We start from the raw sequence: 144,179 nt of genomic DNA on the forward strand, positions 1-144,179 counted from the left end.
AGACTCTAATTTTAAAGTAAGACAGGAGGTAGTATTTTCATTGTTGTCTTGTTGTATGACAGAAATGACAAATGGAATTGCTTGTTGGACTGACAGACACTAAAAAACAGACATCTTTTCTCTACTCTACACAGTAAAGAAGCCTCAGTCAACTTTAAATAGTTTTTCTGGCAGAATTTGTTTATGCTTTGTAAAACAAAAAAGAAATGTAGTAGTCAAGAAGAGACTTACAGTTTACAAGCACTGTGAGAAATCTGTGATGGAAAAACTGTTCATGCTAATGAAGCTAAAATTGCCATCTGCTTTTAAGTTTCCTAGCAGCATCAAACCATTATTCTATTTTTTAAATAATTTAGATTGTACTTATATAAGTAACTAAACATTTTAACAGTTAAACATTTAATTAAAAAATGTTACTCAGAGGGGAAAAGAAGTAGCTATGCTCTGTCTGTTTTTTTTTTTTTTTTTTTAAGATAGAAATAGTGACAGCTTGTAAGACCAGATAAAAACAGCCTACAACCACGGTGAGAGTGCTGTAACTGATTTACGATTAGCCACTAATTACACTAAAGTTGTCATCTGCTTCAGAGCTTCCTATAAACATCACAAGGTTACGTTACTGCTTTGAAGCATTTTGCAATCTAGTTTATCTAAAATATTTAGAGTGGTCAACCCTGAAGCTGAAGTTCTGTACGCAGTAGGTTTTCTTTAAAATACAGTTGAAGATACAAAGCATTTATACATTAAAAACACAACGGGAGCATTTGGAAGGCAGAAAAACCCTTTCAGGCAGATTTCTTTATCAGAGATATATGAACATTTGTGTTTGTTTATTCATAGCGCAAAGAACCATGAAAGATTAAATTTGTAAAACACAATGCTAGTCTTAGTATTTTTAGCTATATTAAGAAATTGACATGCAGGTGTCCTGACATGTTAACATATAATATGTAGATGATGAAGTATTTAGTGATATGTAAGAGATGGAGCAAAATAAAAATCTTTAATGATACATGTACAAGATGTGAAACAATCAAATTCATTTCAGGCTGAAACTGCCTAAGATTTGCGTCTTGTGAACATTCAGGTTATTTGTAGCTACCCATTTGTGTTCAGTATGTGTGCATAGGTATTTTAATAACACTAACTTGGCGCTGCAATCCAGCAGAGTCACGTTTACCATGTAGACATAATAAATCACCTTCTCATCTATATAAATCCAAGGAGGTGCAGAGATGAGCTATATCTTATACTGTTTGTGTGTTGAATATTGTATAGATTTCAAAATGTTTTAAGGGCATATATCATGACATCAAAAATGCACACACAAACTGGAAATTGAGGGCATGACACCCGGGAGAAGAGTTCCCACATCTCCTCAGTAGCCTCTAAAAATCAATCCTGGAAAAAGGCAATAATGTTGACAAAAGTTACGTTGAGGCCCAAGATCGTTGCAGGGCACAAGTTCTACTGAGTTCTTTTAAACAATATGTTTAATTTAGAAGTGGATTCAGAGAACTGTTTCTTATTTATTCCTCTCAGTGGAGCAGAACAGAAGATCAGGTCAACATAATACTACAGCCAAATGAGGACAGAGTAAGTTAGACTGTCAAAATATGTCAAAAGCAAACATTCAGTTTAACAATTTTAGCCTAGCAAGTCTGAGTGAAACTTTGATGAAGGACGAAGTGCTTCTACTTTTTTTTATGCCTTCAAAATCTGTATTTTAAGAACAATCGAAGCCCATGGCATGACAGAAATCAGTTTGACTATTCTGGCACTAACATAACAGTGAAAGTAGGCCTGGCAGACAGACCATATGGTATGTGCCAGATTTAGCTTTTTTCACATTTGCAACTACACAAACAGATGCACAAATGTTGAGGAGGAAATGTGATTCATTTCTTGCTTTTTGGACCTTCACTGCTGCATGTCCTCAAGCTTTAATGTCAAGCAAATTGCTGAGTTCATATAGATTGAAAAACGATGTAGGCCCTTTCTCACAATCCCAATATTATGGCATGATATCAATATCAAAGTCATTTAGGTCCTTTCTGTTTAGATGGGTAGCCCCTCAAATCCATATTTCAACACCAGACACATAATTGTTGGCATTTTAAATTACATTTCTGTTTTCTGCCCTCTTGTAGACATTTTTCCTTTCTCATAAAATGAGAGGGACTATTTTTCTTGGTAAATGCCACCATGTGTCCTCTTTGGGCTGAATATATTCAAAAAATAATTCATGAGACACACTTTTACAGTGAGAATCCTCTTTGGCTTGTAATTCTTTTGCCATATGGATCCATTGTGTCTGAATGATGAAGTGAGTGAGAGCAGCCAAAAGGACACCCAGAAACTCATTTTGAAGTGCACAGCTGTGTGCATATCAGTAGTTTGTGAGGTAGGTAATGAGGGAACTTCTTGTCACAGTCACCAATAATAAACTCAGCTGCCTCCAAATCACAGGACTAATGGAGAGATTCTCCATTTAGATGCAAAAAAGAAATAGTGTTGTTCGAGGTTACAGTGGCATGAGAGTAGCAAAATGGGATGCATAATAGCAGATTTAGTCATGGTGTTAATGTATCTGAGAGGAGCTCATCTGTCACTCTGTGTAATGGGTTAAAGGAGATGGAGATAAGTTGCAGAGTCAATGTGACATTTCAGTCTGTTTTTCCTCCTTTTATGTTACTATCTGTTCTTTTTTTTTTTTTTGTTTGTTTGTTTTTTTTTTCACACTGTCTGCACTGGGTGACCATGAACTTTTACATTTAGCCATATCTGCATTGTGCCTCAATGCTGACATTCGGAGTAAAATATTTGAAGAATAAGGTACTCAATTAAAAGCAAGTTTTCCCCTTAATGTCTACCTAAAATATATAAAAAACTTTAGCACATGCCAATACACCTTCAGCAACTGTCCACTTTATTAAATGCATCTATTAAATTGCATTTCTTGCTAACAAAAACAACAAATGAGTCAATCACAGGGTGACAACTCACTGCATTGAGATATCTTGACATGGAGATGACATCTTGTTCAAACCAAGCATCAGATTGTGGAAGAAAGGGGATGGTCCTACGTTCTACAGAAAATGCTAATCACAGATCTGCTGTCCACAACAGTATCCATCATGTCTGGCAATGGTGTCAGGATTATTCTTCTTGTAACACTTCCGAGCCCTTACTGTCAACAGAGTGTCATCTAAACAGTACAGTATTTTGGGGTGTTTGGTGATAATGCTCATTCCTTTATGACCTAAGTGTACCCTGATGGGTACTTCCAGAAGAATGACAAAACTCAAGTAATCACGTAATGGTTTATTAAACATGACAGTTTCAACTGTACCCTCCACAGTCACCAGATCTCAATCCCATAGAGCACCTTTGAAATGATGGAACAGGAGATTCACATCATAGATGCCAGTTAATCTTCTTCCCTTGAGTAAATGTGAACCAATATCTCAGATAAATACATTCAACACCTTTGCAAATTTATGTCTCAGAGAGAAAAAGACATCTATTTATTCCGTTTGAAATGAAGGTCTTCTTGTGTTTCTTAGCGTTAGCATGTGAGTCATAAATGTAAATGACAAAAACCTCACAAAAGTTAATGTTAGTAGATTAACTTCTTTTGGATGTTTCAGAAATTAGCAATGATTCCAAAGAGCTAAAGTAACCCGTTCTTAGTGCTAATTTGGTATATTTTGTGGTTTCATCCGATGTTGCATCGCATTAGTTTATTTGAACTTTGGACATTTTTGGCAGTCTTTGTGTTATCTTACTGTCCAGCAGACAGACACACTAATGATGATTATTCTTTCTCAGTTTTCTTGTTGGCAGCAAAATAGTCTAACACCCAAAGCAACAAAACGATAACTAGAAGCCCAGCATGTCAATGTTTACATTATGATTTGGGAAGACTTGCTTTTTGGAAAACAGACTCTAGAATATGAAGCCAAAAGAAATACATTACTCAAAGCTGTGGAGCCAAAAGTCAATTAAACCGCACTCTAAGGAACATCTTATTAGCAACTCCCACTTCATGGTTTAGCAAATACAGTCCATCGGCATTCCTTTTGGTCTGCTTAGTACAACACTGTTGGGTTGGAAATGATTGGAAGACGAAAAGAGAGCTGTGACAGTCTTGGGCAAATACTCACAGCAAGATCAAAGCTGCTGAGTGGAAGAGAACACTGTGTTTGATAAATGGGGAGGGGCCAAAGGAGGAAACTGTATGAAAGATTTCACTGACACTGCAGTTTATGGAATGGAATTGGGGGGAGGGCACGGTTACAACCCATTAATCATGGCAACTAAAACGCTTTGTGTTAGCATTAGTGTTTTTATTGGCTAATATAATAAAGCTTTGAGAATTTTAACTGTTTTACAACAAAAAAAACACGTCTCATTTATTATCTCATAATACAATTATCTGAAGTCAGACAACAGGCTGTCATAGAAAAAAAAGACTGTAAAAAATTATATTAATATTGGCAAAGTAATAAACTCTATTCTGTATCAAGCTCAAAACCTCCCAATTTAAATGTAATTACCATATTTTTTCCCTGTAGGGAATATAACAAGCAGGGTCTTGATTTCTGTGCGGGAATCTAAACATATCAACCACTGTAATTACACACCAAGATCAGCATATAATGTCTGGTGAAATGATTGTATGTAGTGTACCGGCAAGGTATTGATAGTGAATGTTGAACACCACAAAGTTGGAACTGATTTCCACTGATTTTAATGCTGAAAACAGTATCTGTCACCCCAATATTAGCTTTTGAACAAATCGGCTAGGAAATATATTTTAAATGATCGTTTTCTTATGTGTCTTGTTACCAAAAACTGCCTATTCTGTAAACAACCATCCTCCACAGCGTTGGAGTTGTTGGAGCTGAATGAGGCGACTCTTAATGTTAATTCAATATTTAGAAGTGTGGCCAACATGGACTGAACGACTTTGTTCACTTCCTTCACTGTTATTGCTAAAACTACAGCAGACGACGATTCTAAAAAAGCGTAGAAAATCAACATCATCGTTCACAGCTTCTCCTTCTGTTCACTGATTGGTCTGATAGAAATTCTATGGGAGGAATTCAAGTGAATGAGAAAAAAAGCCCAAACTGTGCTGTGCAGTGAGATTTGAATCGAGCAGAATAGTGCAGGAAGGCAATGGTCGAGCTACAGTAGCTTAACATCTTGACAGGGATAATTATGCTCCCAGTGTAATGATGTTGCCGAACAAAGTGGATAAAGAAAATTATGTGTTAGTCCATGAACGGTATAAGAAGAAAACAACAAAACTTGTTTTAAAGAAATACAGGTACTAAAAATCTGAAGGCTATTTTGTAAAACCTATTAAGCAGTGATTTTAATTTGGACAAATTACTTAAGCCTGTTTGGACAACATGTCACCTCCTGATCCTTGTTTACCCTTAGTGGTAACGGATAAAGTCAAGATGCACTGATTGGATCTTGTTTTTGTGAAACACCCCTCTGCTGTTTTCCCTGTGTAGATAAGTTAACTCTTTAGAACAAAAGGGATACGAAATCTAATTTGATGTTTAGCGAGAAATTTCTATTCTTTCTTTTTTTTTTTTTTTTTTTTTATTCTTCTCTTCTTAGTAAATTGTGTCTAATCCAGTGCATTACTGCTCCCTATTAGGCTGTAGGGAACACAGTAAGCTTTACAGTGTGCTTATTTGGATGACCTGTTATAACTTGAGAGAATATTGGGAGTGTAGTATTACACCTACACAGCATAGGTGTAATACTCACAGCACGTGAGTGCTTTGTAGCTCCCAAATTTAAAAAGGAGATGTAACAAGATGTAACATCTTACGAACAAAACCACCAGTTCTTTCAAATATGTCTGTGTTGCTGGTTGTTTGTGAACTCAGCATGTAAAAAAAAAAAAGATAAAGTGATACATATTCCTGTAAACTGTGTGTAAAAGTTGTTATGTATGCATCCAAGCAAATGGTGGACACTTCTGGGTCAATTGTAATTTGAATCTGTTCCCTCAATGTACAATTAAAGCACTACTGAGGAGCGGTGTGCTCCAATTATATTTTCCCTAATGTTCAAACATTTCAACAGTGTGTACTTCACTCCCACTCAACATCTGGAGTTGGGCGACAGGCCTTTGGAATACTTCATCTGTAGAGCTTTTCAGAGTGCCCCAGATCTATCATCGCAGGGCCATTGAGGCTCATTGTGTGCATCCATTAACTGTATCTGTGGCAGACCTTTACAAAGGGCCAATCTGAAGAGGGTCACTGGTGCATGGGCCCCAGCCATCATAAATCTGGTGCAGACCAGAGATGAACCTCCCCTGTGTTCAACTGTGAGTGGTTTAATCAGTGCTACCACTTCTTGGGTGGGATGGTGGGGATCAAGTAGTTGATGGGAACTCAGGACACAGAAGGGGACAGAGTCCATAAAGCGTCACTCTTTTTTTTTCCCAAGTTCATAGACTAATGACTTCAGACTAATCATTCAGCATGTGTGCATTGCTTGAAGGTCAATTACATTTCAGTGTTGGGCAGTCCCAATACCCACATAATCTTAATGTACACATTAATACAAAAAAGACTGTCAGGAACTTTTCCAAATTTCCATTATCTTTGCTTTCAACATATTTTAATAGAGTGTCACAATTTGATGAGCCATGAAGTAAAACATAGTGCAGAATGTCTTGCACCTGACAACCAGAATCTTATGTGATGCTTCCATATGCAGCCCCTTTTAATTTGATAACCCCAAATAAAATTAGATAACCCAATTCTCTTCATATGTCATCTAATAAGTAAACATATTTCCTCTGTGGGTAATTTAACCTCTGTATAATTTCAGCTGTTCTGTAAAACAGGAGAGAGCATCATCAAGAAATACATCAGAAAGGTCACTGATAAAGTTGTGAAAAAGTTTAAAGCGGGGTTAGGTTAGAAAACAATATCCTGAGCTTGTTTTGTGCACTGTACCATCAATCATCTGAAAACGGAAAGAGTATTGCACAACTGAAAACCTTCTAAAGTACGGTCCTCCACCAAAACTGACTGACTGGGTAAGGTGAACATTAATCAGAGAGGCCAAGAGGTTCACTGTAACTCTGGAGCTTTACAGTTCAGGTGGGGAAATTGGTTGACAGGACAACTATTTGTCATGCACTCCACAAATGTGGTCTTCAGCGAAGAGTGGTAAGAAGAAAAACACTTTGAAAGAAAACCAAATAAAGTACTTTTTGTAATGTTTGACAGGTCATGTATTGGATACAGATAACATGTGGTGAGAATGTGCTCTGATCAAATTAGACCAAAATGTAACTTTTGGAAAAAGCAATATGTGATAGAAAACTAACACTGCAAAGGGCCTTGAATAATGAAAGCCTGAAGCTCATGTGGGGAGAAAAGCTGGTCAGAGTTGATAGGAAAATGGAAGTGGAGCTAAAAAGACAAAAAAAAGTAGTTTGCTTTATTTTGTTTCTATTATGTTTTATTAAAGCTCTGTCAAATTAAAACGACTTGTGCCAAAATCACAACCACCATTTGTAAAATTGGCATACATTGTTGCCTTGCTAGATTTGCTTTCCTGCTCTTGGACTGCTAAGCAGTATTCCAGAATGTTTTGGCATGCTTATAAAGTGTCCCACTAATTTGCATACCAGGCCTTGGGAATAGCTAATTTCTACATGCAATAGATCATTGTTTGAGTTCAGTTGTTCTAAGAAAAATCAGTAGGATGAATTTTCCTTAACACTCACTATCTAACAGTTTGAGGCCAATAATTTACATTTTATGGCTTTGCCTTTCTTTCTGCTCTGTACCTCCAGATTTGTAGGCATCTCAGTCAGCATATCTCCCACTGGAGTCTGTGGGTGTCCTCTTAAGCGAAATGAGCTCCTATTGGTCTTCCAAATGCCTTCTACCCACACACATCAAAACGCTCCCCTCTCATCTCCAATCGGTTCCTTGCAAATCCTGGCAGTCATTACAGTGTCTGAAACACAAAAGAAACGTTTCTACCTTAATACTGTCCCCGGGTGCACAGAGATGAAGAGCGGGTATTGGCAAAAAGAGAAGAGTGCCTCTGCAGAAGCCCCTGTCCTCCTCTTTTTTCACATTGTGAATGATCAAGCCTCAGAGGAAGATTCAAGTCAAGTGTTGGTAAGTCCGTGGCTTCTTTTGCTTCCAAACACTGCAGGGTTTTTGATTAAGTACCCAGGGAATTTCTCACATCAGTTATACAATTCATCATGTTTGGTGGTTGACGTCAAATAATGGTTTAAATAAAGCTGTAATGAGATCGGTAATAAACAAATGAACAAGATCAGGACTCTATAAGTATTGATGCTAAATTCAGGTTAACGGAATGTGGTCACCATACCAAATCTCCTTCCCAAAATATGTACTCCAACAAACATGTTTTATCACTGTTTTAAATCAGTCTTCAATCTGAAATTTGTAAATGCAGAACCACCAAAAAATAACCACCATGCACGCAGATCTTTTATGTGGTATTTTCTTATTTCAAGGAGTATCATGCAGCTGTCTTTCAACGTTATGCATTCCTTTGTTGTAAATTTACATCTAGGTGCATTTGCATTTTAAACATTTCTTTGCTACTCATATATACAGTAATCTTGTATCTCTGAAGTTAGTTTAAATTTTTTAATGTTCTTTTATTATTTGTTTATTTTTAGGAACATTTTAGCTAGCCAACCAAACTCTTTAAAATAATTTTTATGCTTGATTTGTGTTATTGTACTGTCTCATTTTTTTTCTCATTCCTCATTCTTATATCTTGATGTGTTCTTTTTTTTTTAACAATTAGGGTCATATTGTTTTGTGCCTTTTTTCCTAATTACTTTATTGAGATATTTTATGTAGGACCCAAGGGAGCTGGAGTTGGCTTTGCCTCAATCCAGGTATCTTATTAGCAAGTTTGGTTTTCAGACTAATCTCACAAAAACATTTCTCTAAATATTTATGACTTTCATAAAACTTGAACATAATAAATTAGATGTGTTTTATTTTAAATAAAGGACTACTTAATGAATTACTTTAAACTTTAATTTTATGCTTATTACCTTATAAGAACCAACATCTGTGAACTTAATTGTATCTTTTTTCTTTTTTTTTTTTGTTTTTATTCCTGCCTGAAAAAAATACATTTGAATTACAAATCCACTGTCTGGAAACTGCAGGTATTTTTGGCTGTTGTAGAAAAATTCCACATTTAGACAAGACCGCAAAGACACTTTTAATCTGCTGTAGTTGTCATGCCAGGCCTCTATATGGTACTGTGATTTTAACTTCTACCTCACAAGTTTCCAGCAACCCGTCTCAGTCTCCAATGAAGTTCTTATGTAACACATATGTGCAGCAGCTAGACTACACAAATTAAGCAGGACACACTTCAAACTGGTAGACTGAAGCAGTTTATTTGAATGCAAGTATATTCTAATTTTCAAAGTAGGCTATTGGTTACCATAGGGCTTTTATCCAGGGACAAATGTATTGTGAAATAGACTGATGAAGCTCCAAATTTTATTGTCATCACAATAAATGCCATTGTGATAACTTTGTATTGCCCAAACCTAGTGCTGGCATTGCTGAAGAGCATGTACCATTTCATGGGAACTGTATTTTTTGATGACTGTCACATCTTTTAGCATGATAATCTGCTCTACGGCAAAGCTAAACTGGTTTAGGAATTATTTGAGAAGCACAAAAACAAGTTTGAGGTCCCAGCAATCTGGACAAAAAAATTGCAAGCCAGTCTCTAATATTCCATTAATTGGCCAGGTTAATGAAACAGCTGTTCTCCAAAAGTTAAATACCTTCTTAACAATGACCAACCTCTTTCATGTCTTTCATTCTGGTTTTTCCAGACTGAAATATCTTGGGTTCCATACTGAACCCAAGATGCTCAATCGTGTGTTCCAGTCTTGTCAAAGAGTTAACTGACTTTTGCATAAGTACAGGCTGTTACTGTGTGATTTCAGTGGAACATTTGATGTTATTGATGGCATATTATTGAAGCGACTGGAGCTCTGTATTAAACGCTATGGTAAAGTATTTGACTGTTCAGGTTTTATCTAACGAGAGATTTCTTTGTGTCTTTGTGGAAAACATATCATTGCAACTTACAAAAATCACACTCAGAGTATCTCAAGGTTCCATCCCAGGGCCTCTCCTTTTGTAATTGTAATTGCAAAGGACATTTTCATAGTTAAAGGACCAATGTCTCAACAACATCATGAGAAACTCATCCATATATTTATCTTTAGTTCAATTGATTACTGTAACATTGTCTTCACAGTTCTGCCTAAACTATCAATCAGACAGCTGCAGTTGATCCAGAAAAATGCTGCTTGTGTCCTCACTAAAACTAGGCAATAGAGCAAATTACCCCAGTTGCAAAGTCTTTAGATTGTCTCTGTCGCTCAGAGAATGGACCTTAAAATACTTTTTTTAGTTAATAAATCACTGCATGGCTTAGCTCCAAAGTACATTAAACATCTGTTGTGATTGCATCAACTTTCCTCCAGGCCTCTCAAGCCTTCTGGCTCAAGTATACTCTGCTTCAACTGAATCGGATCCAAACATGGAGAAGCAACATATAGTATTTATGCTCCTCTAATCTGGAACAAAATTCCAGGAAACTATAAAAATGCTGAAATACATCTTTAACTCAAGGCTAAAAACCCATTTGTTTAGAGTAACTTTTGATTAATGTTAACTGGGACATGATGATGATTAATTGCAGTCTGTATTTCCAATGTTTCAAGACTTTCCTTTATTTTCACACATGTAATATTTCTTTTTTGTTTGATTTTTTTAATGTTCAGATCATCTAAAACACGTTGCAATACCATGCTTCTGAAATGTATGATACAAATAAACATACCTTCTCTTCCATTCCCTAAGATCTTACTCAACCTGTCAGGACTGTTTGGCAGTAGAGGGATACCAGCACACTATCAGGCAGGTGATCATATTATGTTTATTTGATCTAATGAAGCACCACTTTGATTAAACAAACAAAAAAAAGAGAAGTAGTGGGGTATTCTCGGCTGCTGATGGGGGGACAACTGGGTCTGTGTTCCAAAGCCCAAGGTGGAGGGGGCCCAGAACTTGATCCTCACAGTACCACATTATGGTCAAGAATATTGTTTTAAGTCAGAAAAATACTGCTGCAATACCTCAGCTATGATGGGAAGGTTTGTAACTCAAATCTAAAGAAAAAACATTCAAAAACCAATGCATGGAGCAGGTAGGAGAAAGGTAAGGGAGAAAATTTATCATGTCTTTAAATGTTAAATATTAATGAATTTTCTAATACTTCCAGAATGCCATGGGTCGGGGGGTCAGTCTAACATTATCCTGTTGTGCGCCCAGGCAAAGCAGTCAGCTGGCCTGGGGTTATTCATCCCAGTTCCGCAGCAGCCAGATTTTACCTTCTGGTGATGAGGAACATAAGTTGAATCAAATTTAATCTGTTTGTATAGACAATTATATTTTTCCCCATTATTTATTTCTTGTGTTTGTAACATTGATGACTTAATAAGAAGAGGCACAGGACATAAACTGCACAGGAATGAAGCGGACATTATGTTTCTGTGGAAATCAAAAACATATAAAGACAAACTCAACATGGCTTCCTGTTTGTGATTGTTAGGTATACAATTTAGGTTCACTCATGCATAACAATGTGTTTTATTAAATGGCAGTCATATCTGGTGTAGTTTAAGGAATTTCCCTGTGTGCATTCACTTGGAGATAAGATTATCCCTACTGGTGTACAATGGCTTATTTTACAGCAAGTAGAGATATTGTCAAAAGAGATTATACATGTAATCCCTTTTCAGACTCTCTTCTGTAAGATCCACAGAATATACATTGTGTGCTGAAAAAAAATGAGAAAACAGATTCAATTTTTTTAGGCTTAGCAACTTAAATTCGAATTACACTGCTTGCTTACATGCTGTTGTCAATGATATTTGGAATCTTTGTAAGAAAGCTGAAGTGATTCTTTCCCTATCTCTACTTCTTTGTGTATCTTCTTCTTTTTTCAAATAAAAATGCTGAGTGACATCTTTTCCCTCAGGCTTTTACTTAAAATGGACCCGCTATGAAGCTACACTGGGCTTCAAAAGCTGTACAGTGACAGGTCTGGGTCTCCAAAATGACACCAGCTACAGCGGTTTGCAAATAGAAAAACGAAAACAAAAAAAACAGAGAGTGAAACAAAGCAACTGTAAGAGTTGTAGTGAATGTAGGAGAGCAGACAGATAAACAGCAGAGACGTCTCAAAGAGGGAGAGCCCATCATCCAGCTTTTTTTTTGTTCTCTGCTGTGCTGGTTCGCAATGCCGTGCCATTCGCAATGTTGGAGCTTAGATCTAGAAATCCAGCAAAACAAGGTCATTCTGCAGCACTCCCACGCATCTCAGTTCCATGACAAGTTGGGGACACAGAGTGTCAAGAGAAAAATGTTGCCTTCTTTTATTTTTCCTTTTTTGTCACACTTTTAAATTTTAGTCATCAAAATAATTGTAAGAGGATAACCTGTGTAATTACAAAAGGTTGTTTTTAATTGAGGATTTTGCTCATTTGTAGGAGAAAACACTTTAAAATTACCCGGTGTGGAAAAAGTATTTGCCCCTCAACTTACTGCTGTGTGCTGGGTTAACTGGTATGTTTATATAAAAAATAGTCTGTTCAGGGATTTACAATTAGCTCCCTCTTGGAAGGTGAGAGGTCAGCGCTCTCAGCAGGCCGGGCTGAGAGCGCTGCTAAGATAAACTGACAGCCACTTTCCTTAAATAAAATTCTAGTTTCTTAATGTAGTTTTCTACATAATCTATGTATCTGTGCTGATGGTAGAAACATTTAATGATGAACAGATTTATCTTTAATACACCAATTAATACAGTGCAAACCACTTCAACAATTTACTAAACAGAACTACAAATTTTAAAAGACACCAACCTATTAAAAAACACACCATTAAGTAAGCAAATTACATATTAAGAAAACATAACATTAACTGAGCACAATTACAAATTAGAAAAATACAACATTAACATGGAAGTCATAGGTTCCAGTGAGAAACCTGAAACACTGCTGACTGAACAACATCACTTTTGACTTTAGAAACAGAAGTTATTCCTTTGTTTATAAAGGCCAGAAAAGAGTCACAGCCCAAACTACAAAGAAGAATGAAGCTAAGCTTTGTGGTATGTTCTGACTCTAAATATGCCTGGTTAGCAGTAACAACATTTGCATCACTGGTAGCATTTTCAACAAACAAGCTAAAGCCTTACATTTTGTTCATGTTAGTGTGTTTGTAATTTGTGGTTGTGCTTAGTTAACGTTGTGGTGGCTTTTTTTAATTTGTAATTGTGCTTAATTAATGTTATGTTTTCAAATATGTTGCTGTGTTTGTAAATGTGTCGCTGTGTTTAGTTAATTCTTGAAGTTGTTTGCACTTCAGGGCCACCGTAAAATAATCTGAAGAGATGATTGTTGCTGTTGTACTGTGCATGGGTGAAAACCAGGCCTGAGTGCAAAAGTGTGAGATGGTGTGACTGACATCATTGTTTGTAGGCCTAAGTGTTTTTGGTTTGGATTAACATGGAGATGTTTGCAATCTAAGAGGTTTCACTTGGAAGCTGGGTCAAAATGCCATTTCCATGTAAGTGAGAGAACAAAATATAACAAAATATTTTTCTTTCACCGTCCTGGTTTTTGTTGAGTTAACAGGGTCTGAGCTGTGAAGACTGTTTTACCCTACTTCATGGTGTCCAGGTCGAATTGGCTACCGTTTTTCCTTTGAAAAATTTGAGTCAGTTCTTGGCTTCCAAGTTAATGATAATGAACTTTATTAAAAAATGGACAATGTACAACTCAAACATAAATGCCACCATTTGACACATTTTACTAAATTATAGCTAAAGCTAATTCACATCTGCAGTCCTCTGACTAGTTATGGAAATGGATACTCAATACAACAATAAAACAAGACAGGATACATAACACTACAAATTGCTTTCCAATCACAACACATACACACACAATCTGCAATCACTGGCACACCCCCCCCCCGCACACGCACCACGCCCACGCCCACGCACGCCGGCACACACAGTCATGCACTTAATGTTTGCAATTGCCAATTTACACTGTTATAAAGCAGACATGCATGTTTAACTGTCACCGTACACCAAGAAATTAATTGGCATTGCTCATCCAATTATTGATTAATGTGTCCTAATGATGTCTCACTGTTTTCTATTTAAGGTACTAATGGACAGCAACAGAACCCAAACTTTGCATGTTGATTTTATAATTTCAATACCAGAGAATCTGCAGAAAAATAAATAAATATTACCCCTAAAAAGTAGCCTAAAAATGCAAAAACAGACCAGCATTTTCAAATAATTATGGCTAAAATTGCTACTGAAATAAATTAAATCAAAAAATTTTATTGAATGTTGAGCACCTCTTGGTGTTAAAAGGTGAAAAAATTTAACTAAAATTCTTGTGCACTCCATAACTGGTTGCCATATTCCACCCCTAATCAGAATCTATATTTATTGTGGTTTAGTCTGTATAATTGAGGAAAAAATTGTAGACATAAAGGCGTTCATGAGGCCAAGCAGCTTCTCATGACATTTGTAGTTTAGAATTAAACTGATGACCGCCTGAATAAATGGCCACCTCTTTTCATTTAACGCTTTCGCTTCCCACTCAGGAGCTGACCCAGTTGGCACGTCTGCAGTCACTGCACTTCATCACTGTGCATGTTCACACTATAGAGACAACAGCACTGAAAATGATTGGGCAGACTGCAGGCATGCTCTCTTCTTTGACGTGTTATATTGTTCTTGTTTGTGTCCATGACCGCTTCCAGTATGCAGAGAGTACCAATAATAAAGTCGCTTTAGATGTCTGAGCTCTGTGTTTGGGGCTTTGAAAGCATGAAGATGAATTATTCTTGTTGGCAGGCCTGCATAACTGCTTGCTTATAAACTGAAGCATTTATAGGTTTCTTAGTTTTGGCACCTCTATCCTCATCTGTCTTTTTTGTTCTGCTTTTCTTTTCGCAGATGAAGTGATGTTTAAAGGAAAACATCACAACATAACGCCAGGATATTTAGGAGAAATTTTGGTATGTCATTATCTTAGAGTAGATGAAACCAGTTTCCTGTCTGGTCCTAACCAAGCAATATTACAGAGCAAGACAAAAAGAACATGACTTTTAAGCAATAAAAATATGCTTTCTGCTGCAAAACTCGATGCACGGAAACACACTAGTGTGACACAGGAGTCGTAGACAGGTCTGCAAAACAGAATTCTCATGACATATTTTGCTGTCATGCCTCCTGCCTCTTATGGATGCTGTTAGTTGCTCACAAGATACCATTTGCTCTGGCATCAAATGTTGCTGTAGTTGAATCACAGTTTTTGCACCGAAGGACACCTTGTACATACCTCAGAGACAGTACCAGCTGTGAGAGAACAGGAGTATTTATGCCCTTGGGAATGAGAACAAGTTGGCCTTTAAATGTCTTGAAAAATATGTGAAAACAACGCTGCACCTTTAGAAGCTTCTGACAGGCTCATCACCATCATTTGAGTCAACCTAACTTGACCTACATAAGTCTGGTTCAACTTTGAAAACAGTTTACAAATGTCTCGGGGTACTACGTTTATCTTTGCGAACAGCAGCATATACCACAGAACTGTCAATTCCACACACATCTAGATGACATATGTGAATAAATCACATATACTAGGATAAAGGAGTATTTGAATGGATTTTATGTCTGCTCAAACCCAAAAGCAGCTAAACAATATACCAGTGCTCCAAAACTGGAGCACTGCAGTTAAAAAAAGAATCACATTTTCTATACATTGTTGCCAATGATTGATAAATAATCTAATTGACATGTGTCAAACTCAAGGTCTGTGGGCCAAATGTGGCCCACCGCAGCTTTTTATGTTACAGTTTAGACTCCAAATTACATGAATAAGTCCCTTCAGTTTTTCAACAAATCAGCAAAACTCACTCAAAGTTCACACAAAATCTACAGATTCCCAAATTTTGGGGGGATTTTTACCGCAATTTTTTCTCAAAATTGGCCAAGAACATTGGGTTTACGTGACTGTTGTCTCAGCCTTTCTTGATGTCAAGTTATAGTCTGTGATTCATACAGCAATTAATAAAAAGTCACATTTAACATCATACATTAGCACAAATATAAAAATAGCACAACTGTCCCTTTAAGAACATTCAGATTTTTGATATGGCCCAAAATAAAGATGAGTGTGACACCCTTGATCTAATTGTTTTGGTATTTGTCTTAGACATTTTCCTATTAAAAAATGAAACACAAAATTAAATCAGAGCAATAAAATGCATTTTGTCATTGTATTTATTCAAAAGACTAAACAGCAATTTGAAGACTCTCACAAAGGATGCCCAAGAGGGCAATATACATCTCAGACCAGGAATCGATCTGCACCAATTTCTGCAGCAACTTATACAGAAAAAAAAACCTGTCTGGTTTCACTTCCTCTTTCTGTGAGCACAAAGGTCCTTTTTTCCTAAGTCAAAACAGAAAATATTCACACCTCAAGGGTCAATTATTGCAGGAATAATTATTAGTTATGTATAGATGTATCTCCTTGAGAACTCTTGAAAGTGGCTTTAATATACAGTACAATGACTCCTTGCACACTGTCAAATCTGTTACTACAAAAGCTGAAGATACCATGGTCAAGCTATTGTATCTGACATTTTAAGGCCAGAACTCCAATTCAAAATTTCTGGTTGTACTTTGAGAAAAGGACCTGAGAGTGAAGATGTCCTGCATCCATTCTGGCTGAAAGAATTGACCCAGCAAAGATGCTGTTGGAATACTGACACAAATGTCTCTGGGTTAGCAAAAATTTGTTTTTCATTCTTGTACTTTATTTTTTTCCATTCTAGACATCAAGATACATAGGAACTTAATTCAATATTTGTATTATGTCGTCGTGTCACAGGTTTTACTAAATTAATAGAATTTTATTGTTCATAAATCACGTTTCATAATCTAAACCTATGCAGCAAGTCTGGTTGTTTTAATTTTACAGCTAAATAGAATAAGTGGAGTATTAATACATTTAGATGTATCTACTAGTTTGGACTTCTTTGAACTGGTTAAGACAATTTAGGACTTGTGTACTGTATGGGAATGTAACAGTGAATGCTGCTGTCTTCCACAAAATTCTGTCAGAGAATGCCCACTCATCAGTTTGTGACCTTAAGCTCAAGCACACTAATGTAATGTAGTAAGTTTTGGAAACACCCTCTGAATGATGATGATTAAGCTTTTGGATTGGCCTATTCAAAGTTTGCACTTGAATCCAATTGAGTTGCTATGATATGACCTTAAGGAGACTCATTTTGAGTCTGAAAATCTTGAAAAGGACCTAAATCAGTTTTGCAAAGAAGAATGGGTCAGAATTTCTCCACAGTGTCGGGTACTGCATACACTTGATGGCATTTGATGCCACAAAGGTGGCACAAGTAATTGTTAGTTTTAGACGAAATTACTTTTTCATATAATTCAATTAAATTCACTTAGTGCCAATTTACACCAGATCCTGTTACAATGCACTTTACAAACATGGAATTTCAATTCAGTTACACATACATTCCAATCTTCACAAAGAACTTTATTTATTGCAAATGTAGTAAAACATGTTTACAATATTAAATATGGTTATGTGTTTACAACACTCATTATCTCTGAAAGACTGTTTTTTAGGGTTGGTATTCATGCTAGTCAATGCTGAGCAGCAGTCCTGTCTCCCAGCTTTGTGAAATGGCAGCTATTTCAAATGTATTTGTGTTGCCAATGAGCAAGCAGCGTCATTCCTGGAGTTCCTTCAAGGGCAGGTATGTTGACAATTTAAATAGCAGCTTAGCTGCAATTTTGAAATGCTGAAACTACATTTAAATTACCTGCTCTCTGAGCTTATTTGGTTATTTATAATGTTCCGAAAAGAAATGTAAGGTAAACTTCTCCTGTTTCACTTTATTCCATTTACAGTTACAGAAACTTTCTGGTCCAGCTAACTTTCACGGTACAATGGAGATGAATTGGAAAATAATAATCCAACAGGTTTTTCAAGTTTTTACCTTTTTTCTTCTTATTGAGAGCTGAAGTTATTCTATTGTCTGCTGTACAGTACTTCAGATCTGTTATTGATTTTTTTTTTCTTTGTTAAGTTTTCTCTTCCAGCAAATGTATGTTGGACGTAGGTTTGTCAAAAACCTTAAGTCATCCAGAAACCTAAACTTCAGTTGGTAAATTGTTATTCACTGCTTTGCAGCATGTCCAATAAATTAAGCAGAATATTGGGGGTTTTTTTTGTTTGTTTGTTTTTTCGACTAACTACAAGCTTGATCTGTTTAAGATACCATAAGATACCAAATTGCTTCAATTAATAGAAAGGATCCAACTATAAAATGTGTCCTGTAATTTCCATTGCCAGTGTATATTGTTTTTATTTTTTCCTACGAATTTCTTTAATGTCATGCATTTTTGGGGGGTTTGCATAAATTCAGCTGCAGCAACATGCAGCAGAACTACATCAGCCCTGTTGTACGGAGCACCAGCTGGTCTCTGTGTCTCTCTGTGGGTATTTGTTTGCTCACAATAAAATTTTTCCATGGAATAAACAAGTTGAGCAGGGAGTCCTCTCACTGTTTCAGGAGAACATTCTCCTTTGTGCTGTAAGCCACTTTTACTCTTTGTTCTTTGTGCTAAAAATACTCACTTGGACAAAAACGGGGAAGGAAAAAAAAAACAGGAATTAAAATTATTCTGGTAAAAGAGATGAATGTTGTATGGAAAAGTTATTGAAGATTTCTTATAGCTTTAAAAAGAACAAAAAGTGTATTTGACTTATAACTTTAAAAGCTTTTTAAGTATAAGCTTCCGGTAACATTTCTTACAAAGCTAGAAATCAGTACTGTATAAGCATCTTGTTTAGTGTAGAGGTATGTCTTTTCACATTTAGAGTCTGAATTGTTGTGACCTTTACAAAATACGTCAAGTTTAGACAGATTTAGTGAAGAGTGTCTGTGTAGGTCCAATGTTTGTCTAGTCTACTCTAACACGTGAATATTGTTTAATCTAAGCCATTCCAAAGGTAGCTCTGGTTCTTGACTCATGTCCTGTCAACAGATTTTCCCACCGAAGTTGTAGTTCTCTGCAGATCCTCCAGCTTTACTAATGCCCTTTTGGTCAGGTTTAGTCAATGGTTATATCTTTGTTGTTTTGCAGTTACATTTTTTCGGAGGGATTTAAACTTCTCCACAATGCTAAGTCTGACCTGTCTGCTGAGCTCTTTGTTCTGCTTGTAATGTGTAAGTGTTTGATCACTAATTTTCTTTTACAATCCTCAGAGGCCTTTCGTGGAACAACTATACTTGAAATAATATGGTGCACTGGATTTTATTTGGAAGTATCAGATTAAAAGGGTCCTTAATACAAATGCAGTCAGGTCAGCAGTCAGGGGCTACTGTGAATCTCCGTATGTTCGCGTGCTTTGATTAAGGAGTTCAAAAGGACACTAAACCAGGAGTAAAGCTATCCCCACTGTAAGCCGCCCTGCTTTTGAAGCTTGTCTCTATTCAGCACTGAGGGCAAAGAGTGAAATCAAAAAGTGCAGGCATTTGTGAAAACGTTGATCTGAGGAGGAATTAGCCCATACAGGGTAAAAACTAATTTAACATCATCCAGTCACGGTGCAAATCTGCTTTACACCTTCTGAGAGCCGAGGAGTCAACTTCAGCAGAGTGGGGGAAAAAAACAGTTAAAGCTATTTATTAAATTATGGGAATTTGTCAAATTAAATTTTAAAGTCAAGCAGACAAAGGGAATCTTATAATTACCAGTTTATGACTGCTTACTGTTACCAGCTGACATTTGTCAGAGCTGACTGATGATTAGTAGTTCTGCTTTACAGTAAAGAGCTGTTATTCACTCAATGACATTTTACAGATGTCAAACTAATAATAGGGTGATTAATGCTCAGTAAAATTAATGTTTACCCTGTAGTTTTTTTTTACAATGTGTGAGTGAAAACTGATGTTCTTTGAACTGACTAAGCTTTGGAGTTTTGTTCCCCCCACTTGGCTGATGGCTCATCACTCTGGCTCTGAGCCATCCGCATAAATGGCTGACTACAATGGAGTCAGCAGACGGGAAAGTCAAGACAACCTAGTGCCCTCTTTTCTCCTCCATACAGACAGATATGTCGCCAACACCCTGTGTAATCAGCTGCACATTGATCTGAGAGCCATCTCCCCATCAGCGCATTTATAAATCACTGATCACGGAAGTCCTGCGCTGCATTAGGCACAAGACACCGTAGCCAATTTGTTACTGGTTGCAAAAAATGATCCGGCTATTGTGAGAATTTGGCCAGGAGGGACTGAAAACCATAACGACAGCAGGGTGATGGGATGTCAAGTGTTTAAAAGCATGAATAAATCTCGAGGCTTTCACTTGTTTCTCACAATGCCCTCCCTGCTTTGACTTGCTGTTTTGCATATTCAATTTCACAGGAAAATAGACATATCAAAAGTATTTCTTAGGAGTGAGCAGCTGCTAAATGTGAATGCTTTGCTTAGCCGTTTTCAGCTGTGATAAAGAAAAGTTAGTGAGTTTGTGTGTGAGTAAAATTAAATGAGGAAAATAGATGGTCTGGGTGTCTTTTAATGCGTTTCCATGGTTTATGATTACACATCCTATTGTGGAGCAGCTCAGCCATTCATGCAAGAGAAACCACAGCAAGATGAGAAATGCCTTGTGAGCACTCACAGGCGGCAGAAAATGACATTGAACATTGGCGTACAAGCTGAAAATCCCCCGCTTCGCTGATATGCATCTTTTGAGAGGAAAGGCGATCATCATTTTATTTTATTTTTTTGTCTCAGATTTTCTCGCACCATCAACCTGTGCCCTCTCTGCTAGCTGTGACCACACTGTCAGGGGCTGTGTATGCACGGAGACTAATAGCAGGAATGGGTGGGCCCTGATAAATGAGAGCTGATGAATCAGAGAGAGAACAATATCAGCTGGAACGGAGGGTGAGCTGCTGGAGAGATATACGGCTGAAATCTACAATAAAACAAAGCAACGGGAGGCAGCACAATGCCACGAGAAAGCATTTGTCCTAGAAGGATTTATGTTTTTCCTTTTTTAGTTACTCTTAAATGTTCCAGATGATCAAACAAAGATAATAGGATTAAATCCACAAAGTAGTTTTCAAATGATGATTTCATTTACACAGTAAATACAACCACCCAAGCCTTCTTGGTCCGCATGAAAAATTATTTACCCGTACACCATATATCTGGTTATGCCATAAAATTGCTGGATGCTTTCTGGTGGGATTTTTATGCAGAGATCAGATTTCATGGTTTCATCAATTCTAACATTTCGCTCAGGTTCTGACATAGAAATACAGCTTCAAACCATCATACCACCATCATCTTGTGATCTATCTTATCTATCTTAGTTTAGTGGCCGATGTAAAAAGAAGCATTTCTTCCAAAAATGTTTAGCTTTTGTTTCGACAGTCCATGGATTCCACTGACTTCCTGGATGAGTTTCTGATATACAGTTGTTTGTAGACCAGCCATTCCTTAAAAGCTTCTCATCTGTTCTGTGTTTTCTACATTTGTGGACAATGTCTCACTCTGTAGTTCTCTGTACTTGCAACATATTTTTTTTATCAAGTCCAGAGGACCCCAAAGTCTTCTGGACACATCAATCCCTCATCAAAAGCATACCTGAATTGTTGCTTTGATTCTGTCATGCATGTTTGAAGAATACTTGAGTCCCCCATGGCAGACATTCAGAGGTGCCTAAACACTTGCTCATACAAAGTGCCACCAAAGCTCCTCCTTGGAGCTGCAGCCTCCAGTCGAGCTTCCACTCCACGCGACACCACTCCCCCGATATGCACTCAGATCCACTAGTGGCAGCAGCAATTGACAAACACCTGGTGGAACTGTGTTTGCTGAGCTCAGCATACAAACTACTTCTCAGTCCAATGCTTCTAAAAACAGTTTTAAAGGCATAAAGAGAAGCATTGCTGTGATGACACGCTGAAGGTGGAGTGTCTCGAGGAGTTGGCACTTCTTAAAGAGATAAAGGCAAAATTTCAAGGCGTCAAATTTCAAAGTCAAAATTCTTTTAAGTCACTTCTGATATCATTTTATAACAACTGAAGTTTAACATGGTTACTTTATTGTGCAATAAATGGCACTATGTGCTTGAAAAATGCATAATAATATGGCCCCTTTAAAAATGGCCTTCTACACTGATAATCTCGGTGCCTGAATTTTTAGATACATTTAAGACTTCAAAAGTGGTTGCAATTACGTTCTCAGCTGCAGACAAGCTACTTTACATTGTTTTTTTCCTCAATAAGTAAAATCCTCATTTGAACTCAGACAATTTTTGTGTGATATTAAAACTGAAATATTTTTAGTGTGACAAAAAAATCAAAAAATCTTTAAGGGCCAAAATGCTTATTCAAAGCACAGTCGATCAAGGCTGGATGGAAGAAAAGCCTGATTTGAAGAACAAGCCTCCTTTCACTCCTTGTGTAGAGGAAATGCAAACACACTGGTCTAATATTACACTTGGAGGACAGCTGTGTAGAAATCAAATTGATTGATTTTACACAAGTGACTGGGTCCATGCACAAATGCATTAAAGAGTGCATGTGCCCTGGTAAGCACTCGCTGTCATCCAGACTACTTACTTATTCATTCAAAGGTAGCATGCAGGGGTTGAGAATTCATATGAAATATGTTCTTGCTGCTCAGGGCCAGAAATTTCTATCGATGGCCTGGGCGGCATCCATCTTTTCAAAGTCCACCAAAGGTCACAGGCAGCATAACTCAGAAGCTGGTTTGCATTGGATTCTGGTTTGTATTCTGCATGTTTACCGACACCCCCACCCTCACCCACCGAGGCTGGGTGGCTCTCTCTGTTGTACTTGTTCAGCCTTCTACGCACTCACACTTTCTCACAGACACACAGGCTGGGGAGCCGAGGATGGCTGTCTTGTAAATCTGCTGCGGTGAGGAGTCGCCGGTGGAAGCATTGTTTCACAGTCAATAAAAGTAGCCCTGGGGTGCTTGTAAGAACAGGCAATCTGCAGCCATTTTCCCCTGGAGAACATCCCTGGAGTGCTCCGAGCATTACGAACCGACTTTTTCCTCACATTTGAAGTTAATATTTTGAATAAAACCTGGGAAAATAATAATAAAAAAAAGAATATCTACCAGCACATATTGTAGCATCTAATGAAAAGATAGAGTGAGCATCAGAGCCAAGTTTCACTCTAGGAGAGGCAACAAAGCACAGAGAGAGCCAGCAGCTGATAACACATTTATTATTTATTCATCGTTTTGTATTACTGAGGTGTTCGCTTTCTTCTTTTTTTTCTTTTTTTATTATTGTGCAGTTTGTATGTAGAAGGTATTCACAGATATTGGCAGAGCAAAATGGTGTCATTCCTACCCGACTTAATTAGCTTGGCAAATAATTTTCTGCCTATTTAAACATGCTTGCCGTTTACTATTTTTATCCATTCTTCAGCGAGCTGAAATGTGTAAATGAGACACCGTTTTGTGCAATTATATCACCCGACCTCACTGCACCATCTTGCAAATACACAACGAAAACATGCCTCTCACACAATGGTCATTAATTACGGCTCAGGCTGTCAATTTCAATGATTATTATCCTCAAAACATTCCACATTGTTCCTTAATTTCCTACGTAATGCTTTTAAGCAGCACTCCTGACTGAAGCAGTTTCCACTCTTGCTTTATTACAGACTCTCCCAGCACATATCTATAAAAGGCAGAGAGCTGTATGTTTTCAGTGCGGATTTTGAGGGAGGTGTGCAGTATTCGCCTTTATGTCGTGGACTCTCTTAGATTGCCGGCATACCTTCGGGGATAATCCATGTTGTGAAATTGAAGTGGGGTCCAGGAATATCAATTCTTTCTCTCCACCCTCAGCAGGCGGAGAAAAAGAAGAAGAAAGAAACAAGACCTGACTGCCTGGCGGATTTGAACCAGTTGGGGCAATCTCAACATCATGATGACAATACAGCAGGGCGGGAGATCTCATAGGCGAGTTACAGCAGATGGAGTTTTAACCATGCACTATTCTGATGCTGAATTTCTTTGCATTTCCAAGAAAAAGTTTAGCATTTAACACTGACATCAACAATAAAAGATTCTCACATGCAACTTTTCTTCATAAAACCATCTCATTGGTCAGCGTTTAAAGGGAGTGTTTCCATGTTTTAAGGTGGAATCTGTTTTTTTAGCCAGTAAAACATCTTTTGTGAGATTATCTTTTCAATTATGTTCTGGGTTGCAACACATTTCACACTGAACCTATTTGGTATGGGACTGCTGGATAGTAATCACAAACCTCTCTGTAACCTGAAGAAAGTGACAGTGATATGAACAGTCACAAAGCAGACTGCACAAGCTCGATGCAATTTTAAAATGAGCAGCAATTTGACAAATGTTTTCTTTAGAAACTGAAGCCTACATAGCAAGTCCTTTTCAACACAGGCCTGAACTTTTTCTAGTCCTGCTCCAATTTATACAAAGACCAAGGCTGCATGAAGAGCTGAAGGTAGCTCCCACTGTAAGCCAACAGGGAATTTAGAAACAGTGAGTTTGGTGCCACATTATATCCATCGACAGCAGTGTTGACATCATTTGCGTAAACACATACATTTGGGGCATGTGGGTGATACAAGTAATTGCCTGTAAAAGAGGGACATACAGTATCTTTACCGCCATTCTGTTGTAGAAAGTCACTGGATAATGTTCTCTGCGGGAAAGGTGACGCAGGTAGGTAGGAATAGTTTATGTACAGTTGAAACCAGATGTTTACGTACACTGAAAAAAAAAGACACAAACAAATTTTTTTCTCAGTCTGAAGTTAAATCAAACCAAATGTTTCTGGCTTTAGCTTAGATAGAATTATCCAAATTATGTTCCAGATGAGCTTTGTGACCAGGTGCATTATCCTTCTGCAGGCAACCACCAGAAAACGGATATGCTGACGCCATAAAATATGGAACTGGCTAGCCTCAATACCAAGGTAGGCTGTGCATTTATAGATGTTAGATCAGTACTGAGGGGCCCCAACATGTGGCAAGAAAATATCCCTACTGCACTGAAACTCTAGTTACAACCTAATCCATTCTACCTGATATAAGGCAGGATGGATCAATACTGATGCATCATTATGTTTACATCAAATTCTAACCATACAATCTGAATGTCATAGTTGACGTGGTGAGCATTCGAGTCAGGCAATACCTTTTTACTCAAATATATTACAGTTTTGGTCAGCCTGTGTGAATCAAAAGCCCAGTTTCCCGCTCTTAGCTGTACTTCAATGTTCTGCTGCTGTTGCTCATCTCCTGTTCATGAATATTGCAGAAGGTCAGCAGTTTCTGAAATACTCAAGAAAGCCTGTCTGGCAGCAACAACCACTTATTGTCAAAAGTCATTGCGCCCCATGTCTGAGAGTTGCTTTAAACTTCAGCAAGTTTTCTTTTCCAGACCTGGATTCGGAAGTGCATTAGGTTGCTGCATTGGATAGGCTGATCTGCTATTTGGGTTATCATGCAATTAAACAAGAGGAAGGTGACTGCGTATTAAAATATAATGGTATGTCTCTTCTCTGGAGGATATTAAGTATTTGTTAGGGGATCAAAGTACTGACCCTTTGCAATTATATCAGTTAATCACTCGAGGCATCATTGGAAGTGAGTATTGAACAGAATGACTGAGATTGTTTTCCCCAAGTTGTTCTCCGGTATAGCCATGATGTCTAAGTAAAGCTAATTTGTCTGTGAACGTAACACACCTAGCTAGGGTCCATAGATGGGGGTATTTACAAAAGTTTGAAATAGCTAGCTTAAAAATGGACTCATACCTCCCTCCTGATATGTTGATCAAATTGCCGACTTTGCCTGAATTCACACCGTGATTTATGTCACTATGTCATAAACAGTGTTACAACGACATGCTAACTATGTTTGTTTTGTGCAGGAAGGACATTTTCTCCATGGTCACTAATGGTTAGGTATGTACCGTCTCCATATATTTGAGAAGCAATATTTGATATTGTTCTACACTTACTTATAAAGTATATGAACATTAATCTTCATACCTTGTAAAGTGTACGCTGCAAACCCTTGATTACACTTAGGGCTGTCAGCCATTATGAGTGACTGCTGCTATCTATCACCGCCATATCTCTCCTCATTAAAAGTTATACAACAAAATGACAAGTTTGGTTTGCATCCTTACCAGTTTGAACAGCCAATGGCACAACAAGCTGTGACCATTTTAAAAAGGGAAATCAACTAAATAAAAGTGACATTAGGCCACCATATGTCTGTCTTTTGACAGGCTTTACAGGAGTGGATATGTTGTTTTGATGTATGTCATGGCAAAGTAGGCAGAGTTCGGAAGAGTGTGATGTCATGTGCAAAGGGTTAGAGAGTAGAAGTACCTGCCACTGCTTTGATGCCCAAGGAGTAGATTCACTATGAAATTGACTCCTTGGTCAGCATTATCTCTATCAATCTTAGTGATAGTGGACAGCTGTACTGGCTAGTCCATGGAGATAGGTCCTACCACACCCATTATCCCCTTACAGCTTGGCTCAGAACTGTGCCATAGATTCATAGCCACTGTGTTTTTTTTACCTGCAAGGAAGGATGGTAATTGCTAATACTGCTAGTATGTCCACCTGTATTCAGAAAAAGCTGCAGTGAACACAGTCAAAAACAATGTCTATCTTGACATACTATGTGTCGGATGTGTAAATAATCAATTTTATTAACCAAGGAACTAACATTAGCATTGAAAACTGTCTACATCCGGTGTCCTCCCGAAGTCAGCTGGGCATGATCTCAGAAGTTTCTTCTTGATATCATCCTGTATCATCTTCCACATATCAGTAAAGGTCCTCCTAACCTCCACTTCAAGATAGAATAAATGCCCTTTAAAAATGCAATGTAACCCATTTTTTTTCTGGAGCAATAGAAAATGCTGTGAACAAGAATGTACCATGAGGAAATACTGGTAAACTAATAACTCCAGGTTAAATATTTTTAGCTATGACTTCAGGGTGTTGGAAATGTGATCCACATATATTTTATTTTCCATTTTCACTTTTTGTGTGTTCCCCAGCTGCTGCCTATTGTTCTACAATGGACAGATGTGTGTAATTTAATAGCCCCCATTCACTCATCTAGGCCTCACAAAGCAAACAAGCAGATGTCTAAAAATGTCAAACTACTTCTTTAATGGTGCACAATCTACTCAAAGTATGTGCTGCTTCAGTGCACACATTGGAAACTTCATTAAAATGTTGAATCACTAAACACATGTCTGCTGGCTCAAGATCAAAGCCAGCAAAAGCGGTTAGTCAAAAGTTAACCCCTTCCATTAAGTGAGTGGAGACAAAAGGAAAGACAAAGGGAATTGCTTCTGTTTGAAAACCTCAAGGTAAAATGGAAGTGGCTTGATTGAGCAAATGTGAATCAGCTGCAGAAGAAACAGAACCTGGAGGTCAGACAGTTTGTTTTTTCCAACATTAAGTCTCGCTCTGCAGTGTAACATTTTGTGTCAACTATAGGAAATGGAGTGCAGAGCTGCACGCACTCTGAGATAAGCTCTGCACACCACAAGGTCACTTCAAAACAAAGGTTCAGTGGCTCTCGAAGGAGTTGGATGAGGATTTTTAACAAAAACACCAGCTAACCAGAATTTGCTCAGTCTCATTTTACTTAGTCTTTCACAATTGAACATGACTAAATGCAAGAGAACCTAAAAGCCTGAAAAGGAAAGAGGAAGCAGGGGATTTTCATCATCCAACAACTGAAATGATTTCTCCAAGTGATTCTTGTTTTCTACCCTAAGAAAATACAAATGGAAGTATTAAGAGGCAGCGTTGGGATTAGCAGACAATCTTCATCTTGAGGTCAAGTCTAATCTGACCGTGCCCAACTGAACAAATCCCATATAGCAGACAGGTCTGGGATGAGTTTGTTTTCCTCAAGTTTCTGCCCTTGACTGGGGAAATAATGTTACATCTTCAATTTACCGCTTAGTTTATAGCCCCAAAGCAACAAAACTTCCATGCAAAGGTTTAAATATTTTGTTTCGTTTCCTATAATCTCTGCAAACAAGAAAAAGGTATACATGATTATCGGCGCCTTTGGCAAAATGTCCTGCGGAGAGTCATTTTTATGGAAAGGATATTGTTCTCTGCTTCTCAGACTACACAACTCAAAAAGTAATTAAGCCTCTGAACGCTGTGTACAAGAAATAAAGAAACGGGGGCTCTTAGCTCCAAAATCAGCATTTTATTTGGATGATTGGGGATCAGAGATGTATAATTTGTGTTCCAGTACACACCAAAACCTTTTCCAGTCTTAAAGCTGAATCATTAGTCAGTGCCCATTAGCATGTTACCCAGCCCACTCTCCCTTTTTTGGTACAAATTCAAATGTTGTGCTGACAAGATCACTACTTTGATATTTTTTTTGTCATTTTATTTTTTTAATTTCTTTTTTTATACAAAAAAAAAAAAACAACAAAAAAACTTTAACTTCTACACATGTAATGTCACCCAGAATCGCATTTTTTCACTTTTAAATAAATTTGGGAAACAGTTTTTTTTTTTTTCTCAAATTTTTGTTGTCATGAAAAGATAAAAACATGCAAACATTTTTTATTTCTTATCCAAATTATACATGTACAAGTTTGGAACTTTTGTACTGCTTCATAATACTACATCCAAAGAAAAAAAAGAGAAAGTAAAACAAAACAGTATGTACACACACACACACACACACATCTTTTTACAGTGAAGTAAATGTTGAAAATATCAGATCATGACTAAGGCAAATTAAGTGTACATAGATCAGATCAAAACAGTTTTTGTTGCATTTGTAAAATACTACATCACCTCAAAAAGAAAATAAATTGAAAAGGAAAACAAAAAAAATGCTACAAAAGTGTGATTTATAACTCCCTTTATTTGCAATCAGCTGCAGGATTTTAATTTTTTTAGTGAGAAACGCTAAAGGTCTAGCATACTGTACAGTGCTGCTCTTAATCATTTTCCTTCTTCAAAACAGGAGCATTGGGTAATCAAAACAAAAAAGAAAAGAAAAAAAGCACGTAGAAGCATACCAGAGTGTAACATACTTTGTTTGAAATCACTCCAAAAGTCAGTACCATTAAAGCCTTGAACATAAAACTAATCATTTAGATCCAAAAAAAATGTACAAAAAGGCACATTATATCCCAGTGCTTCTGTACTGTGAAATTCAAGTTTAACTGAGCGCATTCAATACCGACAATCTGAGTGGTGACAGTCCACCGAGCGTTATCTCCCCACATCCTTCATACTTGGAGCACAGGCTATGCCTAAGCTTTCGACAAGCGTATGTATGCGTATACTACAACAATAAGCCTAGGTTGGTTGTTTTTTTTTTGTTTTTTTGTGTTTCGTTTTTAGAAAAAAATTCTGAAATCAATGTTTATTATTTGTATCTTTTCAGTCACAGTTCTATCACTCTCATGGGAATATCAGAAGCTGTTATGTGTCCTTCAACGGGAAATCTTTCCTTCGTTTTTTTTAAAAAATCGTAACTTTTTATCCGTCAAGGTGAGCCTGCGTCTCCTAATCGTCGCTTCCGCCATACATGTCTGCCAGTTTTCTGAAGCGAGGGCCCCAGTCGTTCAGATAATCGTAGTCCTGGTCGCCCCCGCTGCTGGAGGAGTTGAGCGAGCTTAGGGAGCCAGCCGTGGAGCCGCTGCCCTCGTAATCGAACACTAGCAGGGAGTCGTAGGGAGGAGCAGTGGGGTCATTGTCAGCTGCCTTCAGTCCCTTTGCAGAAAAAAAAAACAAAAAAAACAAACATCAAGATTTATATTTAACATATAATGTATGAAAAAGAGTCTCCTTATCACTGCTTGATATATCAACTAAATAATGCCTGTTTTACCCCAGTTGACACAGCCAAAATGTTTTTTATTTGCGAAATACCAAGACAAAATCGTTAAGGTATTTTATTCCAATACACTCACAAGCTTATGTACATTTCCTTAATATTTGATTTAACTGCTTTAAAACTGTATGACTTGGGTTAAATTGTTTGGTTATGTCTCCAAAAGCAATTTCTTAAATGTTTCTTAAATATTTTCACACAACCTTTCCTCATGATACCATCGATTATCACAGCACTAGTCCATAAAGCACAAACACACACAAGCAACATAATGTAAATACATCAATTACTGTGCTGTTCTCAGATTTCAAACTCGTCAAAATTGTCTTCCAAATGTCATGAAAATCATTACAATCCAACACTTCCAATTTCCTTTTGTCATACCACAAGACATGTCCCATTTAGTTCAATTAATGGATTCTCCCTCTTAATGTCCTTGAAACTCATATTGGTGTGGAAATCACTGCAGATGCTGTTCTTGCTATACAGTTTTTGTCAAAACTTGCTTTTTTGACAAAAGCTAGTTAATCTGTGCAACACTAAACCATTCGTCCCAGCACTGTAATGGCTTGAGAATTCCCCCTGGGTTTTTAGTTTTGCATAAAACTGTGGGATCTTTAGGCATCTGGAAATTAGGCATTTGTTAAATTCCGATAGTAGTGCATTTTAACTCCTAATTTACGTACAGTAATACAATTTTAGATGCAGACTAGATAAGCTTGGACTTCAAGTGCTTATTTTTGAAAATAAAAAAAATAAGCATTCTTCACATGAGCCTTAAGCTGAACTTGTGGACATCTCAGCTGCTGGATGTGAAGATAAGACCACAGAACCGCCTGCACCAAGGATTGAGGCCACATAAACATTGCTCTCTCTCAAGTGCTACTTCTCACAAGCCAATTTACCGTAAAACCTTTCAGCGGGTCTCTCTCCACTTGTTTAAGAAATGAGGTTCTTGCCAAGATTCATCAGACTCGCCTGCTCCTTTGAGAGCCCTCTGCTTTTACTCAGATCATCCTGATGTTTCTAGGATGTAGAAAAATCTGTTTCTTGATCAAAAGCATGACTGGCAGCTTCAGATGCCTGGTAGAATTTTTCTCTCTCTCAATAGCCCTTGTGACTGAGCCCCTTGCCCTCCTCTGCCATGTCAGTATAGCTCTGATAGGATGTCATCTGCCATCTAGCTCAAAACATCTTTAATATTTTATAGATATCCAGCTCTGTAAACCATAGACCCAAGCAAAGACGAGGGCAAGTGGGTTGTTTGCACACACATGCGCATATCCAGTGTCATCTTGAGGCTCGCGGTGATAGTTGGGAGTGGTTCTGTTTTGAAGATTGTACTTGACATTCCCAGAAATCCTCATAGCAGCACCAGAGGTCCTTATGGATTGTTATTGATTTCCAGCCTCATTCACTAACAGGACTCTGGAGTCTTGATGGATTGCTAATCTAGGAGTTGAGGTGTGCTTTGGCCATGAATCACTTTTGGATGCAAGCCTGGTTTCTCCCTCTTACCACTGGAACTGAGGACACTCGACAAATAATATGTGAATTAAAAGAAGTACATGAACATAACAGAAATGAGGCCTCAGCTCATTGGGCCTTGTCAAAGATTTATGGTTTCCGCTATACAGCCACTATAGTGCTGAAATGCCCTCAAATAAAAGATGGAGTGTATTAAAGTGCCTGGGCACTTAGCCATTATTTTCCACTTGTTAGCTTTGGTTAAGTATTTGCTCAGGGCTGTGATGCTTATCATTTTGTGAAAAATATGACAGATGGATAGTTCATTTCAATTACAACCATAATAGCTCTGCAGGATATAGCCCTCTCCATCTAAAAGTGGCAGTTTCATAAAGTTAGTCAATAACTGAACTCGGCATTCTAATAAAAGATTTCATTATAACAGAGTTATTCCCTGTTGTAGAAACAATCACAGCCCGTAAGTGTGAAATCATAAACTGCCCTCACATTTTGGAGCAGCTCCGTCCTGCAGATAAAGAGAAGTGTAATCAAAACCACTTCTGCCATAGAAAACCTTGTGAGAGCTGAAATGAGGCACTGTGTAAAAAAACTGAGTGCAATCACTTCAACTTCTCTGCCTGTGTACACCTGTGAACTACAGAGATGTGAGCAAGTTTGCGCTAATGTTTTTAATTTTGTTCTCCTCTGAGACCAGGCCAAAAGTTGACTAATGGAGTACTATTTGTCCAACTAAGGAGTTAACTTCTTTATGGTAAACATATGTTTGATTTTTTTCTGTCCTAATTTAATTAAGAGGCCTGAGCTCTGAGGGAATGTGCACGATTCAGGATTGAGATGAGACACTCTCCCCCTCTCTTCCCACCTCCTCTTCTTCTCCCCTCTCTCTTGGCAGGCAGCCCTATCAGTTAGGTCATTCCAGCTCAATGAGTGTGCTGCAGCTACCATGACTTCGCTTTAGGAGCTGTCAATTTTGAGACTCTAGACCGACCAACATGGGCTGGTTCAAGTGAACACTTTTTACACCTGAATATGCTCTGATCTAAACCAGCTCATTATCGCTCTGGTTGTGTGGTCCGGGCTGCTGTCCACCCAGGAGGTAAACATTCACCAGTCTCTGACTTTTCCAGCATTGATATGTATTTAGTGCCATCAATCATCTTGCATCAGCTCCAATCACCTTTCCTTTCACTACTAAAGAACTACAACTCCACAGTATGATGTTGCTACTACCATACGTTATGATGGGCACTGTATTTTGGCATCAACAGTTTTCATAAAGGGTCACAAATAATACTTGACCTGTAAAGAGATTATCTTCGCAGGAGATCTTTACAGCTCCTCCAGAGTCAACATGTTCTGATCAGACTTGTAGTTTTGCAGCTGTGCCATACACTTTCTATTTTCAGGTGATGAATAAAACACTGATCTGTGAGACACTCAAAGTGTAGGATGTGGTTTCATAATCTAAGCCTGGTTTAAAGTTATCTAAGGGTGAACTCTACAGTATTTACTAATTGGGTGAATAAAAAAAAAGTCATTTTGGATTTCGAGGAAATAAGGGGCAGAATATATAAGCTTTCTGTACTTCTGATTTTTATTTGTAAAAAATGGAAACTAACATTTACCTCTCCCTTCACAATGATACACTACTTTGTGTTGACCCATCACATACTAGCCTTATACAATACCTCAAATTTTCTTGTTGATAAATTAAATCTTTGGGCTACATAAAAATTGCTTTTCTCCTTATATGAGCTGTTAGGACAAGTTTATAGCTTGTTTTCATGACTCACAACCGGATGGAGGGGGGGGGAGGCGAATGGCACCCAGTTAAAGGGAACCGAGAGATAAATGGTTAGGCAGCAGAGCCGAAAAGAACGAGCTCTAATCTAAAAGCATGGGCGCCATCCAGAAACTAGGAGCGAACTTCATTTGTAATGCAGTGAAACTCTTGTCTGTTGGAGCTTGTGAAAAATATATGACTCCTCTTTTCATTTTACATTCTCCCTTCATGCCGGAGTCAATGATGGCCTCAGGCAAACGAGGGCACTCTGAGCTGTGCACGCTGATAGAAAGCCGATGCATAGCTGCTCTCATCTTCTATTACTATGCTGACACATCTCTATCTCCACTTTTCAGAAAGAGGAAAACAATTATATCCAAATGTGTTAGTATCATATACATTTTGGGGTTTATAAGCATCGCAGCAATGACAAAATTAGAAAGGTTTCTTGGTCTCTGCTGGGAAAACAAACAAACAAACAAAAAAAATCAGCTCTAATAACCGAATTCAAAATGTATGTTTTCCTGCTAAAAGGCAGCCCTTGATGCTCACTCATAAAAAAGTCTGACTGTTTACCTAGGAAGAAATGTCACAGGAAACTCATTCAACTCGAAAATGAAATTCAAGCTTTTCGACTGCATTGCCATCTTTGGTCTCCTCCTCGGATTTAATTCCACCTCAGAGAGACCCGGCGTCAGTTGTTAGTAACTGTATTCAGCTAATGTGTTTTTACCTCATTGATGAAGTCTCCGATGTCTCCTGGATGGGGTGCTGCTGACCTCATTGGATACTGCGGCTCGGGGTGGAGGGGTCTCTCGTCTAGACGGCGGATTCCCACTGGCTTGATGGCATCGGGCTCTAACGTGTCTGGCTGCTGGAGCTGACTCAGGTCATAATCCTGGGGAACACGTAAACAGATGGAGCTTAGCTGAGCTGTGCGACAAGACTCTGAACAGAGTGAGATTATTTAAACAGATAAAAACATCCTGTGCTGCAAAGAGCGTGAAGAAGTTCAACTCGGAGGACGAAAGATTTTAAAGTTAAATTGCAGCATGGAGAGTTGAGAGAACATGAGGGGGGACTTTAATCTTCTTTTCTGTAAAGGAGCACGCCAAGGAACGACTTGACACATAAGAGCAGCCAGCACTGAAGGGGTTCAAGCTGAGGAGCACATCATACGCTGCAAACTCTCTGTACTCGTGCACAGTGCAGCAGGAAGGATGTGCAGGCAACTATTTCGCTCTAATCAATGCCCAGACACGGGATGGTGGATATGCATAAGCCACTGCTAATCCTATTAACATTACCAAGGCAACCTGAATGGCTCGCAGTTTGTGCAAAGTCATGGGCAGGAAGACAGGATGAGAACAGAGGGAGGTGGGGAAAAAAAGTTGGAAAAAGAAGCTGTGATGGAGAGCAGAGCAACTGAGTTGAATGACGGTTGGATGGTATGAGGGTGACGGCAGATATGATAAAGATAATACCATTTGAGAGGCAGTGTGTGCCTAATAGGCGTGCATGATGGATTGTCCCTCTTTAAGAGATTTTCAGTAATCCATCCATCTCTAATATCCCACTTCAAAATTATCTTTGCTCAGCTGCAGATGTACAGTCTCACAGTCACTCCCAACGGAAACAGGGATGTTAAAATAAACATGAGTGCCGATAAACCTTATGCAGCGGAAACTCAAACATTGCAAAGTAAGTATGCACATTGACTGTTATATTCATACATGAGGTTCACTAAATTATTGGACGAAAAGCTATTCCCTTTATATATAAAAAATAATGTGATTGTTAATACTGTTTGGTTTGTCTCTTGGATGTGTTACCATCCAAGAGACAAGCTTGACAGATTTGTGGACTTCTTAACTTGTAGCCAAAGGTTAGCATATACTCAGCAGGACAGCCAAAATAAAACTGGGATTTATGCCTAAAGCATTTTAATAGGTGTCTGTTTATTCAGAACTATCAGTTTGGTAGATAAACAGGGTCAACCCTCTTAAGAACCTAAAGCATATAAACGGTTCTCTTTTACGAAAAATTGAAATAGAACCTGTAGCGACATATCCTCATGAGTATGATGGCAAACTAATCAGGAATGGTACAGTTTTAGCGTTAAATTTACTGAAGTGCTGCACATTTCTACTCGGATATATTTTAATGTTTGGTGAGTTGTCTTATTGAATGATGTAATAGTTCTGTCAAGATGGGGTCTTGTATGTCTACTCTTTTAACCTGGAACATGAAATGGACATTTCTTGTGAACGAACACTAGACCTCAGAGATTGAATTATCATGATCTTTCAAAAGCCCGTTATTCCCCATAGGTTAAACGCCTACGAATAAAAAACACATGATCTCAGGTGCAACATGACATACCCTCTCCGCCATCTTGTAATACATTCTTTTGTTTCAGCTGCCATGTTGTGAGAAAACTAGGGTGGTCACATGGAAATGACAGCCATTTGGAAAATGCTGTTTCACACACACCTTTATGCCCCCACAGATTCTCACTGAGCTGATCATTTGTGTACATCTTGTAAAAGAAAATGTAGTAAGTCTTTGTTGCTCTACATTCTATTCTGCTTTATAAAGAAGTAGTTATAACATGTATATCCCTGCCGTGTTGTCTATTTTTAAAAAGTCCTTGAATTCAAACCTCAATTAATCTACATATAGATGTCAGGTCTGTTCAGAATGTCACACACAGGCCAATAGACATGATTACTTTCTAATAACTAGACTTGTTCCTTTGCTGCACAGCATTAATGCTGCTCTATAAGAAGCATACCTATGTTAAATCTAAAGTACCGTAGCTTCAGCATTTTATTCACTCATAAAAACAGAATTAATGTAATTGCTCTGTGACATTTAATATAGGGCAGTTGTCAAATGTGTTCAAATTATAATTCCCTGCTTGCAAAAACAACCCCAATACTATTGATGAGTGGTGAGTAATGCCCCGCAGACAGAAATTAGGCAGTTACTATGGGTGTGACGAGATCTTTTGGCACAAGATCTCACAATATGACATGGGTTTTATTGCAAAGCTCTATTTACTTGGTGTCAGCATGTAACTTCCTCTGGTGAATTAAGTAAGTGATTATCATGAGCTCAAATTATTTCAAAGTAAGAGAGAGTAGTTACAGCTTTGCCCCTGTTGTGTGGATAGATCAATGTCACACAGTCCAAGCTGACAAGAAACAGTGACTGACTGACAATTAGTTGCTAACAACACTAAATTTGGAATGTGGTTCAGAAATCGTCTGAACTGAAGTGCTGATTCCATTTTTTTAAATAAGATAAAAAATGCTTACTGCTCTGGTTTATAATAAAAAACATAGACCTTCAATAAGTCTACAAAGAAAAGCAATTAAAAAATTGTACACAACAACAAAATCTATATCGTATTTCTTACATCAATCATAAACGTGTCTATGTAATTATGATGAAAAACTGAGTAAACTTGTTTTAGTACAAAACAGTGACTGTCCAGTTATAATGTAATTTCATTTCATAATCATGTTTTTAATAGTTGCATAAGTTGGGAAATCCATTTGTCTAAACCGCAGTAAAAAGCTGGTTGTCCGCGGTGCTCAATCCACCAAACCAAAAATGACATAATGACATAGCAACTCTCTGTGGGGAAGTGGCGTCTCAAACATTCTGTTCTGCTGAAATGGTTGCCCATGGCACTCATAAACCACACTGAAACATAAGCATCTAAACATCAACATTCCATAAACATCATTTGTGGCGAGACACATTTAAAAATGGGATCAAGTTAAGTGATATGGGCTGTTATAGCAGCATGAGGTTAATTTCAATAGAAGTTTACTGAAATGCAATTAAAGCAGGCTGCAGAAAGAAGTTAGCATTTGTTGGTTTAATTTCAATGTGTGCCCAAAAATACAGCATTTATGAGCAATTAGCCATATTGATTACTGTCATCTCAGATTAAGCGCATATAAAATGCTTAGTGATCATTATGAGAGGAAACCAACTTTTATGCCAATAGAGGAGGCCAAACTGCACTTTCAGATAAACCTTACAAAATAATTTTGGATATATCCTACTTTGGATGTTATTTGTAGTGGTAATATTATATCACAATTTGAGGAGAAGCAAAGCAGTTGCTGGTCATGTACTTGTTAAGAATTACCAAGAATAGAATTTGATACATTACTGCAGATTACTGTGTGGCAAGCACAACCTTTTATTCATTCATTAAACATGCACTGTTTAAAGCTACAACTCAGCTATGGCATCATAACCTCAACAAGCACCACCATTTCTACAGTTTTAAGAAAAAGAGGCCAAAGAAAGAACTGGTGTGACCAAAGCCATCTCCTGATGTATGAAGCACGTTTTAATGACCAAAAGATTTCTTCTTACTACCTATATGCACTAAGGTTTGCTGAATGAACAATGCTAAACATTTCCCTTGTTTTTTTTACATAAGCTATTTTGGTTGTTAGGAAAAATTTCCAATTAATACACAATGAGTGTTATCCAACCCATTGTAGGCAAGCAACCTGAAAAAAAATCCCACCAACACCATTTTATTTCTCTGGAAAGAACAAATCCACCAAAAGTTATAACCACTTCAAAACTACTTTATATCATGGGTATTTTTATTTTTTTTTTAAGATTTTTGCCTACATTTATGTAAAATAAAATAAATTACTCTTGTAATATTCTTACCAAGAGTAAGAATAATTGTTCATTGTTTACAAATGAAATTAATTAGAACATTGATAAGTTATTCCAGTGTTAGGCAGTGATATCCAAAAACAACAATACTATCACTATACACTCCTGATCAAAATCTTAAGACCAGTCCAAAAATTGTAAGAATTTGCATTTTGCACCATTGAATCTTAAGAAGGTTCTAAGTAGAGCTTCACAATGTTAAAAGGACAAATCAGTGCAAGAGACAAGAACATTTGAGCAGGGAATTGTCTGAAAACTGCATTTACACTCAAACATGATTTCTTCAGCTGATCAAAAGTTTAAGACCATAGTCTTTAAAAGCCAAAAGCTGTGCAAACATCTGGATTCCATGTCATTTTCTGTGAAGTCTTTACACTGTCAAGACCTCCTGATGGCAAAAGCAAAAAAGCTCACTGACTTTGAATGTGGTAGGATTGTTGTCTTCTCTGATGAGAAAAAATGTAACCTTGATGGTCCTGATGGCTTCCAACGTTACTGACATGACAGGGAGATCCCACCTGAGATGTTTTCTACACGGCACAGTGGTGGGGGCGCCATCATGATTTGGGGTGCGTTTTCCTTCAATGGAACAATGGAGCTTCAGGTTGTGCAGGGGCGTCAAACAGCAGCTGGCTATGTGGAGATGTTGCAGCGGGCATCCCTCATGACTGAGGGCCCTCGTCTGTGTGGTAATGATTGGGTTTTTCAACAGGACAATGCTGCAGTTCACAATGCCCGCCTGATAAAGGAGTTCTTCCAAGAGAATAACATCACTCTTTTGGACCATCCTGCATGTTCCCCGGATCTAAACCCAATTGAGAACATTTGGGGATGGATGGCAAGGGAAGTTTACAAAAATGGACATCAGTTCCAGACAGTGGATGCCCTTCGTGAAGCCATCTTCAACACTTGGAGCAACGTTCCCACTAGCCTCCTGGAAACACTGGCATCAAGCATGCCTAAACGATTGTTTGAAGTCATCAACAAGAATGGTGGAGCTACTCATTACTGAGTCCTTTTTTTTGACACTTTGTTTCTGTTTTGGGGGGTTTTCGGGTTTTTTTGAGCTATGGTCTTAAACTTTTGATCAGCTGAAAAAATCATCTTTGAGTATAAATGCAGTTTTCAATTAATTCCCCGCTCAAATGTTCTTGTCTCTTGCACTGATTTCTTCTTTTAACATTGTGAAGCTCTACTTAGAACCTTCTTAAGATCCAATAGTGCAAAATGCAAATTCTTGCAATTTTTTGACTGGTCTTAAGATTTTGATCAGGAGTGTATGCAAAAATAGTGATAATATTGTTGTGAATAGCATCATTAAAATTAATTTACTGATATTTAAGCGAGTCAATAAATAAGTTCATTTCAGAAATGTTTTGAACATACTTTTGTCTTTTACAGGTTTATCAAAATTACTGGAGCTATATGTTGTCGTTTGCCTGGCAATAGAAAGAAGCCTGTGAGGAAACAGCTGTGAGCGTGTAGGACAATGGAGAGGCTAAAAGGACACCGTTATCGGTACAAAAACAAACTGCAAGGACTATCTTTCACCAGACAACTGTGGATTCATATCCTGTTTAATCTGTCAGCCAAGTCATTTCATTACTTTACCAACATCGCAAATGCACTTGAATGCTGCTTATGCCTTCAAAAGCTGAAGAAACCCAAAAATAAGGAAAATCATAGTTGCCTCTGCCAACTATCTACATTAAGCCATTTCATCATAATGATATTCAGAGTATTTGCATGTTTAGATAAAATAGATTTTTTCTGTTACACATTATTTGATCATCCAGCAGGCATACTTGTTGCTTAAAATGACAAATGGAAACATATGTGCTGGTCACCAGATAGTGTGTCTTTTGGCAAACTGCCCCCCCTTCTCATTCTGGGGTTAAGTAGCTTAAATACACAGTACCAAATTTCTCATTTAAGTTTCAGTAATAACACTCGGATGTGGACGAGGCAATTACTTCCTTTGGTTCAGTGCTATCAGAATTAAGTCACGACGACTGCAAAAAGAAAATCTTGTGTTAAATCAAAGTAAGCACAATTTCTTTTAAAATATTATAAATGCAATGACAAGGCCTTCTTTTCTTTGAAGGGAGAAAACACTTTCAGAGAAGATTTTGATTTGATTCACTTGTTGCAACAAAAAAGGGGGAGGAAGAAAACCCTGCCTTTTTTCACAGCATGTCTCCCTGAACCCTATCAAAGGTAAATATGAATCAAATCAATCTGAGGTCATTTTAAGGAGATGAATCACCTGTTTTTTCTCCCCCTTTCTCCTTTCTCTAAAAGGAAGCTGTGCACAACCACTTCTCATTTTGCTATGATTTCTTTTTTTTCATTTATTTATTCTTTTTTACCATTTCCTGGGAGCGAAGGCTGATCACCTGTCTCCCTTTGATGAAATGAGGTCTATACAAAGCCGTACAAACCAGGACGATGACAGCGGCAACTAAAATCACATTCTGTGAGAGCACCCAATGGTCTGACACTTCAATTTCCTCCCCAGTGGGAGATAGGGAGAACAGAGGTGGGCATTATAAAGACTACATCGCTGGGAAAGTCGGACCCATTTTTTACCCCACACTGACTCCGCTTCCCATTCCACAGACAAGACCATTTTCTCCTGACGCCCTGGCCCCTCTCTGCCAAACGGGAAGCTTGTTTTCCCTCAATAAATCGCTGCACCCACTCATTTGCCTTTGAGGGGTGTTATGTGCCACAGTTTCCCTTTTCAACATGTTCTGGTCCACAGGTTTGTGCATTTTATGAGTGAGACTGAGAATGTTAATAGACAAATGGGTGTTCTCCCTCCTGCCTAATCACCGGCAGATGTGTAATGGCTTTCCAGTCATATTGTTACCTTAGACAGGGCTTCATTATTGCACCCCAGCAGATGTCTGTCTCTAAATGACATCAGCTCACCAATTACACGTCTCGGAGGCTAATTTGGCACTGCGATGGGTCAGGCTGGGGTCTCCCGCACATTTCTGTTATACCTAAGCCACCAAAGCACTTCAGCCAGCAGCAGGAAAATAGCCCATTTGGTAAAATCCTGCCTTTTTTATGAAATGATTCCATTCTGCTAACAAGGGGTTATTAGGACAATTGAATTCTGTGCGTGTCCGATCAGTGCAGGAGAATACAGAGATGGGACATTATTGATGCCTGTGGCACTGCATTTCTATTGTTTGTGTGCGCATTAGGGCTGTGAAGCGGGAAGCTGTTCCAGTTGACAAAACATTTCCAATACTTCCAGAACCAATTGGATCAAAATGTATTTGCCTTATTGATTCCAGCCTTTGATTCTCAGCTTCCTTTGAGAGGGGAGGAAAAAAGTCTTCCATTTTCAATAAAGAAATACTGTACAATAGAAAAATGTTCTTCAATGTGAGTGATTCAGAAGTGTATCTTGGAGCATCAAAAAAGCTGAAATATTACAAGAAAGAAACAGTGAACGTAAATGTGCTTGCAGAAAGTTTCTAAGAGGCGATTTTTGTTCCCATGTCGATTCAGCCTTACTGCACGTGTGCGTCAGAGATGGAACTTGAATAATTCTCCTCAACAACAAGAGAACATTTGCCTTGTATTATCTTTTCAATAGTGGTTTGAAGCTTTGCTTGGAATGATATGTTCCAAGAAAACATTGAAATAAGACTGCAAAAATAATCTTAAAAGCTTTCTTATGCCAATTTCAGATTAAAATCAATCTTACAACTAGGACTATCATTGATATATGTTAATCTTAAGTCTTGTTTAGGGGCGACTCCAGAATAGCTTGGTTGTACTGAAATTTTAAGAGGTAGTGTGTGGTTTTCTCACATAAGACTTAGATTTAGCATTTTAGTAACAAACAAGTGATGATGTCAAGCGTGCATGACATCATAAATTAAATTACCATGATATTTTAAATGACCTGCTGGACTCTGCCACTAAATTGAAAATGAGTCATCAATAGGCAGTGGTGGGAAGTACTTAAGTACAATTTTTGTGTATCTGTACTTTGCTTAAGTAGATTTAATAATGGATACTTTCGACTTTTACTTCACTACATTTTACAGTAAGTATCTGTACTTTCTACTTCACTACATTTCTACATTGGATTTCTTTCAAAATAAATGCCATTAGTGGCAAAAAAAGTTCCTGCGGTTAGGACAGGAGACAAGACGTTTCCATCCCTGAAACTATGATGCATAGAATCACATATTTAAGTCTAAACTGTCACAGAGACTAAACACAATGAAAACATGCTTTATCTGTGGCATTGTTCATTAAAATGGCACATTTCTGATGTATTAAAATTAAATACGATATGTACACTTAATGGTATTGTATTATCAATTAGGTAATGCATTCAGCAACTACTTTTACTTTTAATACTTAAGGATTTTTAAAAGCCAGTACTTTTTTACTTTTACTCAAGTAAAAATGTTAATGTGGTACTTTTACTAGAGTACATTTTTGTCTGTGTATTTGTAACTTTTACTTAAGTACATTTTTTGAGTACATTCTCCACCACTGTCAATAGGTAGGAAGATAGGTATACAAAGTCTTTAGCCACATCAACACTGATCATCATTCTTCCATGGCCATCTTAGTCCCCAGACCTTCATCTTAAAGGGGCATTGCTATAAAATGGTACAATGCAAGCAACTGTGTTGCCTTCAGTTGTTACAAAAATGCCATATATACCAAAAATGACTTAAACAGGCCAATTTCAAAGTGTCATTTTTTTTTTTTAAGAAGCTCCTGCTCTGACACTTAAGAGGAGTGTCAAAAGTGTTTCTCTATTAACCCTTTGACAACATTTTTACCCAATGATTTCACCAGACACCGGCAGCAAACTTCAAAGTCAAAGTATATGCATCTCCTCTTCATTTTTTGACTGATGCGACAACATGTAAAGGTGTGTAGTCTGGAAAATACAAAATTTTTTTTATCACAATACAACATTTAGTCTAAGCTCCTTTAAAAACTTTTATCAGTGTTGCCAATAAATTTTGTCACTGTTTCTTAAAATTTAAGTTGTATACAATATGTGTTGGTGCCTTTCTGTAATTTTCAAGTAAATTATGTAGAGAAAATGCGTTGGAAAAGGTCCTTCGAAACAAATCACAAGCTTTTATTAATAACCGCAGCATGTTTGGCCATATATTTTATGGAGAGAAAAAGAATAAATCAGACAAGTTAATAAAAGTTTCACCATAAGCAGACTCAACTTTTATTCAGTTCTTGCTAAAAGTTATTTTTTTCTTTAACTTACTGATTGAAGAAAGATAATAGACCATGCAGCAAATGTTTCTGTATCAATAATGAATTTTATTTCTTGTTTTCTACAGAGTTAAATAAAACTGATCTGAGAATCAACCACTAAGAGACTAAGAATAAAATAGAATAGTAGTCCTTACTTGATCCTCTTCTCCACCACCTTCTTCATCATATTTGAGAATATTGTCCCTCACGTCATCTTCGGGGTCGATGAGCAGCTGTTTGGCCTGACGCTCTTTGTCACGACGCTTCATCCACACCACAAACATTAACACGAGTACTGAATGATACAGCAACAGAGAGAGGTCTCATGTTACAGTAAGGAAATAAACAATTTGTAAATTATTGTCAACATTTAAATCGGATCTGATATTTTAGGACCTTGGATATGGGCCTGATAAAGGCTATCTATTTAGTAATCTGACAGTAATCTAGAGATATTGTGGATATCTTCCTTCATAATCCCCGTGTTCGCTGATGTGATGTGGAGGAAGATGCAGGGACACTCACTGAGAAGGATGATGATGCAGAGGAGGATGGATATAATGGCTCCCGTGCCCAGACCAGCGGCCATGATGTGCTGCTGGTCAGTGCAGTCTCCGTTCATGTCGCACTGACACACTTTAATCCGCAGGTAGGAGGTATTAGACATGGGCAGGTTGCCTGAGTCTGTGATTATGATGGGGACCTCATAGATCCCACTTTCCAGGAAGCCAATCTTAAGGCTCATCTGAGCATAGTCACCTAAAAAAGGAGGAACAGAGAAAAAAAATGACTGTTATGATTCTAAATGTATCCTTAAAGGAAAAACATTTGGAAAGGTGACATCCAAGATTAAGCAGCTCGGTGCGTTTTAATATAAACTAATATATTTGTTTCGGAGATCAGGTTTTTCACAGAGGATTTACTCCTAAACTCAGAAGTTGTTTGTCTAGATGCTGTTCACACCATGATTACACTCCTTTTATCATAAATATGCAGCATAAATTCCTACCTGGAAGTTGCATCAGCATATCTAATCCAAAACATGGTCAGGATTTGGATTTGAAGCTTATAAATCTTCTGAATACCTTTTGATAATGCTGCTTAGGCTAAATTCCCAACTGCGATAATCCAAATGCCATTATCCTATTAAGATTTATTCACTGCGTTTCATCTCCCACTATCTAATAGCTGAGCACATAACAAATGAGTTTGTCTGCTCATGGTTTTGTTTTAAATTAGCATAAATAATTAAAGCCTATTTGGTAAGATTAATAAATTACTAAATAGGTCTGACACCTCCAAGGTATGCTTTTACAAACGGTTAAACATGTTTCCCAAGTCTCGCTCAGGCTAATTGAAGATTAAAATCTTAAAGCTTTAATGACTGAAACTGCTGAGTGATCAACCTTGTTTTTTTGTTTTAAACTTTTATGACTCACATGCCACTTATTGAAAAAAAAACCACACCACATTCTTTTCTGCTTTATTGTAACAACTTCAAAGAGCAAATGAAAAAAAGCTGACTCATCATGTCTGACATTCTGGGAATTGCAATTTGAAGATTAATTTAATCTCATTATCCCAGGGGGGTTTAAACTAGCACAAATGGCCCCTGTATGAATCTGGCCAGGATTTGAGATTGTCCCATATCTCACCGTTTAGTCTCGTTAGGGTCCAGTTCCTCTTGACGTCCTGGGGCCTGTGGGGCAACTCGAACGCGAAAGGGCCCGCATTGGGGTTCAGGTCTCCATCCAGCGCGGTGATGTTGATGGCATTTGGCTCGGGTTTTTCACATATCTCTGCCTCATGTGGGTACACCTTTGGCGCATTGTCGTTGATATCCACCAGGTAGATCTGAAGGGTGCCTGTGCCGCTTGCTGGGATTTTTCCTGGATAGACAAATATCTTTAATCAAATACAGGAAGGATTTCTGAAAAATAGCTAAAACTTTGCCCATTTTCAGATATATATGTAAACAAACTGATATCTCTCGTTTCGCTATCATTACAGAGACCGCAATGGAAAATAAAGTGTAGAGTTTCTTCATTAGCACATTAAATCACAATTTACTTTTGTAGCCCCATACAAGCTGCGTACTGATCTCAGAGTTTAATCTCAAGTGAGGAGGTGCAGAGACAGAGGTGGATATCAGAACATTTGCTGTGTCCGTTTGTGTTCCTGAAGAACGTCTTCCTAACGAAGGACTCGGATAGGAATACTAAAGCATTCAAACAGAGCCCACTGTCGCTCCTCTCAGGCTCCTCTATGTATTCACCCAGCTAAGAGGCTTTTTTGCCATTCAGGCCACGCTCAAAGGAGCTAGTCATCCAATCCTGACCCATTAATGCTGAGAAACCTCTTTATTGGTAGAGTTTTAAGCCTATTGGCCTAAGCTATGCCCCATAGAACAGGGTAAACCTGAACAGAGGTAAATCCTGCCAGTGCAAATAGAAGGTGAAAACATCCACATGGTGGATGATTCTGGGGATTGCTAACATATTAACCTCCAGCTAAAGCGGTCAGTGCTGCTGATATACCAAGTGCCACGTTCATGATAGTGCTTCTAGCTTGGAGAACATCTTTGGAGCTTGTAAACAAGGCAGCTGCTTCAGGTGAAAAGCATTACAAAAGCAGTCAAAGGAATACTGGGTGGAAGACTGACCCTTGAGAGCTGGGCTACATTAGACATCCACTGGGCTTCTGTCTGAAAAAAGGAGCCATTAGCTTCCCTTGAACACACTAGCAGTAATGGCCTTAAAAAAGGTGCTTGTGTAACAGTCTGAGTAAAACATCCAGACCATAAAACCTGTGCATCACATAAGCTCAACAAGGTATTTTTGGCAACTGCAGAAGCACTTGAATGCTTACATACCGTTGTCTGTGGCCAGGAATGTTGCATTGTATAAACTGTTCTTCACATAGGGCGACTCTCTGTCCAAAATGGCAATTGTTGAAATCCGACCAGTGCCGGGGTCAATCCTCAGCCAGTTGGCCAGATCTGAGAGCTTAGAATATCTGAAGCAAGAACAGGAAATACACAGATGTTTCATTTCAGTTTAGCTGTCAGCTCTCATCTCTTAGTGTTGTAGAGATACAGGTGCCACAATTTATCTTGTAGAATGTTAAAACAGTTAAAAAAAAATTGTTTTGTTTAAGCCGAATACTTCAGACATATTTCACATTACTCTTTCAGCAACTTGCAGCACCCAAACAAAACAAGCTGGGGTTTTTTTGTTTGTTTTTTTACATCAATGCCTCAAATTTTACTGCAAGAAAAACTTCATTTCTGGTGGACTACTTTTAAGTTGATAAAAAAAAAAATAAAAAAACAAGCTGAGTAGCTATAAACAATTGCAAAAAAGAAAAGGTTTATTGAAGAACAAGACAAGCTGGCTGTTCAGTGTCTTTTTAACCAGAGACACTAAAAATTAAAAACACTTTACTAAACACTATTACCGACACATACTTTGATTACGGTGTCCTAGCCTGTGGTGAGGAATATTTATTTTTTACAAAAAAATATGACCAATACAAAAAATGGAGCAAGTAAAGAGTAAAACATAATATCTGGTACCAAGAACACAAATCTACCATTAATTTTTTTTTTTTTCCAAATTACAACTTATAAAATATATAGATCTAATACTATTTTAAACCACACACTGATCGTCAAAGCAAGAAACAATATTTTTCCCCAAGCGATGTTCAAAATTATTTAAAAATAGAGACAGTAGGTATGAAATGAGAAGGATATGCAATTTAAAGCAACTATATGTTAGCAGCATTCTTAAAAACATGTGCACATCAATTTGTGGAATGGCTTTGTGGAATGGTTTAGACAAAGAAACTAAGCAAAGTAAACATATTGCACAAATCAAAAATATACATTAGGAGTAAATAAATGCTAGGCAGAAAACCAGATGACATAAAATGTATTTTATGTACTCTACAATAACTGAAAATGTATTTCCTATTGTTTTTTTTAACTTAAAACAAAATAAATTGTCAATTTATTTTAATCATATAAATGAACTTTGCTTAAGCAGACCGTGTGAGGGTACGCATATGGTCTGCTTCCTTCATGCACAGCCTTTTTATAAAGCATTATTCTTTGCCATCACAAAAATAAAGTGGTCGTAACAGTGCATCTCAGTTTAAAATTGGGACAAAAATCACTAAATGCATGATAACTTTGTGCAGATTTCAACCAATTTCACTGTAACAGCATTAGAAAATTATGTCAGCTCAATGTCAATCTTGCTCAGAGCTGACATTTCAATGACACGTGAAGCCATAGTTCTAAGGGAGGAATTATTAAATCATTTTAGTACATCCAACCATGCTTTGTTTTTTTGTTTTTTTAAACTTGAATAATTTAATTAATGGTTTTTACTGGGAAATAGAATTGTAATCAATCTAAACAAAATATGCAATATGTAATAAGCTTGTTTTCCACCAATGAACTTCCAGTTCTACATCAATTAAAGGCTGAGACTTTAACTCCACTGCTTAGCATTAAAAAAGCTTAGAAAAAGGCAGAACTTTAATTGCACAGCAGATTTTATAAGAAAAAATAGGATTCCAACATAAGCCAGAAAAAGCCAATATTAATTCCATTTTAATTGCATAACTGATTAATGCTTAGTACAGAACAAAAGAGTTGTATTTTAAAGGTTGAAGTAGGAGAAAGAACTAGATTTACTTTCTAAAGCCTCCTTTTCTCAGAAGAAAATATTAATTTATCATAAATGGTGCAAAGTTGGTTAAAGCAGCATTTAAGTCAATTTAGCTCCTGAATTATACAGAAGCCCAAACACAAGAACCTTTGAGAAGCCCTGTTAATAATATAAAAAGTGGTCGTAAGCATTTAAAACAGATTTTTTTTGGGAATTCAATGTCTGTGGAGTCTTTTAATGACATTTTAATAATGCAAACTTTATTATATCTGCATACTGCCTACCTAATGGTTTGCAGCATGTGTCGATCTGGATCTTGTGCAGTGAACATGGTCAGCGTTGATTCGGGCAACATTCCCTCTTCCAGCCTGATCAGCTTGGGGTTGGGATCAAAGTAAGGACTCTCATTGACATCCATTACTTTGATGGAGACGGTGGCAGTGGACTGTTTGGGAGGGTGAATACCTCTGGCCAGGGAAACCTCATTTCTCGCTTCCACTGTCAGCACATACTGTCTGTTGATTTCATAGTCAATGGGCTGGAAAACAGTGAGGACGAGAATAAAGACTTGGACTGAAGAGAAAAGTTATCACATTAGAATTGTGTTTGTGTGATATGAAGCAACCTACAAAAGAACATTTTCATCAAGCCTGAAAAATATTAGGATAGCCAAGAAATGTGAAAAGAGATGCTATATCCTGTTACAATCAGTTCAAAGAAACAAAGCTGATATGAGTTCAACCATGTTAGCTTGAAATGTGACCTGACCTTCAAAAATGAGCTAAAGATGTAAAAGTGTAAATAATAATAATGAAAATCTTGATACACAGAGTTTAAGAAAAACATTAAACATTTGCTGCATTTCTGATTATCGAGTAACACAAGTATAGTCAGGTAATCGGTTCAGACACAGAGTCTGCAGTCTGCTGCTTCACAGACATGCTGCTCAGTCAACTGTAGATTTACTTGGAGCATATTATTAAAAAAAAATAAATAAAAAACTGACTAAACCATAATTATGGTAAGTCAAATATAGTTTGTTTGTATTTCACACCGTTGCAACAGAGCTATTCAAAGTGCTTTACATTATACATGTTTAAGGTTTTAAAACTGTAAAGTTTTAATTACTTCTTTGCCTTGAAACTGGCAATTAGAGCTGACTGAAAAATGTAAACAAAAAACAAGGACAAACCATTAAGAGTTAGATTTTATGCATTTACAGTTAAGCCCAAAACTATTCATACCCTTAAAGAGGTCTGGATTTTTTTCAATCTTTTAATTATACCAGCATGTTTCTTCTAACTGGACACAACGTTTTGGAGAGACCTAGCCAAAGTTTTGAATTGAATCTGATGGAGAATCTGTAGGGGGAGCTATACATTAGGGTATTGGCAAGGAGATCTTTCAACAACAAAGACACATAACTTATTTCTAAACAGAAATCCTCAAAATACCAGTGGAAACGTGCAAAAAAGGTGATTAGCAGTATAAGAGAGAGTGACGTCAGAGGTTTCTCCACTGATTGTAAATAATTTGACAGGAAAAGCGTAAAACACATTCTTTTCTCAATTTATATTCATATTTTTTATTATTCAAGCATGTCTTATGTCCAACCATAAAACATACATCTGGGTCCAATTAAATTAAATTTAAAATTAAAAAAGAACACTTTTAGCATTAACTGGAAATCCCTCCACATAAGTAAAACACACACATGAAAAGATGCTTTACTGCAATTATTTAATTGCAGTAAAGCATTAATTCTTGTAGCAAAATATTCAATGCATTGATAGGCTGAAAGGGTAGAAATATGAAGATGTCCCTCACCTTAACAACTGTTACCAGACCCACATTAGTATTTGGATCGGTGGGCACTGAGAACCTGCCGGTGGGGTCGCCCCCGGTGATTTTATACACCGCATTCCAGGCAGGTGTGTTGGGCTGGTCCTTGTCAGTCACCGTCAGGTTGGCCACTATAACATTCACGGCATTCTCAGGGACCTCCCCATAAAACTGCATGAATAAACCATAAATGTAAGGAAGAGAGAGCTGTTAGCGATACTATGCTGTGCCCTGGCTCACGAAGCACAGCAGGACCAATCAAGGGTAAACAGACATCTAAGGTAACTTATCATCTGGTCACGGTGTTCTCATTCCCTGTGCTTCCCTGATAGCATAACAGCAGCATTACAAATTTCTGTGATTTGTGAGCCCGGTAAGTGCCTTTTTCACTGAGGCAGACATCCCCGCAGTTGTACGTGTCAACATTTGGAGTAGGATATAACACTTTACACATGGCTGGTGACTTGTGTATGTGTATGGTTGCAGAAGTGCAAGGCAAGCAAAACTAGGTAAGTGAGCAGAACTGACGGTTGAGTGCATTCACCCAACGCTCGGATAAAATGGGGGATCTTAAATCTATTCTAGTGGAATCTCAGATAAGAGCTTGTTTCTTACCGTCTCAGCAGTAAATTCTGGCGGATTGTCATTGACGTCAGTGACTCTGATGACAGCAGTGGCTGTGTTGGACAGGCCATACATGGGGTTACCCTCCATGTCAGTTGCCTGGATGATCAATGTATACTGAGGCACTTTCTAGAAGAGAAGAAGAGAATAAAAGGAGATAATTGGACAGTTGGCACAAAACGATTTCAAATTAAACTGTATTATAACTTTACAAAGACATAATTTCCATATTACTTCACTATATTTTATTCTACTTCACAACTATCCCTAATAAGATAGTACTAGCAATGTACATTCGCACCGTGTTAAATTATTTCTACAAAGATGAAGCAAATGTGACTAGTCCAACATCTTAATTATGATGATAAATGACAAGTTTTTCGCATGAATTTGATTTCATCCTCTGGGGCTAATGAGCGTTTGTGTGCGTGCGCGTGAGACGCACAATGAACAGTACCGTAAAGGGGACAAATGACTCTCTTCACATTAAAAACCACTCAGGTGATGGACCAGTTGCTAGGTAATGAGAGCCAGGCAAATTACTTTCATGGTGGCGACTTGCGGACATAAAAGGGTGGCCCCAGGGTGGGAGTGATTGAGCAGCCACCTCAGCCAGATTGCCCTCACAAGGCTGCGGCTACCAAGCTCCAGCTGTATACATCATTTTATTTATTTTCCTCAAACAGTCATGCAACCCCAATTTATAGAGAGCAGTAACCTTTGCAACAGGGGTAATGGAGAGAATAAAATGCAAAAATAAAATGTTTTTGGGAAAAAAAGAAAATACAAGTAAAACAAAATGGGTGGATAGAAAAACTGTTAGTTGCTTAGTGATGCATAGTGGCTCCTTGTAAGAGTAATAAGTGTGAAACAGCCAAGCCAACTTCTACTTCTCATTTCGGTGGTAATAAGCAAAATTTGCTGTGGTTCATTAGTTTCTAGGCAGTTTGAATATTAACAGCTAAACTAACCGCCTGTTTAAAAACGCAGCCCATTCATGCAGACATATGCACACGTTTCAGTGATAAAGAGCCAGAAGCAATTGAAGATACTACCCATGATCACTGTCGGCATTATAAAAGATATGGATTTTATCATTAAATGAAAAAAAAAAAAAAAAAAAAAAAAAAAAAAAAAAAAAAGAGTTAAATACCTCTCTGTCCAGGCCTGCAGCCACTGTAATGATGCCTCCAGTTTTGTTGTTGATAGTGAACATATTAGGAGACGGACTCTCTGGATTCTGAGACAAGATCTTGTATCGAAGAATGCCGTTCGCTGATTTGGGGTCGTCTTTGTCGATGGATGTCACAGTCATAACAAATGTTCCTTTGAGACAGAAAATAAAAAAAATAAAAAATAAAAAATATATATATATATATATATATATATATATATTCTCCATGTGACCTTCTAATGTATTAATTGTTAATACATTAGATAATACTGGGATAATGAAAGCCCAGTGTTCATCTTTCAAACTTTAAAGTACCAAATGAATAATAGCTGTTCTGCTAATACTGCAGCAACATTAGAGCTGGAGGCACATGCATGGGGGAAAAAAAAGACGTGCAAAAGCCTTACCTGGTTTGGAGCCCTCTGGAACAGTTCCGTTCCAGATTTGGTGAGTGAACTCTGGTCGGTTGTCATTCATGTCAATTACGTTGATCACAATATCTATGGGGTTTTCCACCTGGTTGCCATTCAGGTCTACTGCATGAGCTCTCAGCTGAAGGAGAATAAGAAAAACATGTGGATTGTAGAATGGTTTAAACAAGCATTTTAAAGTTGTAAATCTACTGATTGGGAGAAGAAAAAAAAAAACTACATTATAGTAGTTTTACAAAAACAATACAAGTATTTGAATCTTATCAATTCGCAAATCCTGTTGTGTTGCAACGTATTGTTTTGGTGTCACCTACAGTGCTTTTCACAGTCAACCTTTTTAAAAGCTATACAATTTCACTGTGCACAGCTTGCAAAGTTGTAATTCAGGACATGCAGATTATTTTAATATTGTTGATAAAACAGGCTTTCCCAAATAATTCCTTTCAGAACAATTTACAGTAAAAGAGACTGAATTAGGTGCTGCAGCTCCCATTCTGTCATGTGACCCATTTTGTGTGCAGCATTCATATATCCTGGTTTCCACTGGGCAAGCAGTGGAGCAAAATATAATCCAAATACAACTACTTGAGCTGTGTAAGCCACTTTGATTTTTAACTTGCCATATGACTTAAGCCATGAATGCAATTGTCATTTTGGTTGCTGTTTTTAGATTTTCGCTATTAAATACAGAGTTATTATACCTACATTTATCTATCTTTAATATCTTGAAGGTAATTTAGAACAGGTTTTGGCCGACCATTAAAATCCCTAGTATAAAGCCAAACCTCACTAAATTATACACTTTCTCATAAGCTAGCAGTGAACAATGTAATGAAAAACATGAACATTCAATACACCAGTTTACTGCAAGATGGATGAACATGCCAATAACTATAGATTCAGTTAAATCAAAACCGAGAATCATGTCCACCACTTTGTACTGAAGGGCAATTTTTGAACATTGTGACAACAAAAATCCCAATAAAAAAGCAGCTTGAGAATTACAGGTCATGTTCAAGTATCTGACTAACTTTTTTTTCCTTCAAAATCCTTAAAATTCTCAGACGGATAAGAAAGATTTTCCTGAGAGAATCTGGTTTATATTGAGTCTGAGGAGATTGTTTAGGTTACACATGACCCTTGAGCACATGCCAACTGGCTGGAATGTACAGCATGCTAAGGAGAGAGAGCAAGACAAAGACAGAGAGCTCACATTTCTCTTGATAAAGCAGACTGCAAAAAAACCTTGGTAAATTACATTGAAATTCTCTACGTTTTTTTTTTTTTTTTAAATATCTCATCTGACTTACATGAAAGCTAGGGATGTGTTCTCGATCCAGTGGCTTGTTGACAGATAGCTCTCCAGAAATGGGATTGATGGTAAAGATTCCAGTTGGGGGCTGGTCAGCACCTGGACCCGTCACACTGTATCTTAGGGACCGGTTTTTATCATGATCTGAGCGAATCTGTTGGCACAAGGATACAATTTGAGATTCATTACTTGAGAACCATTCAACATAACTACATTCAAACTCTTCAACATATTGTTCTGACATTTTAAATTTCCAAATTCCATACTTTTCCAAACTCAGTTTCTTTAATTAGGTTCTTGATGTTTCAGAGCAGCTTAACTTTCAACTTTCCTTTGGATTTAAAAAAAAAATGAATACAGTTCAGGCATGGCTACTGGTTTACATCTGTTGAATGCATTGTGAAGATCCAAAATGTTGCATATTTTTAAAAAAATAAAATACAAGAATGTAATTGTATTTATATGTGTAGCAAAATAATCTGCTGATCTGAGTCTTTATCAATATGCTTGAACCAGCGATAAATTTCTAAGACAAAATGAAGTATCTGGGTTCATTTGAGTTAATCAGAACCACAATCTTGAGATTCTCAATTGCTGACTGTAGCTGCTACTGCTCATGTCCCGCCCACAATAATGAGGAACAGACATTATAATGGAAAAGCTCGTTATGTTATCGTTATCGTTAATCTACGTTATAAGGTCGTTATTTGCTAACAACCTTTAGGGTAGTAACTGTATTTGAACAAGGCCCATTTTGAAATCTCAGGTTCAATCTTACTCCAAGTTGAATAGCATAAAGCACAATAAAAACCTTGAGAAATAATCCTCATTTGATTTTTTTTTTTGTGTGTGTGTGACTGAATTTAGCCAGCAAGTTAAAAAATACATTAAAATGGGTCAAATAGTTGTGATGTAGCAAATCAAAATGAACCATGTTATTTCAATATAAACCAAAATCAGCTGAATTTGTTGAGCATCAACAAATTGTGCCAAGTTAGAAAAATAAAAAAATAAATAAAAGCTAAGGGAAAAAAACAAAAAAATGTTTAAAGCCAATATGTTTCTACACTTTTTCCCCCCCATACTTTCTCAGACCTGGAAACTGATAATTACAGAATTATCTGGGATGCATTACGACCCTTGTTAACACTGCATTAAATCCCAAATAAAATCCCTTTTAGAGAAATAGTTTCCATACTAGGTCAGTTTAAAGCTAACTGCTGTTTGAGAATAAGCGTGCATGAACTGGAGAGTTCCTCCAGTAATGGACTGCTGAATCCTAAGTGCACAAGAGAGGGGTTACTGGAGATCATTCTTCCCAGCAGCTGTTGGACTAACTGCTCCCCCAAATAAAAAATAAAATAAAAAAACTCAAGTGTTTGCATCCCTGCTGGTATTTGCATATTTTTTATTTTTCAAATACATACTGTAAATAGTCTTTTTTTAAATGCACAAATACACATTTTGTCAATTTAAAAAAAAAAATTCTACACAGCTGTCACTTTGCTGTTCTTGCATCAGACTCTTCCCACTTTGGGACAATAAAGGAAATTTATATTTTTATTTCTCTGTAATGAGTTCCTACATAGTATTGAAGTTCTGTCATAATTGGACTTTCTACCCTGTTTTCCATGTAAGCGGAGACCTTGTGTGCCCACCCTCTTGAGCCAAGCTGAGCAAACGGGCCCTTTCCTCCTCCTGTTATCAGCAACTCCAGCCCAGAAACCTCCTTCACATATAGCCGGATTAAAAATAAAAACTTACATATGGCAATCTCAGGATTTTTGCACTGTGTACAAAGTAAACTGCTAGAAAAAGGACTCTGCTCCTAAGCTGTCAGAATTTGTGCAACAGCTAACACAGAGGACTGAATGGTTGATAAGAAATTGGGCTGAACCTGTCCTTGAGATGTGGAAAAGAGGACTTCAGGATCATAACAGTCAACCAACAACAATTATCATTTTGAGCTCTTCGGATTATAAATGCTTTTAAATAATGAAACACTTCACTAGTGAAGACTGCTCTGTGCACCAAAGGTTAATACAATCAGAAAGATGACAAACTTCAAAAATGTCCTGTAAGCAACAGTCTATGCAATCTGCAAAGTTGACATATCAAAAAAAAAAAAAAAAAGTGCACATTTACAGCTGAGAGACCGATGTCTGTGTGCATGCATGTGGTTGAGTCAAATGCATTACCCGGACAAGCTCCTGTGGGAATTCGCCTCTGGAGTTCTCAGGAACATTGATTGGAGGGATGACCCAGTCTCTCTTTATGCGTCTCAGAGTGCTGTCCGCATTTTGTGATGGAAAAACTATTTCCTTGAAATTTTTGGACATGACTGGAGGGACGGCGAGTTCCTGGACCTGTCAAAAGGAAATGATTTAGTGATCATACATATGCAGTGGAGTGTACAGACATTTTAAACAGGCAGAAGGAATAACTATGAGGCTGGCAGTGCCGATCTGTGGGTTGTGGCAACAGACAAAAATAGTTCAACAACATTTTCACAGCTGACCAAGGAATTCCTAAAGACTTTGGTAATCCAGTGACTAATGCCACTTCTAATACCAATATGACATTTGTGGTCTGATAAAACATTATAAGATATACACATTCATGTTCCAATCACAATGTACAGTAATTTCTATGCTTTAGATGTGAGCAAAAGCTGGCAAAAGAAAATTAATGCACCAAGGAATCAGTTGGAAAATGTAATAGGTTTTCAGCTATTTCACATACAACTTAAACTTTCCACATACAAGCTCAAACATCCTGTATTCTTTTTGAAGAGCAGTGAACACACCTTTCAGTGTTATTGGAGAAAGTCAACCACTTTCACAATGAGCGAGGCGTTTAAATAAAGTTAGAAGCAGAACAAAAAGTAAGAAGCTGATTAAGGACATTACTTTCCAGAGGGCGTGCTGTCTGCTCATCTGGATTGCCACTTCTAAACAGGAGTGAGACAGCAGATACTAGAAAGAACCATCTGTATTGGCTTTTTGGAGTGTAGAACATGCTGGATCTGGAATAGTTACCAGTCTTTTGAAATCTTAGAAGTGATTTAAGGGAGCCGTTGTTCTCAAACTAGAATTGCAATGCAATTTAAGTTCCACCTAACACCAGACATTTTAAAACTGTAGCACAACACCATAATGTTTTCATGGTGTTACTGTGTTAGTTGTATAAAAAAAAAAAAAAAAAAAGATACAAAATGTTCTTATTCACAAGCCCTGGATGAGTGGTTGGACGACATGGATCTCATTTTATTTGAAAGCTGAGTTTTTAATAATGATGGTACAATTCATGGAAATGTCCCCTGAAGTTGGAATCACTTCAGAGGAAGTGATTCCAGGGGAAGTGATTCCTGTGGTTTTACTGTAAAAACCACAGTAAAACCATTACATTAGCAGTTTTGATAATTGTGATCTTTTTAAATCTTTCACATACAATCATTTTGAATGTTGTGTTTGAACATAAAATGCAAAAAAAAAATCGTTAGCTTATATATTCTAATAGTAGTTGGCTTAACTATTATTGGCAAACTTGTAATCAAATCACACTACCTTTCAAACTTGGAAAAGGATTAAGTAGGCTACAAAGCCATTCCTCATTTTGACCTTAGAGGTAAATGGATCAGATAGTCACTATCCTGGCAGCTGGTTTACTCTAGTCCACTTTTGTTTTCACTGGGAATTTCCTTTCCTTCTCCGTCTTGAGACGTTGCAGATAAAGCTAATCTCAGTGTGCCTGAACAAGTCATGGCTCTAGATATTTATTAGCTCCAAATCCTTCCAAATAAGATCACCTTGCAAAAACTGTAGCAAAATGTTTTTTTGGGTACTCTCATATGTAGCCCAATGTACCACAATTGGAAATACACATATTTACAGTTAGAAATATAAGATGCACAACAGTTTCAAATGCATCTCTCCGTACTTTCCAACTGCTTTCTTCCACACATGGCATTTTGCCAGCCTCCTCTCTTGACCACAAAACCCTGATTAATACAGCTAATGGTGCTATTTTAACATTTACTGTCCAGTTTGCTTTGGTGTTTTAGGTTGATAGCAAAACTTAAATGACAATTCTATATAAGTAAAAAACAACAACAACAAAAAAACATTACAAATGTCAACATGACACTTGAAGATTAAAACTACAACTTCTAATTGTGTGAAAAACATCTTGACCTCATCACAATGATATTGACATGTTCTGGAAAAGTTAATAACTAAAGAAAGCATGTTGGCAACAAATAGGCTTGTTTTAAGAGTTATTCGATAGTTATTAATCCTCATTTAATCAAACAAGTCCATCTGTTCTGGTTTTCTTTGAAGTCTTAAATTCAAAACAGCACATATGTGAGGGTATGCATTGAAATTGCTTCTGTAGCCTCACACTGGATTGTTTTAAATGGCAGATCTCTTATGTGCTGATAAAACACACCCACACAGATATACCAGCTTCCATAATGGATCTGCCATCCTCCCTCAGCAGTAATGAAAAAGATTTGAAACAAAGGAGGGTGGTACCTGAAAGCCAGACACTATGCACGCACATAGCTCAAATTGCCTATGCTGCTCCAGGGACTAAGATTGCCAGAAGAAAAAAAGAGTTTTAATACACTTGAATTGAATAAGATGGGAAAGAAAACAAAAAACAAAGTATATATAAAGTCTGAAAAAGAACATCATACCATCTATTAACATTGACAAACTGTCGCTCCCTTTGAGCAACCTTCCTCAGCATCGTCTTAATATCTGAACACTGACAGCTTGTTAGGTAGTCAAGTATTCCAAACTCCAACGAAGCGCCTTGTGCAAACACGGAAATTAATTACCACTTTTTCACCTTATAACATGAGTCACGTTCCACACTCCCCCTCCTCTAACATCTGGGGAGATGTCACAGAGCTTCCACTAATCATGTTTGAAATCCGATTATGCTGCTTTCACACACTGAAAATGCAGAGAAGGCAAGCGGACAGATAGCGAAGGAGCATGCCTCCGAAATATCTATTACCCTATTAAAATGGCTGCAAGTGAGACCAGTAATTATTTGGAACTTGCATCTGGAATGATGAATGGCATGGAGGATGTGTTCAGCCCAACGCAGAACAGATCCATCTCTGGTGCACTGGAGGTCTGCACCCATCCACACTTAGCCCGCATTCTCCATCTTCAGATTAAAAGTCTACTTCAGACTCCCACAGAGTGTTGGGCTGAGTGATGGCCTGAATGTTTGTGAGTGTGTAGGAAGGATTATGTATGTGTGTATGTGTATTTGCCCTTTTAGAAAAGGGAGAAGAAAAAAATCTGTCTTCCATTTCCTAACCCAGCTTGTATTCTCAGTGTGGTAGAACTAAAGTTTAAATAGTGATGAGATAGAGGGCAAGGAGGTATGCACTCAAATTAATGAGGATATTGTTTGGTTGCCATTGATTAAAATGTTTCCTAAGGCTGGCACATTAATTGCGTTATTAAAACAAGCAATTGCCGATATGATTAAAAGATGTGATGATTTATGACAATAATAAGAGTTTGGAGGTGTGTGGGGTGGTTATTGAGGAGAATAACTGCTTATGACCTCAAAAATGGAGCAGAGGGAAAAGTTAGACCCCAATTTCATTATGAATCAGGGCACATTCAAAGATACAGACTACCACAAAGTCAGTTGCCACAGGCAACAACTGTGATATTTTAAATTGTAGGCAAAATTCAGAAATTGTCTCTGGCATAAAACAGTCAATAAATGTAGAGACGGGACAAGATGCAAATCAGAAATGGTCAAATTTCCCTTAATTGGTCCCAGTTGGAGTCTGGTGGGTGAAATAATGAAACATCAGAATTTCCTTTTCATTTAATGTATTAAAAACTAAGAACTCTGAAAAATTCACCAGCTAAAAGCTCATACCACCATGCCTTTTATGAGTTAAATGAATTCAGATAGAACATTTTAAATTATCTTAGAGTTCCATAATTTCAGGTTTGATTCAAAGCTACATACAACCTCTATTAAAAGAACATGGAACATATTTTCCTTTTTCACAGTCATTAGAAAAAAAGTCTATATACAAATCAAAACTGTCTGAAATCGGCATCAGCAGATTTGGACTTCAAAGAAAACAAGAAATTTGCATCAGCCAGAGATAGCTCGACTGAGGCAGAAATTCACATTTCACTAACATGACACTTACCAATAGGAATGCATAAAGTAAATCCTTTTCATAACTCTTGGGATAAAATCCCAACCTGAACCGGTTTCATTTTTCATCCAGCAGACTTGTGGTCTACAGCACTAATACAAACTATCAGTGTTCCTTTCATTTTTACATCAATGTAAATTTGGCACCCATTTTTTGAGATGATTTTATTACAGTTCAAACATACACATTTCTATATGCATTGTAGCTTATAGAAATGTGTACAAGTTGTTCCTTTAAGCACAACTTTTGATGTGCTTTAAGGAAAAGCACATTGAAAGTTGTAAAAGCAAGCAAGATTGCATTTGTACTTGTTAATTAAGACACCACATGGCCAATATTTTAGAATCTTATTAGGGGTGCACTGATTTATCGTCCAGATGATTTATTGGCACAGATTTTCTTAATTTTGGGAGATCAATGATCAACTAATACTTACATATTAACCCCCGGATCTTATCTACCTCAACAAAGGTTTAAAATCAGCCACTGTCCTCTTCTGCTCTCCCCTAGAGATTTGACTGACAAACCTGCCCACTAGGTCGTGTCTGCATGTTTGCAATTAATAATAACTCCACTGTTACCAACTCAGCGACTTTCTTGCTATATTTAGCAACCAAAATCAGAATTGGCAGGTCAGGCTTTTTAAAAGATTGGTAATCGGCGGTCGGCCAGAAAACTGCAATTGGTGCAGTCCGAAATCTTACAGCAATAATTACTTACTTATGCAACTTAATGGTAACTTTTTCCTTATAGGGAGTAAGAATCCAGTAACACACAAATGAAAACATTATGGCTTTATGTGTATCATTACTTCTATGAGCAGCAGAGATTGTTAAATAGGCATATTCAGATATCCACCATCTTTAAGAGAGGTTAAATGTCTGGAACAGGAACAGAGCCGGCCTTTAGCTGCAGCTTTCTTTCCAAGCATCAGCGCAGACAGACATGACATGTGCTGGGCTTTTTTTTGGGTCAAATTTCACTCATCCTCTGCCAAATACAATGCTGACATGTGGAACAAAAACTAACAGATGAGCAGCTTTCTCCAGCTCACACAGATGCTTCCCATATTGCCCTGCTTAAAAATAGGCGTGCCCTCCTCCTCTGGAATACAAAGCTGTGACCTCAGAGTTAAACTTTACTTAAAGCTATTCTGCATCTGATCTTACCCTTCACTGACCATGCTGACATAACATTTGTGCTTCTGGTAAATTGACACATTCAGTTCTAATTAAGCAAGCATCCATCCTGTCTCATGGAACACCTGCTGCAATTCAGGGAAGCAGTCATCTGTGAATGTACAGCAGGCATAAAATGCATTATTTATTTGCTGTAAGAGCAGGAATGATCGTTTTGCATTTCCAGAGCATTAATATCAGGCACAAAAAACAAGTGACCGAGCATTACAGAGAAGCCAAGATTATTCACCTGTGTGGGAGGCATCATTTTGACTTGTGTCACCCATTGTTGCTGAGTGGTGGTGTCTACAGCCTTGATCAGCAAGGGCGAAGCAGGGGCTGGAGTGCGCTGAAGAGTCCTTGCAGCGTAAACTACTCCGTTGTCCTCAATCCGAAAGTCAGATGGATTGCTGCATTCAAACCGCACCAGACCACCTCTGCCACAGCTGACAAACTTCACTGCAAGAGAAAGCAGCACAATGATTTTGGTTTAAAATTAGACAAACAGAGGGAGAAGCTGGGAATATAGACAAAAGGACTGAAAAAGACTCAGTGAGACAGAAAGCCCACAAAGGTTTTCTGATACTTCTTGCTTATACATTATTCACTTCAACCTGTTGCCCAAAGGTACAGATCCAAACAGGTGAAGTGGAGGAAAAAACAGAGGAGAACAAAGTTAAGGTAAAACAGGGAGTGTGCTGTTTAAGGTCTATTAAATGTATGAAACCCCCTCAAAACAATATATTTAAAACATGATGTGGACAACACTGAATGCCTTGCAGTCTTAAGCTTTGTAAAAAAGAACAAAGTTTGAATATTTTAACATATGAAATGCTGGAAAGGTTTCAAGTTTTTTGCTTCAGCAAAGGCCATCGCATGCTAGTTTTGTCCCCTGTGACATACAGGAATGACTACGATCCTCGACTCTACGAGATACAAGATTGGAGTTTGATGTTTATTTCATAAAGAGCACACAGAAATCCAAAACTTGGGGAGTACACATCCAGTCACAGAAGACAGGTGGCTCACGGGGGGCTCGTGTCCCACAGGTGCCAAAGCAACAGGGGTACAACATTGTTTCATGTTACGACTGAGTGACAGTGCAACACACGCCACATATATACACACAGCGTCCAACACACAAACACCTCAGCAGCAAAAAGCTTCATTTACATGTACGAAAATGTTTTGTTGTGTTGCTTAGAAAGATTATAACATGACCATATCATTAATATCAAGACTACACTGAAGCTGTCATGAATTATTAAACAGATGTGAAACTACTTAACAAAACAAAAACAAAAAAAGCAGTGAATGTGGGCACATCATCTTCTTAGGGCCAATACCTTCGGGACCCAGTGATGTCTACAGAGTATCATCCGTGCTTTGAGAGCATAAAATTTCTCTGAGCTCAAGGAAAAGATACAGCCGACCAGTTTGGGGTCGGAAGAAAACCACAAGTACACCACATCCTGGAAGTATTAAATTTTTCAATGATGTGGGTAACCTTAAAGTATTTGCTGAATAACAACCTGCAGGTTACACAAAACTGCCATTCAGCCAAAACATTGCCTTACAGCACACAGAATAAATTTTATAAAGCTAAACTTTCGACAATGGAAATGCAGGGTGGCAGCGTTTTTATTTTAGACTACAATACCGGCCAGCTCCTTACTGCCTATTTCAGTTCAATTACTCTTGACCAATTAGCTTTTTTTTTCTCCACCCTTTGAACTTGGCAATGCTGACATCAGATAAATGACTCTCTCTTTCTGATGGTTTGGCTTTTAAACCAGGTGCCTGTAAGCTCAAAGCCCTCAGGCAATCACCAACCATCTCAAGTCAGCAGCAGATACTCAGACGGAGGTAGAATACAGAGTAAGGGACTGTCAAAATAACTCACAATGCAGCAGAAGGCTGTCAGAAAATTTAGGAAACTTCACAATTCTCAAAGTGGGGATAGTCTTAGACAATTTTGACCGCATCCTTAAGAAAAGAGTTTACTGCAAAAAAAAGTGAGTCTGGCAATTATATGACATTAACATCCCCCAAAAATAATGAAACACATCGAAATCAAGTAGTTACAAAAGGCATTAATAGTGACTTAAAAAAAAAAAACTGCCTGCTTGGATTTTAATTGATTCATTTTAATACAAGAAAATACAGAACAGAATTTAACTTGTTTGTTCTAGCCTACTTACTTTGACTGGTAATTAATAATTTATAAGAGGAGCAAAGAAAAAAGATCACTTTGTGTGAAAGCAGTTTTTCTAAAACAAAACAGAAAGAAATCTGCATAGATAGCATTCTGAAAACAGTATTCATGCATCTTCCAATGGAAATATAGATAATTAAACTCAAAGATTTCCAACACTGCCAACACTCCATGTTCTCTCACCACCACCTTCCACTGAGGAGTGTTGCTGTTACTGTAAAAAAGTACTATTTTAAGTACTGTGCATTAACTGATTGGAAAATAAAACTCTTTAGTTTTCCGGCTTACCAGCCATAGGCCAAATTAGCTGATTTCAGTCATCAGTCAATATCAGAATGCATTTTTATAAAGAAAAAATATCCATTTTAGTTTTCTGTTGCCAGGGTGATCAATAGCTAAATATTTAAACAACAACATATTTTCATCGGTCTTAAATAGGTCAACCAAAAAATGGCCTCATTCTGTTCTTGTAGTTTTAACTAAACTGTGTTCAGTTTACTTGCTTTTAAGAGGCTGTTCTATAGCCAGTGTTAACAGCAAAAGTTACACTGATAATGTATAGGAATGTCCCACATGCATTTATTCATTCTTCGGGCTCTAGTGGCCTAAAAAAAACACACACAAATGCCAAATAAGTGATTCAGTTGCAGGTTATCCATCTCCAGATGAATAGGCTCCCTAAGGTAAAGTGTGAGAAGAGATCTTGGTTGCCACACCCTGTTACACATGTCATCATGGGCAGGACGATAAAGGCTCGATTTGGGCAGAAATGCCGATGCAGCACAGAGAAGAGCTGGGAGTAAAAAAAAAAGGGGGGGGGGGGAGTGAGAGGGGGAAACAGGCATGTCAGCAGAAAGGACTGTCCAACTAATGCCCTGAACCAGAGCCCAAAATTACCTCCAACTCAATGATCCCATTCACAGCTTGGACGCACCCCCCTCCAAAGCCCTCCCTTGCTGGACAACACAAAAACCCCCTGTAACCTCTCCATGGTCCAAGAGTGCCTCTCTATTGTCTGTACATCACGTGATAACTCTAACTCAGACAGACACAAATAGTTTGCAGAGAAAAGGAGAGGGCAAGACATTTAATTTGGGGCACAGAATGTGAACTCTTTGGCTCCACAGAGGCAAAGAAAATGTTCCAGAATCTCATCTTTAATTCCTGCCTGCCAACTGCACTCGCTGGAAGCCAGCATACCTAACTTCCACTAATGTGCTGTTAATGCGACAAGACTGAAACCTCTCATGTGAGATCATCCCAGTATGCCATCATTTCATCTGAGAAGTGAGGTCACTGACAGTTGAGAAATACCCAGCATAGGTGTTTCATCAGCAGCTGCAGATATACGTGTACTAGTGCAAATACTCTGGTGTCAATCTCCTGACCTAACCCTAACAAATCGCTCTACACTCCTGGACCGAATGCATAATTCACAAATGAATTTGACCAGGGTTAGTAGAGCCGGTCTGAACCTGGCAGTGATACAACAGAATATGAATCAAAGGCTCACACTGAATGACATCCAAGCCAGCACCACTGTTTATTCAACCCTGTTGAGCCCCAATGGAGCTTGCTCTGTGCTACCTCATTTCAAACTGCTGTGATATGAAATTCTAAGCTGGTTCTAAACTGGGGAGAACACAGCAAATTAAGGTCAGCATTCTCTAGCTATGGACAGACTTTTAGTGCAAACCACTAAAAAAAATATCCCTAACAGCATATTCTGTAATCGGCCAATTATTGCTTGAACTGCTAAAAGCACAATGTGCTAATGGAACACAAAGTAAGATTGCCGCTTGCTTTGCGTAATTGCTCATGCATATGTTCTTTTTTAGTATGGTGTTTTTTAGGCTATCATTATGAAAGCATATTTTACAGCTTTAGGCTTGGTAAATAAAACCATTGTGTAACATAATTTTTCCTATTCCTCTTAGAGACGTTTTTCTAAAGGCGTTTCAAGTATGCTTTGTTTGCAAGAAGATCAGTCCATCAGAAAAATACTGGACTGACTTATGACTGAATATGCCTCTCTTATGAAATACTGCAGTATGAAAAGCTGTGATGAAGGTATAGTCGCGTTTTCCATAAATAACATTCTTCAGAGCCAGTAAACAGTTTGTAGTCCAAGCTTTACTATGAGAATGATGATAGTTAATTTTGCCAGTCTAAACACTTGAAGCGCCCTTCAAGTGCATGCATTTATAGAATGACATTCAATATGCAGGGGGATTTGCATGAAAAAAAACAAAACAAAAAAACTGGTCTTTGTGCAATGCTGCTACCAATTAAGATAGCTGAAGAAGAATAGCAGTGCTTAGAAAAATATAACAAGCAGCCAGCTCATTTTTCTAGCTTGATTGTAGTGACCAATCCTCAATTCTGGAAAGGCTTTCAGAAACATATTGACACTGTACTGCTTTATCACAAAACACACGATTATCCAAACCGGGGAGAATTAGGCCATAAGTAAGAAATGTATGTTTTATACCAAATGCTGATTTTTATACCTTAAGGGTACAACAAACTGGCTCTGAGGATAAATAAACATTCTTAATTGGATTGACTGATACTTTTTCAAATGACATCTAAAAATGTACACAGTTGTTCTCTAGGTTAAAATCATCTAATTTTAACAAATGCCTTTTTTTCTTAAATCGTTCCTTAGATTTGCTCCACATCTTTACTAGGCCATCCTAAATGCTAGAAAAAGCTATCCTTTAAAATTTGACCACTATAATCTTCCCATACAAGTAGTTTCCAAGTACATTTCCTTCCTGTTGTAAAACAGGGCTCACTTAATGGAAAATGTGTTTTAGTTGGTTTTTTTTGTTTGTTTTTTAATAAGCAGCATTTGTCATTTGAAAATTAGCAGCCTCTTTGGGTTTATAGTCTATATGAACACCAGGGGAAACAATTATTTAAGGGCTTTGTTGAGTAAACAAAATGATTCTGTGTTTTCCATCACGCTGACAGTCGGGTATTGTGTGGATTAACATGCCACTGGAGCCAAGAACTGATAAGGCTAAGCTACATCCTTCTGCAGTTATCAGTGCATAGCTACCAGGAATTTGTTCTGCGGGTTATTGAGACCAGCAACTTGATAGAGAGGCTTTAGAGAGAAACATAATGATCACAATGCCAAGATGTCAACCGCTTATCAACTATGATAGTCATTTTTACTTCAAGTCATGTATGCATATGTGCATACATATTTATACTGTTACCTGACTGCACTAACTAGGTAAAAATCTATTATACAACATACAATTTTAGAATAGCCTTATAATATAGTAATACACAGCACAATCAAAATTCACATGGTTCTATTTTATCTCCACAATCTGTTATGCTTTTTAACATTTCAACCTTGTCTATTTCTTCAACCAAAAATACTTCTAGGTTTTAAATTTGAATTTGTCAATGTAAAATGGATGGTACAAACAAGACTAATATGAGAGGTCAATGGCCAGAGATGATTTAGGATTTTTTTTTAAAAACTAGAACTTATAAGATATAATAAATGCATACATTTTTAATTATTTCTGTATTTCCAGGTTAGTGTCTGCAGACTAGTGTTCACGGTCACACCCATGGTGGGATTCTGGAAGATGTGGGCTCCTGGCCTAGTGCCTGTTAAAGTCTCCTATACTTCGATCCTTATGAAATCTGCTTTATTCCGCTCCCCACTTCCCTCTTTCTTCATTTTTATTTTTCTGAATTTCACTTTTTCCCCACCCCATTCTAACCACATTTATTGGCATGAATAAAAGCAGTTTAACAAATCAATAGGCAGAGGTCTATGTTTTCCATTATTCAAGTTTTACAAGTATAACAATTCGCTATGAATCAGGAGGAACTTTAAATGGTTTTACAAGTTGTTCACAATCATTTGACTGTCACTGTTTTAATCATGAGCAAAACTAAGAATCTGAAGCTTAACATTTTTAAACAGTTGAACTTAAGACACAAATGTATGTCATACAAAAAAAATCCTGCAAACTGTAAACTGTACACTTCCATATTAATCAGGACCTTGTTCATTTCTATTTCTTACATCGGTCACAGACATCTCCATTGAAGTAATCACAGTCAGTCTTTCGGTGTAAAGCTCATGTTCCTGCAGCTGCAAGGATGGCGGTGTTTCAGTGAGTTTTCTTTTTCTTTTGCCATGCCTGACCTTTTTTTTTGTCTGTGTGGAGAGGAGAGCTAAGTAGACCCAAATAGACCTGTCACAATAACAAATTTTGCTGAGCAATTAATTGTCACAAAAATTATTGCGATAAATGATAATATTGTTTGAAGACCTTTTTACACTGATTTAATGGAAATGACGTAATAATGCATGCGATTTCCTGCCAAAGATAGATACACTTTATTTTCAAAAGAACACTTAACACTGGAGCTGATAAGCAAAACAAAACAACCAAAAACAAAAATAAAATGCATTCTCAGTCTCCATCAACAAAAAATGTACTTGAGTAAAAACTGAACAATATAAAGATAAAGTGGAAATAAATACTGCATTCAACCAAAAGAGTGCAGATTACGAAGTCTGTATTCTATATTGCCCTTCAGTAATCATTAGCTTTAAATAGAGAAGATGGGTACATCTGACTACCTGATGCAATAGTTCACACTACACAATTTTTTGCCCTGATTTTCCCCTTACGACAATCTTAGAACGTTGGGTGTTCTAAAATTGCTGATTTTGTAACCGATCATCCTGTAATGTGTGATGTGTTACGGTAGATCGTCGTGGCCGCTCCGATCTAAATCAGGGTTCCCTGACTGGGAGCATTAACACAGCCTGTTGAATGTGACGGGCAGCCAATAGGAAGCACGGATTCACCCTTAGCGCTGTCTGAGGGGAAATTACGGAGGGAATCCCAAGCAGCTGACACGGCGCAACCAAAAGTCCAGTGGACATTGGAGATGGTATGTGGAAACAACAATAATGTTTATTCAACATTTCATGCAAAGAATATAGAAATGACAAGGGAAGTAGTTGGAGCGAAATTGCAGTAGCAATGTCGCTCCAACTACGAGCGAGCGAGATGTGAGGTAGCAGTTTATCAACTGCAATAGCAGTTGATAAATTGCTGTTCTTCGTTGACGTGACATAAATAAGTTATAATGATTTTCATTCAGTCAGGACTTTACGCTGACACTAGCTACATGCATTGCAGGTAGATTGTAGTAAAGCATTGATTAATACCTGGTTTTAAAATTAGTTAACTGGATTTGTAGCCATTATTTTGTGCCCATTGTAGGACACCACACGGCACGATCGAACTGTTATACCTAGGATTTCTGTTGGCTAATGTGTGGTCTCTCAGGTTTTGAAAATGGGCCGACAATAGGCCGGCAACTCTAAGATCATGTAGTGTGCGCTAGGCATTACACTAAGGAAATGAGGAAGGGAGAGGTTAGTGGAGATCACTGGAGTTGAGCCTTTTTTCATTCAGTGTCATCAACAGAAAGAAAAAAAGGCCGGAAGAAACGATAAAGCCAATAATTAAAATTAGGTTAATAGTTTTAATTTATCGTGTGGTTAACTGATTTATCGCAACAGGCCTAGACCCAAACCTCCCCTAAGTAAGTAACAACCGGTAAATGCTGTAAAGCTTTTCCTGTTCTGAAATATTAGCAAAATCTGTGAAATTCCACATTTTATTGTGAACTCCATTGAGTCATGATGCACGATGCGTCATTGTGCATTTTGTTTAAATTGCACCATTCCATCTGCGTTGTCTGCATCACCGAAATCATAGGGTCTTATAAGAAATCTTTAGTATGTTAAATATGTCATTCATGCAACTAGCATCACAAACAGTTTCAGGATGTATGTTATCTGCTGGGTGGGATAAGACTAAGAACTAAAGCAAAAATGCTTGACCGGATTTGAATCCGAGCTTGGATCAGCAGTGCAACAGGGCCGTTAGTTTCGAACTAGTAAGTCACAACTCTAGGCCAATAAAACTAAAAATCTAGTCACCAGCCAATATGTGGCTGCATCTCTATTTTTCCAAGACACTTAAAACGTAGATCAAACAGTCTTGACTAAGTAAAAAACACGTTTACTGTTCCGTAAACATGCGCCTTAAACAATTTTCTTTCACTCATCTAAATTATATTATTTCGATCAACATTGAAGATTTAATTTTCTGAATTAAATCTTTATCCAAGAAGATCTACAAATTTTCTTATTCAGACAAAAATACAAAAACATGACACAAAGTGCAATGTTAACTATTCCAAGTCAGCATTATAATCTCAGGAATAAATGAAAATTGACTCCACAGCAGCTTATATAAAATAAGTAAAAAAATTTGAAGGCCCCTAAAACCTCAAGGCTCTGGCCAAAGTCCAACAGAGGTGATAATGCTAATTTTAGAAAATGCTCCTGTGCTCTGTACATCCATCACTGCAGTGCCATGGGGTTGTCACGGTGCCATCTCAGGCATTTTCAGCAGGACAAAAAGTTAAACCTCATTCCTGAAGTCCTGAGGGGAGGAATATGCAACCATAAATCATTCTCTTTCCTCTAACAAAAACTTAGAGCTGTTTAAATAAGAGGAAAAGCCTTTACTTTCAAATTATTCAGAATCTTAAAATAATCTGTAAGAGCACAGGCCGTTCCATTTTGATAGGGTGAAGTGTGGAAGACATTTAAATAAATGCTTTGCCTAAATTAGATGACAAAGCAGGTGTTACATTACTTGATCTTTTATTTGGAGGTTAATACTAAAAAGGCTAAAGACAAGTCTTCAAGGAAAGCAGCCAGCTGGTTTATTAGCTTGTCACCATGAGCCCCCATGCCTGTGGTTTCAAGCTGAGCTGATGTCTTCAGAGGAGGCTGATCATGAGGGCCAGGCTCTAAAAGTACCTCAATGCAACCTGTAATGTCACATTATTGGGCTCTTTTGATCTCCAAACCATAGAATCAAAGCCATTTAGTGCCTCCCCTTGATCATTTGTGTCAAAATACCATCACGAAAATCAAAGAGGCAGAAAAACATTCGGTGACCAGGGATGAGATAACCTCTACTGGCATTTTGACTGTGTCTTGCAAGACTTTTTAATGGCAGTAGAAGATGTTTTTCAGATGCCGAGTTGTTATGGAGTGGAAATGTAGGGATGGGCTGCATGTTTGTGCTTAGAACTGTACCAATTATTGCTTCTCAGAAAGCAAAAACACAATAAGTGCATGATGCTGCATTTACTGCTTGCAAAGAATATATATACACACACACACACTTTTAAAACACAAGAAAAGCAAGTGTGTGGTCAGAATGTGGTGGGTTGCAAGACAGATGTGTGTGCAAAAGCATTACGGGGTTTAGCTAAAGCTTGGAACATATTGTATCAATCAAATCCTGACCACTAACATATTGGCTGTGCATGCAGCAAAGAATTAACAAATGGCCTCATTTTGGGATTAGGCAGAATGAACAGCTGATGATAAATTATTCTACAGGAGTGGCTTAAGAGAACATGGAAAACCTCATACCACTATTATATGTGAAGAAGCAGCTTACCAAGCTGTTGTAACTGTGGCTGTAAAGATGCAAAATTTCCAAACGAAAAGTAAAGCTATTAAAATGTTTGAGGGTGGGGAGTCAATTCCATCACCTCAAAGTAAATCAGTCTGAACCGTTTGTCCATGAGACAGAGAGAGAAAAAAAAGTCCTAAATAAGACTAACATATTGGTTAGTCTTATTTAGGACTTTATTCAGTCACACATTGAATAAAGTCAGACTGTGTTGTATCTCTGTATATGCACATATTAAATAAAATACGCCGAACACATTCCAAGACAATTAACAGACAGACAAGACCTTTACTGGGAGACAACAAGCCACACACTTAATTAAAACTTTGATTTGCGCTGGACAAAGGTTTCCACAAATGAACGTTCAAGAAGACAAAGCTATTTCCCAGGAGATTGACCACAGAGCAACCCATTTGTACGTTATCAGTTTTGATAAGATTAGCACAGTTGTTTATTAGAATGTGATTAAATTCTGACAAATTGCCTAACCTATTGTGTCAGCACTTGACAAGGAGTTCATTTAATGCTGAAAGGGAACGGATTCAACCAATGTGAATAATGACCACAGGGCATGATGGGTGCCGATGGCCTCTCTTCGAATGAGACATGCCCCCCGTACCATGTCACTCTGCCACCACACCTTTACACATTCATTACAACAACAAGAGTAACCAGCCAGAATAAACATGATGGTGGAGATAGGCAAAAGTCAATGCGGTGTAACAGGACAAGAATAATATTTGGTTTTATATGCACCATTTCCCGCAGCCTCTTTAATGAGTTGTGTTTACACATTCACACGTGAGTGGAAGTTAAGATGGCCTGCATAAGTAGGCACAAAAACATAAAGGAATCCAGCTAGACGTACAGAAACTAGAACAACTAGGCACAAGAGGAAGTTGAATTTTGTTTATATAGAGAGTACAAAAGGATTTCTATTCCAAAGTCTCCATTTTCATTTGACCATTTGCAATGTTAACTTTTGATGGAGAGATTCATGCTAGAATACCTCTGGACAACAGGACACACTGGGAAGCAGTCATTATTCACCGTTACAAACCACTTTCTAATGTACCCGCAATGGCTTAAGACCGAGTCACATAAAACTCTAGCCTCTTACAGATGTCATGAAAAAAGAAAGTAGCCACAGCAACAATAAAACGGGTGGTTGCTGTTAAATTTGAATTTTAATACTGACACGATCTCTATTTTAAGATTCCATACTGTTCCACATGCAGGTCATGGCCCCAAGCCAGCATGTAATAAATAAAAATGTACCTAAATGTACATTTCATCATGTGAACATGTTCATAAAAAAATATTTTCTATAAATCTTAAGTCTTAGAAGCTCATCGACGCTCATTTTTCGGTCTAGACTTGAAAAGTGTTAAAAATCAAATTCAATACCTTTTTCAATACCTGACTTTTCAACACTGCATACAAACTTTATACTTTTGATTCACTCCATATATATATATATATATATATATATATATATATATAAGGATGAGCAGGTTTTATTTATATCTCTATACTTAAAATGTCAGGCTGGTTGTGGGGGTTGTCATTGCCGTTTAATTGTTTGTCTCAATTTTCTTGAAGTTCTCTCCAAGTTTCTTTAGTTCTTAAGATGAAAGCTGCACCATTACATAACTGAGAATTAATGCCATCCATGCAACCAATTAAAAGTGTTTGACTTCAGCTCGCCCGACAAAATGTATTTGCTTACCTTGTCATAGTATTATCGTTTGTGTTAATTTTTGCCAGTTAACCTCAAAAACCATAGGACTATTTTTCAGTTGTCATTTTGGGTCTCAAAAGCAGAAGAATGACCTACTTGGCAGATAACCTACCATTTTAGATATCTTGATTGTTCATCTTCACCTGCTTACATTTCATGTCTGTTAAATCATTTTGTACTCCAAATTTGTTAATTTGTAAAATAGTTAGCTTTTTTACAGAAATTATGCAGTTAAATCTTTGTATAAAATTTCTTGATGGAGTTCTATTACACCCAATTTCCATAATTTGTATTCTAATTTCTAAAATTATAAAATAGCATGTTGCAAAAAAAAAAAAACATCTTAAAGACATTCTGGTTTTTAATGAGCTGTTTGATGTTGCCATTGTCATTTTTAGTCTATCTTGTATGGCATTCAGAAAATGTATTAAGACAAATTTAGAAGTTCACTCATTCAACAGCTGAGATCTGCTACAAACAAAAACTTCCGCACTTTACCATATGCACATCGGATGAATATGATTAACATGTCCTTAGGCAAAATAAATTGCAACCATATTCCAGTCAATGATGACTCAATACTAAAGTACATGCAAGCGACTGCTGATGAAAAAGACCTGATGTATGCTCTCTGCCTTAATAAGAAAAAGAAGTCTGCCTGTTTTGCATAGCTCTGTCAATCAAGCACAAATGCAAATTACAAGCTCAGGTAAAGACTGACACAGTTCACTGCATCCAATTACAAATGTAACCACACACACAAACATCTTGCCAGCTTTAATTTCTACTTTTTTCTTAAAAATAAATAAGGATTTGAACATATATTTATAATTCATTCATGCAGCCAGCTAACATACTGCATTGCTGCATTTACTATGAATAGCCCACGGAATTCCTTCTCTGCCTTCTGCTTTCAAGAAGTCAGGGTATGGAAAGAAAACAAAGGGGAGGAATGTGAATCCTGCTTGGCCAGGAAACAAAAGCGGCAGACAAAGGAAGATGAGGCTGGCAGTCTCTGGAGAAGACTATAATGCAAGATCTATGCTGCTTTTGTGTCTCTCAAGCTAAAGAAAAATGATTCGAGTTGCACACAACAAAGAAAACATACGGAATTCAGTTTTTTTTCTTCCCCTTTACACAGAATTGAATTGTTCAGATGTATAATGATTTGGAAACTGGTTTGCCTTCTAAATTTAAAAGACAAAACATTAATACATCTCAGTGTATTTTCTGGAGGTGTGAACCAAACAGTGTGACAACTGCTTACCTATATTTTTCTTTTTACTCACATGCCCTACACCACTCATCACAAAGCACATCAATCTCTCAGAAGCACCTTTATAAAAGCAAACTATGAATCACTTTTCTTTTTTGGAATTGAAAGGAGTTGTGAAAAAAGTCAAGAAAAAAATCATCATCGGAACATTGATGAGAAGGAAAAAAATTACATAGAAGTGTTAGGCTAGCGGCGAATATACAAAGAATCTACATTTGTAATTTCACTTTTGAATCAATATGTGCCAGATTCAGTTTGGCATGCAATCATCCAATACTTAAAGAAAAAAATGAAAAAAATAACAGAAGGAAGACTAAGACTGGGTCCAACACTTCAAGCAGAAACTTTCATATCAGCACCCGCATGGGTTTTCAAAAATGCGACAGCTTGTTACTAAAGGAAGTAAGCAAACAGAGGATTATTCAACTGTTTGTATATTCATATTAATTGTCTTAATATGTTAAGCAAGCTGATTTTTTTCTCCCATCTTTGTACTTAGTTTATTTCTGAAAAGATAAAGCCAGTACTTTGATGCTTCTGACCGCTAACTCACTTTGACCTGAATGACCCTCCCCCCACATGTAGTTTGTGCTTAAATAGATAAGCTAAGTAGACTAAAAACATGGTTTATTCTTTAACTGACTGCAAGAGTGATATTGATCTTTGGCAAAGCAAATAATTTGTGTTCCAAGGCTGAACGTGAAACCACAAAAACAGAGAAAAAAAAAAAGGTTTTAAAATGAGATCTGCCAATACTTGGGTATGGGGTTGTCTCTGTACTACGTTCAGAACTTGGCCCACAGCCCTAAATGATTAAAAATGATCATCTTCCAAACAATCTTTAAAGGTACAGTCCTTTTATAAAAGAATAACACCCTAACTCAGGGGTGGGCAATCCTGGTCCTCGAGGGCCGGTGTCCTGCAAATCTTAGAAATCTCCCTGGTCCAACACACTTGAATCCAATAACTGAATCACCTCCTAAGTGCAGTCAAGTTCTCCAGAGTCCTGCTAATGACCTCATTATTTGACTCAGGTGTGTTGAAGTAGAGATGCATCTAAAAGTTGCAGGAGACCGGCCCTCGAGGCCTGGAGTTGCCCACCCCTGCCCTAACTGCTCTACCACAAGCATGGGAGTTATCAGTAAGTGGCTCATATTTAAACAGACAAAATTGTTCTGTCTCACCCAGGGGGATTTAATACTACACTTCTGTAGAATCTGCAACTTACTTGACCTTTTGAAATTTCTCAAACAGAATGATAGCTTCAGATGCTTCAGTAAGTTTGCAGTGCACTGCCTGACTTTTCAGCTCTCAGTCTGTAGGACAGCTTGCATAAGGGCTTGTGGATGTGTGCTGGTACTTTTCTACACATCTGCCTCGTCCAAACAATGTTTTTGTTTTTCATCTAGAGCGTTCTCTCCAGATGCACAGTAACATCCAGCACCAACTAATGTTTAACCACTTTTCTGATCAGCTTTCACTGTTCAACTAAGCCACCACCAGGGCGGAGAGAAGCATCGGCAACGCTGCCGAAAAGTTGTGTGCTAGTTCAGGAAGGTGAAAACATATCACTTAATGGGTTTTGGCATAATTGACTTTAAAATAGATTTTTTAAGAATTGATTAAATTGAAATAGATTTTAACATCTGTGGTGATATTTCTTCATTTAAATGTTTATATACTGTGAAATTCACCATTAGAACATACCAGCCTATTCATACCTGCAAAGAATTCTCACACTCTTATAATTTGGTTTAAGCAACATTAATATATTTAGCATTTTTAAATCATAAAGGTAAAAAAGAAATGTTTGAATGTTTCAAATATCTAGCTGAAACACAACCTCTGTGCTTCAGTAGCACTTTCATGTGTTAAAGAACAAGCAGGATTTTTGAAAATCTGTAAACAACTGATATTTGCAGTCTTTGCATCATGACGCTTCTCAGACTGAAAACATCAGATGGCAACGATTAATCTTGGAATCAGTCCAGCACGAGAATAGTCTGTCTCGCATGCATGTTGTGTTGCTTGAGCATTACCATGTGTGGAGTGAGGCTGTGCGAGTGGACTATGTGAGCTGAGAGACCTCTTACTTCGATGTAATCAGCTGAACTGAATGGCTTTAGAGAGGGGATCTGTGCAGCTGTGCTTTATTCTAGACACAATGACTCCCAGATTAAGGAAACTGGAAGTAGAGAGGAAGAGAATAAACGATCACAGGGATGGAAGGAGTTGGTGGTGGTGAGGGGAGGAGAATCCAAGCACATCTGTCCTCAGTTTGTATGCAGCTATAACAAAACCACAAGTAGGCCCATGTACAAATCTGTCTCTGCTTGGAAAGGCCGCCTGCAGAAATGTTTCCAGACTGTGGCTTTTTAACATGAGGACTCGTGGGAATACTCTGTCGCCTCTCAGTGATAGCACTGTTAGTCAGGGTCACACTAACATTGACAGTGGTGGCACAAAGAAGCAGGTGGCGCAACATGTGAATCAAGGGAGGCAGCTTCCCATTTTACAACAAATTCAGTGTTGTAAAATGCAACAGAAATATGCGGTGACATCCAGTTTTAATGGCTTAGAATGTCAAAACAACCCAGCGATTCATTACAGAGCAAGAATATTCTTGTCCAAATATGCAGCTCTCTTTGAAATCTTCCCTTTTGTATGCGTTTCGGGTTGTGAATTGGGTTTTCGAACTTTCAATGTGCAAGTGATCATGTTGCCTCCACTGGTCATCCTTACCAACCAATTCAAAGATAATAGGAGACTATCTGGAGGGAAGGGAGGTGTTAGGTTTGCTGTGTGGCATCCCATCATTCTGCTTCACTGAAACCTTTCAGGCTAACAAACAACATGCAGGTTCACAGAGTGTTATGCAAACAGAGCAGAGATTCACGAGGAAGACATCCTACAATTGCTGGGAGTCATTCAAAGGACTTTGTATTCCCACAGAATTTAAGTGATTAAACAGTAAACCACACTCAATCACCCAAATCCAACCAGTTCTTTGGGCAGTCTTATTTTCCCAAAAGGAATATTCATTTCTATGCATTCAATAATTAGTTGAGAATCCCTTAATGTATCAATGCGATGTGGTGTGGAGGCAATCAACCTGTGGTTCTTCTGAGGTATAATGGAAGCCTAGGCTGCTTTGATACTTGCCTTTAGGCCATCTTTATTGTTGGATATGGTGTCTCATCTTTGTCTTAACACCCTTCAGATTTTCTAAAGGGTGTTGGTTTCAAGTGTTCCCACCTTTTTTGAATAAATCTGAAAAGCGTGAGATGCACATTTTTTCAGCCCTGCCAAGACAATTTTATGGAAAAGCTTATTTTGCTGCAATTATCGCTGCAAGGACTTTGGTGAATTATTTCTGTAAATCTGGAGATTGAAATGTTTCTATCTGCTTGCTCTGAAAAATAGATCAAACACAGTCCAACTAGAATGAGCGCATTTATAAACATCAAATTTAAAGTCTTCAAGTAGATTTTACTCTGGACTTTGATTCCATCACAAAAGATTTTACATTTAGGGTCCTTAATCTGCTGGAAGATTAACCTCTGTTCTAGTCTCAGGTGTCCAACAGGAATCCACATTTAGTTGAACATCTTGGCCCACATGTGTTATCTATTAACATAAAACTTGTTTGTGATGCATAAAAACTTGTACATCATATTTTCACCTAGAGAAGTGACCTTTTTTTTCCTCATGTGCAAAGTATGCTGGGTCAATGATGCAGGTAGGTTACAGTGGACCAACACTTTGATGTGGTAGTTGACAAGAGCATTCCATAAAATATCTGTATTGAGGCACATTGCCTCAATATATTGAGGCAATTTGTGACCGCTTATGCCCTACACTTTTTAAATTTCGTTGTTCTTGTGACAATGACAATAAATATTTATCTTATCTCTCATCTATCTTACTATTTACTATATTATCTAGTGCTAACACCATTAGCAGGAGCTAATACAAAATCAAAGTAAACTGAACAATGAGTGAATGTCTAAAGTGACAAACACATTCTAATACATTTGAGAAAATCTTCTGATCTTGGACTCTGGAGCTCCTTGGAATATACATACTCCTTTTGGATTTCCATTTCCAAGCAGCAGCTGCAAAACACCAGCTTTTTCAGCCGACTTTCTCCTCTTCATCAGTTTGTTCCTCCTCATTTCTACTTTGACTTATTTCAACGTGATTCAGTTCAAATTAAGAGGGTTGAACATCGCTGTGTAAAATAATCTGTTCTGGTTGGACGGAGCTAGCACTGTCGCATCTAGCAAAGGCCGTCACAATTTGTCACATGGATCTGTCATCCATGTGACAAATTGTCACATGGATGTTTAGTTTTATACATTTCATACAGCCTACAGTATGTTTACATCAAAAATATTTCTCAAAGTCTATTACTACAACCAATTATGAATCTTTTGAAGCAGTATCCAGCATCCCATCAATTTTTATGCCCCTACTCAAGAAAAACATCTCCACATAATTATGTTGCCTCCATCTTAACTGTGGACAGCCTTCTTCGTGCTGTAATTTCCGGTCAATAAGCTGCGACTGCGATGCGGCTAATACACAGCTTTTTACCAAAGGGTTTTGAAAAGCTGGCTGCATGAGGAAGAGCACTGTACAAACTCAAGAGCGAAACAAAAGTGACACTGAGACTGACAACAAAAGAGACTGAGGAAGTGTGTGAATTCCAACACTAAAGAAGATTCCTTCGGTGGTTTTAGTGAGCAGGAGGGAGATGCAGTCATTAACTTTACTTGGTGGGCTATTGGATTTTTTTTAAAGCACCCATGTTACAGGTGTGCGTTTCAAAGTTTAAAATATAAAATAAAAATCTGCAAATATATTGCATTGACACCTGCAGCTTATAGACCAGCGTAGTCTGCATGGACAGTTTTATTTTTTATTATTAAAAAGTAATATTTTTTTAATTTCAATTTTAATTTTCTAATATTTTCAAGATTAGTGAGTGCTGCTTATATTCTGGTGTGTTCAATGGTCTGGATATTGGCAGTTGTGCCATAGTCTAATGTTGAAGGCATTTGGTTACACTGGATTTTATTTAGGGGCATCAGGGTAAAACAGACTCAACACAAACATAGAAAATTATTCTGATTTTTTTTTTTTGTTTGTTTTTAAAACCGTATGTAGGTGTTTTTATTTTTTTACCCATTTCATAAGCTACATTGTGTTAGTCTTTCGTACCAAATTCCAATAGAGTAGATTCAGGTTCATGGTTGGAATGTGTCAAAATGAAAACATTCAAGGGGTGAATATTTTTTGCAAGGCACTCAACAAAACAGGAATGATATTTTACAGGTTCTTTGTTGGAAATAATTACATTTTTCCAGGTGAGTTCTTGCATTCTGTAAAACTACATCGCTCAGCCTGCAGATACAAGTATAACAATTCTCAAGACTTGAAATTGATCCTATTTTTTTTCAAGAGGATGAACAGCACAAGAGGAGTTACGGTGCCTGCATCTCCTGGTCTGCAGTTTTTTTAATTAATATTATTTTTATGATGTACATTGCTTCTTATGTGAGGCTTTTCTCTTCACTTATCCACCTTCCTTTGACTCACTGGAGTCAGTGCATGAATTAAGTTATCTTACCAGTCCATTCCCCATCAACTTAATCTCATTATTTTCATTGGTTGAGAAAACTCTATATAGACAGGAAGGTTGTCATCTATTGTCTTCAACAGATATGTGTGTGTACAGCAGATGTGTGAGCATGCTCATATGAATCTAGCAAATTAGGCAAGCTGACCAGGGGTGATAATATAAGCATTCATTTATTCCTCTGTTTCATATCTTCAATGGTGAGGACACAGGTGGGTGCCGATGAACTGATATTATCCTAGCTTCAACTTCATTTTCTCTTGGACCAAAGAGGACTTATGTGCCAATATAAACAGACAATCAAGATGTATTACCTAATATCACAGGTTGTATGAATTCAATAACATGCGTCTATTGGGCTGCTTTGTTGTAGATGAGGGGAGTAAAACAAACTTTAATATCCCAGTTGTTAGAACTGCTAAGGATGAGAACCTAGAGCATTTAAGGTCATAACTCACTGTCTCTCTGTGGTTGTGCGCTGTAATTCTCATGCTAACTTTACATGATGGTCTAAAAAAGGCTGACACAGCAACAATAAATAAGATTCAGTTGACACTTTTACAACTATGCTCATTGCAACAATGCCAGCACAGAATTCGCAAATCTCAAATCCTTCCCACAAATACTTTTTTTTTTTTAAAGCAAAGCATGACTGTAACCAATTTTGAAGGTTATTCATCAGCAATAATAATTGTCAGAAGAGTTGAGGTTTTGACAAGGGTGATGAAAGCAGCAAAATATGGCAAATATGTCATGCTATGAGATCACAGGCTGCTGGCCAGCTGTGTCTGTTGATGTGGGGGGTGAACTGCTCAAGCCTATTCATCATATGGTTTGAATCAGGCATATCTGAGATTTTCTGAGTTTAGAAAACAAACGTTTCATGTATTTGCAAATACTCTGTTCATTAAAAGAGTGAAAAATCCATCTTGAAATCTACTTCGACGTGGGGGGGGGGGAAGCTGATTTACTTGTGCAACCACATAGTTTTAGTTAGTGGAATAAAGAAAAGATGTCATGAAAGCAAGCAACTGTTTTGACCTAAAAAAAGAAAATAAGCAAAATATTACAATGAGTGTCACTAGCTGTATAGTCCTATGAATATTGAGTTGTTTGCTTCATTTTACAACTTGTGCATCATTCTTGTGGCTTAAATTGCTTTCACAAGATGCCAGAAAAGTACAACAGCAGCTTTAGGATATCCATCTATCTAAAATATCTGAAACAAGTACCAGGAGAACAAAGCATCCAGTCACCTTTAGATTCGGATTCGGATGACAAACTGTGTCATCCGACCCAGTTTTTACGTGCAAAAACACTTTTTCCATATCTAGAGTACATATATTGATGGGTACAAGAGCAACACTTCAAAACTTCTTGCAGAGACTCAAATTTTACAGGGTGCTTATACAAGAGTGAAACATTTCTCTATATATGCACACATCATTTAAACAACAGCCACAGATTAGCATAAAAAATTACTCTGTGTATAAATTTACAACATCAGCCAAAAAGCTAAAACATTAACCCAGCAGCTGCCAATCATGAAGAGGTAAAAGCTTCACTTATTGAGCATAAAGGCCATTCTTACTTTAAAGAGCATTATTCTGTTAATGCTTTGCACAGAGCAAAAAGCAACATGTGAGCAGGAAAGAGAGGTCTTGAACTACTCAAAAGGTGAAAGCCATTATGTTCAGCTGTCCAACCTCCATTACTGAAGTGTCACAGAGGGTTCTGTTATGTTCATTAACACTACACATAAAAAGACAGGAGGTCAGCTGATTAAAGCAAATAAATCTCATACTTCAAAGTCTTTTTGTTGGTATTTGAGAGGAAGGAATCCTGGTTTCCCTTACACATTTGCAAATACGTTTGCTCTAAAACCTTAATATAGGCCATGTTAGAATCAGTGTTGAACTACTTTAACCTTAAAATACACAAAAAAATTATAAACTAAGCACATAGTAGGCAACTTGTGACCATTTTCATTATTTTCTAGATGCCAGCAGTCAAGGTAATGCAGCTAGCGGCCTATTATACAAATAATGCTAACCATTCCCTGTCTTAAATGATGAATGGGACTGCAGTTAACTAAACTACTACGTAAAGTAGTCTTCATACCATTTAAAACTATAGAGTAGTTGTCCAAATGTGACCACATACATTAAAGTTCTCATGGAAAATATAAAGTGTATAAAACCAGAAAATGTTAATTTATACAGTTGGATAAAATACGGGAATGGGTGTTGTCCATGAACCTCAGTGTGTTGCCGTATCTTACAAGACACATCCCCCACCCTTTGTGCACAGGGACAATAACATCATCTGGGGATTTCAGGGGGGTCTGCATGCCTGAATGGATGGATCTGGTTACCTTCTCAACCTCTGCTGTAGCAACTTATAGTGGCATGCAAACAGGTTTATTTTCTTACACCTGACCTGTTGTCTCAGTTACATAAATACCTCAACCTACTGCCAGCTTAGATACAAGTAGAAAAACATACACAAAAGTCAAAGTATAAAATTCCACTTTACCATATCAGGAATACAAAACAAAACCAAACTATTTTTAACAGAAACCAAAAAGCAAAACCCTGCAGTCTTAGTATGGAAAAAAAATAAATAAATAAATCATGTCTGTTTTTTGTGCACTAATTTACATGATGTGGGCGTAAAGAGGTCAAAGATCATCCACATCACAAATCCCTTCGAGTTCAAGCTCACAATGGGCAAGAGCTGGATGCTTTTAGCCTAGCGGCAAAGGGGAGAGTGGCGTTACTCCATCCCAATTCCCTGCACCTCCACAACATCCTGTTATTCACAGTGGTTACCACTTGAAAAGAATCTCACAGTGTGCACTGTAACCTGAAGCGGTCTGCCGCGTATCAGGTTTTCACCGCATAAGGAGAGATGGAGAAATCGAAAGAGAAGGAGGGGAAAAAAAACGTTCTGAAACAAAGACAAAGGGATAAAAGCTGAGCTTGGCTTGTAGTCGCTTTATTGCGTTCTGGTCTATGGTGGAAACTGTGGGCTCTTTTCAGGTGTCACACTGAAAAAGCTCATCCATTTAAAAAAAACAATCTATGTCCTGTTCTTGCTAAGCTGTAAAGAAGGAACATTTTGCTTTGACTTGTTTAAAGTGTGTTGGCCAACACAAGCATTCGGGTTAATTGTTAGCTAAGCATGGAAGTCTGAGGCCAGAAACTCCAGTCATCCCTCAAATGTTCAAGATGGTGGTTTTTAGTTTTTTGTTTAAATGGAATAGATACGCATGGCTTATGCAGATGGAAAACCAGCAGGATGATCTAATGGTGATGCTTCTACTTTGTGTTATGTGCAGGAAGGGAGTGAAATGTCAGCTGCTGAAACCATGGATACCGAGAACACCTGTGGGTAGTGTCGAGTATGGAACAAACATAGAAAAATATATACGTTTTCCTTCTTTTTCAGTCTCTTTTGAAAATTTCTCATTATATTCAATGTGAAAAATGTAACAAATGTGTTATTCTCATTTTAACTTTAATTAAAAAAAAAGAAAGAAAAGCAACTCATAACTTAAAACTCTAATTATGACCACATTTTAAGTTATTCAGTGCAACTAATTCAGTGTGCTACAGTCTGCTTGGAATCTCAGTCATACAGCACACAACCATGGGGGGGGGAAATACGAAACCAAACATGAATTGGGTGTTATAAAACTTATAAATGTGTGGCATCTCTCATGCTGGTCACAAATCAAGCTGAACGGAAGAGAAAACTTTGCACAGTATCCCACTGTTCAGTGGGAAACTGCAAAAATATTTATCCATTCATAATAAAAGGTCCCTGCAGACTGCTTAAACCTCATCAGCTGGAAGCAGTGATGGCGGCATTTGTGCTTTCAACAACATGCAGACGCACGTAGGTGTGGAAAATACTACATTTCTTATTAACCGTTAACTATATGAACTGCATCTCAGAGACCTTTAAGCTCAAACAAAGGTTTAATAATAACTAAATATGATGAGGGGGAAAAAAAAAAGAACCTCACCTGAGATTAATGAATGAAGCTCAATAGGAAAAACAAGATTTTGAGAAAACCTAAAAGTTCTATTTATTTTGATTCAAAATGAGAACATGTTTCACAAATCAGACAGGTGGTTCTAATGCAGAAAAAGATTTCCATTTATTATTAGAAAATCAATAATATCCGTTTAAAATTTAATGTACTTCTTCTTTCTTAAAATCCCTGTTAGTGAAAAGTTATCCACTTTATGACTGACCAGTCTATATATTTTGGATATATTTTAATTCAGAGTCATTAGAACAACTAAAATCCTTCATTTTTATGATAGGAAGATGTCGATGCCAACTTTAGTATTAGTAACCAGAGGAATTCTCAGTGCTTAGAAATGCAAGTTCATCTAGATTTTACATAAACCCAGCATCCTTCCTTTTCCAAACCATAAAACTGATATACTGAAAACACCACTCAAACATAGTGGATTGGTTTTGTGAAATAAGTCTACACACCATCCCACTATTCCTAAATGTGAGTTTTGAGAACAAAAAGTTACTAGAATTTCGTGCCCATATTTATCAGTCTGGATGAAAAATACAGTGAACACCAACACAAAAGAATGACTTTGCTTCACCAGCTGAATCATTACTTCATGTCAGCTGCTGAAACGTTTTCCTGTCATTACTTATATCAAACCCAATTATGCTCATTTTCCTGTTAAAGTGGCCCAGTGAGACCTGAGTATTTTACATTAATGTAACATATGGAAAACACCAAATTGAGAAATGGCGGTGCTCAAGGTCTGGATTTAAAACAAGGACAGACAGTTGGCCTCTTGAGGTGTGACAGCAGCAAACTCGTATGGAATTCAGTTCCCTTTTTATGGCAGCAGAATGGTGGAAAAAATTGTCGAGCTTCTCTGGTAAGAACATTAAAGTTTTTTATGGCTCCGCAGGCAGAGCAGGTCAGTTTAATGAGAGGCAATGTCCAGCCCTTGCTCCTCCTCATCTTTTACTGCATGCTGACTTAGTGCACACATTGGACCCTCAGCCACATTAGGCACATCTGGCCCCTCCATCTACAAACATGGCTCTTAATAGGCAATTACAAAGTCCAGAGACAAGGGATATGCTTGGATTTATAGTTCCAATGTATCAGAACCAGGAATCCCCTGTCTATCAAAGGCACATTAGGTTATATGAGACAGGAGGCCACTCAGACCTAATAAGCCTTATCCTTTGTAGAAAATGGCCATTACACTTCCTCCTTCCATGCAAGCCTAGCCATCAGCTCCCAGTCTAGGAAATTAAACAAATGACTGTCATCCTCAGTATTACAATTAAAGCTTAGAATAACATGAATACTCAAGCTCGTTAAAGCTAAACTCCCTCGGCAATGGAAAACTGAATTATAAATGATTTATAAGGCAAACATCTAATGTGTCTGTTTTGTTTCATCCTTTCAAAACGAAAGCCATAAGTACAGTCTGACGGTATGAAGCAGCTTTCTTTGTTTGACAGGCTATTTGAGTTGCCCCAGACAACCTAAACCTTTCGTCAAGTTGAACTCATTTTATTTAAGTTCATTTCACTCTCCCGTCTCTTTTGTTTGCAGTTGGGGGTCCTGGATTTTATTCTTTTACGTACTCCCCTCCCCCTTGGGTTTCAAACACAACCATGTTATCTATGTCAAATCCATTGGCGACAGCCCGAGGGAGTCAATATGGAGCCATTAGATCCTCCACTTCTTCTGCAGAGTTCACAGGCAGAAATAGCTTGAACAATCGAAGAATGAAGGGGAAATATAAGAGAAAAGGCAAAAAAGGGTTGCTCATACAAATAAAATCAAATGTTTTCAGCCTGTATTAAAACTTAGTAAAATAAAATTGTTTTTTGCAGAAAAAACACTTTTTTCTGTGTGAGATTCAATGTGAGAATATGAGATTTTTGGATTCCGAGTCAATTTTTATATAGAAAATATTTGTTGATACTTTCATTTTTGGATCTAGAGCACTTTAACTGAAGAGTCTTGGTGTTGAAAGAAATAAGAAAAATATATTACATAAATATAATATGTATAACGCAACCCCACCCCTACCTTTAGTTGTATTCCTATTTTTAAAGATTGATAATTGCATAAAACCTTCAGAATGGCTCTTTTATGCCAATATTAACATTATGCTACACAGCTGCTAAATCTGTATACAGAGACCTGAAGGAAGGAGGGGGCAGTAATTTTTAAACAGTATCTTAAAGAGGTTCGGGGGGGGGGGGGGAATAACATTCACAGTTGCTCAAACAATGCGCCACCTTTTCACCCAAAGCTCCGCCTTGGAGCTTCAGTTCTCAGTCAAGCTCCCACCCCACACAGAGCACCCATCAAACAACTCAGGACAGGAGTGTCCAATTTTAGATAAAAAAAAACAAAACAACTAAATGCATAAAAAAAAAATTATTAGGAACACATAAACCTATTAGGAAAAAAGAAACTTAGGACTATTAGCCTTGTTGGCTAACAAGAGCTGCTCCATATAATTACAAGATTGAAAATATTGCAATCACAAATCAAAACCTTCCAACAGGCTATGAAGAGTTTCTTAAATATTTATGCTCCATGACAGAAAGAGGATGATTGATGTTAGATTACACTATACTGTAGTATTGTTATCAATTAGGCTACATTTTCCTTCCTGCTCTTTTTGAGTTTTAGAACTTGGTTATTTTCATCAGGTCTAAGCTTGAAAGAAAGCTAAAGTGCATCCAACTGGCAAAGACCTTGAGATATTTTAACCAACTAAATGCTGCATCCAAGCTGTCCATTCCAACTGGAATATTACACAAACTGAACTTTCAATGACTGTTATGAATGACTGTTCAGCTCTAGTTAAATAAAAACCAAAATAAATAAACTTTTGTATTCCAGTTAGCTCTCCTGCTGAAACTGCTTACTGCTCCTGTGTATTCTCTTGAGTTACTACTTTAAAAGTTTGATATAACTTCCAGTGCTCCAAGTCTGCATAAAGCACAAATATTTATTTTGCGTTTTCTCATTTTCAACTCCCAGATATCTCTGAAGATGGTGTTGCTGAACGGCAAAGTGCTCACTCTACAGCAGCCCACTTCACTGAGAGCAGGCTTCTGTAACTTCAAGTACGGTAATCTACTAAATATACAGAACAAAGAAAAAAAAAACAAACATATATGCTTTTTGATTTACAATTTAGGAGATCATATGCATATATTTGTGTGCAAAGGTTTTTGGCTGACATAAAAAAATCCAAATTAAATTATACATGACCTACAGTTATCTGTACTAGTGGCATAAACATGATATGCAAATACTTGATCAGACCCCTCCAACTTTTTTACAAATTCATTCACTTCTGAACTAAAAGAGAACATTTTAAGTAGATAGAAAACGATGCTGCCAAGTACACACACACCTACCTCATCTTCTCTGGCTTTTCCAGTCTTTTTTTATTATAGCAATTAACACTTGCCAACAGCCTCTCACTCCCCTGTTCTGAGCTGCAGGTGTGAAGAGACCAACGTGTGACCTGATGAAAGACACACTGCCATTGCACTGCCTAACAGTCATTTCCCCACACCGATAGGCCTTTCTTTATTTAGCGTAGCCTAAGGAGGTATGCTCAACCACTGTGCAAACGCACACACACACACCCACAGGCACCCCAAAAATAAACCAGACCACCAGCACAGTCCATTGGTCACACATTAACCACAGAAAACCAGTTTTTTCCCCCACCTGACGTGATAGCAAGTCTCCAAACTGAACATAGGAAGGAAACCGGAGAAGGCAGCGCACATAGCATCACAGGTAAAAATATGAATCACCACCTGAACAGCACTATTTCTCCCACTCTTCCGCTTTTGCGTCCAGCGGCCTAGACTCCAGAAGTGACAGTGAATACTAACAATACGAGCTTGTGTCTCCTGGGCTCTGGATCTGCCGGCGCAGTGTGGAATCATAAATGAGCGACCCTGACAGAAAACACACAGGCTTATAGAGAGGGGGGGGAAGGGCGAACAAAAAGGGGGGTGAAGGATGAGCGGCAGAGGAGGCAATGAATTTAGAGGTTGGGGATTTTTGATATGACAGGGGGTAGTTATTTGCTGGCAGCAGCAAGTCCTTTACCAACAAAGGGCCTTTCATATTTCCTGTGAACAGACACAGAGACTCCCATTAATCCCAGAGGGAGGCCTCATCCCAGGCTTCTCCCCCACACATAAATTACACTTCTTATGCCCTTCCTACCATTACTGCACAGTGTTTACAACATAAAGAGAGAAGGAAAGAAAAATAGGAATTAGGCAAACAACCTTAATGTGTTAGGGCAGCCATAAAATAGTTATGTCAACACTAACTCATAACACATGTGCCAACATTTGCTTTGCGCCATGCCAGTTGGTGGCTTCCACTATCTTTGTCACTCCTCCGACTGTTTCGCTACGTCTCATTTGGATGCGTCATCCTCATATAGGGGGAGTGGAAAAAGTGTTGCCCAGCTGTCACATTTTTTAAACAGATGAAACGGGCACAGGACATGCCAATCCCCACTTATCCCGCACCGAGCGGAGTTATACAGTGGCACACAGCTGCCTGTGTACACATGCTTATACCCCCTTGGTGGTTTGGTGGAAGGCATAATAAGCAACTGAGAAAGCATCACTGTGGCTAAGAGGCATGTTGAAAATGGGATTGCGAGAAGTGGATGGGAGTGAGAATGAGAGGTCAAAAGTAAAAAAACACAAGCAGTGTTTATTCATGCCCCGAGTCTGAACCTCCTTATTTCAAACAGACATGAATCAATGGTTGTGGAATTGCATTTTCCGAGCACTCTGTGGACAGAACAATAAATAAAAGTCAGAGATCACAGGATAAGCCGAGGAGAGGATACGCACTGCAGTGTTCGTGGAAGGGTTGTTTTCTTTTTTTGTATAAAATTTATTTCCAACTGTTACAGCTGAACACCTGCTGCTGTACAAGTATGTAGACACACATGTCTAAAGATGCATAGTGAAACAGGCTGGTGACCAAAACAGGTGAATATTCCGTTGATCAGAAACTTAAAAATTTGATCCATCAATACAAACAAAACAAGCCCGAGAGCTACCAGGTTGCCCAAACCACAACACATCCTGGTGTTGCGGTTTGAAGAATATCCTTTGGCATTAGTTTGGCATTTTCCGTATTATTTATACATTTCAAATCTCCAATAATAACTTTGGTTAATTTAATTCAATGAAATAACCCTCTCTCACACACATATTTTCTCACACTACTTGTAGCAGGAAGTAAGTACATTTGAACCTAAAATGTGCAATGCCTTAAAGATTTGGATAAAAATTTGGTATTTCAAAATAGCGAAAAAAATTATAATCCCTACATATGCAGGGCCTCACTTCCTCAATCTTTTAACAATAAAAACATACAATATCAACAATATAAATTGTGAGACAGAACTTGTTAAAGTTGTAAGAGGCACAAAATGTTGATGAATAATCCTCATAACACACTTACTTGACTTGAGGACATAGTTGACTCAGGAAATTCATTTACATAATTGTACTTCATGGCTGCATAAGTCAATGCTATAAATAATTGGTACAAACAGCAAAACTGTGACAGTGTTGAATGCTTGTTTGGACTGTATGCATAATCAGAACAGATCCTAAAAGAAACAAAAGTAGGTTTTATTGTTCTTCTGCTTATTTCATTAAATATTCATCACTAAGAAGCCATAAATCTCTAGTGTGCTTCAAGGATCTGCTCCACTTAGATTGTGTTTATGGCTGTTAAAAAAAATAAAATAAAAAAAAAAACCTTCCAGATGCAGAACTGCAATATATTCTAATTACGAGGATGTGCGCAAGTGTCTTGGCAGTCAAAATTAAATAAAGCTAATACACAGCATGACAGCTCATGAATAAATGTTCTCCCTCAATCAAATCGCCAATCTCTCAACAGATGTGGAGCAGAACAATGGGTGCCACTGTTGCCCCATTACAATCACTGTGCACAAAATAAAGCCTGGTATTGGCGGAACAAAACAGCATTTGTGTCTTTTGACCTCAGTTTTCCTTGACAACGCATTCTTCGTAGGACAGAGGGGAAACATTCAAACAGGCTAACTGGTTTATTTTCTTCTCTTTCTGCCTATTTATCAAATAACATCTACTTTAGAAGACATGATGCATCCATATGTGGAGGGATGGTTTGAACAAATACTAAAACTTATACCATCAGACTTTTGGTATACAATTACTTTAAATGTTACATAAGCATCCCTCTTTTTAAAAGGAATACATTAATTTCTTGGGTTAGAAAGATTAATTTTGCATAAAGAGACCAAAATCTCTTCACTTTCCTGAAATCCTAATGACTAATGGATTAAGGTGGCCGACCAGAGTGCTCACTGCACATTGTTGATTGACAGTTCTATCAGCCACTGACAGACATTTTAAATTACATACTACATCAAGCAGAGCATTTGGAGAGTGAACAGGTTAATGGAACTAATGTCTCAATCCATTACTAACACCCATAACCACATTACTGTTGGCTAGGGAAAAAAAAGCCTGAAGCTGTGTTTTATATAAAAAAATCTCTTTTTTTTTGCAAACAGCCGAAATATGAGTTTCTCCAAGTGATTTCCTGTCCTTTTTCACTTCTAACAAATGTTGGACCTTCAAGGGAAGTGCTGCCACGTGAAGTGCAGCATTTGATTTCAGATCATAAAATGACCCCACAAGAGGAAAGTTGGTGCCTGGATAGAAAATGTAGGACTTATTTTCACTGCTGCCTTTTTGACCATAGGGCAAAACATAAAAAAAAATAATAATTTAAAAAGAAAAACTACACAGCTCTGTTTGAGACCCCCATGGTATGATAAATGAGTAAAAACAAAAAGCAAAACATCATTTTCTTGGTGTCATAGAATTTAAGCTAAAGACAAAAATTAAAAATCAACATACTTGTAATAATTCAGAGATTATTGGAATTATGGCCAATGTATTGATACTTAGTCAGAATTAGTATTTTGCTAACATGTTTGTTGTATTTAGATAAACTCAAAAACAAGACACTATATTAAGTTTTACCATTTTGCTGACCTTGCATACATTACAGACACTCTTAAGCTCAAAAACTGTTTTAAAAAAGCACCACTTTTTATTCCAAACCATAAGATTATTTGTGAGTAAAAATATTTCTAAAAACACCTACGCTTGTCTTGATTGAAAAGAGAAAAGTATAGCAGCCTGATTTAAGACACCTGAACGGCAGTGCCCAGCAACATGTGGAGTGGTGAGCACCATGTTGCTCTGTTCCATACATACTGGAGTCCAACTCCTCAACGTGTCTGCCATTAAAATCAAGTTCAATTGTCTAAAAGGTAGGATGGGCAAAAATTGCATAATGATTTTGAAACTTTTTCTTGCCACAAATGAACACTTCAAAACAAATTCTAAATGCTCTTTTGAAATATTACTAAAGAGCAGCTGAAGGATTTAGTAATTCTTTTTCTGCTCTCCAAAATATTGAAAGAAACTACTTCCAATATGAGGTGCATGTATTAACAAGAAAGAAAAAGAGCATAATACTCATGCTCAACCAAAATGGAAAAGGGGCATTATAATTATGTTATTTATGTTATTATGTTGGAAGCTTTTAGTTCTCATCTATTGCTTATTCCCATTGAGAGGGGACAATGATACTGCGTACAAATGTAGAACCACATTTTTGTTCCCACTACATGAGCTAGAGATAACCTTCTCCAGAGTCAATAAAAATGGTTTTAGTTGCAGCCCATAAGGGACCGGGTATGATTATAAAAAACAAGACAGCAGGAAAAACATCATCATAGTATGTTGATCCAATATAAACGCATGCCTCCCACCAGGATTTACAGGCTTGGAGCTCTGGGGGAGGACAGAGCTGAAATAACATGGTGCTCAATCTTCTCTGTCTATGACTCCATTTCTCCGCAGTCCTCACCACATTCTTTACATGCTTTGTTTAATTCAAATGCACCCCTGCCCATTAATTTTCCTAGCTTCCAAGTAAAAGTACAAATACACCTCAAAAACCAACATTTACCCAACTACATGTGATTAAAACAAATGTTATTTCAAGCATTTTAATTGATAATTCTAAAGGTTTAACTACAGGAGATTATATATACACATAAATATAACAACACAAACTGAAATTGAGCAACTTCTGAAACTAATCTAAAGAAACCTTGCCTATTATCCTGAGTTATGAAGAACCACTTTGGGAAGACTCATCTGTGCCTGAGGTTGCAGACCCCTTCTATGCAATAAGAACAAATTCTGGCAATCTTCTTGAAGAAAATGTTTTAAAGAGGTTTACTGGGTTTATGAAAACAAGCAGGCCAAAAGGTGTAAAACAAGAACTACATCCATTTTGTCAACATTTCAAAAACCCAATAGAAACTTTACATTACTATAAAAGCCAGTAGACAGTTGCAGTAACTATTTAAATATTCACCAGAAATCACAGCAGTCACAAATTGTGGCAATGAATCGGTTTGTTGATGTGTTGAGTGTAATCGCGACAGGAGGAATTGAAAATATTTTTATGGAGTGTTTAAGTGGAAATAAAGAGTCAGCACCTTAAAACACCTGCAACCATATTTGCACCATGGAAGCTAAGAAAAGAGCACATCTTGGCCAAAGGCGACAACTTACAATTACCTCCAACTTCCGTCAGCTCTAGTTCTGTAATTGATGACATACACAATAGGCAGTGCTAAGCAATATCTTTTAAATTGACGTAAACACACACTGTTGAGTTTCCGACATTTCTTATTCCTTTGACCTGAAACAGTTGTTTAATGGAACCCAACTTGCTTCCTTTGCAGAGGACTGATGGGAACAAACGTTTTAAATGTTCAAAGGATTTTGTCAGTCCATCACCAGTTAATGTCTAAAGAGGAGGTGGGCAATTCAGCTCTCAGGAACAAGAGTTCTTTTTATTGCCAACATGTCAAGACATTTCAGAGATTCATTCAGGCTGGAAAAGACCAAGTGAAAACAAGATATAAAGTGGGTAACAGGAAGGCTTTACAAAGAAAACGTTTTCCGTTTTATTGTTTTTTCAGTGTTGGGCTGGAAACACTGGCAGTCTTTTGAAAATCAAACATATGAGCTCACATTTTATAAATATCATAGGTGTTAGTTTCAGCACAACAGTTAAAAAAAGACCTTAAACCACAGTTCATGTATTGTAAAAAGGAGGACCTACCCCTACTGATCTGCAGTTTGTATATTAGACAAGACCTTTCATTTCCTCTCTTTTTCCCCTTTGGTCAGGGGTGCCCAGAGTCGGTCCTCAAGGGCCGGCATCCTGCATGTTTTAGTTCTCTCCCTGGTTTAACACACCTGCATCAAATGATAGCTCATTAGAAGGCCTAAGGAGAACATTGACTTGCTGAGGAGGTTGCTACAACCACTAGGGAGAGAACTTAAACATGCAGAATGCTGGCCCTCGAGGACCAACTTTGGGCACCACTGCTTGGTGTTGACTAGTTAAACCTTTTCTCATTCTTTATCAATTCATTTTGAGGCATTTTGTTTTCTTTTCACCAGATAATATTAAAAGCTGTTTGAACAATAAAATTTCCAGACAGTATTAGGTACAGTGCTTTTGAAGCTGGTACCACAGCTGAATGTTAATGAATGTATGTCATCTGGATCAATAACATGACAGTACTGAATAACTTCTCCAGTGCAGCTTCTCTATTCATTGTGGCGAAGGACAAAAATGTTTTTCCGCAGCGTTCAATCATATTCCACTTCAAAGAATTTTCCCCAACAAAAACGGGACGTTTTCATCAACTGTGACACTTGCACTCACTTCTTAAATTAATCTCTACAGTCACCACTTCATTGCATCCCCCAAATTTTTTGCTCTGTTGTTAAGCTGACCATGCAAATTGTGTGTCCATATGCATTTTAAGTTGGTTTATTCCTCTCAGCACTTTGAATGAAACCTCACCTTAATATCTATATTCCTCCTTCAGGCATTCTGCAATTTATACTATAATTTCTCCCAAAAAACTTTATGACTGAATGCAACTCTATCTTAAGAGTCTGTGCTCTCAGAAAGCTGGTCAAACACTGCTAAAAAGTAATTACTTAAATAAAGAAGAGATGCCAAGAGTAAAGTTGCCCCCTGGGTTTGATTCAAAAAGTCCAGTTCCTTAATAAGCACAATTCATTTTCCTCCAGGGTCTGGTTCTCTCCATCACTAGTGGCAGGCGTGAAAGGTCAATAACCTTTCCTCGTAGCCCTCATATGGTTAGCAAAGCCATGAATTACTGGTTCAGGCAGTTATTCCAAAGTCTTCAAGTCAGCTGAAGGAATCTTATCGTCTGCAAAGGTCACAGTGCTTAGCTCACTTAGTGTAAAAGTGAAGAGCTGACAGGACATATACAAGATTGAGAGAATTATTATTGTGAGTAATCAAACACAGTGTGTGGGGGAGGATGAGGATGCTGGTAAGCAGCTACAAATTGTGGGTATAAAGCTGTGAATTGTCTAATCAAATGAAATACAAAGATCAACTGACAGTACATTGACAATTCAATGAGCTAAACATGTAATTTTGTAGAGTATTACATTGGAGTAAAAATAAATAAACCTAAACTATGGATAGGATAACCACTGCATTTGTTCTTGTTACAAACAGTAAAAGTGAGGATGGGCAATATGGTTGTAAAATGTATCACAATACAAGGGTTTCATTAGTCGACAGTTGGTTTAGTGTTTTAAATATCTGAAATACCAATTTTTTTCTATGCTGAATTTTTTCACATATTACTAAACTTAAGCATGTATATAAAATATAGCAAAACAATAACCTATTAGTTTGCTGAATAGAAAAACAAAAGATAAAAAGAATAAAGTATGTGAAAGAATCCCCCATTAACAGAAAGACACTATGGCTTTGCCACCGTGTCAACGAAGTGGACAAAAACTGTGATATAGCTCTCTGTTGACTGGTAAAGCTCTGAAAGGTTAGATTAATTCTGGATTGAGATTTTGTTTATTTTATAAACAGAAGTAATGTTCAGAATATGTAATGCTAAAAAAAAAAAAAAAAATGCGATAAAAAAAGATTAAATATTTCTCCAGTCAAATAAATTAACTTAAAAAATAATGCAGAGTTTAAGATCAAATTTCATTGCTTCCACAGTTTTGCCTTAGAGTTTAGATTTTTTAACAAACAACTTAAAAAAATATCAAATATAAGGATTATCGACATTGCTTCTTTATCACAGTCAGTGTTCCAATTAATTAAAAGGCTTTAATTTTAGTTTCAATGAGAAATTAGTGTATTTAAAATACAACACAACAAATCACTTTTTATAAGTCCTTCATTTATTAAAATATGAGAAAAAAGTCACTATAGAGATATTCGATTTATGAAAATCTAAATATCGTAAGGAATTGAGTATTAATTTAAGCTCCAAGCGCTCAGTCACTCATCAGGAAGTAGAACAATTCGACTGCAGTCACAAGAGAAACTCCAGCCACCTTCCCCTATATTTATTCACCTTACTCATGGATGTTTTGGTGTATAAAATAAAGATGTTTTGGAAATCAGTAGATCACCAGTCTGCAGCAGGCAGATCCTTCAGTTGAAATGTCTCCCCTCCAGTCACTGTCCTGCTTAGGTAGCTTTGCTCTGGGAAATAAATTGCCGATTTGCTGCACGGCCTTTAATGTTCCACTAAATATCGACAGAAGAGCTAATGTAAACGCAGACGATGCTGAACACAAGGCGATATGTAGCTTCCTCCCATAAAGTGCAGAAGAAAATGGAGAATTGAAACTGCTTCAGGTCAACCACAATATCTAGTGGCGGCATACAACAGTGTCAGCACAACCTGGTAGCTGTAGATCACTTGAGACAAGCAATCAGGAAGGCTACATAAGCTTATTTGAAGAGCTATCAGATTAAAAGGAACAAGAAATCATTGTTACCAGCAACCAATCTACATCAAGACTGAACCTTGATTAGTTTGTAGTAAATTGAAATCAATGAAATTCTCCTTACTTGGCATCTCAGAGCTTTCAATAATTACTAAACAAAAAAGGCCATTTAATTTTCTAGTTTTAAAAGACTACTTTGTGTTCTCTGGCAATCATAAATTGTGAAAAAATACGATCTAATGTCGAGTTTCACAATGCTCTACTCTCGATTCACTTTTATTCAATATCTATATGACTATCCTGATTATGAAGTATTACAATATTACACACCCATAATAAAGCTTTATATACGTATATGTGCAATATATAATTCATTGCTGATATATTGTATCTACAATATCAATGACTGTTGCAAAAACGGGAAGTTCCTTTCCCCCAAAGAATGTAACGGAGTTACGACACAGTCCAACTGATGCCGTTCATAAAAAAGCTGGCTACATCATTGCAATGATGTCTTTGCCCTCTCCACCCCCTCAAATAATAATACAAAAAAGACAACCATGTTGTGTAATAAAAAGAAAAAAAAAAAAGAAAAAGAAAATCAGGGATTGAGAATTTAGGTCCCCAAGATCAGAGACATCGTCACTCAGAGTTTCCAAGACTTGATCTAAGAAAGAGGGGGCAGTATTTCTATTAGTGATCAGACCTAGAATAGATTTTAATAAAATAGACAGCTGCAACTCTGGGCTTCTTTAAATCAGGTCTGAAAAAAATAAATAAAAAAGAATACTATTTATCACAGTCTACCAATGAAAGTAAATATTTTATCAATTTTCTCATGCCTTAACTATTAACTTTGAATAAATTAGCATTTCCCTGTTGCTCCCTTTATATGCAATTCTTATATTTTTCGATTAAATTTTTTTTCCTTTACTTTTGTTCGTTTCCAATAAAATACATTGGATGGATACATTACGTATGGAGGCTACTTTACAAATAAACGTGCTTTGCCAAGGGCCATCAAAATCCACGAGTTCTTCAAAGTCAGCCATGCATCAGAAAAAATTACCCACACAAGTAAAATTTAACATTGCATGCATGACTGAAGTCATGAAGCAACCAAGGTGACTACAGGAAACAAATTCAGTTGTGGGAAAAAAACGGCAAAATGCTACAGTATTGTCCTTGAATTACCCAATTACACCACATCAATCTTTGTATAGCGCCAAGGGGGAGCACTCCCCTTCACCCCCCATCTGCAAGCTCACGTGAAAAAAAGAGAGAGAGAAAAGGGACAACAAGGAAATAAGTAGAGGAGGTGATAGAGGAGTGAATCAAAGACAGGGTGGATTGAGAATGGCTAAAGACTAGTGACATCAGAGGCTACTGTCCAGAGAAAGAAAAGAGGAAAAATGCTGTAGCACTGAAATTGAAGCCTGTGCTAGAACATAATAGTTGGTGTGGCCCGCAGGAGGCAGACGTCGCTTCCCAGGCAGGATATTGGCCTTTGTGAACATCACTACAGTATCTGGGTCAATTAACATGTCCCTGCATCAAATTTCCCTTTTATAGTCAGCAGAATAATGCCGTTCAAATTTATGCGGACTTTTGAACACAGAATAGCGTTTAGAAAATTGCAACTATGTTTGTCACTTGCATACAGAAAAAGGTTAAACACACAAGGCCAGTGTTGTCTCCATTTTCTCCATTGGCACAGAAACCCTTATTAATATGTTCATTGGAGTATTAGCTTGTCTGACACAGGACACAAAGACACTGTTGTCTGCCTGCTAACTGTTGTACACAGCTATGGGATAGGTACTGCTGTTCAATCTACAACTGTCAGGTTAAAAAAATGCTTGCTTGTCTGTTTAGATGTTGAATGCCCTGCCATATGAACACAACAAGTAAATGAAAGAAAATCAGTGGGGGGGAATGGGAGTGGCTGAGTTTTTAAAGTGGCTGCCAATTTAACACTTGAGGATTCAGCTCTGTTCACACCCTTGGCTTAACATAATGAGCAAAACAAGTACCACTAAGAGAGAAAACAGTGGGCAAAAATCGAAGTGTTACTGCACCAAACAGTAAAAGACATAGGCTAATCTTACTTAGTAAGGACAAAAATCTGCAAGAGAGAAGAGGAACCATTCACTTTACAAGCTAAAAAAAGGGCTGCCCACACAAAACTAAACAATCCACAAATCTGCAATGAAAAAAAGTAAATTATTTACTCGCTAGTGATGATTTATTGTCATTTAGGTCCAAGTTGTGCATTTTCTTTTCAACATCGGTTGGAGCATTTCACTTGTGTGAAACACTATTCCTAGACACATGAAGGCACATACAGAAAGTTAGGTCAACGAAGTTATTTATAAATGACCTCGTTATATAGTGGGGTCATTATGCACTCTGTGTCCCTCAAATTAAAAAGAAAAAAAAAATAATAATAATAATAATAAAAAATAAAAAAACATCAGTCACCAAGTATTACATTGGAAGCTTATTTAAGCACATGGGAAAACCAGTTAGTTTTGAAGAGTTTCTAAACAAGTGTCATAATCCAGGTGGGACAAAGATGCAGATAACCTATAGCCTAAACACCTTTGAAGAATAAAATATATGTTATTTTCAAAATGATATTCAGACTTTGGGTAGGGCCCAAAGCCAACTTGACTTTTGACCCATAAGTTAAAAGTCAAATTATATTTATACACCCAACCTGAAACAAGAGTCTAAGGCTTGAGCAATATTTTTGCAAAGAGTAGACATTTGCCTTCAATGTCAATTTTTAACTAAACATTTCATGAATTTTACAATACTTTAAAAAAAATAAATAAATACAGATCCACTAGATTTTGGTTAGCATTTTAGATTTTGCACATGCTGCATAGACCTTCACTTTACAAAGTAGCACAAGCTAATATTAGCATTGTTAACAGTTATCTTTCATTTAGGATTTTTTTTTTCTACTAAAGGTCACAGAATAAACAGTTTTGGAGACTTTTTCAGTACTGATTTAACAGGGCTTTCAGCCATTTCTTCATAATGGTGGGGGTGCAACTGGTTGTATAGATTTGTTTCACAACCAAGTTGAACTATGTTTGCAACATGGAAATCTAGACAATTACAACAAACATAGCTTAAATGGACGGTTAAAGTTTTCTAATGAAGGGTCATCCTCCAACCAATAACTATATACATTAAGTGCAGGCATTGAGGGAAGTGAAAATCTATCCAACTGGCCAAAACAGTCTTCTACATACAGAATCTGCATTTATACATTCAGGTTACTTCCTTGAATTTGTCAAACTATATAAAACATTAGAGCAGAGCAAAAGGGGACAGAAACAGGCTTTCAGATCTTTGTGGTGGTAGAAAAGATTGGTGAATAAAAACAGTCTTCCATGCAAGTACTGGTTGACCGCTGATCTCTCAACATAAAAAAAAAATAGGATTCAGTCCACAACTATAAAACGTGAAATCTACAGTGTGAATGTTGGACCAGTTAACACAGTGAACCAATATCATATTCATTACACTGAAGCATAGTTGACTGCTGGAGACAGGCACCAGCCCCCCTCGTAACAATGCAAGGATAAGCAAGTTAGATAATGGATGCAGAACAGTTCAAACTAATTCTTTCCAGAAAGAGTTTTAGCCATGTTTTGTCAAAGGTTATAATGAGTGCCATTTCCAATTCTTACATAAAGGACAATAATTCAAAACCACAAAAAATAGTTTATCATCTGAAAGCAGAAACTGGAAATCTGAAAATGTATTTTACTGACAATGCATTAATTTTCTTTTAGTATTGTTACAATGGAACAAAGAAAATGACTGATCAACTGCTGTGCTCTGCTGCACCTTCAACAAGCCAGAAAAGGAGCTTTCTAATTTTTATGTGATCAACAACTGAATCCTTCTGTTTTTCAAAAGAAAATTCTTAAAAAGACCAATCCTGCCAACCTTAAAAGAAACCTTTCATATTGTTCATCAGCTGAACTCTCCATCCACTTAGCAACTGTCAATAATATACAAGAGTGATATCATTTTGACCAGACACATTATGTAATTTTAATTGGTGAGATCTCTAAACACAATAAAACATTTTTTTAGTTAAACCTAGAGTTAACAGAGGTACACAGCTGCAGAAAATCTGTTACCAAAATATTTGTCTGCAGCATCAAGAGCTTTCTGAACAGAGCAAGCTAATTATATTTCAAGGACAAATGCACAACACACAAGAGAGGGACACCTCAACTAAAGTGCAATGTCAGTGGCATATGGTCAGCTGCCAATGGCAAAGGCCATGGCCTGGAGGTAATAAGAGTGATATAAGCAGAAGTGATGACAAGCTGCAACGCTAATATCTGCCCACCACAAAATACTTTATTATTGACACTTGGGCATTCTACCAACACTTTCCTGCCTCCAAATATGAAATGATAATTGCTATACCAAGGAACAGGCTGCCAAATGTCAGATAATTACAGTACACAGGTTAAGCTCCTGAAAGGGGTTTACAAAGGATACACACGCTAGCCAAAGATCAATGCCTTTATTATGCAAACATGCTTGCATTATGGGAAAGCAATGGAAACAACCAAAAAAAAAATAATTAACCTGTGAAGCATCTCTGCTTTCTTGGGATACTGTAGGAAACATATACAAGGTTACTTCAGAGTTTGTACAGTGCCAAGATTCAATTTGTCATCACGATATGTGCTACTTATCCAGGCCACTGTGTTCCAAAGAAGAGCTAAAAGGCAGAGTGACGGTGAGATAAAAATCTAATTTATGTAATCTGGTTACAGTAAAATATAAAACAAATACTATCCCACCATGCAGTGATGCCTTAGCTGGGAATTGGTTCACAGCCTTCATTACAACATATTGATCTGAGCAAACAAAGACCCTGGATTCATTGATCCCCTTTCAAGAAAAAAGGGGGGGTAAAAAGAAGGATGAGGGTGCTGGGCTGCTCTTAGAAACAAACTTTTACTCAAAGTGCTGCCTAAAAAAAACAATAAGAGCTTTAGTATGAAGTACAATAAAACAAAGAAAATAAGAATGACCACAGAGGTTGCTCAAAATGTCCCATGGTGACAAAGGAAATATGTGAGACATGCAACAGCTGCATGAGTATCATGGTGACTCACATCCCCCGTAAATCTTTTTCATGTGTAGCACCAGTGATTCAAGGATATCCTCTAAAAAGGAATTTGAACCATACAAAGGTCAGTTCGAATTAAAATTATTTAACCCTGGTGCATCAGTGCAATTCCAAAACAAGGTACTGAAAGCAAGACATGTTTTTTCCTCAAATCTGCTACAAAAAATAAAATAAAATAAAATCTTAAGGTCCAAATTAGAATAAACTTGCTATACCACATCTGAAACCTTCTCTACTCTCCTTTTATTTCTGGCCTCCCTTTCTTCCTGTAGGTGATATATGGTCTAGCCTGTAGGTCACAATAACTTCAGGTGACATAAGGTCATGCTTATGTGGCCTGTCTGTTCATGTGTCAGAACCTCCATTAATGGCCTCTCATTCATCCATCCATACTTCACCAGAACTTGTCTCAGTTTACAAGATTGGGTCAAACCAGGTCATGTCTCACCAAATACTGGGGCCTCTTACAAAAAATAAATAAAACACGTGAGGGTAGTGGGGGGGAGGGGCAGTTTCGGTCAGGATCACTGAAATCTTGACAGAACAGATAAAAAGAACTGGAAAAGTGAAAAATATTAATTCACTTAACCATATTTATGAATCACCAACAATTGTCTTGTAAAAGCAGATAAATTTGGATTATAGAAAATGTTTACACAACAAAATATATTCTAAATAAGGACAATTGCTGGATATATTTAGCTGTATAACTCTCTCCAGTTGATGTTTGCACTGCTGACTTTGACAGTTATTGCTTGAATCACATTACTGAATTGGTCAACTCTACATTCCCCACAGCACCACCCCAAATAACACTAATTTTAGGAGCTACGTAGCTGGACTCTCTTGCCAATGTCACTTTTAAAACACTTGAATCTAGGCCAAAGCTGTCTACAAGCATACTTCTGTCATGGTAAGAGCTTGTGTAATTGTCAGTGATACAAGTAAAAGCCAGGTTATGAGGGGTGGAGGGAGGGAAAAATGAAATCAGAATAGAAGATTGGAGGTAGAGATGGCAGAACAGCGGAATAAGAGAGCGTATTAGGCTCAATTAAGCTTTGGGGCTTTTCATTAACCTAGATTTAGGGAGGGGGAAACCCCTGCTGAATAATGTGCCGACTCTGACTTGCTCTGTTTTGTGAGCTTCATCAAGACCAAAAAAAAGAAAGAGGCACACTGTGTGTCAGCTCTCTAAAGCCACCAAGAATTTCATTAGACACCCAGGGGCAAACCACCCGCAGCTATAGCATACCTTATATTAAATGAAATCTAGTAAAACAAGTCACTTTCATCAAACAGCTAGACTCGATCAAAGAAAATATGCTGATGTGTGAACAGTTTAGCTTCTTTCAATGCAACTAAATAAATCAAATGATCAAATAAAAACGTGAAAAGTCCTTTTTTTGTAATAAAAAGAAAAACAAAGGTGATTCTTCTTACCATGGATGGGCAAAATAAACTTAAAATTTTAATTCACTATTCAGTGGTAGTAATTTTTTAAAGGCATAATAGCTGCAGTATTTGGGTTTTCTTGGTCTAAAAACTTTAAAACTACTAAATAAAAACCAGGAAGGCCACCATGTGCCCAGCCAAAAGTAAAAATTTAGTCTCCAACCACCAGAATTTGATTACCTCCACTAACTGACTGCCCACGATTACCATTATCTAATCTACAGGATGTCTTCAATTTAGCACATACAATGTCTTCTGTTTACATGCTAACTGCAACAATTTCCAGGCCTTGCAGGCCACAGGATGTGTATTCCCTTAATCAGCTGGAAAAAGAATGGCTACCATTAGTTGAAGGGAAGATTTCTAACATTTTACCACCACCACATCTACCGTATTCTTGGGATGAAATGCAATATAATATGAGCCAGAAATTATGTTTCTGACATCTTACACAACCTTGTGATAGTATTACACAGATGCGTGGGTGGATCCCATTTCAAAAGAAGCCAACTGAACCAGCAGGCAATTGATGGCTTCTCATCAATAACTCAAGAAGACATGTATGCATGCTGAAATTAGCTGGGAGTGTTATTTATAGCATGATAAAAGCTCAATGTTTTACTCAGATATATTTAGACTTGAAGACGTCTTTTATTTTGTAGTTGACTCATCATTTACTATTTAAGAAATGGCAAAGGTAATGAAAAACTGACCAAATGCGGCTGTGTGTTGCTAAAGAAGCTGTGTTTTAAAAAATTAATTAATTATTAAAAACAAAAACAAAAAAAGCCTCCAGCAGCTCGTCAAAAACAATACCAAAAAACAGCATGGTGGAAACAAAGTGAGGAAAGTTTAAGAATACTCCGCACACTGTGGGGTCTTTTGTCTTTCAATACATGCTACAGGAGAGCCTCATTAGAGAATAGAGTTTCATTAACATCAACCCACGCTGCTTTGCCCTGCTGCATTACAATGATACAGGAGTGCCCCTCACTGTCAAGGAAATCTCCACACAGCAACAACTCGCTGGGGGAAGGGCAGGGAGAGAAAACGAGTGAAGGGGTGGCAAACAAAAGAGAACCTGATTACCTCTGGTCACGGCTCATCCACGAGCCAACACAGGGAAATCCATCACCTGAAGCATCAAACACAAACTTATGCACCAAGTAGAGCTCAGTGAAAGCAGTATCCACCCATTCAAACCACAATCTATCCTCTCTCTCCTTTATTCTCTAGTCTGTGTCACATCCACCCCCCACCTCTCTGACTCACAATGACGGCAGCATGCAAGTTTTAGGCTCACACTGTGAAATCCAACACAAGCGGGAATACTTTCTGGTCCAAATGACCTCAAGGCCCTTACCACTCTAATAGCACACGGGTGATATATTCTAGTTTTTATTACCGTCCAGAGACCTGCATGCCATTTTACGCAGCTGCATCCATATGGCAAATATTAGACCAAGAAGAAGAAGGTCATATCTGCTTTGTTGCATTTCATTTATCCAAATGCTTATAACAGAAGAAAAAAAGAGATAATTTTGCTGTTTAGCTAACAGTTTTATTGCAACATGCATTCTGAACACAATTTTACTGTTACACTTAGCAGTGTAAAATGCAATTGGGCACCAAATGGTTCAAACAGACCCTTAAGGCAAAACAGTGTCAACATTTGGAAAAAAGTACAAAAAGTGATGCTTGATATTTAAAATCTGCAAAACGACTACCTGTAATTAGGACAGGAAAATTGCTAAGCAATTGTATAACTTGATCAAACTAAACCCGTGTGCCAGCACAAGCTATGAAATGCTTAACTAGAGTATTTGCTTAATTAAAATCACAGAAATTGCTTATTTTCATTCTTTGGAAAAAGATACATCTCCCCAAAGCAATCAGGAAAGTTTGCCCCCTTTAATCAAAGCCAGAGGTTAATACCAAAATGCTCACAATGGTGCAAAGAAAAAATAAAAAAAAGGGAGCAACCATAAAGTTTAGCTTAACACTTAACAGTCTGCATATGTTTCACCCCGCTGTGAAGCAAAGGGAAGCAAGCAAAAAGGGTCGGCATGTTGTGAAGTTGAGTCCCAATCGAGCTGCTTTACAAGGCAAACAACATGACTTGCAGCACCACACCACTACACTGAGGCTAATTGTTTAAATATGTCAGTCTTGTTCAGATCCTCCCCCTGAAATGTAACACATAGAGGCAGGCACCGTTGACGAGTATGCCAAGACAAATACATGCTCAAGCGCAGACGTAATAGGCATCCAATGTGAAACAAAACTAGGAATATTTCACCACTCACCGTTGAAAAGAGGCCATCCTTTCTCCGTGATATCTGGCACCACAACCGTGTACAGATCTTCAGAGAAGCCCGGACTGCATGGTGGGGCACCCCTGGCCTCTGCTGCACCCTGCAATGTGGGAAAAGACACAGGGGTAAAGTGGGTGCAAAAATGAGTCATAAATCAACCTTTATGAACAACAACAAAAATGCATTCTGTCTGGAAAAAAACCTCCTGGTCACATTCTGAACTTCTCATGCTTGTACAAAAGCATCTGTTGTTTTTATAGCAGGGGCCGCAATTAGGATAATGAGGCCAAAAGGGTTAAGCATTAGCCAAAGAGCATGGCTAGGCAAGAACAAGCCCCATTTGTCCCATAGTACATGGGCCCAGAAACAGGGTAGTGGTCCGTCAGCCCCTGTGATCAACACACTACCTCTGGACAAACAGTCTTTGCTTTGAAGTACAGGAACGGAGGAATAAAAGCAAACAGCAGCAATACACAGAGTGGAGGAATAAACATCTATGTGCGAATGTCTGAGCAAGCACAAGAAAATCACAGTATTTTTCATTTCAAAGAAACTACCAGATAATGGCTGATCAATATACTCCTTTGTGTTGTTCTTTTTACTTTGTCTTCACATCGTTTTTACAAAATATTTAGCACTGCAGATGGAAATTAAAGCACAGAAATAGTCAAAGTACATATTTTGTGAAGCAAAAATTCAGCACAAGCTAACAGAGCATGACTGAGGAACATGCTTTGATGTTTACGTAACTTCAACATTAGAGAAGGAATGATCAGGTTTTTTCGGGTTGTTACCCTTTTACGATTTTATATTTGAATCAAACTGTGGATCCTTATATTTTTCCCCAGCAAATAGAACACGTGAAAAATGGTAAAAGTGGTTGCAGGTTCTAATTAGCATTAGCAGTATCAAATCCAACAGAAAATGAAGGATGCATTTATGTATAAAAGCAAATATCACAAACCTTATCTGACTGTAAGAAAACTTCGAAACATAATGAATGAAGTTGGTTGATATGTTGACTGGCCAAAATACTGGGAGTTCTTAATTTTGATGCATGTAATATAAAGGGGCAGAGGAAAAGAAAGCCAAAGTGTTCAGAATTTCATTAGCCAGTAAATGACAATAAAAGGAAAATTTGGTCTACTCTTACCAATTTTAAAGCACATTTGCTGTGTAAAAATTAGTACATTGGGAAACCAGTTTAGATGTCCTTCAAACACTCAAAGTAAAATTTCACCAAAACTGTAATGCAAAGATTTCAACAACAAAAAATGTATTTATTCAGACAAATGAAATACACTAGAGAGAGCAATGGGCTTTATGTTGTTACTTATTTGATTCATGAGCATCGTCAGGGGAAAATTAGCCAATTCAGATCTCTGGCCTAAAGATCAGTGCAACCATAGCATTAAATCCAGCTCTTTGACACACAGGTTTAACACATAGCATTAAATCCAGCTCTTTGACACACAGGTCTTGCCAGTTTCCTCTCGTTTTGAAATGTACTTTCAAAAGAATGTGAAATTTAAAGAGCTTTGAAAGAAATTAAAAAAGGGCATTGTGCCACTTGCCATTCTTAATCAGAGGAATTTAAATGGGAAAAAAAGCCTAAAGAAAGGGCGGGGGAGCAGAGCCTGGCTCCCTATCCAAAAGCCATGGCAGCAGGTTGCATATTTCTGGATCCAAATGTTAATACAATAGTCAGACCTTTGAGAGAAGGCAATTTAGGTTACAATGATGGCAGAAATTAACTGAGCCGTTCTCGTTTTATTCAAGGTACATAAACGCTTAACCCAATTGGAGTCGAAAATCAGTCACTTTCACAAACCATACAAGTTGCCAGGTTGTACATCCGCTGAATTGTTCAGCTTTACATTGTTAATAAGGACTTTCACACCAGAGGGAGGAGCGTGCTTACAATGTATCAAACTAAACAGACATCGAATCTAAACCAAATATAATCGAACAATATCTAGGTTATCGTGGGTCGGTGTCATCAACTTCCAAGACGAGATTCAACCAGAGAAACTTCGAAAATAGGCTGTAAATTTTAAGTCGTTTAGCTGAAATAATTAATTCAAACGTAGTCCTCGTTTCGGCTTCTTGTGAGCAATCAATAAAACCGGAGCCGCTAGCGAGTAATTGCCGCCCAAGCTAGACTCCGGCGACTTTATTGTCAATTTCGGTGCCCGACCCCGCGGTGCTTTCCAACTACAAGCAATATAAAGTGGCTTCCGAGGAGCTACAAACCCGTCCCGGTTCCTATAACTCAAGAAGCAGCAATGGAAAGGTACAGAGGGGAAAATAAGAGCGACTAAACTGTCCGGTATATAACTCCGCTCGAAAGCCACTCTGCAATTACATTACCTGCAGTCCTGCTAAGAGCAAGAGCAGAAGCAGCCCGCTACCCTCGTGTAACGAGAACATTTGTACGCCCGACGCTCCTGTTATTTCCCCTCTTCGGAATCCGTGGAAAAATATTGAAAAACAGATTTGGATAAATAAAAAATAAAAGAATATCCTTTCGGTTCAAGAGTGGCCTCGGAAACGCTCCCCGTGAAAGAAAGGCAGCAGCAGGAGGAGAAACGGTGTCGGCAGCATGTAGGAGCCTCCTCCTCTATCTGTCTACCCGGTCCGTACTGAGGCAGAGCACTGCCTGGTACTGAAGCTGCTGCTGCTGATCCCTCCCTCCCTCTCTCCCATCCAGTTCGACCGACACAGAAACAAAACGAGTCCCGGCCACTAGGCTTTTAAGACGTCCATCTCACTGTCTCTCTCTGCTGGTGACACAGACAATTTCTATAGAGAGGGGATTTGTATGGGATAGATTGAGAGGGGGGTCTTCTCAACAATTTTTTTTTGTTTTGTTTTTGTTGTTTTATTTACTTATTTTTTTCTGAGCTTTTTCATTCTTTGGTAAATAAGTCAAGATAAAGGGTAAATAAGAGCAAACCTGCTGCTAAGAATCTAGCGCCCCTGTTCTATCAATTGAAACCAATTATGATATCATCTTTGAGGTAGAAATTAAATGTCTGCGACTGACTCGCACAGAACATCACATAATCAACATTCCGTCTTTATTTTAGTGTCAGTCTGAGGGCTGGCCTCTTTTTGCATATTTTATTTAACATGCATTATTTTTTAATAAGAGTGCCAGACTCATGTAGAGATACATAGAAAAGACCAAAACAAACAAACAAAAGAAAATCTCTTTACAACGCTTATATGTGATTCGTTTTTTTCTCTCTCCTGTATTTGGATATATCCACATTTTAAACACAACATTTTGAAATTATTGCTTCCAATTGTGTTACATTTTAGCCTAAATTATTTTTCATTAAGATTCCATCCATCAGCTCCAGGCTCCTCTGAGGAAAAATGTGTTTTGAATGTCACAAGCATCAGTAATTCAGAATTCAGTCAGTTGTCTGCCAACCTGCATAAAGAGCAGCCCAGACCCTATTGATCATCAAGTATACGATTCTGATCACAACCTCCCTTAGGTAATTGCTGTTTACTGCATGTTTGATCTCAAGGATTATTAATTATCAATGATTTGGAGCTTAATCTTTTGTGTGCTAACCCTTCTTTTTTGTCTGTGTCCTGCTACAAGCACAGTGTTCTGCCTAGCAAGCTGTCTGTTTAAGAAACAAATCAATCACTGGAGTTTTGAAATTTGCATTGTATTGATTTCTGTTTACTTAAGCTCAGAATTTGTAAGTAAAACCTCCTTTGTCATGTTTAGCTAAAATATTTAATGAATACTTCCCTAATATTGTCTTGTAATGTGATACAACTTAACGAAGGTTAAATTACCAGGCCTGTACTTCTGACACCTACCCATTATGAGATGACTCTATGGGATAAATTGCATCTGTGACACAAAAATAATTATTTTAGGCAAATAGACAAACGCATAACCAAAAGCTCATGTTCGCCTCGCCTCCTGGGTAAATCCATTGTTTTCAATTCTTGGCGTTTTGAGGTGCAAGCAAATGTGATGAGAGCAGTGCTGCCCCACTCCTGCAACAAATCAAACTTTCCACCCCTGAAACCCTCTTCTAACACCAAGCACACTGTAAGGCATCCCTCTTAAATTTGCAGCAACTATCCACATGTATATTCACTGAGCCAGCCCAAGATTAAAAAATAAATAAATGAATAAAATTACAAAAAAAAATACAATACTCAATTTAATAGAAAATACTCAGTAAGTTCTGATGACATCACTACGTCATCATGTGACTCCCTCCCAGCGCGCCACAATCCGGAAACAACCCTGCTTGAAAATAGAACCGGGAAAATGCTTGAAGCTGAAAATAACAGGTTAGGATGAATATGTTAACTGAAGCAGGAACAGTTTGCCCCACGATGAACCGTCACGTCAGTTTAAGCTGCAACAAAAAGTAAGTTAGCGATTGTGTATGTGTTTGTGTGTAGGGGTGAGCGGGCGTGCTCGCATGCTGACACGGACTCATAACTAAGTGACGGCTCCTTTGTCACAATTATTTACAAATTTTGTTTTGTCTTCTTTATGGAATTAATTGTTTAGATTGACATTGATCTAATTTATAATGGTTAAACTGCTGTGTCTGCATGTGGTCTAAAATCAAGTGACTTCTATAGGCCTGAGATTGACTAATGTCTAAACTGGGTCTGCATGTAGTGTTGAAATTAGGTCTACTACCCAAGATATACAAAGTTTGCTTAAGGCTCAGGCTGCCACTGCATACATGCAAAGGAGTGACTAATTTCCCATTCAAGTAAAAACATTTCCCTCATTTCATGTTTTAGTGTAACCAAACTTTTATATGGAAATGAATGCAAATACAAATAGAAAGAAAAAACAATTTACTTAAATCAAGACAGTTCTCAGATTGATGTTGATTCCATTGCATATTGAAACTTGACAAAATCCTGTTTTTTTAATTTATTTATTTTTTCTCTATCCCAAGGCAGTCATATTCAGTGTACACCTCTTTTGTTTGCTGACACAGATTTGGGCAAGAGATCAAGATGACTGACCTGATGATAATTGATATAGCATTTTGTACAAATTGTTAAATTAATATAATCTAATCTAATTGAGAGTGAGATCAAAATGCTCCATCTCTTTGATTAATGCAGAGGCGGTTATCTTTCATCAGTACTTGTCTAGGCAGGGTGGGGTGGAGGCGTATGTGGGAATCCAATTTGGAATGGGTGCATTCAGTCAAACAATATCATGCTGCATGATTCATAATACCAATCAGAGACCCCTGTACAACCTTGCATGGAGCATGTACCTTAATTTGGCATTGTGCAATCGGGGGGGGGGAGAGGGAGTATTTACCATCAAGGTCGCTATGCAGACTGAGGATAATATATTCTCTGGGCTGTCTGTGCACAGACAGATAATGTTGTTCTGCAGGCATGTGTGAGGCCACTGCATGATGCATGCCGGTCGGCATGCTGACACTGCACTTGACTCTCATAAGCACAGGTGTCCGAAAGCTTGTGGCCTGCACGGGAGCCCTCGATTGCAAACCTTTTAGTCTGCACAATTGGATGTGGTGTGAAGCGCTGCGGCACGGTGGCCTTGATGGCACTGGAAGAAAAATGGACGAGGTCAGCAGCACTTTCACATCTGCTGACTTCGTGTTGATACAGGAATATGACACAGAACACCCTTGGCTCCCACACACTTCTCCAAAGTAGTGCTCAGTCATTTCTTTTCAAAGCTAGACAATATGCAGTGAAATTCCTGCATGTGCCTTCTTTTTTTGAGTCTATTGAGACCTAGATGCAGTATTTTGAAATCTCTCTCAAAAAAAAGGAAGACTGTGTTTTTCTTTTTATATAACTACACAAATTTTAACCCTCTTCGAAAGCTGGCTAATTACCTTGTCATAGACAATCCCATCCAAGTCAAAGGTCGCTTTGGAACAAATTAGTGCGTGGAAAGGAGCAACCCAGTCTTCAAAGCCTTTATCAATTTCAATCAAGCTTCATTGTTATGCATTCAATAAAAGATCTCAGAGGACCACTGTGTTGCTCTGATTATTCTCCTCTCAAGCCAAATCGGCTCATTCTGCCTTCTGCGCCATCTAAACAATGAGGCCAAACAGAATTGCGATGTGTATGAGGGAGCAGGTATTTGTAAATCCATGGTTTGTTTCCTTATTACCTTTCATCTTTCATAAGAATTTAAAAGGTTACTTCGTGCCGTCTTACACTCACCGAATACAGTCGAGGTTACGGGGGGGAGGGGGGGAATTGCATTCTTGCTGGAAATTTCTGGGAATTTCTGATTGTATTGTTCTAAAAATGAAGTGCCAAACAATGTCGGGGAATGCAAAAAAAAAAAAGTAAAATAAAAAACTGAAAAGAGAAAATATTTCTGCTGAGTGTTTCTCTGTAATTTCTTCTGAAAAGACATGTCAGTAAAACAGCTTGGTGCCGCCCCTTTGTCGACAAATGAAGGCAAAATACTGCTTTGCAAGCAGCTCTGGCAATGTCTACTGAGTCACGGGGCTTTAACATGTGTGTGTCTGCCCCAATTTGTAGACTGTAGCTTTTGCTGGGGGCCACATCTGCCTGCTGTGCACTGGTGTGGCTCACAGATCTAATAGTGATTGATTGCCTGATTAAAGGAAATTGTGTTGAACTCCCAAGCAACTCAAGAAGAGAAGAAAATATATTTAATTATTGCCCCAATAAAAGTGTGGTTATTGATTTGCAGAGATGCTTGTGTGAAAACAGACAGTTGTCTCCACTATTCTATTCTAATCCCTTGTTGGTAGAAAATTATTTCAGCGAGTAGTGCTCTCTTTCACGGCTATTTATTTTTCCTTTGGTAATCTTAACTGACCTAAAACCGTACATGTTCAGTCTGAATCGATTTGTCAGAAAGTTAAAGGAAAAAAAAAAGAAACAATGCTTTTCAGAAAAAAAAGTAGCTGTTGAGTTAAATGTTTTAGATGTAACTAATATTTAAGTAGGGACCATGCTAATGGCCTGGACAATCAGAAGGCTGCATGGAGCCATGTTATTTTGCCCACCAGGAAGTATTTCCAATTTAGATTTCTACCGGGAACCTTTCTCTGACTGGAAATACTTTGCATGTGAATTAGCAGATGGAAATGTACTAAGTCCCATGATCTTCATTGCAATGATTAATGGTGAGTCCTTGAATGGAAAGTCTTGTTAATATGTTCCAGCTGTGATAATTCTGGTTAGAACTTCAAGGGTTCTACCATGCACTCTCCACCAGTTCATACATGGATTAAACCTCTTTATACCACCAAAAATGAAACTAATCTAGATGGAAATAACTATTTTTGTGTTCAAATTGTATAACAAACCGAATAATTATTGCTCTGTCAATAAAATGTAGACAATACATTATTTGTTTGGATGCAGATTTGAGAACAAATTTTAGCACTGTGAGGATGAGGAAACGGTCTTCATCCTCACAGTCCACATGCGTCCCATGACTGGAGAATGCTTTCTCCATCTGGCACAAGTTCTTCATGAGCAGACTAGGCTAAAAGGTTGGAAAGCACCACAGTCAGAGGCTTATAAAATCATACTTGGCCAGAGCTGCTCAGAGTGCCCAGAGGCTCTCTGCACTCTTGGATTGTGCACTCTAGCAGAGAGACCCGCTCAGCTGTGTCTTAACTTTGCCAGAAAGCTGCTAAAGTCCAGTTTCAGTGTCTGGTTAACTTTCTCTCGGGGGAGTTCACAGGTCGTCAGACAAGAAACTCAAAACTAACTGGCTATGCAAAGTTGCTGACGTAAGAAATACAAGAGATCACAACCCCTGTTACCTATGGTAGATTTGCAATGCAGGATAATGTTAATTTTATACTTTCACAATAACGCCCTTCATTTAAAGCTAACAACGTACTTTCTGTAAAATTTCCTGTAAAACTATGCTTACCATAGATACAGTTTGCCACCTATAGAATATGACTTGACAACATTTATAGTGTGTTTCTCTTATGCTGTTCAATGTGTCCATTTATATTTTATGGGCGGTTTCTTGTCACATGTTTTTCATGTTTTTAGCTATCTGAGGCTACAATGTAAAATTAGAGGGCTTGGTTTTAAAGGGATCCACAATTAGTTGAAAATGTTGGCCTAAATATGTTGTAATTTTCCTGTTCACTAAAAATAAAAAATGTTATATGTAAAAACCCATAATTACTTCAAAATTCCAAATCTTTTCTTACATTTTTCATCAATGAAGATTGCCATTTTTTCACCTACACAATAGATGCTGGGTTGATGATGCAGTTGGGTCTGTTCTTCACTGGAATATACAGAGTAAATGCAGGAAGATTAACTTTACTTGAGTTGTTTATATTGCATTTGACTGGTGTAAATTTAGACAATTATTTTACAGCACAGATCACCCCAAGCACCCCAGATTGTAGTGTGATCCATCCCTACAGTACAGTATTTGAGGCTCTTTGAAATTTGATTAAGCTCAATTTGAGTCATCAACATTTTCACTTTCTCATTAGCAATTTACAGGTGAAAAGAGAAGAACTATGATTTTTGATAGAACAGCTTGTTAGATTTTAGATCTGAAAGACCAAACAGCTTCCTGTAGCTGAGAGCTTGGAAGCGTTTATATGTGGACTGATTTTGCTGCTGGTAAAACTTAAGGTCATTTTTTAAAAAACATCAGGCATTTGTATAAAAGGTTTAATTTTGCAAGCAGTCAGGGAATGCAGCATAGTTTGTAATGACAAGAGTGAGGAGATTGGAGGTTACCTCAGCATATTAGTTTTTTTTCTCATTATCTTATTGTCTTTAGTTGAGAAAATTTAGTTTTCACATTTGCCACATTGTTTTAATGCCATTAGCGAAGTAGCCTGACTACGAGAATGTGTCAGTAATTGCTGTGGGCTTAGGAGGGTGGCAAAAGGCTCACAAGGTCTCCAAGTATGCCAGGCTGTTTAAAGAGGCACAGTCTGTTCATAAAAATGATTAAGCTCATGATGAAAAGCATGGTAAGAAAGCCATGACTGTACAGTGATCTAGGAGCAAATGACACATGGAAGATTAGGATCCTTTATAATGTATGTCTCTCATATGCAAGAAATCTAAAAAATGCTGATAGTAAGAATGCAGATTTTAGCTGTGACATAAGCTAAATGAAGGTCATTATGAATTTTATGTTCATAATTCATTTTATTATGAATTGATAGTATTATTGATTAGTCATTCAATGCAGCTTTTTAATGAGACGTAAAATAGACAATTGTAAATTCTGGAAATTAATAATACTTTTTCCCACACTCCTATCAGTACAGTATGACTTTCATATTACATCCTAGTGGAAAGAGATTATTACCTGGTATGCTCAGCTACCTACACAAATCATTATATGTTTTTTTTTTCTTTTATTAACTTAGAAAAAAATTACTATTGTTTTCACACGAGTCTGAAAAAAGATGAAAAATGGAAACTCATGACTACCAATTATACAGACACCATTCATTGCTGTTGCTCCTGTCTGCCAGCACCGTGGCCTCTGCTGTTGCTTTTATGTGCCATAAACTAAGATCATACCTTTTGAGTACAAATGATTGAAATAATTAAAAACAAAAAATAACATTCATTGCTCTTTAGTTTTCATAGACTAAAGAGCAAGAGTTCAAAGCAGCAAGAAAATGGTGATGTATAAAATGTGGCATTTGTGGCCAAAGCAGCAGATGTTAGTGGCAGGTTGCTCAGAGCAAAGAGAGCTTCATTTGGCTCACTCAGGAGGTGATCATGAGACATATTGCCTTTATTCCTGCCCTCAATACAGACATGTGACTGCTCTCCTCACCATCATAGGGAATGGACAAGGGTGAGTTTGATGCTGAGGCATTCACAGACAGTGCTACTTCATGGAAAATGTACTGCCAAAACGGTTTTCTCAGTCAGAGGAGAGGAATGATTGATTAGTGTGACTCAGTTAAAGATTTTTTTTTCTATGCTTCTTTTAAGCTAAATTTGGGTTATATTAAGCATATAGCATGTTTTTGGACACTTATATATAAATCAGCATATTTATTCCAATGAGGCTCATTTGTCAGATTAAAAGTACCTTTTTAAAATAGCAACCTTTAAATACGTATCCAAAATACTTTTCATTAACTCCACGTTTCTGCTTTTAAAACAAGTTGTCTTTATTGTTCTGATGTATTATTCTAATCAAAAACATTGTTTTCCTTAGCTGATTAGAAAACCATCATAATTAATAGAAATAAATGCTTGAAAACATAATTCTGAAATGTATTTTTTAATGTGTTTGACCTAGTGGAATTGAGTTTCTGAATTAAATGAAATTCTTGATAATAATCTTATTTATTGAATATGACTGCATATCTAATAAGCAAAGATACACGGTGCACCCTTAAAAAGCAATTTAAGTCATATTGTAGAGCCTTACGATCAACTTATATTTAATTAAATTTAGCAGATAAGTAATATAACAAGTCATGAGTAGCTTGGATAATGACATGTCGCATGGACTCACAAAGAGAATGGACAATTAATAGGGCAGATATTTTTTTTCCATTAAAAATATCTTTTTTGTGGGAGTACATTGAATGTTGCCACTTGTGAAAAAAAAAAGAACATCCAGACTAACAATGGAACTGCAACCACTGTTTGTGAGCAAAAAGTCTGTCAGGTGAACTTTATATGTCCTATGTCATTAGAAGTCATTTGCTTTTGTCTGGAGATTTTTTTTTTTTGAGCAGCACAAAAGACTAAATCCTCAAAATAACATTGTGACAGTGACATAAGCACACTTGAATAAAACACTGACTACTTATATGGAGAAGATGGAGACTTGCATAATCACTGAATGGTGATTATGCACCTCAAACAGTTGATGGGATTTCACCTCACTGGATACATGACCTTAAATACTCACATCATGAACTTATATTTAATTTGTAGCTTTGTCATATCTATTTTTGTTTTCAGTTTTGGCTTTCTCAACTTTTTTCTGTTATACTTTATTGTATATTTTCATTTTATTCATGAAAGTAATTATAGCTATTGTGAGCTACAAACCTGTACAACACAGAAAACGAAAAGCAGTTAATATTATCATGCATGCCCTTTAAGTATTTACATAGAAAAATATAAAAATAATAATATTTTGTATAATGTGTATTATTTTTCAGCAGCACAGTTCCTCGCCCACATTCCATGGTGTCTAATTGGGCTTCATTGATTTATTCCCCAATGATGCTAGCTTGGCCATGTCTCTGCTGATCCTGCAGAAAAATATCAGCCAGGCTGACTAACAGCCACTGTTCCGGCTATACACCCATACGCACGCACCCCCACACAGACAAACACCCCTGCGCGCACGCACACACACACACACACACACACACACACACACACACACACACACACACACACACACACACACACACACACACACACACAGAACTCCCAATACAAGCAATGAATGATTATGTCAGTGAGCTGGGAGTCAGTCAATCTGCTGCTGCTGTGGCCCTCACAGCAGAACTGTAGATTAGCGCCACACTGAAACAACGTACAGGCTGTGAAGGAGGTACAAGAGAGTGTTTGTACCCATTACACAGGGGCTCAAGTGAGATTTGAAAAAAAAAAAAAAGGGATTCACTTCCAGTTGACACAGGTCCAGGGATGCAGGAAATCTTCTGAGTTTGAGTAGCCATGTGTCACCTTGGGCACTCTAGAGGAGGTGTCCGGACACAAACCTGCTGGGCCAGACGGAGTGCGAAAAAGGAGACAGGCTGAAGGTTTAGAGGCAGAAACTCAGCATCCAGTTTTCTGCATGCGACATCTGGGTTTGAAAAAGCAAAGCAATAATAAAGAGAATTTAAAAAGAGAGGAAAAATTAAATAGAATTTGCCTTCCCAATTCTGTATGCGGCAATGGAAAGCTTAGGAAGAAAAGGATATAATACAGACAGAGCTTTGAAACCAACTATGTCCTCATTTCCTCCCTTGAAGTCCTGTCCTCTTTTTGCCATGCATTATAAACGGTTGATTATGACCATGACAGCTCCTCAGGTGTGCAGTATGCTAGATTTGTTATTCAGCTCACAGGCATTCCTATCCCCCTCTCTCTTACCACCTGCACAGACGCACAAACACACAAACACCCAAGAACAACGTATTGCTCACAGCTGCTGTGTCAGCGGGATTCTGGAACCAGAGATAGGGGATATTACATGAATCAGTCGTATACAACTTGCATCCACGATGCTTTGATCCAAACTCACAATTTAAACTGAGCTTGTATTATTTACTTGTTTTCGAAAAATCTCATAGCCTTGGTTTGAGCTTGGATTGGTTTCATTTTGGAAGTGTTACTGGAGACCGCCTACTACACATTATCTGGGCGTTTGCTGACTATAGTTATAGATGGGCTTAACTCCAACACTGCACAGACAGAACACTAGGGAACTGAAGCATTAAAAATCTCATCATGTTGTGTGCAGCGATGGAGATATTTGAATTCTCATATTCAGCTCCTCTATATGTAGCCGAGACACTGTATGTTTGGGGAAACAACTGTAAATGAACAAAGGATAAAATGAAAGGTTTTATTATACATTGCTGGGGCAGAGTCTGAATCACAAACTGTGAACCAGTTTGTTGGGTGGCCATTTGCAAAGAGAGTAGTCAGGCCTAGAATGTCCTAACCATTTTCTTTTAGTTTTTAGAGTTCATATTTGTGTCCTATTTTGTGGTAGCCTTAACATTTCTGTTACAAACAAAACACAGCACACTCATTTCCACCAATAAACTAGTCTTTTGTGGTAAACTCCAGCACTGGAGTGGTCTATATGCAACCCATGACAATAAGCAAAGTAATACAAATCAGGTTGCTTTTAGCAACAATGGTTGCAATTATGCTTCAAGGAACCATTTTTTGGAGATGTGCAGAGGGAGACAGGGTGTAGGGGTGGTGGTTGCAGCATATTACTTATTTTCAATTAAATAAAGAACTTTTTTCCACATAGCCCAACCATCCCTGGCTTCAGACTGTACAATGCTTTTCTAGGTCTGTTGCCTGGTGATGTATTATTGCTACAAAATGGCCCAGCTATAAACTATGTGCAGTGAAGTCACCTTGAGATTTTTTTTTTCCAGAACTGCCAGTGGAGGAAATCTACAGCTGAAGAACCCCTTCACTGAAAACATCAGAGACTTAACAATTATAAACACTTTTAAATCTTCAAGCAAGGACAGGTTCTTTTAAAGCCTAACTGCTTTGATGACCAAGTTATAATTGGCTGGCTGGTCATTTGACTGAAATTAACAAGCTCTTCTGAGATACTCTGAACAGTTTCATTTTGATTTAGTTTATTTATATTTTTGGAAGTGATATATATGAAACTGTGAAATGTCCCTTGAAGTCAAATATGACAATAATGACCATCAGCTGCTCTATTCAGATATAATTGTAATGGTTTGGCTTTTTTCTCAGCGTTTCTATCTTTTAAAATACAATTGTGAACAAATGAACGAATCAAAGGAGAGGCCATCTGAGAGACACTTAATGAAATATGCAAGCAAAGAAATTTTAATAAATGTGTAGAAAATCTGTCATTCCTGAAGCGTTCATTTTCCACATGGTATTTTTTATAGAGTGCTTATTATTTCAGGATAGCTCATGGCTGAGCTCACTAATTTGCTCCAGCTTTGGTGTCACTCTTGCATATAACTGCAATCAGGTTGCTGACAAAGTATTTCTTTTGGCAGAGCTGCTTTCTGACTGTTATAAAAAAATGAGAATATAAATAAGTTGAGAAACTTTCTAAAAATAAAAGTATTGCATTTTGTCTTGCAGTGAAAAGCTGTAACTTACACAAGGGGATTTTTTGGGCTTCACCTTTTAAGTAATATTGATTTCAATGAGTTGGTGTCCCCATATTTGTCCCAGATATAATTACCCTAATCCAAGTTGACAAGGTTAATTTAGCAAGGCCCAAAGTACACTCATACAGACTGCTGGCCTTTCGACATGCAGAGTCCCAGTCAACTTTAAATTAAGGTTCATGTTCGTTTCATTACTTTGCCTTGAAGTGCAGCTAGATTGCAAACAGTAGATATAGCAGCATTGAATGTGATGCAATCTGAGTAGGTTAACTTAGCATTACACCCCCAACCTCCAGCTTAAACTCTCTTGATTTTTTTTTAATTATACAGTGAGCAAGGTGTGTAAATGTTTGCACCATAGCTACAAGGTCAAAATCTGAACTGGGTATGTCATTGTATTCAATTTACACCATCTTCTTAAGGGTCAGAAATTATTTCCCAGATACACATCATTATGCCTGTTTTTTCACTTGTGCCTTTAGGGCCAAACAGAACCAGGCATCCCATTAAGTGGTAGTTTCTGTTTAAAACTTTAGTTGTATAGTTCAGTTATAAATTGCATCAATATTTAATTTTTATTTTGCTTATGATTATACTTTTCATTTTACTAGTGAAAACAAAAATTGCAGTACAATGTATACGTTATGTAAATAATCTCTAAGACAGCAATATGGAGTTTTGGCTTACATTGACTATGAACCTTAGGGATACTATTTAAGCATCTGTTAGTGAGAATGCCAGGTCTCAGACCCCTTAAAGTAAGACTGAAATTGATACTGACAGGGAGGCTCTCATGAATGTCATGGACCCCTGAATGTGATGACAAATTGTATTGTGGGTAGAGTTTAGGATTCTGGTGACAAAGTGTCATCTTGCATTAGTTTGCTGAAGATTGGCGGATCAGGCTAAACAAGGTGGCAGTGAGGTGGAGAGAGGCAGTCAGCAGATGAGTCGCTTCACTCCTGACAAGCTTACGCTGCTCACGCTCTGGAAGAGCCTGTGGAGCCGAGATTTTTTTTCTTACGTTTTTGCCTGTTTCGCTTCTGACTCTGAACTACAAGATTCAACAGTGCCATTTTTAGTTCGATCTCTTTTAGTTGTGGAGACGAAAACACAGAAAAAGGTATATGGTTTTGGGAAAAAAAAAGAAAGAGAAATACGAAATATGTCATGGAGTGACAGTGAGGTGAAATTTAAAAGTTCTTGTATTTATCAAACCTCCTATTCAAAGTCAAAAAGTCTGAACAAGTATAACATCTCTTCTGTGCATTGTCATATTTGAATATTAAAGTATGTTGCATGAGTGAAGAAGGTTTCTGTCAGGACCTGTTCCTTCTCTGTGTTTGTTTTGAGTTTCTGTGTCTCTGAGTCTCCATGTTGTCCTGTCTCCCCTTGATTGTTCCCAGGTGTTTCTTGTCTCCTTGACTACCCTCTGTGTATTTAACCCCACCTGTGTTCTTTGTTCCTCGTCGGGTCCTCGTCGTGTTGGTCTAATCCTCTCGCACCTCTCATTTCTTTTTATCTGACTTCTTATGAAAACCATGTGTTAAAAACCCAAACACTTTAATACAGCGTTTCCTGCAAAGGGGAAAAAAAATGACAAAATGGTAACTTCAGATTTGCTAAATCTGTTGTATAAACTGTCTCTGTGCCAAGTCACGCCTCAGCATCTCTATTTCCTGTTTCACAGACACAAAAGACGACTGAGATCTGCTCATCCTTGCTGCTGATGCTGCTGGTAATGAATGCTATGAATGAAATGCTGAAAATTGCCCTTGCAATATTATCATGATAATTTAATTTGTATTCACAATTTACAGTTTGAAAGGACAATGAGGCATCTCCTTGAATGCCAAGTAGGGGAAAAAATGTGTTATCTTATATGAGCTAATTAGATTTCTTATGTGAACACTGACATCTTAAACAGGCTTCCTCTACCAGTGTCCTTCATGGGACAAACTAATGTTTATGATTACCATTAATCCTGCTAGCAGAGTGGAAACAACTTGTTGTTTGTGTATTGTAATAGATCAACTTTCACAGAAAAATAATTTGCTGTGTTAACCTTTTGATGCTAACTTCACTTTGAGCAAGGAAAAAAATCTTGCTTAAGCCTCCTAAATTGACAAGATTATTAAAGAACATATTTTGTACATAATCAAATGTCAGACACTCTCTAACAAGGATTTTTGAAATAAATTGTATTTTATTATTTTAAAATGGAATATGACTTTATTAGAGAAGTCTTTCTTTAAGAACAAATAAAGAGAGTAACACTAAGTATTACAGAGTAGGCTGTCCTACCTTGTTTTCTTCTTTACCAGTAATTAAACAACTTTCTTTATTGAGGACGAAAAACAAATACAGAAATAAATACTGTATTATTGTTGTAAAGTAACAAACATGTCACCAAAACAATAAACCCACAACTTTGGCAGTGGCACATTGGCCACAAGATGATAGGAAGTGCTTGATGAGAAGTTGAAAAATTAGCTGTCAGCAGTATTGATTTGTCAACAACTTTGAAATCATCGATCCATGCTCAACTCTGGAATGCATTTCCTCTTAATTTACAACTGGAATGTTCTGAAGCAAGATACAGCTAGAATAACTGGGCTTCCACACTCTTACAAAGAAATCAATGTGTCCTTGTTAGCAGAAATCTAGCTGGAATGTGATCAACATCATGCTGACCCTACTTTATCAATTTGACCATTTGGTGGTTTGTAATTTATTTGAGTAATGTTTTGTATACATGCTTTTTTACGTCAGTGGGCCATATAGGGTACATTTCATGCTAAATCCACTTTTTTAGTCCTTGAATATATATATTTGGTGTTCTTTGAGGAGTGGAAAAAAAAAATCATTCTCTCCTGGTGCTGTATAGATATCTTTAAATTCTTTTTGGGTAAGAATTTTCAGTCTGCTAATTTTAATCTATTCCCTACTACATTTTTTTGTCCATTACATCACTGCATTTGCTGTGGAACTGTTATACAAGGTAATGGATTTCCGACTAATACGTTTTGTGAATCCGCCATTTTTTTTCTTGCAGTGATTTTGTAGTCCAAGTTCTGTTATGCTGAAGTTTCAAGCAGACAAGTCAAAATGTTCAGTGCTAAGGTGTATTAAACCACAGGGTTTCTTTCATAATCCTCTGGCATAAGAGCTTCCGAAGTGTGGTTAATTTTTTTTTTTTTCAGAACTGTACCCACATCAGTGGGGAAAGTCAGTTTGCGGAACCCTTATGGATGAGTGCTTCAGCAACCTCCGCCAGTATCAATGGATTTTCTGAAATAGTTTTTATGATTAAGGAGTCAGTTCTTTCTCTCTATGGAAACGAGGGACTCAGCAAAGTTGTAAGTTCCATATACCCCTAAAATGACAACAAAGCTTATTTTAGACATTAATTTTGTTTGTTGATAATGAGATCCTGGTTGGCCATGGGTTTGGTCAGCTCCTTCCCACTGTACTCTTCTGGTTTTTTTCTTTGTGTCTACCAGTCAAATGCAACATAATTAACAACAACTTGGATAAAGTTGGCCTTCCTGTGTTTACTCTGTAGATTCCAGTACAGAATGGACCTTACCGTGTCATCAACACAGCATTCATTGAGCAGGTAAAAAAATGTGACCTCCATGGGTGAAAACTATAATGAAAGATGTAAGATTTTTTAAGTAATTATGAATTCTTACATATCACAAAGAGCATTTTTTAGTTAATAGGAAAACTGAAACATATTTAATGTGCTCAACATGTCCTACTAATCACATGTTTAACTAATCGTGGATCCATTTTAAGGGGAGATATACTTTTTTCACACCTCTGTATATATGCTATGACAATTTTGTAGCTTTGAGTTAATCATAGTTATGATGAACTATGATTAACTATGTTGCTGGTTTTAGTTATCAGACAGGCTCAGTATAGAACATACTTCTACAGTTCTTCAAATGTGTTTGATCTCAGTGGGGTGAAGCTGGGCATGCTGGGGAGTTTCTGGAAACTCTCAGTAGAACATATCTGAAAGAGAAAGAAAAAGGCTAATGCTGGTCTTGTTTTAGCCCATATGACTGCCCCAAGATAAAGCACTGCTATTAACTGCACAGCTACCCTCCAGGTTATTATTTCAGAGCTTTAGAATAATAACTGCTAGAGTCAGACTACAGGCCGATTAAATCAAAGACTTCAACACTGAATCAATAGAGTGTGTTCCTGCATTCACTATTACTTTTTTAAATGGAAAACATCAAAGATTATTGGCATTGCAAAGGAGTAGGAGTAGGGGAATTTAGAAACATAAAATGTAAGCACATTTCCTTTTATCATAAAATGCACTGAAAAAGTATTTGCCCCCTTATAGATTTCTTCTATTCTTTATTTTTGTTTTTACACTTAAATGTTTTTGATCTTCAAATAAATGTCAAGAGCTGACCAAAACTAGAATCAATAGAAAAAGTGATTTTCAAATGATTCATTATCAAATTAATGAAAAAACCAACCAACTTATAGCATACCTTCCAAAATGTTACTCTTTTGATTTTTTCAGTACACAGAATATTTTTCCAAATACTTGGTAGTCATCAAAATGCTTTTTGGGAAAATACAAGGCAGGTCTTTATGTTTTTTGTAGGACAGCTATCATTTTAGTCATAGGACTCTCCTATGTATGCTATTTGTGTCCAATTTATTTCCTGTAGTAAAATTAACACTGACCTTAAATGGTCCAAGTGAATACTGCAGAGCTTTAGATATAATGTTTTTTTTTCATGACCTACTGGATTTGCTCTTGCTGTTATTTTGACTGACAAGCCATCCCTGGGAAGGTTCACCACTGCTTTTTTTTTTTTTTTTTTTTTTTTTGTGGATAATGCATTTCATAGTAGTCCCAAAACTTTGGAAAAAGCTTTCTAACTCTTTGCCAGACTCATAGATGTTAATGATTTCATTTTACACCTTAATTAAATTTCTTTAGATTGACTCACAACGTAATGCTTACTTCAAATTATCAGACAGGTTCAAATTAATTGATTTGCTAATTCTACAGCAAATATAATGTATAATTAATCTGGGATAGGTGTGCCAAGGGAAATTCAACCTAAAAATTGGGTTAAACACAGTGTATTCAGGATTTGACCAGGGGAGAAAGTACATTTTCCACACAGGTTTCACAGATCCAGGTTGGTTTGCGTAGTATATTTTTTATCTTCTAGTTTCAACAACTAACAAGAGCTGATATGTTGCTAGTTTTAGCTATGTTTTTCCTAGAAGTATTGCACTTTTCACACGCAGGTAGTACAGACAAGTTATGTGTAAATCCTTCAGTTTCACTCATGAGTATCTCTTACAGGCCTTTACTGAAATCTTCTTTAAAAAACTCCTTCTCTGTCTGATATTCCGTTATCACGACAACATTTTTCAGCTAAAGCATTTACAAATGTTCTTTGGAGCACTGGACTGAGAAATATTTAATTTAATAAGCTCTACAGATGTGCAGTTCCACCAGGTGTTTGCTAATTGCTGCTGTCATTAATCGGAAATAGCTGCGTTTAGGCAACCCCGAATGGCTGCAGAATGATTGTCCAAGAGGAATGCAGCATTTCTCTTGAGCTTGAATGTATTATTTTGACCCTATGTAAACTGGTTTTCTGTGTCATTAAACTAGTAGCTTGGGTTGTCATTTCACCCTTACGCAACCTATCAAATAATCCATTAACAGCCCAAATTGGTATGACATTCATGCATATGAATATTTGAATATTGTATTTTAAATCTAGAATTGTAAGTATTATAAACGGTCAATAAAACTATTGTAAAACATTACAATCACAAAAAAAGACAAAATATAAAAATACCTTAAACTATAAAGTCTACAGAAATTTATGCCTTATATAGGTCTAAAATCTGGCAAAAATTAGTCACTCAAAGTGCAAAACAAATCCTCCAAAGTAATTGGGACTTTTGGTTAATATTTGATGTCATGTTGAGGCTTTAATTTTAGCTTAAAATGGCAGTTATTTTGGAAGGATGCAGGCCTGCCAGTGCTCCACACGCCTCCACCTTGTTAACGAACACTGTCTTTGTTGTGCTGTTTGTGAAGTTTCTGTGACACACTGTTGTTTCTTGGAGAGAGGTGATTCTTCGTTTCTTCTGACAACAACAGAAACAAAGAAAACTAACTGTGTAAATTGCTGCCCGCTCCAGGTCTTTTCATGCAGGAGAACTGTACAAAAAGATACAGCAGTGCAATGCTGTCATTTTTTCAGACCTAATTTGAACGTGTATACGTTTGGACATAACTGACAATAAGAGCTACAGAGAAGAAAAAAAAAAGCAAAACACACACACACGTACACACACACCCTCACCCGCACACACACACACACAACATGCTGCCAGTTACAGCTTTCTTTTCAAGAAACATAGAAATGCACATTTTCTTATGTTAAAACTCAGCTCCAGAATATCAGGCTTATGGGACAATGCTGTTGAAATGTATTTAAAGAAATGTATATACATAAAACAAAATGTTTACAATGAGAATTTTACAAAATTAAATGAACAAGCCTTCTTTTTTTTTATCATGTAGCATAGTATTAACCAAGATTTGCACACATTTGTAATGGAAACGGAGCTACTGCAAGATGAACGTTCTTTTTGCATTGGTTTAGGTCACATTTGGATGTGCATATTTTCTGTATAATACCTGTTATATGTCAAGTACTCCTTTGCTAGAACAAGAATTTGATTTTAAGATTTTATTATATGTACATGTGTTTTAATGACTCAGCCATTGTATAGATAGCCAGCTACAAGTAAACAAGGCCCAAGGTTCCTGTTCAGTTGACTTTTATAATTATAATTATAAATTTCTAAAAATACTATTTCCATACTGAGGAGTAGTGAAGTCATGGTATAAATATTTAATTCCTCTCAGTGTACATTTCTTATGGGAATGTGTCAAGTAGGACACATTACCATGCATACAATTATGTTTTTGTAGTGTACCTAAAAGGTCTGACCAGACTTTAGATGAGTAACTGCTAGTCCAACTAATAGCAATGATGTGGAGGTGTTTTTACTTGCTGCACAAAGTATTCTGAAACATCTGCATACGTGTTTGCTGCTGCAGCGATAGCGTGGTGGGTCATGGCCCTAAGAGATTTAATGAACACTGGGAAGTGACTCTGATAGCTGTCATTCAAAAAGTAAACATTTGAATTCATAGGCTATGGAGTGCCTATGTAAAAAAGTGTGGTTTTCTTGCCACACATCATTAGTGACATTAATTTCCTGGTGTACTGCTCATGATTACAGGATTTCTCTTATTGAACTTTGCTGATGCTTTTACTAAACTGAAGAATATACAGTATCATTATTTGTATTGGAAACAATTTTTATTTCAATATCTGCATGCACTTTACAGCTGCAGTATGTAACTTTTATAAAAAAATATATATATATATTTTTACACATTTGTTGAAACTGTCACTATGTTGTGACAGTACGACATGACAACCAATCAGCCAGGAGGAGGGTAGTAGCACTGCCAATCATGCTTGAGTACGCAGCACCCATCACCCCTTTTCCCTTGCTCTCTGTGTCGCTATAGCTTCTTAATGATAGCAGAGTCTGCCAGGAATGCTCAGGCTAGTTAGCATAGTCACTGAGAACAATCAGTTTTCTTGCTAAGTTGTGTTTCAGCCATTAGGACATTGAGCAGTCCACATACAAGTCTGATTGGCTGTTTTTGACTGGGAGCGGTGCATTTCTTCAGGCAGCAATACTAGCACAGGGAAAAGGTTGTGGAGGTCACCGTGACAGTTTTAACAAAATTGGTAAAAAAAAATTAAAAAAACAACAAAATAATAAAAAGTTAAATTCTGCAACTTTAAGTAATCTGTAACAGTGCCTCTACATTGAGTTGTTATATAAACTATTTTCTCCCACTGTAACATTCATTAGTGTTCTTTCATAAATTTGCTTAAGACAAAACTAGGAGATACAGTAGTAGTTCTAGGCAAGGTACTTGTCATGGTTATGAAAATAACTTGTCTAAATGTAAATCAAGTTGCCCTTAACTATAATCTTAATGATACAGCAAATTTGTCATGACCAGACGTACTAGCTTGTAATGCATTCACTGTTTTCCCATCATCAGTAGCTTTAACTTAAATATATAATGCGCCAGGAAATCATCATGTTACTCTGAGGCAAACCTGTTAACTTTGCTATTTGTGCACTAACAAAATGTGCTAGCTTGTGCATGGGAGCAGCATAGACAATACTTGAACAGCATTGGTTCTGTATGTCATCCTAATAGGGCTAGGCATCACATCATTAAACCTCCACATCTCATAAAAGGCTCTTACTCACTGTCATTTGAGAGAAAATGCAGTCTACTTTGTTCTAGTACACTATAGACTATAATGCTGAGTATTTTCAGCATTGTCACACTGAATTGCAGTAGTGCCACTTCACTCTTAGTTAGTGAAGCATTCAATCTCAGTAAATAATGTTAAAAGTTTTAGGGGGAAAAGATCTAAGTCAAAGACCATGTACTTTTGACATATTTTCAGCTTTTGTTTTACTATTACTTACGCTAACCTGATGGGTTTAGAAAAAAAGCAAGCCAAAATTAGATCAACTGTTCAACTCTTGACTATTTACGGTATGGGGTTTTAAACCTAACTTGTTTAGTCAACTGCCCAATAGTACAACCTAAAATAATTACCCTCCTCATGCCAGTCTAAGACTACATGTCTGCATTAAACAAATAGCCAGAGGATTGCAAATCTTTGCAGGATCTTTGCAAGGTTTTTTGGAATCCATATAGAGCACGGGCTCTATTGTCAGATGATGTACTCCAAAGGTTCTATCATTGCTTTGATGATAGTGGTTCATAATCATGGTGGTAGACCATTTGTGTCCTGGGTGTCACATTGAGGAGCTTGGTAACAGTAACACAGATCATCTATGCCATGCACCAGCAAGGAATGGTCATACTAAGGTTGCTCATACTAAAGGCCTGATTTACTTCATTTGAAGTCCCTCAATAAGTTCTGATTGATGTAGCCTTACACAGGCCTGGACAAAAATGATGACACCTCTAGAAAAGATTGAAAATAATTTGACCATAACAACATGTTAAACTGGTTACTCATCTGATCCTCACTGGGAATTGTTATGTTGTGATGGATATTGAGATCTATAATTTCTCAGAGTAAAGATTAAGTTTAATATTTCTTACTAAAAACAACTCTCTCAATTCAATAGAACAACAGCACACAGTTATATGCACAATGACCAGCTTAGCATTCACTGTGTGTATAAATGATGTGATACACTGTCTTTGTTTTGTGCAGTATACTCTATGTGGTCCTTTTCAAAAGCATGGTAAACCATTCTGAAGCCTAAATTTAGAGCTAGATTATCATCAAAGCTGTTCTAGTAATGGAAACAAAAACAGCAGGCCGACTGTAGAAAATTACTTTTTGATAAGAGAAACAAAGCTTCTTTTGGTGTCAAACTGTCACCGAACAACATGATTAAGTTCTAAGGAAATATTTCTAAATTAAAATGCAGATGCTGACACACAACTGACAGTGTGATTCAGATGAAAGTAACAAAATAAAACAATATTGTTTCTCACCTCACATAGAGAATGTACTTACCAGTTTTTCCAAGGTACATGCAATCAGATGATGCATATTCTGAAAATAAAAGTTCCCCACCTCTACAAGAGAACAAACAGAGTTACAGCTTGTAAAAAAGGTTGCATTTTCAAGATACTTAACATTTAGACAGATAAATTAGCATTACTCTGCACATAAAATGAAATCATACTAAAAGAATGACAGATATTGTTTTTTTAATAGAACAGAAAACAAAAGCATCAATTACAAATGATTGCCTTGTGCTGATGGATTTGATCTATGCAAGCTAAACTATAACATTATTATCTCACTTGGCTTTTTGTTTTAGCAAAGCTCAAAGCTTTACTGAAGGCTTTCCTCTTGGAATGGAAAGCTAAATCTAAATCTTGTTCCACCTACTGAACCTGTGTCAAGAGATGTGAAACCAGATGGCATAATGGCCCAGCTTTGAAGAAAATCAAAGAGTCTTGTTCAGATGGATGTACAGAACTAGAGTGGTAATTACAATCCAAGCCCTTTGAACTCATTCAAAATGTAGGAAACAAGATTAACTAAATTCTAAACATATAAGAGAAGGTGAAATATACATTTTGCATGATGATATCTAAATGTCAGTAGATTTCTATCAGATTTAATTTTGTAGTTTTATTTTCACTACAGCTTTATTAGCATGGACATCTTTCTCAAGCTGAAGTTCAAAGCACAGCTTTGACAGTCAATACGTTTATCGACAGAAAGGAAGTGCTCAGAGCTTAGTAGAACATTACATCATTCTCATTGGCATGCAAAAATGCAGACAGTGTTGGGTTTAGCGCTAGTTGCTTGATTACACCGTTCATGGTAAATTTCCTGTGAAAACACTAAAATCAACTGTAATCACAAAGCAGGTCAGCATGAACCAGGAGCTGTCTGCACAAAAGATTCTTGGTATCCTGCATCGACACCACACTCCTCTCAAACAGTTGAAAGAGCATTTGTACAATCTGTATCACAGAGTACTTACCATTTGTCACCTGGTAGGGTTATAGATTTACAAAGTCTATGAATTCAGTCTGTATTTTCTTCTAAATCTTTTCCCATATCATTCACCAAGGACAGACTGTTTTAAGTGTAAGTTCTTTGATTTTAATTCCTGTACATCTGGAAACAACGCACACTCAATGACGTGCTTGGAATGTTCAATTATTAAATTTTTCTTTTTCACGAATGTGCAACTTTGAGCATGTTCCCAATTTCTGAATCCCTTTCAGTCATTGTTGTTGGATGTTGTAATGTTTTGAGTATACTTTCAAATGTTTACTTGATCACATCAGATGCCACTGTTTGTTAAAAGTTGGGTTCTCTGAAAAAACATTACATCCAAAATATATATTTTTTCTTTCTTTCTGTTTTTAATGTCATTACAAATGTTCCTTCATGTTTTGGAAAGTCTTTATAGTTTAAAACTTGTCAGGAAAAAAAAAACAATGGTTGCATAATGAACAATGAATTAAATAAAAGAAAGCAAGATAATTATTCAAACTCAACAAAAGGACTTCAGTTCCAGATAAAAAAATCTAAATAATATGTACATATATTTATATATATTCAGAATAGCAAAGTGTTTCACAAATAGCCTTATAAAACACAAGTATAAACAACATTAAAATAGGATATCTACAGTTCAGTAGGAAAATTATATTTCAATCTATTCAAGAATAGAATAGAATAGAATTATTTGCTTGTTTCACAAATGAGTAATTCATGTGGGTCAGCAGCAAATTGTGAGGTCATAAAAGGAAAAACGTTTGCTGACTGGGAATAGTTGTGTGTCTGCACTGACCGGGTGAGAAACTGGCTTCACCCCATCTTTCGCAGGCTGACAAATATGATAATATTCAGCCTTTGTGTGACCCTGACAAGTCAGATGTAGAAAACACGTTGATCGACATCTAAGACCATAAATAATAAACAATAAACATTCAACATGTCTTTAAGTGCACACTTCAATGCATATTAGTATTTGTTCTTTACAACTGATTTCTTAACATAAAAAAACAATGAGTTTATGTACGTTATGCAGCTTAGGATGGCATTTAAAGTCAGTGTTTATGGTGTAATTATCTAATTTACTGGGCCTGAAGTAGGTAACCCCATGTGGCAACACTTTGTTTTACTATATCAGTTCTCTTTGTTTCACACACATTTAAAAATAGGCAAGTCTAAAGCGACTGAATGGCATAGAGTGCACTGAAAGGGTTGTTTTTAAAATGGTTTTTTAAGCAAACAATATTCTATGGTACACTAATGCAGTGTTAGCACAGTAGCAGGCTCCTAACATGGTGGCAAACTCTATGATGTGAAATGTTTTGCTGTTCAGAATTTAAAAAAAATACATGCATATAGTTTTTCACAGTTGTCCTGTGGCAGTTTTCTCATCTTGTGGTGTCTAATTCATCTTTACTTTTCCTGACTTTTTTGCTGTTAAACTCTGCAGTTAGAGTGCGAAGGGCTGAACCAAACGGAGCAATCACATTTATAAAAGTTTGTGACCCATTTACAGCCAAGTTGAGTTCCCAAGACTGCAGAGCTTCTGCTCAACCTGACTCCTCGCTCTGTCAGTCAAGTCCAAAGCCTTGTGGCTGAATTCACTAACAGCCAACAACAGAACTGAGAGTATTGAAGCAGCGAATTGAAAAAAGGGGACATGGCACAGAGCCATATGTTTCTATCACTGTCTCTGTTGGCATTTGATGCTAAAGTAATTCTGACACAATTTTGGAGAAAGTTCTCAGCCCTCAATTTCCCAGTTATGGATTTCAGTCTATGTTAAGCGGATGTGGACTCTCATAGCACATATTTACCAAAAGTCAATTATGGCTGTGTCTCAGATATGTTACCACAGGGATATAAATTTTACTGACAAACAAATTTAGCAGACAGGAAAGTTGCAATGCTTGGCAAACATATATGTCAGTTTTGTTGCATGGTGTAGGTTCAACACATTAGTAAAAGTGCTTACAAAGCAAGGCAATACAGACATAATATTAGCAAGTTGCAAGGTAAAAATTAGGTTACAGAGCTTTGACTTTTTCTCTTCTTTGGAAGATTTATACAAAATTTACACAAAAATATGGCAGCTCAGCATTTTTGTCTTCACAGAATGTGAAAAGAAAGTTCTAATGTAGTCTAAAAAATGAGGATAAGGTACCTTGCAAAATAATTATTATTCCTTGTACTTTTCAAATTTGGTCACATAACAACCTTGACTTTTGCAGTACTTTATCAAGATTTCATATGATAGATCAACTTAAAACTGTGAAGCAAAAGACAAAAGGGTGCATGCTTTTCAACATGCTTTACAAATATCAGAAAAGTGTCATGTGCATATGTATTCAGCACTCCTGGTTTGTAAGACCACCTTTAGCTTTGATTATGGACCCCTTGCAATGTAACGTCGCTTGTTCAAGATCCCACCCTCATCTCCCTGCTGGAGAACAAAAGGCTGCTCTCCAGCAATGACAACTATTGGTTTTAGCTATTAAATTTTCAATATAATGCACTAAATCTTAAATGTACACCTGATATATGAAATAAAAAGGGATGCAGTGGTTTTCTGCTAATTGTCAACACTACGACAAGATAACAAGGTCAGGAAAAAGTTTTAATTAAGAAAAAAAATAATAGCAAGGGAGAACGAAGCATTTCAGTTATTCTTGCTTGACTTTAACAAACTTGAAATGTAGATGTGATGTGGAATTCATCAACATGTGTACTGCCTTGTTCCTCCCTGACCTGTAGATAAAAAAAAACAGAGCAGCAGAAAGTGTTCCCCAAACTTTCTGTTGCTTGGTTTTTGATTAGAATATGTGACATCACCATTGTAGCTATTTGTTCATATTTTATTCACTTAAAACCTGAAATCAGATCTGCGCTCAGCAGTGAATGCTGAAATGTTTACTGTACAATCAAAGCCTGTGATGAAATTTTTATGCTGCGAGGAGAGCTCTGCTTTAACACCAATGTTTTCAAGGACCGGCGTTAAATGTTTGAAGCTTGCCAAGCCATCAGCAGATAGCTTGGAGAAATTCAAATGTGGTGAAATGCAGTTATCTTTTCATGAGGATATAAATAGGGCTTTTTAGAGTTAGGGCTTTCAATTCATTTGTTTTTTTTTTTTGTTTTTTTTTCTTTTTGTCACCACCAAGCTGCTCGGCTTTTTTACTGAAGTAATGCTCTGTGACAGTATTAAGCTATCTTTATCTTCTTTCCCCAAAACATTGGGAAATTACAGCTGATGAACTGTAGGGAATAAGCCATGGATTTCAACTAAAACTGGAGTGAACTAGAGGTTACTCATAACAGCATCTCAGTATTGAGTTTTTTTCCACCCTGACCTGTAGATCAAAGTAATGGAGTAGTGGAGGCTTTGCATGCCGAACCAAAGAGGCCTGAGCTCCTTAGAAGTTTAATGGTTTTTGGCAGGTTCTTAATTATGGCATAGTTTCCACTGAGCACTCTAGGGCAATTGCATATTTTCATCTGATCAATACAATGTGGATGTTTAATAAAAGCTACACGAAGAGCCCCAGTCAAATCAATTAGGACATAATAACATATGACTGCAGATATTCTCTCCAGAGTTTTGCAGATTTGCATAATTCACCTCGATTGTCCATGTTATTATCATCACTTTTTCAATACAACTGCCTTCTAATTCAATGACTTGCATGACGATTGCTGCTGTTGATGAGAAAAGCTTTATGTCCTTCACTGGGTTCAAACACTGTGCCTGGAACAAGCCAATGCACTGATAATGGCCTGATGACTTTTTGTTCCAACAAGTTCAGCAGGTCAGACGTGCCATCCATTTTACTTTGGTCAGAGCCTGTATTGATCTTTCCTAAGTGTTGCTTCTTTTTCTCTCTTAGCCGGGTTTTCTGTGGCAGTGTGAGAAAATACTCTTCTCTTTATTATCCACAGTACTCTCACCACACCGCTTTAAATCCAGAAAAGCCACAAACATACTGCTGTGGTGCTGCAGAGTGACAAAATGTCAATGATCTGCAAGTAAATTTAAGTCACAGTGAAATGACATCAACATTTGCAAATAAATTGTGGTAACATTTTAGTTTGAAACTGTAAAAAATATTAGAAAGCACCAGTTACTACAAAATAGCTCATTGTTTAAAATGCAGACTGTAATTTAAGTACTATTGATGCAATTGGAATGCAAATGGAAAACAATGTTGATCTTTTTATTGCTGCCAAAACAGACAAAATATACATTATAAAATGTTTCAGTAGAAAAAATGTATAGTTTTGCTTGATAAATCACTTCAAAAGGTGAATCTATGAACAGAAATGGAATTTTGCACATTGTCAAACTAAGATAACCTGAGAGAAATGCATAGAATGGCCTTTAGTCTTTTCAACACTTGCAGCTACTGTTGCAATTATCAGGTTAAAATTACACATATGGACGTCAAGCAATGTCAATGAAGTGTCACATACATGGAGCTGAAATAGTCTCATAATTCACAAATGCACAGATCAAGATTCACAAATGCACAAGACGAGATCCTCAAATGTACAAGAGATTTTAGTTAAGAAATAAGACCTTGATAAACAATTTCAACATTTTTCCACATATAATGTACAGTTCAAATAAAAAACAAGCAAGTGCTCTGATTGTTGAGATTTGTCCTTCACTTGACCTAATGTCAGTCTTCACCTGGACACTTTATTTCAAAGATTTTTTTTTTTCTTCTGGTTAAATAAAGCTTAAAAAACTGTTGATCAAAAAGAACATCTGTTCTGGTACCCATTGTACCAGAAGACCTTATGCATCTTCTGGTACAAATGGGTACCAGATGCATAAGGAAAGTATGAAAATGCTTGATCAGAAAGTGATACTGTATGTAAGACCAGCTTAGTTTTGACTACTTAGCTTTGAGAAGTTATTTCCAGTCCATAGTTCTCCCTACAGTCTATAGGCGAGTTGCAGATGAAATTTCCTGACCAATTGCTTGCCTTGTTTAGATAGAACAGAAACTTCAAGTTTGCACACTGCCAAAGTTTCAAGTTGGTGGAGTTGTACCGAAATGATATAGTGAATATCTGCAGAACATTGAATGCGTAGGGAGAATATTAACCTGAGGGCATAAAAACAACATCTCCACAGCAGTGATGAGGATCTGGAGACACATTCATACTGTGTGCAAATCAGTGCCAAGAGTTTAGTTATGTTAGGATCAACATGAGCTGCTTACACTTTGTCCAGTATGGAATATTTAAAAAAAAGTAAAAACAGTAGATCAATTTAACATTCTTTTTTGTTTGTGTGTTATTATACTCAAAATACAAAGACATAACTATCATTATATTATTTACATACAAGCTAATCATTAACATTTACAAATCAACAAATTGGAAAGTCAGACCTTTTCTTGTTGATAAACACTTAAATCCATGAATTAATTTTTTTTAAATGGGCCTTAACGGGATGGGGAGGTAAAAGTTAACCTACTCACTCTGGGACAACCGCACATACACACCCACCACTTGCACACCCCCACTAACACTTCTGTAAAGGCTAGCTGGTTTATCTGCTCAAAAGTGTGATGTTGTGATTGTTGATGATCTGTGTAACCAGCTGGCCTAGTCGCAGATCACAGATGAGTTTTACATGTGGTATCAAGTTTGCAATACCTTTTTGTACACACAAACCTTTTTGTATGTACAAAAAGGTTTTATATTGTTTGGTGTGTTCTGATGAGTGTTTTATTTGTTCATTCTGATATTTTGCAGCCTTGCTGTCTAAAAGGATCAAGCTGTTTAATTTTCTGATTGGTCTTCATTTGATGGACTTATATTACCTTCACTATGTCAGTGTTCTTATAGAATTTGTGACAGTCTTCCTCTATTTTGTCCTGTTTTAGTGCTGTTCTTCAACATCCTTGTGCACTGCTCATTGCTGAATATAAGGTGAAGTCCCTCCAAAACAAATCATGTTTTAGTGTAGAGGCATCCAAGACCTTTGCTGTAACCTTTTGTGTCCCATGAAACACAATAAGTCATCAACTGACTGTTTCTAAGCCTCCTCACCCAGTTTCCTTTCATAAACTGGGTGAACTGAAAATTCTGAATCCAGGCCATTTTCACAGCTGTTTAATATTCCTCCTAATCTGTGTCATTATCACCCTGCCTCCCCCCCCCAAAGTCTTCCAATCAAGTGTGCACAAAATTCCCTGAAACCATAATTTTGTTAATTTCACAAAATAATGGTTGTAGGGATGCTGGTGAATCTGAAATCAGATTAAATACAAAGGTCAATTTACAGTCCCTGTGAAAAAGTGGAACGCCTTTTAATATTTTATATTTTTGTTGAGCACCTGGCACAAATATGTAAGTATTAATGTGTCAGCACTAATCCCTCAAACATGTTCATTTTAGCTAATAACACTGGAAAACAAATCTTTGTCCAGAAAATTCTCTGCATGCAGCAAGCCATTGTGTTGGTGCCATGTAGGTTTGGGTAAAATTTACTGACAGTTAAAACCCTGATTAAACCCCTGTTTATCAAATCTAAGTATACAAAGGAATGCCACGAGTATTTATGTCTATTGAAGAGGAGACAATTCACAATTATTGGCATGGCTCATTGTGTAGATGTGCCAGATTTAATTTATCTAAATCTGGCACATGGCTTGTGGCAGTTTTTTTTAACCAACTCATCTCAAACCATCACGAGTTGTAAGTGGAGAGCAATTTCTACTTCCATTAAATGCTCTGTAAAGCCCATGCATGTCTTCCCCTCAAAAAAAGAAAAATAAAATTAAATTAAAGAGTGAGCTTTTCGGTCATTCGAGTTAAGTGCTTTAATGATTACTTTTCTTGAAAAATAATAATTAACAGTGAATTCAAATAGGTCAGTGGCCCTTAATAGGCAAGCTGCATATCTGTTCCCATGAATTGTAATGCTGTTGATATCCATGTTCCCATACTGGAGCGGCACGGTATTCTATATGCTATGTTTCCACAATAATGGGAAGATCGCCAGATTCCCATATGTTAGCTACATCATAGACCAACGTGGACTGTGATATCCAAGCCAGCCATGAGTGACATCAGACTAAAACAGTGTCACTCAGACTACTGCAATGCAAATGGCATGTTTTTACAAATAATGTTCCTCAGCAATAGGAACTTAGTTTGTGAAAAAGGTGTGCTATGAATTTGCAGCAAAAGGAAAGGTAGACAGTGAAAATCAACAATTTAAAGATAGATTCACAGAACAATTTGCATTCACTGTTCCTCTGGACATCGCAAGATTGATGTGCTTAATTTGCTAAGAGACTACAGCTATGAGAGGTTTCCAATTTGAAACAGCTTTATGAGAACAAGCATTGGCATGTTGATATGACATTTCACAAATATTTTAAGATAAAAACACCAAAACTAAATGTGCTAAAATAATCTTTTTAAACTGCAAGCAGGATTTTTGTTACATCTATGACACAACAAAAAACAATAGATTGTAAAATATATTTAAATTGCTCTTTCAATACTTAGATCTTGATATCTGTATTCATAAGATAATTTTTGGAAAGGCTGATTCTTTATGCTAAACTGAAAGTCACATTTTATTATTTTAGGTCATATGTTGTTTTTTCTTCATTTCTGAAATATGCAAGTTACTTAATAGTTGTATTACGGCATTTGGTTAGACCGACAATTGACCTTTGACTCAAAAACAAAACTAAGTGGCCCTTTTGTATTTGAGTTGCTATACAAATACGTTATTCTTTTGACTCTTCTGTCAGAAATCTTGATAGAAAGATGATAGGCGGCCCGGAGTGGCAGGTTTATTTTTGAATTAATATTCTGTTCACATGTTTATTTTTTTAGAAGTTTGGAAATGGGTTTGTAACCAATGTCATGAGTATACTTTGTTACAATAAGATTCAAAAGTTCTATTGGATCTTTTGAATCTGCTTCTTGGGCAGTGATTTGGGTTGCTTGTGTAATAATTTGGTAATGACCTTTCTAGAAGTTATCAATTAGGAAAAGAACAAAGTATATTAATTTGTACTGAAGCAGGGCAGGGTTGCCTTTTTGCAGTTCCTTTTCTTCATGTGATCAATGCTCATTCCCTGCGACTTTCTGTATTTTTATATCTAAGTCAGTAAATTGACTTTTTAGTCTTAACTTATTTACACTTCTCAATTAGCTATTTTTTCACAAACCTCTGTTGTAAATTTTATGTCAAGATCCTCGTTAGAAATAAATTTACAGAGAAAAGTTGTGACGTGTTAAATACATACTTTTCCCATTCCTCATGAAATATCTTATTATTATGTCGGGCAGAAACCTGAAACATGTTCAGCACCAGGCAGAGAAAAGGTTCTCTGCTGTCCCCCATGCACAGGCAGTTGAGACAGCCAGCACCCCATATGACTTTGAGAGGTTTTACAAGACCTCATCCGGTCACACTCTTCAAGGCAGACAGAGATAGCATCCATCAGCCACTTCACCTGTGTCTAATGGCTCACTGCAGACAAGTCATGTTTGCCTGTGTGTTTGATGTGCACATACCACATGCCCACCTACTCTTTTTTTATGTCAGAATATCAGCAAGCAGCACAGTGTCAGGGTTCGCAAATGGATTTCCTAATCCAGTTGTTTCCTGGAACTTCTTTCAAGCCTGGGTTTTGAAGCCAAAGCCAAAAATGTACTTAAACACAAGCATTCCCTTAGACTCCCGTCACCTCCCCTACCCCCCACGCCAGAGCTGTCACTGCTTTTTTGAGTGGCTAAAACACTTCCGTGACTGAGAGACAGCCATAGAAGGAAAGATGAGTACAGAAGGCAAGGACATCACAAAAACGCAAATAATGAGATGTCAAACGGGGCAGACTGTAATTGTTAATTGCATTTATTCTGCCGCTTTTGGAATACAGCCATGATGCTTTCAAAAATATAAAGTGGTGTCCTCAACATGTTCCAGGTTGAGCCTTTTAAATGAGCCTGAGAGATAACTCCTGAGATTCAATAAGTAGTACCCCCGACAGGCTACACATGGCTGTGTTCAAAATAAAAAAAAGAAGACAGATGGATAAAGTCTGAATAGCAGAGTTGCATGCAACACAAGCTTTTTAAAATTGGTTTTAAGTGTTCTGTTAGTCTGACATACACTTACATGTTTCTCCATTAAAGAGGGGCCACATGCATCTCTAGGACGGGGTCCAGCGGTTTGACACACTGTACTTAAACATGAGACTGTTTTATGTCAACTCTAAAACACTCCCAGGATGTTTGTTATGCAGCTCAGCCTGATTACGTCCTTTTTTAAACAACAGATAAGATGACCTTTTTGAACTCTTTGCCTCCTCCTGAACCCTCATTGCTGGCAGTTTCAGAGCATCTTAAATGATTATAAATGTTCCCTGACAATCTGAAGTTTGTGGGGGGAGTCCCGTCAGCTCCGTGCCTCTCTTATCAAAATAATAGGACTAAGCTTTCTTATCTGAAGCTACTGCACATCACTTTTTAATTCAGTCCAATAAAAAACTGTCATTCATTTCCCTTTTATTTCTCTCCAAACCAATTCCTGCTTTGATAAAGTCACTGGACCGGGATATTGACAAATAAGGCTCCGCTTGGAATCGACTTTTCTTTATGGAAAACATTTTTATCTTCTGATGAGAAAATACCTTCCCACCCTCAAACTATCTTCTGTCAGACACTGATAATTAGTTTTATGGTTGTAATGATTACCCTCTTATTGTTTTACAATCCTTAGTTGAAATTTGGGTTGTTTTCTTGCATACCCTAATTGGACATTTTTGGACTTTATAAATTTAAAACACATTGTCCCTTTTTGACCTTGAAAACTTTTTATGCTGCAGAGCCAACTGGAATGATAAGATGGATGGAGTGAGTGACTAGATCAAATATCATGTGTGACGTGACTGAGTTTCAGCTGTGAAGTAGACTTTACCCCCTGAGCTACAATGTAATTCATGAAAGCCTTTGTTTCCATAAGCTGCAATAAGAAGAAACCCTCCTTTTTACTGGCACTTTTCTCAGAAATAAATAATAATCTCCTCAAAAGCCTAGCCCAAAGAAGGTAGAAAAACATACCCTTCCTTCACTGTTTAGGCTTCTTTGACATTTCTTTATTTCCTCCAGCTCTGCCTTCTCCTGGGTAAAGCACCAGTCAATATTCCTCCTGCATCTCTTGCTGTGCTGTTTGTTTTAATGGGTTTAGTTGACAGGTGGTCAGAGCTGGCATTCTCATGTTTTAAAGAAGTCGTCCTACAGGTCTGTGGAGCTGAGCTTTGGTCATCATCTCAGGTAAAGCTACTTAAACAGACCTCTGTAAGCCCTCACATTCAACAACAGATATTAACCTGAAGTAAAAGTCCTTTAGATTAGAAGGCTTAGCTGAGAAAGGAGAAAACTGACTCTATGAGGTATTGACAAACACAAATCCATCTTGATCCTCTGAAAATGCAGTTGTTTTTTTTAACTGAGTATACTGACTCAAATATATAAATATTTCATTTTTTGTATTGGTGTTTGATTTTAAAGACCAGAGACCACTTAACAGTGTTCAGGTTTTGACTTTAATTAACAGAAATATCTTCCATATCAGACACATAAATTATTATTTACAATTCTGTAAATTCAAATTATAGAGGTCATATTGTGTTCAATGACAAATTTCAGTGACAGATCTCTTCTGATTTAGCTTTTTTGTCACATTTTAATAACAGACCATACAAAGACAGTCTGAGTGAATACAAATATTTTCAAATAAAGATTTTTATTATCAAAGGAAGACAGCCATATAAAACAAACTATTCCTATGTGAAAAAGTAACTGTCCCCATAAATCAAAATAATTGGTTGTGGTATCCATGCCAGCAACAACTGGCATCGGTGCTGATAAATTCTGACCAACTCTACTTTATAGAATTGTTTTAATTCGGCCTCAGTGAAGGTTTTGGACCATAAACAGTCTGTTTTAAGATCATACCAAAATATCTAAAAACAGCAACAAACTTGACAATGGTCAGTTGAAAAAATGTAGAAGGGAAATATATTTTACTATTGCATAACAAATGTTTCAATTATTCTAAGTTGCAGACAATCCGCTAACACCGGAAGGGTTTAACTACTTTCTACCATCAACAAGGGAACACTTATGCATCATAACCTTACACGACCTTACATCAAAAACATTTGCAGGAGATCATTCGTTTTTTGTTGAAATAATATCATAGACTCCACACACCCCCACACGCCACACACAGACAGATAGTTATTTTATTGATCCAGATGGAAATTTTGCGATTGCCATTTTCCCATTCATACAAACAAACAATTGGTAAGCTATTTAGCCATAACTGAAAATTAACTAGTTAGCACTGTGTATAACGTTACATGGTACACATTTGTAGAAATGAGACCAAAATTTTCATACTAAGTAATGCATAACAGGATAACAAAACAGAGGCCTGGCATGATCCGAAGTAAAGGGAATAGAGAAAGCTAAACATATCTGTCAACTGACAGTTCTGAGAGCAGAGTAGATATTGTCTGATCACAGTTTTTCTCTCTCTGAATGTATCAGAGCTTATAGCATGTCATATGTAATACAGGTAAATTTCATACAGCTTATAATCTGTTTCTGAAGTACAGTATGAGAGTGACTCTCCTTTGACTCTGCAAACAAAATACATGCACACAGAAATATAACAATCTACAAAAAACCAACAACACAGAGTTAATCTTCTAACTCGTCGTTATATTTACCTTTACATAAAACATACTGAATTTCTGATCCTGCTGTGGCATTGCCAGCAGGGAGTGAACTCTGTATAATTGGTTGATAAATAAACCACCTTGCTCTTAACATTTCTTCTTGAAGTGCTGAATGACATTTTCAAAATTGCCTTAACATAATAAAAGACATGCATTAGTAAGTCTGAATATCTGATTTCTCAGTTCTTAACCCATTCCAGTATTAAGTGCACTTTAAACATGGTCATAGCAACAGTGTCCTTAAGTGTATTCACAGCCACTGAACTTTTCAATATTTTACATGCAACAGCCACAAATCTCAATGTGCTTTGCTGGGTTTTTATGTAACATGGTTAAGAAGATCACTGAGAAATGATGGGTCTAAGCCTTTCAAAATTTTTAAAGTAAGCAATAAAATCTTGAGATAAATCCTAAAACAATCAAGAAGAAAATCTAAAACTGGAGATGTACAGTATGTTCACATTTCTCAGTACAGTATTCATCAAAAGGTTGCTGCATCTTGGATGGTTTGTAGGGGATGTAGAGATTATTTATCTAACCCAATGTACGAGGCCTTACAGTAATTCATATAGTACAAGAAAATGAATTACTTTTTCAAGTTTTTTTTATTTTTTTTTTACATAACTTGGTTGCATTGGTACACACACCGATAAACTACCGCATTTTCCGGACTATAGAGCGCACCTCACTATAAGCCGCACCTACAAAGTTTTTTCTAAAAAACTGGAAACGTACATACAGTATATAAGCCGAACCTGGCTATTAGTTGCTGATATCTCCGCCGCTCTTGGTTTTCCACAAGGACGCAGCCCCAATAAATCTGCTATTAAGGACACAGCAATGCATCTCTAATGCTGAACCATGGATTTGTTCACGCCGAGCTTACGTGGAGCGGCTATCGATCTGTACTGCCAGATCGATAGACCTAAACTTAAAAGCGGCATCATATGAACTTCTTCGTGTGGTTTCCATGATGAGGGGGTATGAGTTTGAAAACATTTCTCCGTCGTACCTGCTGCTAGCATGTGCTTGTTCTAAACTAAAATCAGCACTTTCTTCATTGATTTCCAATTTTGACTTCCAATGATTCACTTCCTGCTAAAGAGCCCCCTGGTGGTTGAAGAAAAATCCACTGAAAAGCCACAGCGGGCTACATTCCGCATGGTTCAAAACGTGGAAAAAAAGTAGCAGCTTTATCTGAAAAATGCTCTTTTAATTGAATTTCAGCACTTCTTTAGTAGTATTAGTCTATCAGCATCCCACATCTTGACTCAATGTACGTTTGAGAAGTTCTCTAAACCTATCAAATTCTGGGTACATCTCTTGTCACATACCTCTTGAGGTAACCCCATAGATCTCCTGTCAGATTATGCTCTAGACACATTTAATAACTTTATTGCTCCTAACATGAATCTATCATTTTTTGACTGAATGCTTGCACCATCTTTCATGGTGACTATGGAATTCTTTTCGTCAGGTAATGTGTTGTTTTTCTGCCAGATATATCTTATGGAACTCTTTCCCAAAACTTTAAGTTTAGTTTAATCAGAAGGCTGTTAAAGTTTCCTTGTCTCTGCCATTGCTGCTCCAATGCTCTGCTCCTCTGTACCAACTCAGTGTGAGATTGTCCGTCATCCTCCTGGTCACAGCCTTTGAGGGGTCCTCTAATAGGTCCTTGTTTATGATCATGTCTCTGATCTTTTTTCTGCCTCCCGACCTTCGCTTCTGCCTGGTCCTCGTCTGTATAGTAAAGGACTCTGATTATTGCCCTAAACCTTGCTTTATCTACCTGCACTTTAATTTTTGCCTCACAGATTCTGGATCTGTTCTGTCTCCTTTGCCTGACCTGATCGGGACAGTTTCCCTAACCATTGAGCCTTGGACTGCAGATGACCCTTCCAAGGTTTGTATGCATTCTCTGAGAAGTGAATCAGAGTATGTGTACCCCAGTTTTTGACTAATACATAATTTTAATAATTTTAATGCCTTGGCAAACTCTAGCTTTAGATAAATGATGCAAATAAGAAAATCTTAGAAAAATGTTACTAGATCAGTAGATCAGTAGGATGTAATTTTAGGGTTATTATATATAAATGAATGAATACTAAAACCAAATCTTAAACTACTGCTCTGAATTAACAGAGTAGTAGTTTGAGTGTGGAAATTTATGCAACCAGGTTATTGTGTCTTTTCATTTAAGGACGAGGGATTTCACTTGAATTGTACAGGATAAGTGCCACATTATGTTTGGAAAAATTTTAGACATTTTCATTTAAATCTCTTTTTTTTTTACATCGCAACCTTTCATTATATAGAGAGGGTGTGTGTGTTGTAAGGAACATGAGCAAGCTCCACACTAATTTACCAGGGGCCGCACACAAACATCCCTTTCCAAATGAACCATCAGCTTTAATGATTAAACTATACAGAAAGATGTGAGAAATAACAAAAAAATGTGCAGTATGTCGTAAGAAATGACCACAGTTCCATTATGGAGAGAAATTACACACCACAAATTCTATTTGACAATATGTGAATCTAATTACACAAAGGGGCTCCTTAGCACAATTTTGTTACTGTTAAAGGTCACTTCTAAATTAGGTTTGGTTCCTTTCTGCCTATTGAACAGGAAGTAATGAGTTTCTTTGATCTTGTTCTTTAATGTTTTTAGTATTTCTGATTTTTCTAATTAGGTAAATCTAAGTTTGCTTGTACACCTTGTCCTCTCCCCTACCCTCAATGTCAGGGCATTACATATTTACACTGACTAATGACCTGGGCTGACAAGAGACAGATATACACGGAGAGTAATGATTCGCACTCAGAGGGTGCTCCGGTGAGGGCCGGACATCTCAGTCTGTGTCCTTTAATAGGGCCTGTCTCCAGTGATTAGGGATTGTTGACAGTAGATGTGTTAGTGCCAAGCGCCAGATGGTGCGCTCTGTTTCTTTCCCCCCATTTATTACCACCACCCCAATCTGCACTTAACTGTAGCCCCACCACACACAAGTACAAATGAACACTTTACACACATACACACATATATTCGCGGACATATTTTTTTGCTCATTATGTCAAATATCAGAAAGTGAAAGAAACACTGTCACGTCATGGGGGGAGAACTTAGCTGTCTCTCCTCCTACGCCTTCTGCAAACTTCTGGGTCTCAGGGGCACACTGGCAATCACACTCCAGCTCTCTCATCATTACACCCTGGTTCACTGCACAGCATCAGTACATTCTCTTCCAGAACCAGGCTGCATTCAAACTAATTACGCTGTCATCTCCATTTTCTCATCTTTGAGCTTGCTGGCTTTTCAGAGAATAGTTTTTTTCATGTCACTTTTACAATGGTGTATAGACCGGAAACCTTCTCTCTCTTTTTTTTAATTAATCAACAGTGCCTCCTTTTCTGTCGTTTTTGAAAAGGAAGAGACCAAAAATATGTGACTTTTAGCTGATTCTAATAGAAGAGTGACTCTGTTTGCGTCTCTCTTCCCTCCAAATGGACATAAAGTCTGAATTCTTTTGTTTGGATCATGACCCCAAACAGTTTCTACCTTTCTCTGCCTTCCTTGTGTCTCCTAAGATCAAACCTTACTACCTCGAGGGCTTCTGAAGTTCA

At 37.3% G+C, this 144,179-nt stretch overlaps 1 protein-coding gene across 1 annotated transcript; it reads right to left on the bottom strand.

Annotated features, from left to right (window-relative positions):
* Positions 1 to 28,496: 28,496 nt before the first annotated feature.
* cdh2 (cadherin 2, type 1, N-cadherin (neuronal)) lies at positions 28,497 to 106,896 on the bottom strand. The gene is made up of 16 exons (XM_028020798.1): positions 106,584 to 106,896; positions 104,205 to 104,313; positions 61,114 to 61,322; positions 55,676 to 55,843; positions 53,476 to 53,631; positions 52,142 to 52,286; positions 51,714 to 51,886; positions 50,552 to 50,689; positions 49,922 to 50,107; positions 48,379 to 48,632; positions 46,291 to 46,433; positions 45,074 to 45,307; positions 43,944 to 44,177; positions 43,574 to 43,713; positions 34,174 to 34,338; positions 28,497 to 30,048 (listed from the first exon to the last, which is right to left on the bottom strand). Exons 1-16 carry the CDS (start codon positions 106,641 to 106,643, stop codon positions 29,842 to 29,844), a joined length of 2,721 nt encoding a protein of 906 aa, XP_027876599.1. The 5' UTR covers positions 106,644 to 106,896; the 3' UTR covers positions 28,497 to 29,841.
* Positions 106,897 to 144,179: the final 37,283 nt, after the last annotated feature.

Source organism: Xiphophorus couchianus, chromosome 6 (assembly GCF_001444195.1).
Source record: "Xiphophorus couchianus chromosome 6, X_couchianus-1.0, whole genome shotgun sequence".
Lineage (NCBI taxonomy): Eukaryota > Metazoa > Chordata > Actinopteri > Cyprinodontiformes > Poeciliidae > Xiphophorus > Xiphophorus couchianus.

What these genes read in the sequence shown, in the direction of transcription:
- cdh2 (XM_028020798.1), bottom strand. Translation starts at nt 106,643, where the DNA reads ATGTTCTCGTTACACGAGGGTAGCGGGCTGCTTCTGCTCTTGCTCTTA. An exon ending in AAATGATGCCTCCCACACAG is followed by an intron (nt 55,844 to 61,113) that starts GTGAATAATCTT and finishes TCCTTTTGACAG; the next exon opens with GTCCAGGAACTCGCCGTCCC. An exon ending in CTGCATCATCATCCTTCTCA is followed by an intron (nt 43,714 to 43,943) that starts GTGAGTGTCCCT and finishes TGTATCATTCAG; the next exon opens with TACTCGTGTTAATGTTTGTG.